We start from the raw sequence: 123,554 nt of genomic DNA, 5'->3' as shown, positions 1-123,554 counted from the left end.
GGAGCGAGGCCCGGCCGAAGAAGCAATACCGACGCCGCCGCGTCTACCAGGAGCGTGGTACATCACAGACAGACAGCACCACTTTGGTCGCTGACAGCCGCTACTGTCTGTGGCGGGAACCGGCTTCTCCGCGGAGTTCGACTTGGAGCTCCTCGCAGACCGCAGGCAGCCCTATCACATCCACCTCGTCCAGATATCGATAATCTGGCATCAGTGACAAGAAGAGGGACGGAGAAGAAGCAAGCGGGACTGGAATTCGAGGAGGAGCACATACAACGGAGATGTGACGAGGGAGACGTCCTTATCCTTGCCCTTGTCCCTTCTTCCCTCACCCCCTTCACCACCACTGTCCATCGCCGCGACGCGACCTTGTCCCTGCCGCCCTACCTACCTCCTCCGAAATCAGATTCAGATAAGATTTCGTTTATGCACGCACGCACGCGCCATGTGCGGTACGGTACCGTGGTGTCGTCTCGTCTCGCTCCCGCGGGGCTGACCGACCAACCAACGGGGCAACTCGTCACTCCATCCGTCCCTCCCTCTCTTTCCTCCAAAACCACCACCACCTACCTACCTACGCCTTCGCCTAGCCTAGCTACCGTTTCCGATCTTTTGTGCATACTGCATGCACAGTCTCCTTAGTAACAACATGGGGCAGCGAGCAGGCAAGCCTCCCTCCCCTCCACTCCCGCCCCAGACGCACACGCAGACAAAGCAACCAAACACAAACTGCCATGGCCAGTACCGACACCGACACCGGCACAACACACCACACCACACACGCCTTGCCCACCTCGACCACGCGCACCAGCACGGCCACGGGCAGAAAAAGAACCCAAACACCAAGCTACCAAGCAACACCAAGCCCCTCTTGTCCCAATCAAGCACATCTCAAAAGGAATAAATGCGCTTGGCTGCGTCCCACAAGCTTTGATTGGCCCGCGCCCGATATTTCCTTGGAGCCCGGTTGGTTGATTGCTCTCCTTTTTTCCTGCGAGAGGGGTCGTGTCCGATCGAATCGGATCGGATCGGATTTGATCGGGTCGCTTTCGCGTTGTGTGAGGGGCCCTAGGGGAGGGAGGATAAGGAGGAGGACGACTGGAGTACAGTTATCTCGGGCGGTTGGTCATGTCAAGTCGGACTCGTCACTATCAACACAATTCAATCTTCCTGTTATCTTCAATCCGCATGTTTCCATTTCCCCGTCCAGCAGCTGCGTTCCTGCCGTCTGGCTACTTGCATGTCCGTGGAGAAGTCGCATCCTGCAACAGCTACCAGCCATCTTGCCCGGCCACTCCCCTCCGCTCCCACCCCTTCAACATGAAGCCACACGTACCATGGGAGTTGACATGACACGAGGACGAGTGCCTCAAGACACAGCCAACCCGGGACGAGCAGTCCGGGCAGGGCAGCAAGTGTCATTTTCATTGGGGAATGAGGGAATAGGAGGCACGCGCGCGGCGCACGGCACGAGGCGGCGGAGAGTGCTGCAAAACCGTCGTCCAGAGAGTCTTGATGGACACTGCGCAGGGTAGGCAGAAGGCTGATACTTGGCAGCGCGTGCTGCTAGTTGCTGCTGCGGCACCATCGTACTAAAACAATGGGTAGATGGATCATGGATGTTTGCATGTGTGGGTGAGTTGCGTTGCGTTGACCGCGCGACTTTTTAAACGATGTGCCAATGTACTTGGGGACCAGCTCAACCAACCAGCTGACCGCCCAGCCCAATCTGTGATACTGTAGTCACTAGTGACGCATCGTACCCTGTACAGTACATTCTTGTTACCCCTTTCTAGACATGTGCCCCCCCTTTTCTGACATGGTGTATTTACAACTCTAACAAGGGGTGCTTGCCATGTTGATATAGGGTGCCTTGATTATGCTTGGTAGGTGCTTCAGAGATGTGAGCGACTGCAAGGTGAGCAACAGTGAGGTGATTGGTGCGAGACGCTAAAGGCGCGCCGCGAGTAGTGAGACTAGTAAGGTCAGGAAGGTCCGGCGACAACGTCAATACTATAGACCTACCAAATTGGACAACATTGAACTTTGAAAAAGTGCAGCCGGGTGCGCAGGCTGCTTATTCAGGCACCCCATGTTAGTAGAGCAAGCACCCCATGTTGGAAATGTAACTACCCATGCACGGCTCACACAAGCGCTTGTGCTCATCTGCTACTGTCTTGGATGAGTCCAAGTAAAAGAGCAAGTACACATAGCCTCTGGCCATACATAGCCCCCATCCACTGCAGTACTGGCTGGCGACCTGGGCGAAAAAAGAGGAAAAAGAAAAGATCAAAAAGGGCAAAAAAAATCTGGCGGGACTCGAACTCGTGGTTATAGCGATCTCAGATGGCGGCGTTGGGAAAACGCCAGGACACCACCAACAGTCTGCCACTAAGGTTACCCTACTGCGTTAGTCCGCCAGATCCTTGGTAAGGGATCGCAATTTTGAAAATATAAACTTGAGGAGTCAAGATGTCCGATTTACCTACCCCCTTGATGGACGGACGGCCAGGCACGTCAAGAAAGTGGCCGCCAGACGCCATATAGTTGTCATTTGACTAGTCTGTCGTCACGGTCCTTTGCTGTAACATTTCCCCCGGGGCATGGACCACACTTCGCTAGATGCCACGGGCACACTACATCAAGACGCAAATGCCGCACACACTTTGGAACCACCAAGTAACCTCTGTGCCTTCTTTGCATCGACCACGGCAACTGCATTCAGCACGTCTGGTGAAACCCAATCAATGGCTACGCATCGCGATCTACAAAGCCGCCAGGTTCGCACCATCCCTACCAGGCCCCTTATCATCTTGGCCCCTCAGAAACGTCGACGGTCACTGGGAGATGGAGATAAATCCCTCCGACGCCCAAATGGACCAAAATGACCGTCGACTTATAAATGTGTAGACTGTCGCCTCTCGGGAACGTTGCGAGCCTGTGTGGATTGGCGGAAAGGGTGGAGCTCGTGGATGGTGATTGGATGTGGGAATGTCGAGGTCTTGTGTTGGACTTTGTGTAGATGGGGGAGCAGCGAGATTTTCAGGGGTTGGAAAATAGTCGGTTCAATGAAATGAGGGGGATTAAAGACGCTCTTGTCCATGCCAAATGAGTGAAGGGATGTATTCTCTGGCGTTCATAGGCGGCCAAGTTAGGAATAAGAGCCCAATGTATTGTTCAGTTCCCTTCGTCATCCGCCTTGTCCGATCCCGTCTTTCCCCCTTGCTCTTCGTCAGGGTGGCTTTTCCGCGGGCGTCTTTCAAACACCGCTCTCGCCCTTTCGGCAATCAACTTGATGAAGTCGGGCGAGTCCTCCAAGTCTTTGAATGGACGGGCAGGGGAGGAGTGAGTCATGGTTTTTAAAGGGATAGAATGAGTCGCCAATTCTTTTGCAACCGACTGCAGAGACGTCTCGCACTTGACGTCGTCATCCGGCCGCCTGGAACAGCGCACATGCAGCAGGTACAGGTGTCAAACGGCGTCGTCGCCTTCGTGGCTTTTTCTCTCCTTGTTCGAGCCACTGGCTTCTCCGTCCTCGTTGGATAGCTTGAAAGGCACAGCGCCGAATTGGTGCTCCACTGCCTTGACGAGTTGATCAAAGGGGTCTCGGAAAATGTCGATCAAAAGGCTTTGGGAAAAGCGATCCAAGTCCTTGAACGGACGGGCGAAGCGGGGATAGAGAAGCCATTTCTCCAAGACCGCCTCGTTCGTCTTTTCGCGAGTGGCAGGTCCTTTCGGCTCCACTTCTCTCTTTGCCTCCTTCTTCTTCGCCTTGGATCCCAGATCCGAGCTTCCCTCTTGGTCTGGCCCCGTGGATTTCTGACCCGCGTGCTGGAGGAGACGGAAAACGTCGATGATATTAAGTGCAATCAGGTTGATCGTGGAGACGGGGATGAAAAGAGGTAGTAGTATGATGAAAGCAAGGGAATGGAAGAGAAATTGACACAAGACCCACAGGAGCCCCGTGAAGATGAAATTCTTGCAACCCAGTGCAAGCCAAATCGGGAGGCCCACGATTGCCACGGTCAAGAACATCGCAGCTCTGAATATGACTTTCATCGTCTCTTTCCATCCAAAGATCTCCTTTTTGTCTGGCCCTTTCGCGCCGTCGTCTTTAGTTTCGGGCGGTGACTCGGCATCATTCTTTTCTGACTGCTCGTCTAAGACATGGATTTCAGTGCTTGCTGTAGAGTCTCGTGGTGGTTCCAGCATCGGTTCCCTTCTCTGGGAAAATGGAAGTTCGGAATCATTTACTTCGATGCTTTTTAGAGAGCCATTCACGGAACCTGTCTTGGCCGTTTCAGTCCTCCTTGTCTTCGTAAAGAATAACGACTCAATCTTTTCCCAGGCCCCTATGAATGTCCCCATGAATTTCATCTGAGCGACCCGCAAGAGTACTGTGACCCTGTGAGCCTTGATAGAGGGCAACAGACAACATGCCAGGGTCAATTGCCGAGCGGGAATTTCTTGCATCAAGAAGGAGACCCAATGCCAACAGTGCCACAGGCCGTGTCGTAGTTTGCTGACTTGCCATTCCATGGATGCCTCCTTTTCTTCCTTGGTTTGCGTGGCCCCGCCCAATGGCTTCGGTGGGTGATTTTCGTGATAGTGTTGGTACAATAGGCTTGTCTCCTTGCTCCTTCTGATAATATGGGCTGGTAAACGAAGGATGACGTCGAAGAACTCGGTGACATCCTTCAGGAGACCGGAATTGGCTTTGGCATATTTGAGTGCCAACACAGTCAAAATTAGAGCGACTATCGCTGTCTGAATCGTTTGGAGAAGGAGGCTGTGACCAGGAGCGCCGCTCATGCTGAAAAGACCTGTCGCAAACCCCAAAGGGAGGAAGACGACTGTGACGTTGGTGAAGACTCGGGTGTCTTCGGCACTTCGAAGACTCAGGTCATCGCGGTACCGATCCCCGGAGCTTTCAATCCTCGTAATCAAGTTCTTGATCCGCGAGTGGAGGGCGTTGAGTCGTCGGAATTTCTGTCGATTTGAACGCACCATTGCGTCGATAGCGTTGCGGTACTTCCTTTCGTCATTCTTTGTCCATCGCGGTCGTGATTTCCCTCGATCGGCTTCTCTAGATCTCCAACCAGTAAGAATCTCCAGATTTTTAGCCAGGTCTTCTTCCACTATGGTGAGACCGTATACAATAGCGTTCCACTGGTCGGCAAATGAAAAGTAGTCCCTATTGAAGGCTTGGCCAGATGATCGTATGCCGCTAAGTTTTTCAAACTCCGCCACTATTTCTTCGGTGCTTGTTGAGATTTCATTCAGCATCTTGTCGAGAATCATCAGCTCTAGAACTTTGCGCTGAGGCCAAGCTTTTGTCCAATCCTTTTGTGACTTCTTTGGAAATGGATCCAACACGCGGTCGCGACTGCCACGCTTTTTGGGAATGTTCTCGATGACGTGACAAGTCCAAAACCGGTCGAGAAAATCTCCGTCGAAGCGGAAGCCGATTGCTCCTTGTATGAGTCCTTTTCCCATGACTTGAAAGCCGGGGGGACCTTCTGATGATTTACTTCGGTCGGCGCTGGTCAACCCAGTAAATTGATAAAATGAGAGGTGCAACTCCGTCTCCCAGTTGTTCCTAAAGGTCATGACCTCGTCAAAAAAGTATTTCTCGTAAGCAAAATGCCGCCGGAAAAATTCAGAAATTTCCTCATTCTGTGGAGAACCTAGCATGCATAGCAAGGCGATGTCTTTTTGGGGAGAAAGTAGCCAAATGAGCCTCTTTTTTGCCGTCTGCTCAGTCCGCTTCCGCGACAATGCAGATAGAATTAAAAGATTTTCCTGCTTCATCCAATCTTCGATGTGCTCGTACTCGAAGAACCGTCGTGGTCCCTTAGTCTGGTGCGTCTTGGGTATGTCAATGATCAAAGAAGTCGATTGGTATATCCAATCATCTACGAGATCGGATGGGACCTCAGGTCCCCGCGGAAAGATGTTGTCTAATTCGGCAATGCCTTCTTGGAAAATGCCCTCATACAGAGATTGACGCTCTGGACTGTCTTTCTTATCTTTCAGCCACTGCACTACTTCTCTGACGTTTTCGGGTAGATCAGGTTTGTATTCCAAGAAATCCGGGTATCTGTAAAGCCATGGGTCGGTCACGTCGAGGATGCTGTCTTGATCCAGACCGTAGTGGACGGGGGCTGACTTGGCAGAAAAGAAGTTCGGGGCCACTTGGAGATCCCCCACTTTGCGGGAGTTGGATATGAAGTTAAGCAATCCACTTGGATTTGCGTCGCTCACGACTCCAGCGCCTTCGAACCTCTCAAAATAATTGGTGGGTTCGGGGACATTCAATCGCGGCGGGCCTTCCCCAAGTGGAGACCTAGCTGCCGTGTCAGGAGCAGGGTCTTTTGTCCCTGCAGATTTCCAAATCTTGTGCGACCTCTGAGTCTTTGACCGCAAAATCCAGAATATATATGGAAGCTCGAAGGTTGCATGCCAATATGACTCGCGGTCATCTGAATCTGAGAAGATTTCAGCCTCTCCGGTCGTTACATCGACTTCACCAGGAAAAATTCCGTTGGTTTCACAACTCCATAACAAGGTATTCATAGACCTGAAGAACATGTCATCAGGACTCTTTTCGTTGATTTGCCATTTGTTGTTGGAGCACATCAGCATTGCCAGACCATGCCGTAAAGATTTGTTCCATATGGCCTCGTTGTTGTGTTCGTAGAGTCTTTGCAGGTTGATAGTGTTTTGCCATGAAGGAAGAGGTCTTGACCGGTCAGGCTCAAAGAATTGAGAGAGGCTCCCATACATGAGAGCGGTGTCACGACATCGGAATAGAAATCTGTTTTCCACGACTGTGCGAGATGCTGCAAGCATCCTTTGTTTGATAGTGGTCTCCTCGACGGTAAACCGTTGCAGTATGCTTTTCTGGGCCTCTTTGGATGTCAATTGGCGTGTCTGAGGGTCCGGAGATGCGCTTGAATTGAAATCTTCAAGCATTGGTTGAGTTGGCAGGCGCGCCTCTTCAATGCATCTGATCGCTGTCCAAATCCACACATGATCTTCCAGACGAAAAGTGCCAATCCCATTCTGCTCTGGTCGGTGGAATGCAAATTGGCCGCGTTTGTTTTCCAAGGCCAAGTGGTTGATCCATCGCTGAACAGCATGCGTGAAGTGATTATAGCCGGGGGCAGGAGTTTCCTGGCTGTCATCTTCGTTGTCTCTCCTAGAGTCTGATACCGACCCACTCTGATCATCTTGAGCATTGGAATCCTCTTCGTTTTTGGTTGGTTGTTGAATGAGAAATTCCAAAAACTCTATGTAGTTCCTCTTTGCTTTTGATTGCTCGGCACCAGCTCCTCGTGGGCTAGAGCGTTCTGATGTCTTGAGACATTTTCCTGCAAACTCAAGTGCTTTGATGATCTGGAAGGGCGTGTTCGAAGGAGTATCGGGTCGCTCCTTGTACCGCACGGTCATGTCGATAGCATCACCTGAAACCCAATGGTTTTGCAACATCGTGGGCTCCTTTGTCTTCCAGGCTTTCTGAAAGACCCACAAAAGATGACCTTGGCAAGTTTCAATAATTTTAGCACGGAGGTTCCGGCGGCGGATATTCTTCTTGTCGGATTCTTGGTTCAGTGGGGACACTTCAGCAATCGACTCTTTGGAAGTAGCTTCGTCGTGCCTGATTTGTTCCTCATGGTCTTCTTTTTCAAGAAAATCCATGACCTCCAGGAGAAATTTGAAAGCAAAACTAGGACACATTAGTGACCGAAGAGCATTGGGGGTAGAGCTCGTACAAACTAGCAGATGCCGTGATATGGTGGCCCGCAACATCACCACAGGTCAATGCAATCGCATCTCCAGGGAGTCTCTTACGCGATCTCATGAACATGCCGAAATCTCGGTCCCATTTCCATCCAATCTCGCTGGGGATTGCGCAGACTGAGAGAATGTGGGTGATATTCCGTCTGAATATGAAGTCTAGACAAGAGTCGGCGGCGAGTACAGTAGGGTGAGTGCAAGAATCGGGGTGCAGCTTGCTTTCGAACACTTCAGAGGCAGGGATGACAGCGGACCGCCAGCCGTTCATCTCAGACATCATCAGTTGTAGTCGGTAAGCGATCGTGACACTGGTCTTTTCTCCTTTGCGAAACTTTGGAAAGATTTTCCATCCGCGTTCGTCAACCTTTTGCGCTTTCCCGTTGATGAAAAGCGACACAACAAGTCCAGCGGCCTGAGGTGAGATGTCTCCTTCGATCCTTGCGCGGTATTTTTCTTCGTCCTGCTTGAAGTGGTGGACAACAGCAAAGCTGTAACTATCGGGGCCGGCAGATTCCTCGTAATCTGAGGGTTCGTATAAGCCGGATGGCAAGTTTTCGTTGAAATGATTCGACACTTCTAGCCACTCCAAGTCCCTGATCCTCAGGTCGCCGAGATGGATACTGAGACTGGGTCGGCGCGGGAGCCCACCAGTGGCCGGAAGCGTTTCATCATCTTCTGTGTCTGATGTTTGAGGCCGCATTTCAACACCTTCCCCTTCTGTTTCTCTCGAATCAGATGGCTTCTCACACAATCCCGTGATGCTGTAGTTTTGGATGATCATGCCATTCTTAATGGCGTATTCCAAATCAACGGAAAGTTGATCGGTCTTGAGACTGAATCGAGGCCACTGGTCATCGACGAAATCATGATGGGGTATCTCATGTGTCTGTTCAGTGTAAAGCCCAAATCCATACCTGGCAGCGGTGAAATTCGAGAAGAGATTATCCGCGCGGTATCGGATAAACCAAGGTTCGTCCTGGTATGGAGCATCCACGCAGAAAAATCCGGAGCGGCCACAACCGAAATATTTCGAGATCTGCAGAATCTTCCCGTAGCCATTGACAGTCGCCGTCGTGCCATCATTGCCAAAGGATGCGTAAGAGTTGTTGCGAAGGCTCCTCGTTCTTTCGTATTCCTCGTAGTCCTCGCCTTCATCTTCTTCTGTTGATCCAATGCCGGGCCCAACTTTTGATCCCTTTCGGCTGTCGCTCGTTTCCGGTTTGGGCGGTCGCAAAATCCTTTCGTCGTCGACTGAGCGCCATTCACTCAGCCATTCTTCTCGAAATTTGGCTGGTTTAAAGAGCCATAGATATTAGCAACGGTAATTCTTGAAGGCTTGACCTTCTGGATGAATCACACCTGCGATATAATCGCCCAATTGTCCTCTGTCTACTGGGGAGCGAAAATCCACTGTGAAGTTGAGCAAGCGTCGTACACAAGCAGCATGGTGAACCCCTTACGCTGCATGTATTCTCTCAAATATCTTCTCAGCTGTTCCTTGGTAGGAACAGAATGAACGTTTACTTTTGAAGTTAGCCAGAATCATCCATAGGCGGCTTTATCGGCTCATTACAATTGGCGTAATCTTCGACTTCCTGGTTCTCCCATTGCGATGAGAAAAGCCTGCTTCGTGGAGATAGCATGGATGTCGCTTGACTTCCCCCATCTCCTTCAGACATTGTCGCTCAAGTCTAGTGAGTCGATAAAGGCATTGTGGAGCGCAGGAGGGCGCATGAAAATAAGGTCGACGCATAATCTGGAGTGGAATGATGTAAGAGCTTGGAACCCAAGATAGGTTTCTGTCTTCAGCCTCGTGGTCCCCACCCGTGGCATTCCCAATGAAGGAACCAATGCCCTGTTGGCTTGAATTCAGCAGACGTAAGTGGGGTCGAATTTCGAACCGAGCGAGTAATTCCTTATCTTGCGGTTGGTACCGAAGCCACCATTCTATGGGAATAGCAAAGATTTCTGCAAGATCGGCCATTGACCCTGTTACGTCAAGGAAGTCGCAGGTGAGCGGGCGTGAAAAGGTTGCAGGACGCAAAGCCGTAAGCGTACGAGTCTTGACGAGTGACCGATCTATATCGTCAAATGATTGGCCAGCCTCAGCAACTCTGCAGTGTTCACACGGCAAGTGGCTGTGTCGTAAGCGCTTATTCCAGTAGATCTGCAGCCCAAACGTGCAGCCTGTACATTTCTAACCCCATGACAATAGACGGGATAGAGTTCCAAGCGCGGGTGTTGGCGCCGTCACGCGGAGTTCCTTCCAAGAGGAGATTCGGGTGTCATCCTTCTGGTGGGGGCCGCAACAATGCATTCATGTTGTTGCTGACAGGGGCTCTGGGGGGCTCTTTTCTCGCATGCAGGAACTGTCCGCAAATTTTTTGAAAGACTCAGCAAGTCTTGGAATTGAGCGATTCGCGGTGGTAGCGTGGATGATTGATCATCCAGCAAGCACTTGCGTCTATGAGGATCAGTGAAAGCGCACCTTTGCTACATTCCACAATGTCCTAGCTTTCAGTCATTGGACAATCACAATGTCAAAGAAAACTCTTACCAGATCTCAACCGATTGACGATCGACGGCAGCTGCTGTACCTGCTCTTGAGCTGACTGAACAGCAAACGCAAAGCAAGGCGATGTGTAGAAAAGGAAGTAGAGCAAAGCGCTTGAAAGAAGACAACTGCCCTCGATTTGTGGAAAATCTGGCTGAGTCAGAGATATCGCGTCTTATGTCTGCAACTTGCACTTACCTCTTTCACCTCCTGCCGTGCTTCCACACCCACTAACACTCGACGCCTTCTTCCTCATCAGTCTCAGAGGGCAAAACCACGACGACCACAACTCGTCGCCCGCCGCGTCCTGTCATCGCGCGTCTAGACCAGCTTCAACAAGACAGTCCATCAACCAACCTGCAAGACCATCAGTCGCAGCACAACCTCTGCACCCAAAACTCATCTCACACTCACCCCATTACTTACGCACTACCCGTCCCGCTCAGCCGGACTCGCTTGCTCCCTTCCCTAAACTTCTAGCATCCACCGCTGACCATGGAGCCAGACCAGCTCAGACACCCATCCTTCAAAGTCCACCAAGCGCAGCTCCACCAGGCTCGCCGTCGGACTCCAGCGCCGCACGAGTCCATCTTCATCCAAGCATCACTCGCCGCACGCGATGCTGCAAGCATGCAAGCAAGGAGACTCCGCACGCATCGTCGCCTCGACTCCAAAGCGAAAGAGCCGCACTCCCAATCATGCCGAAAGCTTTGCGAAGAGGGATTCCACCCATTGCTCGCTCTCAAACGAGCTGGCTGGCGGACGAGTGCGCAAACTTGCCGACGATCTCCACCACCCCCGACCCCGGCCGGCATCCAGACAAAAGCGTCTACATCTGCCCGGTGCAGCGAGTCAAGTAGACAGGCAAGTCAAATGCCGCGACGCGACGCGACGCGACGCGCTGCATTCTTACCCAAGGAGGCAGTGAAGCAGTGAGCAGTGAAGCAGTGAGCAGTGAAGCAATGAGGCCATGAAGCAGTGACATCATCGCGCCGACGATCCCACAGCGCCAACTCATCACCCGCCCCGTCAACCCCTCAGATCACCACCACCGCACGCTGCTGCAGCTGCAAAGCACAGGCAGCCTCAGTACCGGATTTCTGGAAACGTGTGTGCGGTGGCCGGTGTGGTGGTGAAAGGGGGAGGGGGGACCACCTCGATCTGCCTACCCGCGCGGTAGATGTGCGGATGTGCAACGGATGAGCACTCATGCACTGATGATGCGATCGATGGCCATCCCACGCGGGTCGTGGTAGAGGTCGTGATGATGAGCAGGGGAGCTGGGACCTAGAAGTGGTTGGTGGTGGTGGCCTTCGAGTTAGCTGTTGGTGTGCAAAGGCAAGGATCACCACCACCACGTCTGAACCCTCCATCTCATCACACAATAGTTGCGCCAAAGTTTTTTTTTTTTTTTCTCTTCGAGACGACGATGTAGCTTGCCATGTGCGTATGTCATTGATGTTGTTGGCGTTGCGCTTGTGCTCTGCCCCAACCAACTCTATATAAAGCGGTCAGCAAAACCCATCTTCCTTCTGACCACAAAAGAAAAAAAACATCGCAGGCTTGCTTTGGAGGACCAATATCGTGACCTTCCCAAAATGTTGCTGCGTTGCGCAGAATAAAAAAAACCGACACAATTTTTTTGCGCTTTCCCTTGCAGATGCGGTAGTACGCACGCTGCTGGTCCCTGCAGAACCCAGACTACCATGGTAGTAGCGGAGCCAAAACGAAACCCTGCAAAAAGTCCCTGAAATGCCCTGAAAAGCGCTTTCTGTCATGTGTCCTGTCCGTCCCGCGGTATGGTTGGTGGGTCTTGTACCATAGTTCGTTCCCGTCGCTAATCCTCAAACGCCGTCGAAAGCCAGACCGTTCCCCCGCAAAAAATACAAAGGAGCTCAAATTGTTCCCGGTTGTTGTGGATAGAGTTGGAAGACAAAGAATCCCAAGGCCGAAAAGAGACAAGGCATGTTCGGGCCGAACCTACACGGTACGGCGGCCCCCGGGCAGAATTTAAGGTTCTAAAGCGTCGAAAGTCAAAAGTCTAAACGTGGGCGCCGGGCGCCAGCGGCGGTGTTCCTGCTGCGCTGTTTGGCAGCGGTAGCCGGCGGTAGGGTAGGGCCGGGCGTGGTTACAGCGGACGGGGTTGGTCGTTAAAAAAAAAAAAAGTTCGAAAGGAAGCTTGCGGATCCGGGAGAAGCCAAAAAGAAAGAGGAAGGTGTAGGCGCGGTTAGACGCGCGCGGCGACGAGCGACATGTAGATGCCCCAGCAGAGACCGACGGCGCTGAGGAAGACGATGCGGCGCTCGACGGGGATGAGGGTGAAGTTGATGATGGAAGCAAAGGGCCAGACCTTGTAGCCGGCGACGATGATGGGGATGGTTTCCTGCGCGGCAGGTGTCAGTGTCCTGAAATAGATGGATTGCCGCGATGGCGCAAGGTGGCTCTAGCAGGCTACTCACGGTTCGGATGTTGTTGCCAATCTGAGCGCCGGACTGGCCCTTCATGATGCCCATGAGAACCAAGAAGGCGACAGTGTTCATGATGGCGCCCATGGTGATGCAGTCAATGAACCACTTGGTCATGGTGTTTTTCCAGTTGAGCTTGGGCTTCTCCTTCTCTTCGGCGTAGACGTAGCCGCCTTCGTCGTGGGAGCCCTTTGGCTCGCCGGCCTCGACGTCGCGGTCGGCGAGCTCGGTGGCTCTGTAGGCATTCTTGCCCGAGGGAGCGTATGCGGGGAATGTGCGCTCGAGGAAGCCTTGCCAGTGGTAGTTTGGCGGGGCGGTGATGAAGGTCAGGACGACAAAGCGCAGGAATTCGACAATGTTGAAGGCAAAGGGCCGCTGTTGGGAAGCGGATTAGCTTGGTGGTTGTCGAGCTGTGGGAGGCGGAGAGCGGCATACGTTGCCCTTGTATGCGTCAATAATTTGGGCGAGGATGTTGGAGATGGAGGACAGCATCGCTGCCTGGAAGGTAGCGTTGACGATTGGGGACGGCATGGCGGTAGCAATATGGTGGACGTCGAGAGAATTGGTAGTTGGTGGATTGAAAAACGAGTGACGAGGTGAGGGGAGAGGGTAGAAGTCAAGTTGGCCTCAGGGAGCCTGTCAGTCTTGTGGTTTCGTGCCTGACATGATGCGCACCCTAATCTGGGGCGCGTCCCGTTTCAGCTGCACGCGCGTCGGCAAATGTGACGCCAGACGGCCCGCGCGCCAATCAAATTCCCGGAATTTGTCTAATCGATAAGAGATTTCTCGGCAGCTCCAACCACGACATCATTGTTCACGGAAACATCCATTCCTACTTCTCCACAACACCCACCTCTTTACCGCCATTCAACAACAACATGAACTTTGACGAAGACGACACTCCTCCGCTTCTGGTCGATGCCACCCAACCTGGCGCTCCCGCAACCCCTGGCGATGCAAACCTGGCCTCCGACGTCCAAGACCTGTCCCTTGTCAAAGTCCCCATTACCATTGTCACTGGTACGCCTTTCGCCATGTCCATCTTTGCATCTTTCGGGCAAACACCTACCTCCCGCATGGCCTGCACTGCACCACTAGTCGTGCGGCTTTGCAATCAATCGGCCGTCGAGTCTGACCGACTAGCCGTTCCCCGCTTCCAATTTCCGCGCACTGCTACCCCGTCCGTCCATGCCAACAAGACAATGAAACCGAACTGATCCGAATGCCCAGGCTATCTTGGCGCCGGCAAGACGACCCTGTTGAATTACATTCTCAACGAGCGCCACGGCAAGAAGATTGCCGTCATCCTCAATGGCTTGTATACCCCCTTCGAACGCCGCCAAGCCAAATCCCACTGACGACCCAATCCAGAATTCGGAGACTGTAATGCTTCCTGCGGCCCCGGATGACTTTTCAATACTGACCACCACGCCTAGCTGCCGACATTGAAAAGACGCTTACCGTCTCCCAAGAGGGAACCCAAGCCCAAGAATGGCTTGATCTGGCCAACGGCTGCTTGTGCTGCACAGTCAAAGATGCGGGCGTGACCGCCATCGAGTCGCTCATGGAGCGCCGCGGCGCCTTTGACTACATTCTGCTCGAGACGACGGGCCTCGCCGACCCGGGCAACATCGCGCCGCTGTTCTGGGTCGACGAGGGCCTGGGCAGCACCATTTACCTCGACGGCATCGTCACGTTGGTTGACGCCAAAAACATCCTCAAGAGCCTGGACGAGCGACCACCGACCTCTACCGAGCATGACCACGAGCACCAAGGCCCGGAGCTCACGACTGCGCATTTGCAAATCTCGCATGCGGATGTTGTGGTTATCAACAAGAGCGACCTCGTTACGCCGCAAGAGCTGGAAGACGTCAAGGCGCGGATCCAAGCCATCAATGCCCTGGCGAGAGTGCACGTCACGAACCACAGCCAGGTGCCGCAGCTGGAAGGCGTGCTGCTCGACCTGCACGCGTACGACGCCGTCGGTGCCGAGGAGCTCGACTTTGCCGCAAAGGGGCATAGCCATCTCGATCCGGTGCGTTCCCCTTTTTCACTACCAAAAAGAATTTCGACCTCTGACCACGTTCGACAGACTATCTCCACAATCACCATCCCCATCCCCCCGCTCTCGCCCGCCGGCCTCGACGCTCTCGATGCCTGGCTGCGGGCCGTGCTTTGGGACGAGACGCTGCCGGCTCCCTCTCCCAACGACAGCTCTTACCACTCCCCCAAGTTCGAAATCCACCGCACCAAGGGCCGCGTGCCCATGGCCGACGGCTCGGCGCTCAAGCTGATCCAGGGTGTTCGCGAGGTGTTTGAAATTTTGGATGCAAAAGACAGCCCCGGGGCTGCCGATGGTGGTGGACAGAAGACGACGGGAGGTGGCAAGATTGTGCTTATTGGGCGAGGTGTTGATGCCGACGTGTTTGGAGCGAGTTTAAGACGGGCGTTGGGCGTGCAATAGGCGTGTGGTTTCTGGTTGGGGGCGTTGTCAGAGGGAGGGCGGTCGCATGAATGAAGCATCACGGTGTCTTTTCATCAGGGGGAGTTTGAGGCGAGGCGGAGAAAATATGCAGTGGCAGCATTTTCCATCTCAGAATTAAGACTCAAGTAAAAAAAAAAAATGCGTCCCAGATCCAACCATCTCGTCTATTATGCAGTTTCCGTCTCTTCTCACCCACACCGATTTCTGCCTAAACGCACCTCGTACCTTGAACCCCTGTCGACCACGAATCCACCTCCACCTCTCCCCCTCACTCCTTCCAACCAAACAAGCAGTTCCCACGCACCAGACACGCGGAACTCAGCAAGCCATTCCCGTCCATCAGGTCGCCCCACCTCGCTCCCGTCCGTCATTTTGGCCTCTGCCCCACCACCGCCCGGCACAATCTCGCCAACGACCGGAAGCAACGCACACGCCCCCTGCCGCCCCTCTCTCCTCCTCTCACATCCCCCCTTGCGGTCCCCGCTCGCTCGGCGTCCCCACCACCACAGCACCAGCCAGCCAGCCAGCAGCAGAACCTAAGCGAAAAAGGGCCAAAGGACAAAACCGAAAAAAAACCTTGCCCCCCTCTCCTCTCTCTTTCTCTCGCAACAGGCAAAAAGGCAAAACAAAAAGCTACATACGGGATCCGAGACTTGAACTCGGGACCTTCAGTGCACGACAAGACTCGTCGGGTGCTCCACATCACATTGTGAAATGAAGAAGAGGAGATTTTGTTAGACTGACGTGATGACCAACTACACCAACCCCGCTTGATATGAAAATTTGTTTGGGGGGTTGTGGGATTATGTACAGGCGGGGTTGTGTGTCGCAAGGGGGTGGGGCAAAATGGGAAAAGGGGGTTGTGATGGGACGACGGGAGTGGCTCGCGGGATGGGAGACCTCGACTTCCAAAGAGGTGTGCAGGAGAAGGGGAGAGGGGGGGTCCACGACATGCTGAGAGACGGAGCGGATCGACGAGGACTGTTCACACTCACACATGGATACATACGCTTTGGTCACCTACTTTGAGCGTCGCCCACAACCGTCGACGAGGCAGGTGGCAGCATCAAAAAATCATGACCAAGGACGTGGAAACTGGAAACCCAACAACCTAGATCGGTTGGAAAAGGTAGGTGGTGGGTACATATGTAGATAGGTTGGTAGAGTGGAGAGTGTTACTCGCGGCCCCATCTCTACTGCCTTGCCTCTCTTGCTGCTCTGCTCTGCTCTTCATCTATCCTACTCGTGCTACTCCATCCACGTCTTTTTTTCTTCTTCTTTCCATCTGGCCCCCTCCTCTTTCAGTTGTTCGACATGACCCTCTAAACACGAGTTGTGTGTCATGAAGGCAAAAACACGAAGTCTTGTCGTGCCCGAAAACAGAATGCGCAAAGCGGCAAAAGAAGCGCCCTAACAACAACAACGACGACGATGACGGCAGCCCGACCCAAGCAAGTGCGCCCTCTATGTGTGGAATGCTCAAAACTAAAGACGAAAAAAAGTGACACGGCAGCTGGGGGTGTATACATCAACAGCCGGCAGCGCGAGAGGGACGACTGGCGCAGGAATTAAAAAAGGCCTGCCACACAAAGGTCACAAAGGTCCAGGAAAGCTCAGATGGCCAAACATAAATCAGAACAAACGACGGAAAGATGCGGCTTCTTTAGTCGTCATCGTGGTGGTCTGATGAAGACTTGTCCTTCTTGGGCTCGGCGAGCTCCTTTTTCCAGAGCTTGCCCGCGCGCTTACGGTCGATTCCCTTGAAGACGGTGTCGAAGACTTCCGAGTACCATCCGACCGGCTTGCCCTCGATGCCCTCTTTGATGTTCTGCAAAAGAAAGTCAGCATTTCAATTTCTCATCGAGTGTGCCACCAACAAGAGTGGCGTGCAGAAAACGTACCTCAGGAAGCTCCAACCAATCGCTCAAGTTGTCCTCGGGGAAGATGATCATCTGCGCGCCGGCCCTTCTCGCTGCTACAGTCTTCTCCCTCAGTCCGCCAATACGGAGGACCTTGCCCGTGACCGTCAGCTCACCAGTCATGGCGATGGTGGGGTCCAAGGGGTGGTCGAGCGCAAGAGACAAGAGCGACGTCGCCATGGTGATGCCCGCGCTGGGCCCGTCCTTCGGCACTGCACCTTCAGGGCAATGCATGTGGATCCTGGCCTTTTCAAAGAAACGGTTGTCCGGGAATTGACGTGTCATGACAGACTTTGCGAAGGCGTACGCAATTACCGTAGATTCCCTCATGACGTCCTTCAGGTTGCCAGTGCGCTCGAAGCCGGGCCGCGACGAGTGTGACAGAGCGGTCTCGAGGATGGACTCGACGTACAATGCCGCTCCGCCCATCGAAGTCCACGCAAGTCCCATGGCAACACCAGGTGGCGTCTTGTCGTACAGACGGTCCGAGGTGAAGACTGGCGGGCCAACGTAGTCCTTGAGGTTATCCTTGCCGATGCTCACATGGACAGAATCCGGCACCTTCATTGCCACACGAGGAGTTTCGGTGGTCTCCTTTTCAATGTTCTCTGGCGTATCTTTTACGTCCGACTGGTCCTTGCTGGCTTCTTCCTGTGCGGCCTTGCCCTCTTCGGTCAGAGCCTTGTCTTCCGAGAGCACGTCCTCGCCCAAGTCTTGGATGATCTTGAGAGCAGACTTCCGGTAGACTTTTTCAATCTGCTTCTTGAGGTTTCGCACACCAGATTCCCGGCAGTACTTGTTGATCAACTCGGAGATGGCTTCAGCCTCGAGCTTGACGTCCACGTCCTTCAAGCCGCTCAACTCCTTTGCCGCCGGCGAGAGATAGCGCTGGGCAATTGCCATCTTCTCATCCGAGACGTAACCTGACAGCTCAATGACCTCCATACGGTCAAGGAGGGGCCGAGGGATAGTGTCTGTCATGTTGGCTGTGCAGACAAAAAGAACCTTGGACAGATCGACTGGAACATCCATGTAGTGGTCCAAGAACGAATTGTTCTGTTCAGGGTCGAGCAACTCAAGCAGTGCCGAAGAGGGATCGCCCTGATGACCGCGGCCGATCTTGTCGACCTCGTCGATGAGAACCAGAGGATTTTCCGTTTGACACTTCTTGAGCGCCTGGATTATGCGACCAGGGAGAGCACCAACGTACGTCCTCCTGTGCCCCTTGATTTCCGCAACGTCTGTGAGACCACCGACACTAAACCTGTAGTATTGTCGGTTCAGCGCGCGCGCAATGGACTTGCCAATACTCGTCTTGCCAACACCCGGCGGGCCAACCATGCAAAGAATCTTTCCTTCGACGGTGCCCCTGAGTTTGCCGACAGCGATGAACTCCAGGATGCGGTCCTTGACGTCTTTCAGACCGTGGTGGTCCTCGTCGAGCACCTGCATGGCGTTCTTGATCCCAAAATTCTCAGCAGAGCGCTGGCCCCACGGAATCTGCGTGAGCCAGTCGAGGTAGTTTCTTGTCACGTTGAACTCGGACGCCGCCGGCTCGAGATGCGCAAGCTTGTTGACTTCCTCGTCAAAGACCTTCTTTACCGCCTCGGGCATCGCAAGCTTCGAAGCCTTGTCCTTGAATTTCTCGACGAGCTTGTCTTTGCCATCAGTCTCGAGGCCCAGCTCTCGCCTGATTCCCCTCATCTGCTCCATGAGCCAGTATTCCCTCTGCTTCTTTGTAATCTTCTTCTCGACATCCTTGAGAATCTTGTCTTGCAGTTTGGCATTCATCTGTTCCTTCTTCAGGACGAGCAATGCCTTGTGCAACCGATCTTCGATATTCAGCGAAGATAGGGCAGCTTGGAGTTCCGTGGATTCGCCCTGAGCAACGGCCGCGGCAAAGTCAGCCAACTTGGCTGGATCATCGCCAACGTTTCCAGCACCCTGGCTCATCGAAAATGTGGAGATCTGATCGCGGAATAGGTGGTTGATAGCTGCGACTTCCTTGAAGGTGTTGACCATTTCGCCAACAAGGGCGCGAATTGTTGGGTTCTTCTTGTCGAATGGCTCCTCCGTGAGGTTCTCTACGTTGACCAAGCTGACCGGGTATTTCTTCAAGAAAGACGTCGGCTCGTAATGCGCCGATTGCTTCGTCTGATCCGCAGCATTCTCTTCGAAGCTCGCAACCACATCTCCCTTCTTCTCCTGAGTTTCCTTATTTGTAGATTCTGACTCGGGGGCGGCGGCGGGAGCTGCCTCGACTTTGCTGACAGGCTCTCCCTGCTCAGGCTTGGGTGGCACGAGGGAAGTCATTTTGATGCGGCGGTGAGGATAGAGGACAGCTGTCATGCTGTTTTCCTCGCCCTGAACAGGGAAAGCGCTCGTAATCTGACAGAACGTGCCGACTTCATGAATGTCTTCCGGACCCTCGATAATGTCCTTGTCCGCTTCATCGTCCTTGAGTAAGAAAGCACCAATGTAAGGCTGCCCGCGCTGCATCATTTCGGTAATTGCATTGGCGACGTGCTCATTGCGAATAGTAATGGCCTTGTAGAAACCAGGAAACAGCGGGCGTTTGCCGATTGGAATGGCCATGAGCTGCGGGTAGACCTCTGGTACAGAGGGCTTCTGCAGTGACCGCTCCGACTTGCGCTTCTTACCACCACCCTCACCATTTGAGGGCGGCGTGCTTCCTGAAGACCCTCCAGCAGCTCCGCGTCCATCTGACCCGCCCTTGGATGATATTGGTGTTGGAGACTTGACTTTCGCCTCCTCTCCGGTTTCGGCCTCGGCGGGCCGTTCCTCCTCCGCATTTTCCTTTTCATCTTTCTGCTCAGTCTCTTCCTCTGGAGTCTTACCAGGGGGCTTCTCCTTTCGCCTTGTTGGAGTGATGGAAAAGTGGCGACGCGAAATTGCGGAGGGGGTCGAGCGGGAGGATCTCGAGGGAAGCAGAGTTGCTTGGGGGAAGGCGGTCTGGTAGGATCGAGTCACCGCGGAGAGGTTTGAAGCTGTGACTCTGTTCAAACCATTGCCCGAGCGAGAGGCTTGCCGCAATGCCGCCCGCCAGGGCAGGTTTTGGCCGTAAAGCATATCGTGCTGAGCTGTCGGGAAAGGCGGCGTAGAGCTGCGCGAGAATGAAGGCTGGAAGGCGTGGCGCGGAGGGTGAAGTGAAATAGATGGGCAATGAGAAAGATGCGCGCCTCCTTCGCCTCTGGAGAAAAGAAAATCGAGGTAGAGGTGGCGTGGCGGAGATAGATGCAGTGAATCTTCACACGCGATGGTTTGCCCATCGAGCTTTCGGCACTCGATGACGGCGATGGGCCATCGACCGAGGTTTTACCGGCTTGCATTACATCAGATTGATCGACGGAGCATCCATGTCAGTACCTTGTACATCGCATGAAGCTCTTCGATCACTCCTTGACTTCGTCTTTGCCCTTCCGACATTGCTGGTGTATTATGAGGGTTCAATTATGCCTCCTCAGGTCCCTCGCAAGCGCTCGCCCTCGCCTGCTCCACCGATCGCCACTCGCTCGAATAAACGCGCCAAATCCGACGTCTTTGACGCAATAGACGCGGCTTCGCAAATAACCGCCAACGCGGAAGATCACGCCTTTCTCAACGGACTCGGCAGCGATGACGAGAGCAGCGAGCTCAGTGATGCGCAAAGCGTCGACGATTTCGAAGACGTCCCACTCACATCAGAGAAGACTCGCGCTGCGGGCGAAAATGAGGCGCAAGTGAACGTCTCGGAAGATGACGAAGATGAAATGGACTGGGAGGATGCGCTTCCCGCAACTGCAGAAATTCCCGCGACCAATACTCAGACCAAGCCCGCGCCGTGGCGCACATTGGCCGGTGCCACCGACGATGCTTTGGAAATAACACTCGGGACACCCCAAGAACAGGAAGATGAGGCCGCGAGGACAAAAGCACTGGGAATCAAGGGACCGTCCAAGAAAGATCGGCAGTTGCGTATGTGGACTCACTGTGTTCACGTCCAATGCCTACTTTTTCACAACGCACTCCGGAACGCATGGTGCTGCGACGAGAAAGTGCACGAGGTCCTTCTCAAAGATGTACCCGACGGAGTGCGGAGCGAAGTACAAAGATGGCGTCAAGACAGTGGACTGCCGATTGATGGTCGATTCGATGTCAAAAAGAGTGGAAAGGGGAAGGGTTCCAAGAATGGTTCGTCGAAAGACAAGGGTAAGGGCAAGCAGAAGAGCACTAGGCAAGCGGAGAGGAACGTACGTGACTGGGGCGAAACAGCGGAAAGACAGGAACAGGGCGTCCCGAACATGAGCGGAGGCGATCCTCTGAACCGGCTTTTGAAATACTTGGCCGCCTATTGGAAAAAGCGGTTCCGTATCACAGCCCCTGGCCTTCGGAAAAAGGGATATTACCCTTCTGCAAAGTCTCTTGCTACTGAGGTAAGAGCATGGAAAGAACAACAGGAGCAAGCGAAGGACGAGGAGTCATCGAGAGCGGCGGACGAGGGGTCCTCGAAGGCGACGGACAAGGAGGCCTCGAAAACTACGGGTGGCCAGGACGACCAAGACTTCGGTGAGATTATTCGCAACAAGGACGAGTTCCTAGATGCCGCCCGTCGCTGCGAGGGAAGCAGAGATGTAGGAGCGCAGCTTTTTACGGCATTGCTTAGAGGATTGGGACTCGAGGCTCGCCTGGTCTGCAATCTGCAGCCTCTAGGATTCGGGTTCACCAAGGCCGAGGATATTGTTCTCAACAAGAAAAAGACACCGACCCAGAATGATGCGTCGGTCAAGGTGGATAAAACGGATCTCGAGGGTGGCTTTGACAAGGGCTCGGAGGCGCCATCGAAGAAACTCAATGAGCCGAAGGCACGGAAACCTGTCCTTCCCTCAGGTCGCAGGACTTCAACTCGGACTGTTGGCACAAAGCCTTTGCCCATTGATCTCTCCGATAGTGGTAGCTCGTCGAGTTCCATCCAATCAATTTCCTCAGACCCATCTGTGGTCGATGTGACCCCGTCAAAGCCTATTCCTCGACAAAGTGGAAAGAAGTTCGACACCGACCTGCCGTTTCCAATCTACTGGACTGAAGTTTTGTCTCCCATTACGCATACCTACACCGCTGTCTCTCCACTTGTCATCTCAACTGTTGCCTCGACTTCGGATTTGCTTGCCTCCTTTGAGCCCCGCGGTGCTGCTGCGGACAAAGCCAAACAAATCATTGCCTACGTTGTCGCACACTCCCAGGACGGAACAGCCAAAGACGTGACGGTCAGATACCTCAAGAAGCACGTCTGGCCTGGCAAGACAAAGGGATTCCGGCTACCGGTGGAGAAAATACCCATTCACAACCGCCGAGGCAAGGTCAAGCGGTACGAAGACTACGACTGGTTCAAAGATGTCATGCGGTGCTACACGAAAGACGGGCTTCAGAGGACCAAGGCGGATGAAGTCGAGGACGAAGGCGACCTGGTGCCTGTAAAGCCTGCAAAAGCCAAGAAGGACACTGGAGAAGTTCCGGAAACGCTGCAAGGATACAAGAATTCTGCCGAGTATGTCCTTGAAAGACATCTCCGACGCGAGGAAGCTATTCGACCTGGCGCGAAGCCGGTCAAGACGTTCACCACGGGCAAGGGTGACAAAGCAAAATCAGAACCCGTCTACCTGAGAAAGGACGTAAAAACTTGCAAGACTGTAGAGAGCTGGCACAAAGAAGGCAGACAGATCAAGCTCGGCGAGCAGCCAATGAAGCATGTTCCCACCCGCGCCGTCACTCTCGTTAGAAAACTCGAGATCGAAGCCGCCGAACGAGAGTCGGGCGAGAAGCCTACGCAGGGTCTGTATGCAGAGGAGCAGACCGAGTGGATCATCCCACCCCCTATCGAAGACGGTGTAATACCCAAGAACGCTTTTGGAAACATGGACGTGTACGTGCCCACGATGGTTCCCCAGGGCGCCGTACATATTCCCTTTCGTAGTACAGCGCCCATTTGCCGCAAGCTCGGCATTGACTACGCTGAAGCCTGCACCGGCTTCGAATTCGGCAATCGACGTGCCGTCCCCATCTTGACCGGCGTGGTTGTTGCGGAAGAAAACGAGCAGTTGGTGAAGGATGCCTGGCGAGCTGCACAAGAGGCGCAAAAGGCAAAAGCGGACAAAAAACGGCAAGATAGGGCGTTGAAGATGTGGAAGAAGTTCATTCTCGGACTACGGATCATCGAGCGCGTCAGGGAGGAGTACGGCGACGCGGCAATGGACGCGGAAAATCCATTTGCAAAGAAGGAACGGAGAGGAGAGCTTGGCAACACGTTTCACAGAAAGAATGATGAGGAGAGCGACGGTTTTGAGGATGCTGGCCCTGGTGGTTTCTTCGCACCCGGTGAAGAAGAGGCTGGTGAAGGCGGAGAGGGCGGTTTCGTGCGAGAAGAGCAGGATGAGGATGAGGGTGGTGGCTTCATAGTTGAAGGAAACGAAAAGGCCAAGTCCGCCCAACAGCTGCTCACGATCACTCTACAGGACGCGCCAGTCTCACTTAGCGCCATCCACCAGAACCAAAATGGAGATTCCGGTGTCGACCCAGAAACCAATGAACCAAGCTTTGAGAGCGAGAATGAGCCCAACCCAACTCCACGAACCACTCCAGGACGTGGACGGGGCCGGAGCCGAGGTAGAGGACGTGCAACTCGTCCTGCAGCGAGGAGAGGAAAAGCCACAGCTCGCCAGCAGCCCGCACGAACCGACGATCCAGAATCCGAATCAGAAGCTCTCTCTTCACCACATGCCTCCTATACAGACGAAGCAGCCAAAACAGATGCTACACACGAGGAATCATCAGCGGCGCCTGCTCAAGCCGACTCAGACGCAGTCGCGGACGACAATGAGCCCACTTTACCTTCACGCTCAGCACCGACGCGCAGAGCAGCGCGCAAAAGCGCGTCTGCCGTGCGAAGTCAATTCTTCAATGACGAGAGCGAGAGCGAGAGCGATGACCAGGATGATGACGAGCCCACGACCAGCGCGCGCGGTAGACGTGGTCGCGGGCGCGGAAGAGCCCGCGCGGCACGCGGGAGAGGAAAAGGGGCAAGACGTGGGGCCTGAACAAACCATCAAACATGTGAATGCGAATGGTATATCTAGATCTCCAAAGCTTCGCATCTCGCACTCCGCACTGCAGGATCATCGCGGGTGACGTGTGGGTGGTGTCCCGGAAATGAAGTGATCTTGGTCGTTTGATTCTAGCCAGGCGTGCGGTTTAGCGCTTGTCCCAACCCCTGAAATGGTGCAGCGCCGTTGGACAGGAAGAATTTCCAGAAAGAAAGGCTTAGACGTGATGCCAAGGGAGGTGAGAAGAGTGCTTGTCTTGGGTCACCACCACTTCTCCTTTTCTGGGGAAATGACGACTGCGGGTGCGTCCTTGGCATCAACGACATTCTGATTCAGCAACTTCAGGTCGAGATCCATGTCTCCGTTAATACAAAATGACCGGCATGGCTGCTCGACACCCGGTGCTGCACCATTTCCGGCCCATGGGTGACCGCGCGAATTCCCCGTTTCCTCCACTTCCCCGGATCTCCAGATTCGCTCATCTCCATGCTCTTCTGCGCGCTAAGTATCTCAGCTCGACGCAGCCACGAACACATGCAACAATCCTCCTGACTCGAACGCGCTGTCTAGCTAGCGCAGATACAGATACCGCAGCATACTGGGAGAAGAAAGATCTATCAGCTCCTGTAAGAATCGCTTGGCACAAAGCTGGTGTCAAGTCAAGGTGTCCATCTACAGGGAGCACTCGGGGACCCCGAATCTGGGACTCGACATTTCTTTTGCTATCCACTGAGACAGCAAGCAATTCCACCCAGCCAGTCGCAACCACCCACTTGGAAACATCTCCAAAAGCCCCGAACAGAAGCGGAAAAGGTCAGCCTCGGGCCCGCCGCGTGCCGCGTCTCGGACTCGGGTCCCGAGACCAATTGCTGGCGCAGCATTACGACCCACGGACAGGATTACCTATCTTTAAGGTTGCGACCGCGTTGCCATCCCTGTACCCGCTGCTCTTGTTGGAGCGCCTTGCAAGCTTCTTGTTGTGCGGTGACGTGGGTTGGTCACCGCGAAGCTTAAGGGCTTGCTGCACGGCTAAGTGGTTGGTGCTTCGGTATCGGGTTCTGGCGTTGGAAAAACGTCTGATATTGACATGGACGGCGTATAGAGAGGGCCTGTGGCCTGCGGTCGCGCTGTTTTGCAGAATGAATGCATTGCCTCTTTTGCTTCACTTGACGTTGAGAAAGTGGATGCACCTTTTGAGTGTGCAGTCAAGATGCCATTCAACAACAAGCTTCGAGATGTATTGAGCGAGCTGGGACTCCGTCACGTCCTCGGTGCTCTGCTCGTCTACCTGGTCCTCGCAACAATCTGGCTGAGCTACCTGCGACAACCGCGCTGTCCAAAGCACCTCCCGCACGTTGGACATGACCCTCATGGATGGCTTTCTCCTTTCTGCGGCTTCAGAAAGCGGACGCAATGGATCGCAGAAGGCTACGAAAAGGTGAGCAAGACCCGTCATGAAGAGACCACGGGTGATTGAAAAACGTGCTGCAGTACAGCAAACGCAACCGGACCTTCATCATTCCGTGCACGCCCGGCTCCCCCAACGAGCTGGTGCTCCCGCGCTCGCAGCTAACCTGGCTCGTCAGCCAGCCCGACAGCGTCATCAGCACGGCCGCAGCGCACTACAAGCACCTCGACGGCGACTACGCCTTCCATGACCGCAGCGTCCTGGGCGACGCGTACCACGAGCACGTGGTGCACAAGTCACTGCTGCGCAACGTCAACGCCATGCTCCCCGACCTGTGGGACGAGATTGGCATCATCCTGGACGAGAAGCTGGGCGACGAGCCCGCCGCGTGGCGCGACGTCAACATCTTCGACATACTGTTCCAGTTCTTCCCACGAATCACGAGCATGGTGTTTGTGGGGCGGCCGCTCTGCCGCGACCACGAGTACCTGAAGGGCACGTCGGGCTTCGCCATCGGCGTCGCCATGTGCATGTGGGTCAAGAGCTTCACGCCCGCGGCGCTGCGGCCCATCGTCGCGCCGCTCGCGGCATTGCCGAACTGGATCAACTGGCGCCGCACGGCAAAGTTTACGCTGCCCGTTGTCAAGCAGCGCCTCGCCGACATGGAGAGGAAGAGGCGCGAGCCCGACTGGGAGTGGCAGCCGCCAAACGACTTTTGGACGTGGTTCATCCGCACCGCGGTCGACGAGGGGAAGCCGCAGTATCTGGATCCCGTCAGGATGACGCGGAGACTGATGCCTTTGAGCTTTGCGTCTATCCACACGTCGTCTTTGACCGGTCTTGGTGTCGTTCTTGATCTCGCAGGCTCAGACCCGAAGAAGGGATACTTGGAGGGCATTCGAGAGGAGGCGGCGCGGGTTCTGCGTGAGCATGGCAACCTGTGCTCCAAAGAAGCGTTGGCGAAATTGTATCGCGCCGACAGTGCGGTGAGAGAGAGTATTCGGCTCAGCAACTTTGCGGAGCTGCTGGTGCACAAGCTGGTCGTTGCTCCTGAAGGAATAACCAACGAGGCGGAAGGTTGGCACGCCCCAAAAGGAACGTTCCTTTGCATGCCTATCGGCTGCGTCCACCATGATGAGGACATTTATGATTCACCGTGGGAGTATGATGCCTTCCGGTTTTCCCGGGAAAGAGAAGAGTACGAAGCGCGGTCGGACGATGAGAAGAAGGTCGAAGATTCGCTCAAGTTCAAGCAGGGGTCGATTGTGACGACGGGAGATTCGTACATGACTTTTGGCCATGGAAAACATGCCTGGTAAGTTTTGACGATTCTATGCTTTCGAATGTTCTAATGCCAGTCATCAGTCCGGGTCGGTTTCTTGTGGCACACGTGCTGAAGATGATGCTCGCGTATATGGTCCTCAATTACGACATCGAGCCCCTAAGACCGAGGCCAGCGAACAAGTGGATGGGTATGGTGATGGTCCCGCCTTTGAAGACTCTGGTTCGCTTCAGGAGGAGGGAAAAGCAAGGCGTCTAACCGCTGCGGTTGTAACAACGACGTGTCGAGGTGGATGGAATGTTTTTGTTGTGGTCCGAAAGTTTTTAACATATACAGGTTTTACGAAGTGAATGAGTCGAGAGACGTCAACCAAAGCTGCCCAGCACTATCAAGACAGAATCGTAAGGGCCAGGAAATTTCGAAAATGGGGTCGTTTGCGTGATGTCGTGATGCTTCCAACATTCCATGCTGGGCCCGGAGATCTATCGACTTCAATTGAGGGATATGAGAGGTGACTTTGAAGGAATACACGAGAGATCCTGGTATGACTGAAAACTTTTCGTCGCAAACTCCGCTAGCGCCAAACTTGCGTGACCGTCCCAAAACTACCAGCACAGGAAGGTGGTCGGATCCATGAAAGCCCCGAGTTCAGCGTGTGGAAAGCGTGTCATTAAGTAGAATTGGATGCTAAAGTTCGATTGGTCCGAAGCCCCAAATGTCGTCGAGACTCCAGCCTTGGATGTCGGGAAAGCCGATGACAGGAGGTCCCGCAGCCTGTGAACGTGTCAGCAAGTGAAGAACTTCTCGGTCGCATGACTCTTGACAACCCCAATGTGTGGCATTGGAGCGAGAATCGAAGTGTGAGCTGAAAACATTGGTGATGGGCGACTTACATGAGTCGGATCTTGGAATTGCAAGGGTACGCCAGGCATTCCCGGTGGATGTGGATGTTGGTAGTTTGGTCCCGGCTGAATTGGCATCACACTCTGCAAGCACTTGTCAGCAACATGTATTCGACCGAGGCAGCTGAATCTCACCTGTGTGCGTTCCGGATGCTCCTGGTGTTGCGGGGGCAGAGGCTCCTGGTTTTGGACCATCATGTTGTGGAGTCGAAGGACCCTTTCCACGTTGTGTTTGACGACCTTGTCTTTTTCCTCTGGCGCAAACTTGGTAATCAAAAGATCGTACGCAGCGGAAATATGGCCCAAGTGACCGAAGCCAGCGCCAGTTCTGACTGTCTTCTCTTCAATAATTTGAAGAGCCTTTTCCACAAGCTCAGAAATTGCGTACCGATGGTCCTGGAAGAAGCGGTAGTCTTGTGCAAGGCCCGACATGAACGCGCTGTGGATTATGGAAATGGCAGACCGGGCAATATCGTTCCAGAATGGCAGCAAGATAGTCTTGATGCCACTGGTCATGATTTGGTGATGTTGTTCGATTACTGAAGCTGCTGCGTCAAAGCAAGCTGTTCTTGAATATGTGTAGCGTGATTCGGTGCCTGCTTTGCGGGCAAAGGGCTCGTGCAACAGGACAAGGTATTGACGCAGCTGAATATCGAGTAGCATTCGAGGCAGTGATGCGCCTTCTCGACCAGTCCATGGAGGAATTTTTCCCAACTCTTCTACGATTTGCTTGGCAAAAGTCATGGTGTCTTCGTACGACAGGGGTCTTGCAGAATTGTTCAGAGCATTGTTGATGCGTGTTCTCAACCCAAAGCTCCTTGATGCGATGTGGAGATAGGAGGTGCTCGTGTATTCCTGGCTTGGCCAAGCTGTCGGAGGGGCCTTGCGCGCAGTAGCGTCCATGTCCTCGTCATTCAAGTTCATGGGTGGCACGGCGTCGACAAAGAGGCCTTGAGTTGAAGATGGCATTCCCCTGTAGATGGAGCACTGCAGCTCAAGCTCAACGATTGTCGCCCACAAGCGACGTCTCATCTCCTGGTCGTACACTGTCGTTTCTTTCACCAACCACGCAGGATCTCTATGCAAGCCTGTTGACAATGCAAATGTGACCAAGTTCCTGGAGATGGGCCATATCTCTTTCCACTTGATCGAGTTGACACATCTTGCACAGAGCAGAAGGACTCGAATTTGAAAATGACTGATGTCGGTGTGTTTTTGGCTCTGGTGTTTTAGCCATTCCTCGACGTTGGTCACCCACTCGGACGCAGTTTCGAGTTGCATGGACCTGTCGCCCCGATAAGTGGTTGGAGGTGAGAAATGTGCGGTAATGACGGTTGCAAGGACTGCCAGGATCGTGGCTATGAAGCCTTCGCGCCGCTTGGTTGGTTCCGTCCAGAAGCGCGAGTACTCTTCCCAGAATGTCGGGGCATGGAGAATTCTAAATGTAGTTTCCAAAGTCTGGAAGTAGACGCGAAGAAGCTCGTCGACTACATTCTTCGGTGGAAGAAGAGGAGCAAGGTCAGGAACATTTGCCATGCTCTGCTTGTTCTTTTTCCAACGTTCTCGCAAGGCCTTCATGTCAGGACGAGTCTGCATCAAATTTGGATGATCTTTGAATGTAGCTTGCATAAAAGGCCTCAGACCAGGAAACTGAAAAAGTTAGAATACAAGATATATACATGGCGTGACAGACTTGTCTAAGTCCGAGCAGTCTAGGAATATTGCACCTGGAAAGCCGAGCCAAGCGAATGAGTAAACTTACGTGCGTGATGATGACACTGGTAATGTTACTTCTGCCAAAGTAGGCCGTCTTGAATGCCTTTCCGCGAAGAAGCATGGTCTCGCTCTCTTCGGTAGTGGTGGTTCCTGCGGGTTTACGACGGCCATGGGTCCCGCTAGGCCAGAGCAATTCGTCGCCGGCATGCTGAACAGGATCCCCAAAAGCAGCAGTTGGCTGGTTCGCCTTGCCTTCAAGCTGTGCGAGTCGACTTTCCAACTCTGAAATCTTTTGTCTTTGGAAGGCAAGAAGTTCCGCGGAATTCTGAGCCCTGTGACCATCGGACAGGGTGCGGTTGACAGGATTTGAGTTGCTCGGACTTAAGGTGTGATCATCTTCGCTGCCAGCGCTCAATGCCTGGGCATCTCGAGGACCAGTCGGCTGAGCTCTCGAGTCGTAGGAGCAAGTCTCGGCATGGCCACCCTTTCGACATCTTCCACAGGCCGGATACTCACGGTCACAACGGAGCTTTCGGCGACGGCAATCATAGCAGGAGAGGGCTATTCGCCGACGCTTTCGGACAGTGGCTGCGGCATCGTCGCGTTCCTCGGGCGTGTGCGACCTCCGGCTTGAGATGGGCGTCTCGTCAAGAGTGTCGTCTGGCATTATGTCTTTCAATCTGATAAGAGTCGGGCGACAAAGTTCGGGTTGAAAAGTCGGCCTCGAGGTACAAATGCTGTCGCCTTGTGCCGGCAGAGAAAAGACGTCGGGGCCTGCTTATCGCCGAAATCTCCGATAAATGATGGCATCCAAATCATTCAACCACAGAAAACAATTGACAATGGCATGCTGCTCAGGAGGAGGATTAAAGACGAGAAAAGACTTGGCAAAGGATGGACGAAGCTGCAGCGAACGACTTGCACACTCAAAGTCGAGGAGGGAACGGCCGTAGTGCTGCACGTGGTCTGGCTGCTGAGTAAGCCACGAGAAACCACATCACAGTCACCGACGAGCGGGCCTCTTCCTCCGTCTGTTTTCCTGGCGCCCCGACCCGAATCTTTATTCGCTCATCGTCGACTCTGCGCCCGCTGCTCATCACTCTCAGCCACCTCCTCTCTGCGCGCCTCGCATACGGGACGCGTCACTTGTGCTCCGTACCTCATTCCTGTCAACCACACAATGACGACGCCACGTCCAATACTCTCTCGAAAGAGAGATTTGGTCTACTTGACCTACTTTCTCGTTCACGTGGTTGTCATGTTTGGTAAGGTCGTCGTCCGCGTCTGGCAATCTACATGCGGCTAAATTCCCTCTTCCAGTTGGTGATTTGGCGCCGCTCTATCCGGATTCCATCAGACCCCAGTTCATGGACAACATGCGCCAATGGTATATTGAGCAGTACCAGGACCGCTTTTTCACCTCTCCCCCGTAAGCGCCCGCCTACTCCTTGCGGCAGCTGCATGCACGTCATACCAGCAGCATCAGGCTCAGCGCACTGACCAAAAATGTCTCTAGAGCTTGGTTTGGCGTTTACATGTACATGGAGGTAAGCGAGACGTTGCGTGCGAATTCCCGCATCTCTAAGTTTCGACAGGCTCTGTATCACGTCCCTGTTTCGTTCTGGTCCATTGGAGCTTTGATCAGAGGTTTGTTGTGTACCATGTGCCAGCGCTGTTCGTTCCTCGACTCATTTCCGCAGACGACCCCAAAGTTCCTCTCCATCTATTGGTCTACGCCTGTCAAACTGGATTCACGACTCTAACATGCATTGCCGACTACCTGGGCTGGACCGACTATTCCAATGAGCAGAAACTTGCTCTTTCTTACCTTTACATGCCATATCTGGCAGTTTCGGTAATCATGGGACTCGACATGTTTACACGACTCTCCAAACGGCTCAGTGAAAATGCCAATGCTGCGGAAGCCAAGAAGCTCCAGTAGGCAGACGATATACTGCCCGAATTTCGATGCGGCTGTACAATCGCCCAAAACAAGGTTGAGAGTCGGGTGGAAGTGCAGATAATACGACATTCTGCAGCCGCATCCGTGCTTATGCTTTCACAGCATGTAGCCGTTTTTCCGAAAGGACGACCCAAGGCGAGATTTCCTATTCCGACTAGAGCTGGGGCTTGGTTAGCAACTGTCGACGAACCACACTGCGCCATTTGAACAGCCGCAACGACTAATTGGTCGGCCTTGAAGCCACAGTGTGGCGCTCGTCGAATGCTTTGCTGTGCCAACACCATTTCCTTTTCTCCCTGGCCTTGAAAACGCCAATGTGAGGGCGGATAAAGGCCGTTGCAAGCGAAGAAAAAGTTCTGATTTGGTGAGTTGTCGTGTTGGATTTGTGTGCTTTGGCCTGTTTTCATTGGTCGAGAAGAACACACACACGTTCTGCTACTTGACAAAAGTATTTCCTACTTACCTGGTCAATAGTGCTTCATGGTCTTTTCATAATGCTGCGCTCCACCCCCTCATTAGTGCGTCGCTCAAAGAAACTTGATGCACCGCCCAAGCACTTTCCTTCTCTCCGACGATGAATTTCTTGCCTGAACCGTTAGGCCTTAACGCTCTCAAGCTTCGTCCAGTTTTAGAACAACTTGAAAAGGCCACTTTCCAAGAACACCGCCTTCCAAGTGGCAGTGATTTATGCAGCAAGTGGCGCCCTAAAAACTATTGGTCCATCAGGCGCGCGAATTGTCGACAACAAGCCACTAATAATAGAGCGGTCCAAAAATGCGACCAATAACCAAGACCCTTTCGTCTAGGGCGCTGGTCGTGCAATGCAGGGACGACCGGGTTGTGACGACGTGCTAACGCAGGTACCAGAGCAGGCCCTCTTTCTTGGCGTTCTCAAGACGCGGACTCGATCTCATCGGAATGCTTGCCGCGGAGCCGAATGATTCAGAGAGCCTCATAAGGACAATTTGTGTCTGACTACTTTGGCATGCTACCCTGGTAGATGCCCGCCGGAAGATCTGCGCTAGTCTCAGAAAGGCAACTTTCCATCGATTCCTCGTCATTCTCAAACATCCGCGTCCCCTTTCTCATCAGATGCCAATAACGAACACCGCACGTCAACAACTACCGCAAGGTCAGGCCACAGCTTCCGCCACCCCCAGAGTGCACGCACTGTGGGTCTGCTCTTCGTGGGGAAGAGCCAAACGCGTGGAGAGCCTGTCGTCGATCCTCTCATGATGATGTGGCTGCATACGGACGATCACCACTGCCGCAGGCGTTGTCACTGGTAATGGCGCGACTTGACTTTTGGACAAGATGCTTAACAGAGTTGCTTGTTCGCGTTTTTCGCCGACTCCATATTGACGAATACGCTATCGACCGCCACAGTGAACACACTATGCGAGACGCTGGATGCTTCTTCCCTGCCTTTGCAACTTATTGAAATGAAGACTTGTGCCTCTGTATCCTCACAGGCCGGGAGGATTCCAAAAGCAGCAACACTTTAGGGCTGGGTGAGATTTGCGCAACCAGGGAACAAGAAAAGGCTGTGCTAGCATCTTGCAGCGCCTTCCCCGATGGGTGGTCGCCAGTCATTTGTGTGCGTTCTACCGGAAGTATGGCGATCGGGACATTGAAGGGGATGACAAGGTTCGGGCTGCGAGGTCAGGAGCAGGGAACAGCTACTTTCACAGAGAAATGGACACTCGCAAACTCTAAAGAAAGTACTACGCCAACTCCTTCCTCTCCACCTACACACTGCACTCCGTACTGTCACGATCCTTTTGTTGTTTGTCGGTCTCTGATGCAACTCAGTTGCGCCTCTCCTTAAACAGTGGTATTTTGTTTACACCCATCGCTCTCTAATAGCCACAGTCTTTTGTTTTCACCATGAAGGTGACGCAGGCGGTAGTAGTGCTCAGCTGTCTCAGCCCAGCATTTGGAGGTAAGTTGTCTTTCACCTTTGGAATGACGAGTGCTCACTGTGATCAGGTTTGATACGCCGCGCCAACCACGCTCCTTTTTACGGTCGCGAAGAAATCGAACATGGTCTGGAGAGGCGGCAATATGGATATGCGGCGCCGCCGCAGCAGCAAGGAGGTTCTGGGGAGGCTGAAGCTGGCGGAAAGTATCCAGGCAAAGGAGGAGGTCCTCAACCACCACCTCAGATAGGAACTGTGCCAATACCAGGCACTGGCACCGCTGTCGTGACTCCCACATCTCCTCCCACGACCCCGATTGGAACAGCTCCTCCTACACCAACAAACAACCCCGAGACGATTGCGCCCGGCGTAAGCCCTCCCAAGTTTGCGACTGGTCTGGTTGGTACACCTTTCACACCACCGATTGGAACCGCCGAGCGCCCGCCCGTGACTCCCAAGACGCAATTTCCTCCCACGCCTGTTGGAACTGGCACCCCTCTCACGCCTGTCGGGACTAGCACCCCTCTCACGCCCGTGGGTACTGGAACTCCGCTCGCTGGCAACACACCAGTTCGCCCAACCGGTCAAGTCGGAGGTGTTCCGACGCCCCTCTCTCCATTTGTGCCCACCGGTATCACCACACCGCCCTTCTCCCCGCCGACGGGCAGGTTTACGACTCGCATTCTGTTCAAGACGACCCTTCGCGTTGTCGGCAAGGGAACCGCTACGTCCTTGGTCACGGAAGTTGTCCCCGCTGGCAAGACGGTAGTCCCAGCAATCCCCGGGACCGCACCAGAGACGACGCCCACGGGTACGATTGCTGGACAGATGCCTCCCGTCATGGGTCCAGGGACGCAGTCGATTCCTCTGTCTGTTAACTTCACACTTGCCCCAACTCGCACTGGCGCACCAGTTCCCCCTGGCGGTCGTGCTCGTCCTCCCCCTGGCGGCGTGACTGCTCCCTTCCCATTCCCACCGCTGGCCACGGGCACAGGCACTGCTGTCCCGTATCCTCCAGGCGGCTATGGTGGACGTGGACGTGGCGGAAATGGTAAGGGCAAAGGCACGAACGGCAACACTCGAGGCGGAGGCCGGAATCGTCCCGGCACTGCGCCAATTGGCACTGGCCCCGTTTTCAAAACTCCAGGCGGAAACCGAACTGTCGTTCCCACGCCCATTAAGGGCACTCCAGCCGGTCCTTTCACTCGGCCCAAGATTACTGGTACGCCTTTGACTCCCAATGTGGGGCCAACCGCACCTTTCATACTTCCGCCGCCGAACACCCCAGCTGTCAATACGCCCGTAGTGCCATCGACCCCTGGCGGAGCCCCAATTGGAACTCCTGGCCCGCAGACATCTCCTGCGAAGACTCCCGTTATCTTCCCGCCTGGCACTGCGCCTGTAACTTCGCCGCAGACCACGCCATTCGGACAACCGCCGGAGCAATTCCCGCCTCCCGCTACCACGCCTTTGATTTACCAGCCAAAAGGACCTGTTCCTGAGACTCCAAAGGGCGAGGTTCCCAACAGAGAAAGTCCACCCAACCAGGGACCTCCACCCGAGAGCCCCAATCGTGGCCCTCCGCCCGAGTCTCCAAAGGGTGAAGTTCCGAATCGAGAGAGCCCACCAAGTCAGGGGCCGCCTCCAGAGAGCCCCAACCGTGGTCCTCCACCTGAGTCTCCAAACCGCGGTCCTCCGCCCGAGTCTCCCAACAGAGGCAAAGAGCAAGGTCCGCCCGGCGGAGGAGTCGTTCCTCCACCTCCACCTCCCGTGACGACCTCGTTCCCTCCTGTCAGGACTCCGCCCCCTGGAGGATTCCCTCCACCTCAAAACCAGCCTCCTGGTGGTGGCCCTCCTCCGTCTCCTCCCGAGCAAGGCGGCCCGCCCAACCAGCAGTTTCCCCCAAGTCAAAACTTCCCTCCAAGCCAGAACTTCCCCCCGAGCCAGCAATTCCCTCCGAATCAGCAACCTCCCAGCGGACAGTCTCCTGGCGAACAACCCCCTGTCAATCAGCCCGTTCCAGGACCGCCGCCCCCGGCTCAAACTCCTCCATACGGTCAAGGTCAGCAACCCGGCCGGGAAGCTGGAGGAGTTCCGCCACCTGGACCACCGCCGCCCACGGAGCAAGGTCCGCCTTCGAAGGAGAACCAGCCAGTTCCTCCGCCCCCTGGCCAACAACAACCCCCGCCTCCCAACGTTGGTCAGGTTCCGCCGCAAAACCAGCCTCCCGTCAACCAACCTGTTCCTGGACAGCAACCTCCGCCCGCCGCTCAAACGCCGCCCTACGGCCAGGGACAACAACCTGGACGCGAAGCTGGAGGACAACCGCCCGTTGGAGGAGTTCAGCCTCCACCTCCCCAAGGTCAACAACCTGGACGCGAAGCTGGAGGACAGCCGCCTGTTGGTGGAGTTCAGCCTCCTCCTCCCGGTGTACAAACTCCTCCAGTTCAACCCGGTGTCCAACCCCCTCCGTTTGCGGGAACCGCTCCTACGGCTGTTACGACACCTCAGGTCACCACGCCAGAGGCGCCAGGCGGCGGATTCACTCCAATCGGAGGAATCTACAGACCGATTCCCGAGAGCACGCCAGGCACGACTCCCACCCCGATTGGTGTCCCGCCTCAGCCCGGCAACACGCCCGTCAACACTCCACCCGTTCAGGGCGGCGGCGTTCCTTTCCCTCCTCAGCAGGGCACTGGATTTGTGAGCACACCCGCGACGACACCAACCCCCATTGGCGTCCCGCCCCAGCCTGGAAACACGCCAGTCAACACGCCACCTGTTCAAGGAGGCGGTGTTCCTGTCCCGCCTCAGCAGGGAACTGGCACTGTCCAGGTTTTGACGTTGACGGTCACTCCGTCTCCCAACACGCCCCCTCCCCCTGGTTTGGGTCCTCAAGTCCCCCCTGGCACCCCGATCAACCAGCCTGGACAGCAGCCTGGACAGCAACCCCCCGCGCCTGGTCAGACTCCGCCGTACGGTCAAACTCCAGGTCAGCAACCCGGCCAGCAGCCCGGTCAGCAACCTGGTCAGCAGCCTGGTTTCCAGCCTGGCGTCCAGCCCCCGCCGCCTCAGGGACAGACTCCCGGAATCTATCAACCAGGCCAGCAGCCCGGTGTTCAGCCTCCGGTTCAGGGCGGCCAGAGCCCTCCTGTCGGTCAATTCCCTGGTACCGGCGTGGTGACGCCCGTTACGACCCCAGTCACCCCCGTGACTCCTGTGACGCCCGTCACCCCTGTGACCCCAGTCACCCCCGTTACCCCTGTGACTCCAGTCACTCCAGTCACTCCAGTCACTCCAGTAACCCCTGTCACTCCTGTGACTCCAGTTACGACGCCATTGCGACCAGTGACGCCCGTGACGCCCGTCACTCCTGTCACTCCCGTGACTCCTCAAACACCAGAAACTCCAATCACGCCAGTGACTCCGGCGACGGGAACCCCAGTGACGCCAGAGACGCCCACGACAATCTACCAGACGTCTGTCATCTTCGCGACCCGTCGCGTGACGGTTGTTACTCCAGGCCCGACCGGACCCGTAACCGCGGTGGTCAACACAACCGTCCCAGCCTTCGCCACCGTCACGCCCATCGTCGGCGGCGGTCCAGCAAAGGGCGTGACTCCACCAGGTGGCGGCCAGCCCTTCGGCACGGCACCCACAACGCCTGGAACGACGCCCGGCAACACGCCGCGTCCCTTCGGCACGCCTACGACGCCCTACGGTCAAGGCACTCCCATCACGCCGCTGGCAACCGGCACCATCAATCTGAAGACAGCGCCCCCCGTCTTCGCCACGGGCACGGCTCCGCCGCCCCTCACGACGCTTCAGACGCGCCTGAGCCCCAACGCGCAGGGCGGACAGGGCCAGGAGGCCGGCGGAGGCAAGCCGCCCGACAATAACATGAAGATGGGCGGAGGCGTCGGCGGTGCTCGGCCTGGCTACGCGCCGCCACCGCGACGCAATAAGTACTTCTAAGCGTCGTCCCGCCACGAGAGGCGCGAAACGAAGCATTTGGTTCTGGATGTACAAAGAAGGAAGACAAATATGGAAATATGGTAAGCAGAGCGACACGTGCGTGTGAAAAAGGTTGGAGGGATGCGTGGAACTCATTTGTGGCTGTCGGATTGTGGCATATGCATTTTCGCCTCCCTGGCCCCATGATTGGTTGGTTGGTTGGGTTGGGTTTGTCTATTGTCTTTTCCATATCTTTTCTGGCTTTCGGCTTTCATCACCACCCCTGTACAAGTGAAGTGTCTTGCTTTTGTGGTTGTGTGAGGTGTAAATATGTGGCTGGGCCATTGTTCTTCTGTAAAATCATCTTCGATATAGACGACGGGATCTTTTTTCCTCTCTTATGTATTTTTTGGCTTCCTGCGATGTGTGTAAATGATGTGAGGATGGGTGGTGAGGAGAGCTGCTGGGTTTATGGTAATGCGTTGTGATGATAAACTACTAATTTGTGCGTGTATTGCTATGTGCACACTGTATATGAGTTGCTCGCCAGTAGGAATTGCTTTCCCTGAAGTCGCAGAGAACTCGGTAGTCGCGATGCTACATCGAATGTCTACGGCCACTGCACTCAATGCGCGCACACAAGACGCTTAAGCAGCTTTAAACAATTTACAATTGCACAGCTACCACCTTCCACCTCTCTACAACAAGCCGCCCAACCTCATCGGAGCCCCATCATTGACCGCATTGGTCACTAGGCATAAGAACTTGCAAAAAGCCCCCTCTCCCCCCAAAAGAAATGCGCAAATCCTCATCTCAGCACATGAAAAGCACGGGATTTGCATTCGTAGCCCATTCCGCAATTCACCACTGCCATACAACCAGCGCAAAGCAGGAGATGAAATGTTTCTGGGCATAATTTGTACATGTGGGCGGAGGCGGAGGCGGAGGCGGTGCAGCGAGATGAATTGAGACGGAGTAGATGGCTGTGCGGCGGCACAATTCTCGTGAATAGTACATGGTGCGAGTATATAGACGTTGGTAATGGCAGTGTGCGCAGCAGCAGCAGCACAGTGGTGAGTTGAGGTGTCGCGTGCGTGTCACGACGAAAAGAAGAAAAAAAAGGGGGAGAGGGAGTCGATGTACGCTCAAGCACACACAGAGAGAGAGGTACATGAGTGTACGACAACGTCTTCCATCATGCATTCGCCGTCGCTGTCAGAAATCTCAGCACTTCTGCATCGTGGAAAGACACTTGAGAATGTCTTCTACCATACTGTAAGCGATTAGAATAAGTGGTGTGCATCTCCTGCTTCTTCTCACCAAGAAAACCCGAAACACCGACACCAGCTAGCGCCCACAGCCCACCTCCATTCGTTGCCCGACTTACACTGTTTGCTGCGCTGGCACGTCCGACAGCTACATCCCTGTCCCCTCCCTCACTCACGGTTGCGTCATCACATTGGACGGAAAACGCAGATGGAGAGACCCTGCAGGGCCTGCAATGCGGAGGGAGCCCTGATGAGGAAAAGGAATCGAAATTCGAAAACCACCCCATCCGTCTTCGATGATGGAGTGGGAGCGCGGGCCGAGGAGGTAGAGGTGGAAGGGGCTTTCGGGCCGCGGAGGACGAGACGTGACGAGACGACGGGCTGTTTTAGTCTTGCCGTTGTTGGTGGTGGTTTTGTTTGGATGCAGGTGACGTGGGAACTTCGAACTTGTGCGATGAATGGGTCATTCGACTCTTTTTAGAAAATGCAGATCTAAAAGGTTGTTCTCTATAGACTCGTACTGCAGAAAAGCTAGAATATTGCAACCGATTTCAGTGACCCGTCATTATCATCAACCATATTGCAAACGTTGCTCTACCTCTACCTCTACCTTTCTTCCCGAGCATATTGAGCAGTGTTATCTCAGATCGTACTTGACGGCGCAAAGTATTCCGACAAATCTTTGGCCTTTTGAGAGACAGATCAATGCAACCCACAGAATGTGTCTCGGATCTTCTTCCGTCCCGCTACCTCCACAGCTCTTGGTCATTGCTTATCGTGCAATTTCAAGACTTGGTAAAGCCTTGAGCACACTTTCCACAGAGCTTTGACATGGGACTCGGCAGTAGGAATCTGCTCGTCGCGTTCATTGGGAAACATGTTTGCAAAGACATATCCCAAGTCGTCAGAAGTTTCGCCAGGGCCAAGCATTTCCTTAACCAAGGAATAGATTGAGATGGGCTGGAAACAAGCCGGATTGAGTATTTTCAGCTCGAATGCTTTCGTTGAGATACGGTGGTCTCCCATGAACAGTTTAGCCATTGCCGTGACGGCGAGCTCGTCGTTGTATGACAAGACTTGATGAGTATTTGGGTCGTATCCCGCTTTCCGCAATTTGCGTTCAATGTCACCCAGAAGCATTCCATGTGTTGTTTGGCCGTCGTAATGTCTCTCAAACTCTTCGTTGAAAGCTATGAATCTGTTGGAAGTAGGAACAGGCTCTTGACCCCACAGCTTCTTGTACAATGCCCACGCATTTGCTGACTTGTAATCCACTTTGGTAGACAAAACGAGTGCTCCGGTCCGCAGGTTGACAATGCCAATTTCCCAAATGAGGGGGGCGAAATCCTCACGTTCTGGCCGGTAGTAGCTGCAACCCAACAACCAGACCTGTCGAAGGCGAGACTGCATGCTCTGGCACAGCCACTCTGCTGCCGATTTTGTTCCTTTTGACTTCAGGGCGTTTTGGCTGAACCAGAGAATCCAGTCGGGGTCGCGGGGACCAGCCATCATCACGAGGCTCAGCTTCATTATCAAGAAAGATCCGCTGCTGTTGTCAAATGTTTGAAAGTCCGGCCATCTCTCTTCGAGTGCAGTCCTAATGGCGTCGTTGTCATTGGAAATGTCGCCAAGATGGTGAAGGGCACGACGAAAAGGTACATCGCCTTTGGCGTCCTCTTTTTCCTTCATGGTTTTGTACACCTCGGCGACCACGAACCGCAAAGCGTCGTCACTAATTAAGCCGAATTCTGGCCATCTTTCAGAGAGTGCCCTCCGAATGACGAGTCGATCGGCTGGAACATCCTGAACGCAGTCGGTAGCACTGAGTATCGCCGCGGGGATGTTACTGTCCAACCCTTCTTCTTTCAGTTCGACCATCTTGGCAATCAAATGCACCTTCATGTTGTAGCTGAACTCGTCGAATTCGGGCCATTTCAACTCGAGAGCAGACTCGATCGCTTCTGCGTCGGCGGGGAGATCGTCAAGGTACCGCAGCGCCTGGCGGTACAACCTGCACCAAAAGTCAGCTCGAAAGGTCGGCCCACGAAACCTGGAACGACTTACGCATGCATTCTGACCGGGCACTCTCTCGAGCTAGCCGAGCAGTCTATGACTTTCCAGCCACGCACGACAATCTCTGAGCGCCAATGGGAAAGACGGCGACGTGCGAAGGAAAGCTGAGAGGTGAGAGGCGAGTAGCGAGCGGCGGAGACTTCAGGGTCGAGTTCGTAGAGCAGACGGCAATGTCGACGCAGCTATGGGAGCGGCAGGCGAGCGGTGTGAGCGGCAGTGGTCTCGAGCAGACTTGAGGCGGTATCTTTGTCGCTGGCGTGAAGAGGACGCTGGACGTCGACGGCGTGAAGGGGAGGGATGTGAGGACGGGGCCGCGTTCTCTCTGGATGCGGGAAAAGTGCGCAGCTGAAAGCGCCGAGTCGATGGACGGACGAGTCGAGAGCAGCGAAGAGGGCAGCGTTGGTTGAGCAGAGGAAGATGCGGGCGTAGTCGAGACGCGAGGTCGACGTCGAGTCGTCGTCGTGGGCTTGCTGGCGCAGCGCCTCGCAGGAGCAGGTCAGAGCTGACGAGAATGATGGACGAGGAGGACGTGGGCGTCGACCGTGTGAGGAGACGAAGAGCGAGGTGCAAAGTCGAGGTTGCGGTTGAGGGCAAACCGGCAGTGGGTGATGGGGAACCAGGCAGGTGCTGGTCGGATGATCAAGGCAAGCGCGTCAAGACAAGCAAACACGGCAGGCAGAACGTAGAAGAAGCTCGAACACCTTTTCTTCGAAGCCCGGCGTCAAGCCAGCGAATCAATGAAAAAGCTTAGGTCGCATCAAGCCCGCAACAGTGCTACGCGGGCGACACTCCTTGGATTAGAAAAGGTGGATTCAATCAAGGTGATCCGGAGGAGGGCAATCTCGTCTGCAGGCAGGTCAATGTATCAAATCAGTCAGAATGAACGAGAAAACTTACTGCCGGCGTGTGTGAAAGGGCCACCATGAGCGGCTGGTGGTGGGAGGGCGGAGGGCGATTCTTCAGGCAGGTTAGCGTGTCAAATTGGTCAAAATCAACGAAAAGACTTACCGGCGGCCAGTTTTGAATGTAGTGTCGAAGTGAGCGGCAGAACGGAGACGAGCGGCGAGCCGCGCGAGTCGAGTCGCCGCCCTTCCGTCCTGCCGCTCACGAGTTGGTCGGGCGGAGGGCGGAGGGCGGGGGTCGATTCTTCGGGCAGGTCAGCGTGAAATCGGTCAGAATCAACGAAGTGACTTACCGGCGGCGAGTTGCGAATGAAGAGTCGAAGTGGGCGGCGGGGTGGAGACAAACGCTTAGTCGCCTGTCCGCCCTGCGACTCGCGAATGAATCGGGTGCAGGGCCTGCAAGCAAGTCAGTGAATGTAAAGGGTCAGAGTCGAGTGGAAAACTTACGCGGCGTTCGGTCGATTGTCTCCAAAAACCTGTGGTGGAGTGGGTTTCTCAGTGGGCTCACCTCAAGAGAGCTTCGAAAGAGTTAACCGCCGGGGGGAGGTGGCAGTTCCCCCCAGACGCACAACCGACCGGGATTATTATTGAGTGTATCCCCGACTCTTTGGGTTAGTAAAGAACTCCCCTCCGAAGAGGGGAGCGGGGGGGAGGGGAGAAAAGAGAGACGAGAGAGGAGTTGGACGGCGGAGGTGAGGCGGAGGGTAACGTGCAAAGTGCAGCTCGAGGGATTAAACGGGAGCCACCCGAGTTTCGACCAAGAGCCGCGGGTTGAGGGGAAGCTCGCCACCCCTACCGATGGACGAACGGACTCAGCGTTCCCACTCTCGGAGTGACCTCTTCCCCTCGATGATTCGCGCGCCAGGGGCCCCCGAAGAAGCATAGTCATCGCTCAGCAGCAGGTTGTTGCCGAAGCAAGTTTTCGCCGAAGCGCCAGTCGCTGGAAACTGGGGTGCTGGGGGAGGGTGCTGAGAAGGAGTGGAGGGTGGTGAAGAAGGATGGTGACGAGGGAAGAAGAGGAAGCGCGCAGAGGGTTCTTATACTCCCAGAACGGCGCTAAAACAAGCGAGGCCGGCGGACGGCGTCGCAAATGCCGATGGTGCCGCTGGGGAGGCGCGTGGTAGGTCGTGGTGTGAAAGTGAAGGCGTAGGTGGGAAGTGTTAAAGTGTGCCGTGGTGCGGTGCCCGTTGCCCTGGCGCCTGCCAGTACCGAACCGACCTTCCAACACTTGGCTGTCCGCACCGATTGGTACAACACCTGTCACGGGCCTACTCCCGGACCCTGTGTACGTAAATCCCTCATCGTCGTCCCGAATTCGAGAGTCTACCAGTATTGTGGATGATTGACTCATACAGATGGCCATACTCCCGTGATTAGACAAGAAACCGACTCCGCGACACTTCCTTTCCATGGCTCAGCAGCAAGCAGTCACGCTGCCAGATTCCGACGACAGAAGGCTGAGCAAATACCTCAATCGCTGGAGCGATGCTGAACTTGTACGCAATCCGTGATATGGTCATCGGCTCAGCGTGACGGTCCCCTGAGCCGATGCTGCCCCTGGCTTCCCCCACCGCTCGGCCATTTCTTGACGGACTTTGGCTAACATCCCTCTCTTGCGCAGCAGTAAAAGCCCACCGTATCGACGATATATTTCTGAACGTGCCTTGATGCCGACCATCCCCAAAGACATGATCCATGGGACGAATGCTCCGTGCACCTCTTGCCCCGCCACCCGGCCTGAAACATCTGCGCATTTTATAGCCGCCGGGAGGAAGGACCATCGGAGGAGCCGAGCCGCAGGCACCATTGAAAGATCTTTTGGCAGAGGGCACGCCTCGCCCGTGGTTGACACGCTCTTCAAGAATCCCTGATGCCGAAGGACGACAAGGCGCAGCTCTCTCGACAAGCAAAGCGCCAATCGCCATAGTGGCTGAGAGCAGAAACCATTTATACAAAGGGTAATAGGTGAGAGGAACCATGGAAGTTGCTTAAGAGGTTTGAGATCATCAGACGCGGATCGTACCTGTCGAAACCAGCTCGCGGCGGATGTCACCAGCTCCGGGGGTCGACGAGCACGACCATGTTCCAATGGCCAGCGCCGCTAGCGCGTCCAAGCTTTTGTCCGTCAACAGCGGTCTAGAAGACATCATGACTACAACTCTTCCAATGCGGGGGTTTGTCAGGGAGAGACACAGCAGCACCGCCGCGGCGCCAACAGCGAGCGTACCAAAACCACGTCGCAGACTAGAAGCAAGCAAGCCCGGGTCGACTGCCACGCGAGACTTCCTAGCTGAGTTTCGGATGTCGCTCTTCTTGAGGGCAGGCCTCAAGCGTACCGTCAAGAACAGTGCGGCCGGCCGCGTGCGTCAATTCCTCGGGTTCCTAATTGGCCTGTCGCGTCGCAGCCAACAAGAAAGCGTAGTCCCGTAATCCAAGGAAGAATTTGCGACGGATCGGACTGGTGGGTCGATGAATCCGCATCGTGAAGAGGTCGGCAAACACACGCAGGCACACACACCAAGACGCGACCAGTAGCACACGCACGCGACGCGAATTACCGTGAGACGACAAGAGTCCGAAGAAAAGATCATAAACGAAAAGCAATTTCATAAGAAATGTTCAAACGAACGTGACGAAAGAAATAATAGAAACAGACCCGCCGAGCAGCAGCACCACGGGACAGAAAAAGGCAATTCGTCCAAGCTTTGCTCCGTGCTCAGCAGTCCGGCGTATACCTGCCCCTTCCGCTCGCGCCAAGTCCTTGCGTAAGTTTGACCACCAAGGTCCATGGGCATCGTAGCTGCGAAGGAGGAAAGAGGAAAGGTGTCTTAGGAAACCACCGCAAGCCCGTCACCCAAGGACGCGAAAACTGGAAAACCCACCCATTGACCGAATGATGATGCATCGCTCCAGAGCTGCTCAGCAACGTGCGCAAGCAAAGCGAGCGTTGCAGAGCCTCTCGATCTGCTCGGGCGATGGCGCAATACGACGGCAAAAATGGCGACGGCATCGATGCAAAGGCTTACTTACCTGTGTATGTAGGCATGCAAGATTCGGTCCGTGTGCTTAGTCTATCTCCAGGCTTTGGCATGGCGCAAAGTAAGCACCCAACGCCTGTCTGGGTGGTGTCGCAAGGCGAGAGGTCTTGGGGTTGGCCTGCCTTCGTCCAGCCAGCCGCCTTTGCTTTCGGCAGATGATTCCGACGTCCATTGTTGTTATGATGATGGTGCAGCGCAGGGTGACGGACTGCGTTTGAGCGATCAGCCAGGACTAATGACAATGCGAATAGGTGTGTATGATCAGGACAGACGGATACGACGGCCGTGGCGTACAGTAGCATCGCAAATCGCAAAGCCATCATCTCTCCGGTAGCAGAATCGACGGTCGGAGGTCGAAAGTTCCGAGGGCGATTTATTTTGCAAAGAAAGTGGTGGCATTTGTGTCAAAATGACATGGCGTTCCTGGATAATTTGGTGGGCGCCCCCCGCAACAAGACGGTAGTTGATAGAGTTTGCACCGCTCCAACTTTGGGGGGCTGCCAGTGCCACAGGGCTGACCATCCCGCTTGGCCGGATGCACCGTGCTTGCATTCGATGGCTCCAGACTCCAGACTCCCTGGTTGGCACAATGGCTGGAAATAGTTGCGGGGCTGTTGGCGTTGGGAAATGGATTCGGTTACTGCGGGCCGGTGAGCACAGGGGATGGTGAGGAAAGCAAACAAAACTTCATCGCTGGAGCGCTGTGCAGACCAAAGACGTCAATTTCGCGAACCTCTCCATCAGATCAGTACCGTCGAAGAGTGTGCAAGAGGGGGTATATGTAGCAACAAGAATGAGAAGAAGGCGCAAGTTCTAAGAAGACCGAAATGGTCGACCGCTCCGTACTCCCAGCCAAAGAAACACCTCCCATGGAATCTTTTCGAATACTCCAGTTGTTATGCGACCTGATGAGACTGGCTCTTCCCGCTTGCATATCTCTGGTGTCCACGACCTTCGACTTGACGTCGATTGTATGGGTGCTGGGCGAGGAGCATCTCCCGCTGTTCGTCCAGTATTTCTTGAGGAGTGATGGACGCTACTGAATAATTTCTCTCATCGCTTAGAGCCGAGTTCGCCGATGCAACGCTCGCAAAGATCTTGGTGCGAGGGAATCGAAGGATTCGTGATGTCGGTGAGGAGTCGATGCTCCGGGGCGCCTCCGCTCGAGCATCGCATCTCAAGAAGCAGCTGGCAGATGATGCCGCATACCGACACTTTCAGCTCTCGACGCTTTAGCAGCAGGAAACTGTCGGTGATAGCAACCTTCAGATCTCAATCCGCTCTGCCTCGACCGCGCGCATGTCAGGATTCTTTCCCCTCTTCCAAGCTTCTTCGACCAACGCATCCTCTTGAGCCTGGAGCAGATGGATCTGGTGCTCTATGCTCTCAATCTGCTGAGCGTCGCCCTTGAACTGGATGGCCTGCATGCTCGCCATGTTTTTCTGCAAGTACTCGCGCTCGCGCCGCACCGCCCAAAAGCTTTGGTAGTTCTCAGCGGAGCCAAAGCACAAGCCGTAGCCGTCGCAGTAGCAGCTGTGCTCCGCTGGACAGTATTGGCTTTCCCGCATGAAGATGTACTGCCAGAGGTATTCAAATACCCGGCCGGAGTTGAAGTCTTCGAGGTCCGTCTCCATGAGCCATTTCCGCAGATGGATGTACTGCTCCCGCGAGGTCTCGAGAATGCGTTCGCCGCTTACCGCAAACTGCGCGCAGCAGGGCGCAGAGAGCGCTGTCGGTGCCTTGTGTCCTGGGAAGAGTTCGCGCCAGACTCGGGTCGTGAAGGTCATTTCGCCGGACTTCTTGATGTCTTGGGCGTCGACGTAAGGCCGGTCGAGGTGGATCCAGTCAGGGCATCCAGGGTCGTGATGGCAGCGTGAATTCATGTAGCCGAATCTTGCTACGCGCTCAAGGTTCATGCGCTTGATGGCTGCAACCGAGTCCCCTCCACCCAGCAGGGGATTGTTGTGCCAGGCATAACGGTCGGAGTGGAAGAAGAAAACAATGTCCGGGAGTGAATCGTAGTTGTCAATGATGTACGTGAGATAGACCATGGCTTCGTGTCCTTTGTTCATGGGGACCGTCAGGTCACCCTCTTCCGGATGGTCGACAACGTAGATGGCGGTGGGCATGTCCTGTAGCTCGTTCTTGATCCATGATACGTCCGCCGCCTTGAGATGGCCAACGACTAGGGTTGTGCTGTACTTGTAGTCCGCGGGCTTGGGAGGGAACTCGGAGAAGGGTATCGGTCGGGTAAAGTTCTTGTGCGCTGCACCTTCGATGATGCGCAAACTCGTTTCTTCTTTGATTTGAAGGATCGCATTGCGTTTGCTTGAGGTATAGGAGTAGATGAGAAGACACTGGAGAGTGACGACAATGGTATAAAGAATCACATTGCAAGGCTGACGACCAAAGGACAGCAGCATCTTGAAACGAGGCTGAGAACCGCCAGACCATAGATGTGGTGGGGGGAGACGAATTTTATCATGGTCAGCAGCACGCTCTGGTCACATCGACCATCACACTCCCCGCCGTCTGGCAGCACCGGAAAGTCAAAAAATACCTAGCCAAATTACCCTTTGTGGCAGCAGGTTGTCCAGACTCTGCAAGTCCGAGGCTCGGAAAAGAAAGTTAATAGCAAGGGGGACGCTGATCGACCCTGTTTGCGTACGCTGGAGTGAGAAATTGATGTCCTCCGCGCGGCCATCAATGGCTGCACGACTCCATAAACGATCTCTGTTGCCGCAAGAATTTAACCTGGGGAGATCCGGTATGGGGAGCTGTCGCGTCCTCCGAAATGTCTTGAACGCCGACGAGATAGGCCCAATGTCCACGACAAGTCAATGCGTCCATCATTGCTTACGCGTTCCTTGAAGCTCTGTCCTGACCACCACTCGAACGAATCGCATGAGACTGATGCGAATGTGGCTGGAAAGCCACAGCGTGAGCCAGCGATAGAGGAGTTTGCTCGCAGGCTAAAGCTCAAAGCCTCCCCGCGACAAGCTGTCCAGAGATACATCCACCGAATCGCTCTCTGGCTGCAATGCGCCGCATCGGACCGCGTGGCTGATTGGACTGCGCAACAGCCTCGTGGTACGTAAGTCACATCGCATGAGAATCTGTCGCTTGTTTCCGGGGGACGTGGAGTTTCGCCTTTGTGACTGCGAGCGTGAATTGAGAAAAGTTGTCACTGTTGCTGCAGGCACAAACGGAGGCAGATGGGAAGAAGTTATGTACGAATACGATGCGGTAGCGAGAAAATCCGATCTAATCAGGATCAGCTGACGTAATCAGCAGCCGGGATGATGAACGACAGCAAAAGTCGTTGCAAACACAGCTGCGACTACACCCTGCGTTTTTGCATGGAAGACGTTTAAATGGTCCCTGAAATCCTACAGAAATATCTTAAGTACTCCCTTTCTACTGAATCAAACATTACAATGCTCCGTCCACTGAGAAAGATGTTCTCCACACGCTGGATTGACTCTTCGATGTGCCACGACTTTTGCTGCCACGCCTCCGTCTGTCCGTGCCTGCCTGATCTCTGCCTGACCCGGACAAACCCTCTTTGACTCCAAGCCGCCGCCAAAAAGCTTCAGTCTAAGGTTGTTGGCAAGTTGTGCGATGTGAAACGTGCGCTCGAGCCTCATGCTACTGTAATATGACGTTCATGGCATGTTGCAGGGGAGATAATAGCATCCGTTCAGTAATCTGTTTTGGTTCGAAGATGCATGTTGCCATCTCTAGCATTCAGAGAACAGGTTCTTCACCTAGTCGTTGGAAAAACATCTGGCTCGAGCCTTACGTTTAGATTGAATGATTCTGGAATATTGAAGAGTGTAGTCTACAAAAGCAGGAGTAAGCGGTGTGGTATAAGAACTGAAATGATGCGAGATGGTATGATGATGACAGGTGTGGGCTTCCGTCCTTCGATGCGCAGCTCAAATGCCAGCCAACAAAGCAATCTGAAGTTCTTCACAACAGAAGAAGTCAGGGTCCCTCCTTTTCCATACAATGCTACCCCTTGTCCACTGGCAAGCAACTGATCGCTCACAACTCCTTCTCCTTGGCCGCGCCGGCCTTTGCCTCCTCTTGCAAGATGTGGCTTCGTCCCGTAGCTGGGCTGCGCGCGACAGCCTCCGGGCCGCCGATGGCCGCAAAGCCTCGGTGGAAAGCCCATTCGACGGCTTCTTCGACGGGCTCATCGAACATGTAGGGAAGCAGGGGAACAACAGCCAGGCCGAGCCCTATCGGTCCCCATGTCCGGACCTTGACGTTCTTCACGTTCTTCATTGCGCGCCCCGAATACTTGACGACGCTGTGGATCGTGAAGGCCGGCAACCCCATCGAGGCCAAGCCTTGGAATATTGCCCGCTGCACCATCACCGTCCGGTAGTCTTCTATCGCTGGCACCTTGCCTCCTGCTTCTGCTTGCGCGGCGCCTGTCGACGGGCCCGTCAGGCCTGGGCCGAGCTTGGTCGTCGCGGAGACGGGTGGCGCGTGCTTGTCAGAACTCGATGTCGTCGCTACCGTCGTCGCTGTTGCTGCCGAGGGAGAGGAAGACTCGGGGTGGAGTATGCGCTGATTTCGCAGGTATGCTTTGTAGCCCTCGTTCGCAACATCGCCTGCGAGGTAGGCCCACGAAACGCCATATGCAGCTTTCACGAGGTAGGGGTGCGCGACGGGGCGGAAACTCTCGCCAATGTCGGACGTGTAGGCGACATAGCGATGTGCTGAGGAGAGAATGGTGCGCACGCGCGAGGCGTAGGCTGCGTAGCGGACAGATGAGTCGGTCGACTCACCAGATCTGGGGGAGAGCGATGTCAGTGCGAGTCGCGGTAGAGAGACGAGATGGATGACAGCAGTTAAGAAGTACAGGCGGACAACTCACTTTCCCTCATACAGCGTCTCCCATAGCTTTTCCTCGTTGTCTAGCTTCTCTTGCAGGTATGAAGGCAGTTGCTTTTTGGCTGGCGGTTGGCTGAAGTCGGGACGTGGTTCTTGTCGCTCGTGCGGCACGTCATCGCCTTTGTAGTTCTTGTCGTCGTTTCCCTTGGCCATGATGAATTGGTGTATGACTACTGGGAAGACGAGAAGCAATGGAAAGTCATCGATCGAGCAAGGAACCAAGCTCACCTCACCTCAGCTAGCCGCAGGGCTCCGGGTTGCCGCTTGCAGGCAACTCCCGCGCGCCAATAATGACGCAGTGCCTCAATCCACTGGAAGGTGCAGCTTCGAGTGGCGGTGCAGTACTATGTCAAAGTGGCTAGTGTGGCTCAACACTTAGTCATCCGTCATCGGCGCAGAGCTCGAGGACCAGCACTCGCAGACGCCGTCCGCTGCCAACAGTACCCAATTGATCCGCCCACCACACCCGAGCATCTCCATCTTCCTCCCGCCCTCGCAAACATGGTCCAATACTACCAGATTGCCGGCCGCAAGGTTGGCTCGCACGTCGTACGTCGCCCTTGAACCGCGCGCAATTCCTGTCTCGCTGCTCCATAACTCCACCACCTCCACCGGCCCAACAACCCCGCCGCCCGCAGCCTTCAGACCGTCGAATTCGGACCACAAGCTAACTCGAGGCTGTGCCGTAGCTCGCCCTGACTGTCCTTGGCTCGTTGTTTGGCGGCATCGCCCTGGCCACTGGCGGCAGCAAGGCCAAGAAGGTCGACAACACCCCTCCGATCAACGCTTCGAGCAAGGACGAGGAGAACTTCATCAAGTACGACCCCGCCCACCCCGGCACACACCACCTCATCGGTTTCTCGACACTCGGACTCGTATTAACTCTGCTGGCAGGGAATTCCTCAAGGAGGCCGAGGGCGAAAAGAAGCACTAAGCGACGGCTGTCTGTGGTCCGGACAAAAGTACACACCCGCGGAGGCTCGGAGCTTAGGTCGGGCTGGAATTGACGAGGTTTCAACAGCTTTGGCCGATTCATGGTTGCAGTCGGAGTGGCTGCGGTGCGTGCGGGCACTGGCAAACTACCTATTGCTGGCGCGGCTGTACATAGTTACGGCTCTTGTACCATCATCTGAATAGATGCCTCCTCCAGCGAGCATTGCTTTTGATCCTTTTTGTCTACCGAGTCTTCGCCTTTTTGGGTGTCCCCAGCGCCTAAGCCTTTTCCTATCCCAATTTCAATTCATGGTCCCAACATCAAATACGCTGAGTCCAAGTCTGTTCCCAAACCTGCAGTTCTCTGGCCACTTGCAAGTATTATCATGGACTCACAGCCTGAGAAATTGCCGCGCGAACTATGGCAAAGCATCTGTAGGTGCTAAGCAGGTAGCTGTGGCATAGTCGCCATCGTGGGATATGCTCAGCTTCACCACCTGCCCCTCGAGGTCTTCAAACTTGGCCGGCGCAGGATCAAAGTTTTCAAGGGACACTTTTGTGTCCGAATCGCTGATTCTAAACCCGAACTGTTTGTGCAAATACAATTTTTGCTGTGGACTCATTATCCGCGGCTCAGCATGGACCACAGCTTGTGGTTGATGGTCGGTTGCGCGCAAGATTGTGATTTGGTGACGGCTGACTTGGCCTCCATAAGCCTTGGTAATTGCCTCCTTCGCCGCAAACCTGCGATGCTGTCAGCGCTTCGCAATTGACGCGCGAGGCTGCATTCTTACCGTCCTGCTAAGTGAGAATTTACTATGTGCCATTTGTTGCTTCGCTCTTTGTAGTCTACTTCTGCAAAGGAGCGTGGCAGCGTGTTATCAACAGCCAGCACGAAAGGGAAGCGATGGATGAAGTGCATCATCTCGTCGTAGGTCATGAGGTTGTTCAAAAAGTGCCGCAGCATCGAGCGTTGCGCTGGGCTGCCGTGGGAGTTCATTTTGATTCCTTTTGCGCGCGAGCGCCAACCGGTGTTTGACAGGACTTCTCGTATCCGACTGATTGCGCAGATGTCGGTGCCAATACCCAAAGGCCAGGGAAAGGGTCGAGGAGGCATGGTGTAGTGTGGCTGGGGTGGTCGTGTGGAGCTTGGGGAAGTTTTTGGGGAGCTGATCCGTATCCAACTGTGCACAGACCAAGCCGGACGGTTTTAGGGACAACCGCGATGACGTCGCGTCAAGCAGCTGACGGTCCGCCTGGGGAGCCCCGGATTCCGCCAGAGTATATCTGACCTCAAGCACCTTTCCCCCTGCAACTTGCAAACTCTAATCCGCGTCTATTGCCGCCATCATGACTTACAACAACTCGGTCGTCACGGCAACTCCTTGTGCTACCCCCGACCCTTTCGTCACATACCACAACGGCAAGTTCTACTTGGTATGTCTTGGCCCTGCAGCTAGCTGCCTTGCGCGTCTAATCTGACCGACCTCCTTAGACCTTCACTGCTGGCGACCGTGTCGAGATTTGGTGCTCCGACAACATCCTCAACTTTCATAATGCCGAGAAACATGTCATTTGGTCGGTCCATCCCTGCCAAAATTGGTGACGAACGAGGTAGCCAAATCCAACGCTTCTGGTGGATGAGGAATCATAAAGAGGCGGGGACAATTGAAGCTTCTCATGGTCGGAAGATGGAGAGCATCATTCTCTGGAAAAATGGTCACAAGGAGCAGTCAATCGCCATGCGACGACTTGGTGTCCTCTTTCGTCACCTATTTGGCTGCTGCCCCCTTTTCATACATCTCGCTGACAGCTCCCAGGCGCCCTGCACCGGGCAAAGAGTGGAGCGCCGGCATCTGGGCGCCCGAGATTCATGCTATAGAAGGACGCTGGTACGTCTACGTCGCCTGCGAAGACCCTAAGCAGGGCAACAAATCGCACCGGATGTACGTGCTCGGCGGACCCCCTGCCAACGAGGATCCCTGCCGCGGACATTGGGAGAATCTGGGACGAGTGCGCGGTGTGCCACAGGACCAATGGGCCATTGACGGTACTGTCATTGTGCTCAATGGACAGAACTACTTTGTGTACAGCGGCTGGCCGCTGGGTGAGCACAACTCGGACAAGACGCAGGAGCTGTTCATCGTGCGGCTGCGCACTCCCACCGAAGCGGATGACAGCCGGCCACCTACGCGTCTCTCGCACCCAGATTTCCCATGGGAGCGCAGCGGACCGTCCGGCATCAACGAGGGTCCCCAGTACCTTGCGTCGCTGGATGGCTCGTGGAAGGGCGTTGCCTACAGCTGCGCGGGATCTTGGACCAAGGACTACAAGATCAACACGATCCAATACCTCGGCGGCGACCCTCTCGAGCTGTCGTCATGGCGCAAGAGCAACAAGCCGCTCATTGAGTCGCCGGACGGCTGCGGCGGCCCCTTTGGACCGGGCCACGGCACCTTCATCCCCGTCGCAAACGAGATTGTTGCCTTCTACCACGGCACTGACAACCCGACGGATGGCTGGGGCAACCGCAAGGGCCGCTGCCAGCGCTTGCAGTTCACCCACCATGGTCCGGACATGGGTGGCTGTGTGGGCAAGCGCTGCGATCGCGTCGAGGATTTTATGGCTGGAGGCACGCAGCAGCATCAGCAGCATCAGCAGCACCAGCAGCAGCATGGAGGCTTGGAGGGCAAGTTGGAGAACTTCCTAAACAAGGCCAAGGACAAGATTGAGGACAAGCTGCGGGAGTTGTAAGGAGCTTAGGATAGGCGTTGCATGCATCATGAGTGACGATTAGCATGGCATGCTGGTAGTTACTCTTTAGTATATACCAAGAGGACTGGCACACATTAGCAGGAGTCTGTCCTGCGTTTCTCGTCCTTTCAGTCACTTTCAGATTTGCGCCATCTTCAATTCATCAGTCCGGAGAATCGGAAGTCCGGCAGCCTGAGTTGGGTTGGAGGTGAATGTGAGGTGATCCAGATCATTCACCTGGCTGCCATATTGGAGCCGACTATATGGCCCCTCTCTGCGTCTCTCATCAACCTCGCGCTCTCTTTCCCTCAAGGTCCAACCTTCCAATCCTCGTCAAGCCCTCAGCGTCATCTCGCTCAATTTTCACAACGTCATCCATTCTCAACTCGATCCTGGTGGTGTAAGCAGCTCCCCCTGAGCCTTCAGTGCGTTCTTCGCTTAGATCTAGGTTTAGAGACTGACCTGTCGCCCACTGTTAGTCGTCCACCATGGCGGACCCTCCAAATGAGAGTCAGCAACCAGGCAACCGTCCCGGAGATCTATCCAGAGATCTGTCCGACGACATGATACTCGATGAGTGGAATGATCGATGCGGAGCCTTGCCACATGGATGTACACTCGAGGACGTCCGCTGTGCCCTTAACCGCAAATTCAAAGTCGATGAAGATTATCCGTTGGACTGGGTTTTCGACTTGGGCGAAGAGATGAGGTTCCACAACAAACCCTTCCTGGACACATTCATGTGGGCAAAGCGGATGAAATTCTGCCAGTTTTGGAAGAGAGAGGACAGTGAGGAAGAATACGGCGACACAGCAAAGCAGACGCAAGAAGCGGAAGCAGAGGAAGAAAAAGATGAAGAACTGTCACTCCAGGAATTCGCCATGTTGTGGTCGCTGAACCCCGACATGGTACTCTGCTTGACACATTTCGGAGTGATCAACAAGAGATTCTCGAGAGCCTTCAAGAGACAGGTCCCTCCCTGCGCGTACCACCCGGAGTTCTTGCAAAGAAAAGTACCAAAAGACGTCGTCAGCAAAGTCCAGTACCTGCTGTGCATGATCCCAACTCCGCTCTACAAGCAGCTTCGCGACATGGGAATCTTGACTCCAGCCTACCAGCGCCTCGACGGGCCAGAGGGCCTCTTGACTGTGCGAGAAGCGCTAGGTGGATTCGAGCCGTATCCAATCGACTGGGCAAGAGTTCATGGAGATTGTCTGCATTACGCCTACGGCGTGGACGACTAGCGCGTTGTAACAACGCGACGGGGATTCCAGCATGGATCGCGCCTCTTCCTTCTACTTACACTTCAGAGCTGGACTGTAGCAACTAAGGCTGCAGTTGGAGATGCTGACATCCAAGATCTCTGCACAAGACTGGCTGGGAAGAGAAGTCAGAAAGGTCAAAGGAAAAGAAGCCGCAACAAGAGTGTCGTTGAGGAGGGAGATTGGCTTCGACTAGCATCATACATTGGGGTTCAGATTAGCTAGGGGGTTCAAAGGTGATTCGGGAACGGCTTGACAATGGCTTAGATCATGAAAATTCAGAAATTGCTTGGTACTTCTTCCATTCGAGCTGCATGAGCTTGCTTTGCATTGGAGCGTATGAGAGTCGACGTGAATTCCAGCCTGACAGGCTATCTAGGTCGCGAATCTGCTGCCTCTACCTCCCACGCAAAAATTCTTTTTGCATCTCCTACGAACACCGATCTTCTACTCTTCCCACCCAACACCCTCAAGCTGAGCGTCTTGCCCTGCTCAACTTCTTGGAGCACTCCTCCACGCCGCACCCGACTCCTCTCGGACTCTATTCAAGACCGTCAAGCGAGGAATCGTCGCTCGCTCGCTCGCTCGCCCTCGTCAAGTCCTCCTTCGCCTTTTGCACCATCGTTCTTCTTCAACTCTTTGAACAGTCTCGAGTTGACACACTTCGCCCTCTCTCCGGTGATCCAACCTTGCCTTTTCCTCCTCCTCCTCCTCACATTTTGCATTCTCTCGCCGATCATCACAACACAATCACTCTTCGATAGCGGCTGTCACTCGCACTCCCGACCTGTCTATCTACCTCAACCCATGCGTTGATCGAACGTCAAGCTCGGCTTTCGCTTCGTTCCTGCGACATCTTGCTCAAGGTAAGCATCTGTCGCACACCTCTCTTCGCTCCAGCTAACTTTTCGCAGTCATCGCCCATCCTTCATCATGGCAGACTCTACCACTGCGACTGCAACTCCAGCTCCCCAGAGTGAAGGTCGCCGTCCACACAAGAGACCCAAGACAGAGGCTGCTTCTCCTGATCCCGACCTGCCTCAATATGTCAAGGACGAACATCTGATTTGTGCGTGGGAGAAGAGTAGCGGTGCTTTCCTCCCGAGATTCGCACCCGAGGATCTTGGTGAGGCGCTCACCCGCACTTATGGCCACAGTTTCCCTTTGGACCTTGTCAGAGACATGGGCCACGAGATGTTCTTCTTCAATCTTACTCGGATCACCAGAACACCATCTTGGTTGAAGTGGATGTACGAGAAATGGGTGGATTTCAGTGACAGTGAAGACCTGGACGAGTTGACAGATGTAGGAGAGGGCACAACCGACGGAGAAGATGAAGGAGAGGGCACAACCGACGGAAAGGATGAAGGAGAGGAAGAAGACAAAGACAATCCGGCTATATCCCAAGGTGACCGCATTCTCCTGCAGTCTTTGAACCTTGACATGGTGCTCTGCTTGGCCGAAGCAGATTTGCTCCGGCGACGATTCTCGGCCAAGAAGATGGCCAAGTTGGCTGTCTTCTCATCTTGCTCGAAGTTCATTCGTTCCTCGTCGCCAAAGGATCCGGACGTAATCGAAACCCTCCTCATGTTGATTCCAAGTCCGGTCTACAAGAAACTTTGCGATAAGGACATACTTGATTATTCCCGCATAAACTACATGGCCGCGCACAGGGCTTTCATGTCGCGCGAAAAAGGAGATGAGCCTGAACCAGGCGCAGTTGACTGGTCCACTATCCGAAAGAACTTGAGAGCAGCATGAGCTCACGCGAGCTGTGAATCTCAATATGATCAGGGGATTTTCCAGCCTGAGTCAAGAGCTTCGAGGCAAAAATCGAGAGAGCTGAGCAAAATCCGATACAGACATCTGAAAGCTGTCACAAGGTTGAGCTTGAAGAGGAGAGGAGAAGGTCAAAGGAATGAACGCGGCGAAAACACCGTTGTGGAAGGAGAAAAGTTGCTTCGACTGGCCAAGTACATTGAGATTCAGATGGCTTGGTGTTTCAAAAATTATTCGGAAACAGGAGCAGGGCTTGACGATCACTGCTTTCGAGTGAGAGGAAAAGACTGGAGGTCCGTTCGATATGACAGCCAGTCTCATGATAGATAGTTCACGAGCAGTGTTGCTGCGGCTGCCCAACCGACTGTTCTATCAAACACTCCAAGGCCACAAACCAGGGAACATGTGAATGAAAAGGGACTTGTCAATTGGTAGAGTAGATCCGGCAAATGGATGCGCTCTTCCAGGCCGATGATACCACCACTATAGGATTGGCTTGAAATCCCTCCTGTCGACGTCGAAAGAGCATGCAGGTCCTTCTCAATATTGGCACCAAGCCTGGGCACGAAGTAATAGAGGAAACAAGCAGAATGGACGTAGTTGAAGTAGACTGGAGCAGTACCGTGAGGCCCATTCGACTCGCCTGCAGACAGCATGATTTGGAGAATTGAAATCCCCGAGCAGAAGATGCATAGGGAGCAATCCGAATTGCAGATTGTTTTGACAGCGAATCAGAAAAGTTGTTTTGGACACGGACGTTAGCAGTGGCTAGGTACGCGGAAAAGCCCCTTAGATCGCCGGCTAGCCGGGGTGACGTTGGCTAGCTTGGCGCCGCCCATCCACCCAGGTACCTATTGATTTTCACATCGCTGCCTCACCACCTCTACCTCTACCTCTTCTTCTCCTGTGTCTCCATTTCCTTTCCCCAGAATCCTCCCTCTCCGCCCGCCTTGAGCGATTTGCTTCGCTCCTCCGCAACCATGGCGAGGCTAGGACGCCGCACGTTCCTGGGCATCGCGGTGGTCTTCCATCTGGTCTACATTTACAGCATCTTCGACATTTACTTTGTCAGTCCCATAGTCAGTGGCATGCGCGAGTATCGCCTCGAGGGCAAAGAACCGCCTGCGAAACGATTGGTCCTATTCGTCGGTCTGTATCCCACCGCCGCCTGTCAATTGAGCTTCTAGCTAGAAAGACGCGATGCTAATGCTCCTACACCAGGTGACGGACTTCGCGCCGACAAAGCTTTCCAATCCTTCAAGGACCCTTCGCCCGCCGATCCTGACAGCCCTGAAGCTCAAGAGCTCCGTCCGCTCACGCCGTTCTTGCGCTCCCGCGTGTTGTCGCACGGTACTTTTGGAGTTTCGCACACGCGCGTCCCTACCGAGTCGCGCCCGGGACATGTCGCGCTGATTGCTGGACTGTACGAAGATGTGTCGGCTGTGACCACGGGTTGGAAGCTGAACCCGGTCAACTTTGACTCGGTCTTCAACAAGAGCAGGCACACGTGGAGCTGGGGCAGTCCGGATATTTTGCCCATGTTCAAAGAGGGCGCAGTACCAGGTCGAGTCGACGCCGAAACTTACGGAGCTGAAGCCGAAGACTTCACGCAAGACGCGACGCAGCTGGATACTTGGGTATTCGACCACGTCAAGGATCTGTTCCGCGAGGCAAAGACAAATGCGACGCTGGCCGCGGAGCTGCACAAGGACCAGAATGTCTTTTTCCTACACCTCCTAGGCTTGGACACGACTGGACACTCCTACAGGCCATACTCGAACGAATACTTGCACAATATCAAGATTGTGGACCAAGGCGTGCAGGAAATCACCCAGCTAATTGAAGACTTTTACGGAGATGGCAAGACCGCCTTTGTTTTTACCGCGGACCACGGTATGAGCGACTGGGGCAGCCATGGAGACGGACATCCGGACAACACGCGCACTCCGCTGATAGTGTGGGGATCTGGCGTCGCAGGGCCGGCGACCGCTGCTACAGGACAAGTTGCGCCGGGCCACGAGGATGGGTTCTCTGCAGACTGGGGCTTGTCCCACGTCCAAAGACACGATGTCGCACAGGCAGATGTCGCAGCTCTCATGGCATACCTTGCTGGAATTCCTTTCCCGGTCAACTCGGTGGGCGAGCTTCCGCTTGGCTATATTGCTGCCGATGCTGCGACCAAGGCCGAAGCACTGCTCGTCAACGCCAAGGAGATACTTGAAATGTACCGGGTCAAGGAGGAGCAGAAAATGGACAAGGAACTGCGTTACAAACCCTTTGCGCCATTTGCTGAGCGCACTGTCGAGGAAAGGATAGCCGACATCCAGGCCACCATTGATAGCGGCAAGGCTGAAGACGCCATCAAGGAATGCGAAGCCCTCATCAAGCTGGGTCTCGCCGGACTCAGATACTTGCAGACCTACGACTGGCTGTTCTTGCGGGCTCTCGTCACGCTGGGCTACTTGGGATGGATTGCGTTTGCCATTACCTCTGTTGTAGATGCACACGTCTTGCACGGCACAACCCAAACCTCTCGGAGCCTAACTTCGACGACCATTTTCTCGAGTGTTGCGGTTGCCCTCTTCTCCGTATTGGTGATCCAGCGCGCGCCGTGGACATACTATGCCTACGCAGCGTTCCCTGTCATGTTCTGGGAGGAGGTGTACGCGCGGCGCGAGGCATTGAAAAGGGGTAAAGAGGTCTTGTTTGCGGAGATCAAGACGCCTGGAGACAGACTGGGCTTGTTCGGAAACACTCTGGCCATGGTCGGAATGCTGGAGGCCATTGTAAGATTTAGAAAACTCCGCTTCTATACATTCACCGCTAATGCATTGGGGCAGGTGCAAAGCTACGCCCATCGCGAAGTCTACTCCATCTGCTACATTCTTGCGACTCTGTGGCCTGTCTGCTACGGTCTCGATTTTGTCAAACAGCACTTCCTCACAGTCTTGACGTGGTGGGTGTCTTGCGGTCTGATGAGTACTTTTACGTTTCTGGACGCAGTCAAGGTTGAGAACATCAACCTCATCCTTCTCGGAGGATTCCTAATGTTTGCCGTTGGCGCACTCTACATTCTCTTTGAAAAGAGCATCATTGCGTCGTCGAGTGCAACCAAAAAGGGATTGGCTGCTCCTCAAGTGGATGGCATCTCGCGAAGCATCTTGGGTGTGCAAGTTGGCCTGATTGCGCTGGCTATGGCGGTCACAAAGTCGAGCGTCGGTTCGCTACAGGCGAGAGAAGGCCTGCCTCTGGGGACGCAGATAGTCGGATGGACCGTGTTGAGTAAGTAACGGGATTGACTCTAAATGTTGGGCAGCAAGCTAACCAATCCCAGTCGCCTCTGTCACGGTGCCATTTTTGCATGGTCTTCAGCCGAACAATCACTACATCCACCGCCTAGTCATCATCTTCCTGGCTTTTGCTCCCATGTTCATCATCCTAACCATCTCCTACGAAGGCCTGTTCTACCTCTCCTTTTGCGCTACACTGGCTACCTGGGTGCGTTTGGAGCACCGCGTCCACAAGCATATCACTTTGCGGCGCACGAAAAACGCGACACCCACCACAAGCGCAGCACCGAATTTCTCAACGCCCAAGCGGCAACCGGAACATCCTGGCACAAGCCACACCAAGTCCCTCCAGTCAATTCCACGCGCCCTCACCCTGCACGACCTCCGCACCTCTCTCTTCACCCTCTACCTCCTACAATCCGCCTTCTTCAGCACAGGCAACATTGCCAGCATCAGCTCCTTCAGTCTTGACGCTGTATACCGACTGATCCCCGTCTTTGACCCCTTCAGTCAGGGCGCGCTGCTTCTCTGTAAGCTCATGACGCCGTTTGCGCTGCTCTCTTTCAACCTCGCCATCCTTAATAAGATGCTTGGACTCGACCAGGGCGCCGTCTTTGGTGGAGTCACGGCTGCAGCCGAATGGCTGACGGTGCGCTTCTTCTGGACCGTCCGCGACGAGGGCAGTTGGCTCGAGATTGGAAGCAGCATCAGCCAGTTTTGCATCGCGAGCGGCCTCAGCGTGTTTGTGGCCGGTCTCGAGGGCATCGGCGGCGTAATGGTGGGAGGCGTGGAGTTTGACAACAGCAGCGATGACCCGCAGCAGAAACGCGAGGAGAAGCATCGCGGCCAGAACGGCGGGCCGGTGGAAAGTAATGGTGTTGTTGGTGCTTCCTCGAAGACGTTGCTTTCGACACAAGACGAGCTGCGGTAGACTTTTTCTCTTCTTCTCCTTTTACGCCTACCTACTACTACTCTTCTTCTTTTGCCATCTTGTACAGTTCTCATCAAGCGAGCGGCCTTGTTCAATCAACACGAAGATCACGAGTCGTCGGCATATGTGCATATACCTAAATAATCTGCAGCAGAAGAAATTCTTGCGGCTTCCAGAAATCCTGTGCGGAAGATGGATCTGCCTGGGCTGCAAAATCGACTACCATCGACAGAGGCTCATTTATCATCTTTCCGACGTGTTTACCCAAAGAAAAAAAGAAGGCAAGGCGAAAAGATCAATCGAGCAGAATCCAATCCATTTCGACGCAAAGAAGCGAATCTTCAGATCTTGAGCTGACACGCACGACAGAATTGACCGGTTGTGCCATCAACCAGCATGGGGGAAGTGGCGTAGGTCGTCGTCCGTCGTACCTGCAGCATGCCGGCCGGCTGGCCCCCGCACTGCAGCTCCGCTCCTCCTCGTCACGCATGACACAGAGAAACTGCGGCAGCAAGACAGCACCCATGTTCTTCTGCCTCGTCTCACGCCAGGAGGAGAATAATATTACACTCAATGCTTCGCGGACTTTACCGCGAGCACGCCGTCGAGGCGAGCTCTTATCGTCGGCCGGCCGCCGGTGTCGGGCCTACCTCGTCCTCCCCCAAATCAATCTGCTCGATTGTGGCTAGGCTAGACGGGGACCCCACGGCGCACTTCTCGCTCGTCCGCATAAGAAGGGCGGCGGCGGCAGCCCTTGGCAGGCGGTCGATAAGGCTCGATCGCTGCGGGTGCTCTGTCGATTGTTCTTGGGTTTCTGCGCTAGGGGTAGTTTTGCCTGCTGCCAAGCACCCAGACTAGCCATCATGGTACCCCTCATCGCCCCCCTCGCGCTCTCTCTCCTCCCCCTTATTGGCGTCTCCGTCTCCGCCTCCGCATCTGCGCTCGTCTCCGCCCCCACCACCGACCCCACCATTTTTAACACCACCTCTTCTTCCGCCATCGCCTTCGACAAAACCCACAACACGACGTACCTGGGCGTGACGGTCGACGGCGTCGAAAAATTCCTCGGCATCCCGTACGGCCTGCCGACCAACGGGACGCGGCGCTTCGCCAACCCTGAGCCCGTACCCGTCCGAGCGGGCGGCGTCGTCGATGCGACGGATTACGGCCATGCGTGCCCGCAGCCCGACGTGAGCGCGTATTCCTTTGGCAAGAATGTCAGCCAGGGCGAGGATTGCCTGTGGTTGAAGGTTGCGAGACCGGCGGGCGTCAAGGAGGGGGACAGGTTGCCCGTTATGGTGTATATTTATGGAGGTGAGTGCTTTGTTCGACGCTTGCTTTTCTGGTGGGATTTTGCTGGTTGGTGTGGGTGGTGGAGAGTGTTTGACGACAGGGAGAGATGGTGTTGTTTTAGAAATCACTGACTGCTACATAGGGTCCTTGTTCAGCGGCAACATCAACGACCCAACCGCCGACCCAGGCGGACTGATCCAGCAGTCGGTCGACAACGGGCTGCCGGTCGTCTACGTCGCCATGAACTACCGTCTCAACAGTAAGTAGTAGACCATGGCTCAACAAGAAGCGCGCAAGCACACACTTTTGGACTGACTTGTCCCGCGATCTGAAAAGTCTTTGGCTTCGCCCTCTCCGACGCGCTTAAGGAGGACAACTCGCTCAACGTCGGCATGAAGGACCAGCGTCTCGCGCTCGAGTGGGTGCAGGAGAACATTGGCCACTTTGGGGGCGACCCGTCGCGCGTGACGATCTTTGGACAGAGCTCGGGTGGTGAGTAGTAGCATCTCCATCTCCTCAGCCTTGAGAAAACGAACATGTTGCTCACTCAAGGCAATAGGGCTCAGCGTGGGCATCCAAGTGCTAGCATACGGCGGCTCACGCCCTGCCCCCTTTACCGGCGCCATCATGGAGTCGACAGCGCTTGAACCCACGTCCTCGTCGAACCTGAGCAGCACGGCGTTTGCCTCCATCGCGGCCGCGCTCAACTGCACGACGACGAGCAGCAACGGCACCGTCTCGGCCGACTCGGCCGCCACAATCGCCTGCCTGCGCGGCGTGTCGTGGGAAACGCTCCTCGCGGCCGCCGTCGCGCAAGCCGCAACCAGCACGGGCGACGGCGACATCTGGCTGCCCACGGTCGACAACGACTTCCTGCCGGCCAAGCAGAGCGAGCTGGTGCGGCGGGGCGCCTTTGCTTCCAACATCCGCATCATGGCCGGCTGGACGCAGGACGACGCGACGCTGTTCCTGCCCACGACCAACATATCCACCACGCAGGCCGTGCGCGACTTCCTCCACTCGTACTGGCCCGGCCTCACCGACGCGACCGTCGAGCGCCTGGTCGAGCTGTATCCCGCCGACGAGTTTAGCCCCAACGTCACGGCGGGCCTGCCGGCGGACTTCTACCGCGCCGCCCGCGTCTTTCGCGACATTCTGCTCGTGTGCCCGGCGCTGCTGCTGGGCGAGGCGGCGCGCGACAAGCACCTCCTCTCCACAAACAGCACCTCCTCCCCTCCAGTCTACTACTACATCCAAAACCAAACCCTCACCGAAGCCTGGGAGGCCAGCATCGGCTACCCGGGCCGCGGCGTCATCCACACGTCCGAGCTGCCCTACGTCTTTGCAAACTTCACGCCGTTCGTCGCCAAGTCGCCGGCGACCATCCGCCCGTCGTCGGCTGACTACGCACTCCTGCGGCAAACGTCGCGCAGCTGGAGCAGCTTTGCGTGGTTTGGCGCGCCCAGTGTCGAGGGGAGGGACACGCTGCCGGGGTGGACGGGTGCGTATGCGGAGGCGAGTGGGACGCATGTCTATGTGATTGGTGGGCCGGCGCCGGGGTTGAGTGCGCTGGAGGGCGAGGGAGCGAGGGACGTGGTTGGCGACCAGAGACTGGGGGAGAGGTGTCGGTTCTTGAATAGCGAGGAGGTGGTGGAGGAGTTGCAGTATTGATGGAGGGGATTGATTGACGGCTGACGGCTGACGGCTGGATGACCTGGGGGGCTGGCTCTATGGGATTTGGGATGACGATGGGTTTGGATGGAGTGCATATGCATTTTCTCTGCCTGCCCTTGCTAGGTACTGACGGCCGGCTGGTCTCTGTAGAAAAGTTTTTGTAAAAAATACACTCATGATCCCCCCCTCCCGTTGCTCCACGCTCCGCTCGCTCGCTCGCTCGCACGCACGCACGCACCCTTCAGGGGCGGAGAGTAAGAAGGAAAAGAAATCGAATTCTCCATTTGATATTCAGGGGGGTTTCAGAAAAGAAGAAAGGAAAAGAAAAGGAAATTTCACGCTTCCCACGCCCGTGGGCAGGTGGGTACTACCTTACCTTGGTTACTCCGTCGTCCGTTCATGATTTCGACCCGACCCGACCCGATCCGACTTGATGACCTGGAAAAAAAAAAAAAAAAAGGAGAAAAAAACGCCCACAGCGCCCCATATATGAGAGAGGGGGAGGAGAGGCCGCAAAAGAAAAGAAAAGGGAGAAGAGTGCAAGGAATTGAAGGGGGGCGGGAAGATGCATCTCCGTCGTCCGATGATTTGAGTAGTTGGTTACGCCCGGCCGCAAGCCAGCCAGTTATCCATCCAGCCGACCGTTTCCGCTTTTGGGAAGAGGAGAGCCCAGGGTGGAGGGAGGAGGCAAGAGGCAGGCTCTAATGGTGATTGTTGTATTGGTTGTTGACTTCAATCCGTGACGCCGTTGTGGCCATTGCCCGATTGGCCACTTCAAGTCGATTCTCCCGTGGTCAAATGGTTGGTCCATCGAGGTGCAGTTTCAAGAGGTGGAAGAAGGAAGAAAGGAAAAAAAGGAAATCTATGCTTCGCCAGATGGGGATGAATTTGGAGCCACCACAGAAGAGGATTTTAGGGCCTCACTGGCCCTTGTAGGGCTCGATCTCGGCATACTCGAGCCACCTGTTGTCGCTGGCCTTCTTCCAGGTGCGAATGGCGCCGTCGTCGCCCGTGGACACGAGGAGGTCGCCTAGGACGCCAGGTTAACAAGCCAGCAGCTGGCTGTGTTGGAGCGAGGAACATACCCATTTGCGACCACGAGACGCGCCAGACGGCGCCGTGGTTGGACGCCAGCTCGGCCACCATCTTGACGGCGTGCTTGACGCGACCCGGATCCTGGTCGTGATCGACCGCATCGCCGATGCGCGACGCGCCTGCCAGGCCGGCTCCTATGCCAGAGGGGGCGTTTCGGGCCCGGTTGCGCGGCGAAGGCTGAGTCTCCTGGACGGCCGGGGCGGCGAGGGTGCTGGGCGCGTGCGAGGGTTCGGGAGTGGAGAGTTCGTAGATGCGAATCATGCCGTCCTTGCTGGCCGTGGCAATGATGTCGGTGCCTCTCATGCTTCCATTGGCCCAGGCGACGTCGCGGATGATGTTGCGTGCTCCGGTCAGCTCGGCTGCGATGTAGGGACGGCGGTTCTTGTCGGTACGGAAGACTTTGACCACGTCCATGGCGACAACGGCAAAAGAGAGGGCGCGGCGGTCCAGACCAGCCTGGATTGCCGTCCAGCAGGGAAGTTGCTCATGGTGGAAGCAAACGCGGAAGCTCCTCTCCTCAGAGGGCGGCGGGGGAGGTTGGATGATTTGCTTGTGAGCAATAACGTGCCACTCGCCGGAGAAGTTGCCGTGGTCAACTGGCTCGAGGACGGTGAGGACGCCGTCGCGGGTGACGAGGGCAATCCAAGTCTCCTGCATGATATTCTTGAAGTCGAGAGACATGAATGGGACCTTGGTCTCCGAGACTTGACGATAGATAAGTTTGAAGCGGCGGCCCGAGTTGGCAATCTCGGTGACATCCTCCTGCCACAGCTTGAAGTAGCCGTCTTCGCCAATGGTGCCAATGACCTCGCCCATGAAAGGGCCGTTCCATTTCACCTAAGTCTGATTAGCGCATGCAGGGAGTTGCCGGATGACGGTGCAGAGGGACTTGGTGAAAACTTTGGGGCAGCTGGAGGGGTACAGGGAGTCGCCGAACGACGGCGCAGAGGGACTTTGTGAAAATTCTGGAGCAGATGGAGGGGTCCAGGGAGTTTCCAAACAACGGTGCAAAATGACTTGGTGAAAATTCAATGACAAGACAAGCATGCAGCCACTGTGGGGGAGGGGCACTCTTACACAAATGGCAGCGTGCATGGTGCAAATGCGGTGAAAAGGGTACACAGCAGCAAGGAGAAGGACTTACATCGACAACCTCTGCGTCATGGGCCCTCCAGCTGTCGACCAGGGTCCAAGCATCGTCGCGGCGGTCCCAGACCTTGACGCGATGGTCCGACGAGGCCGTGACCATGCGGGTTCCGAAGAAGTTGAAGTCAACAGCCAACACCAGGTCCTGGTGGCCGTGGTCGAAGACTGAAAATGCGGCCGTGGCAGCCATTTTAACCCAGGCGCGGCGGGCTTTTTCTTCGGAGCTGCACAATTCAGCGTAGCCGTCTTCTGAAACATTGGAAGCAGCAAGCAGTAACGACACGCTCAGGCGCAGGCTCTCGGCGTCAAAGGACTGCAAGTAGTCGGGCTCGTGGCCGGCGTGTGTATCGTGGAGGGGAGAGGCGAAGGAGCGCGCGCGGCGATGGGCCGGGCCGTCCCTATCCTTGGGGGAACTGCCCGACGCGTCAGATGCAGCTTGCGACGGCAGACGCGACGGCGTCAGGTCCTTGAGGAAACTGGGAAGAGCAAGCTTTCTGCTGACGTCGTTGAGCTGGGCTTGGAAGTCGTCGTCTGACGGTGCCATATGAGAGACCGGGACAGTTCTTGTCGAGGTTCGGACGGGATGTGGTAGTAGCGTCGGCTGCTTGTCCAGAAAGCGTTTAGCGCGATGGACAGACGACGTGACTTGATTAATATATGCCCACGCCCTCAACCACCAACACCACCAATTCGCAAGACGTCCTGTGCACTTCGCTGCCTGCCCTGCCCTAGTCTGCGCGGTCCTGCGGCTGCGCGCATTCCCGGCGAATGGCCGGATCCCTCTCCCGCCCCGAGCAGTTCACACTCCTCTCCCTATTGGCCGCCTGCCTGGCAGTACTTGCCAACACGTTTGAGGGCGATGGCGAGCCTCTGATTGCATCTCTGGCCTTTAGCGGCATTGCCTTTGCCAGCTGCTATGCCCTCGTCCGCTGGCTGGGCGACGCCTTTATGCGCGCCGGCTTCAAGGGCAAGGACATGTCCAAGCCCAAGCTCGTCGAGATTCCAGAGACCATGGGCGCCGTGTGCGCCACCGTCTACCTCTTCATTCTCATCGTCTTCATTCCGTTTCCCTTTTACAAGGACATTGTGGCCGCCACGTCTGGCGGCGGCAACAGGGACTTTCTCGTCCACGTCCAGGAGGTCGAAACCGGCCGCTTTCTCCACCGCTTCCCGCATAGCAAGGTCTCTCTCTTTTTTTTCTGGTCCTCGTCCTCTTTTTCTGACGCGTCGCCGTAGCTTGCCTCGTACCTGTCTGCCATTCTCTCGCTGCAGTCCGTCGTCCTGCTCGGCATTGGCGACGACCTGTTCGACATTCGCTGGCGGCACAAGATCCTGATCCCGGCCTTCGCCGCCATCCCCATCCTCAGCGTCTACTTTGTGGATTTCGGCGTCACCAAAATCGTCATCCCCACGCCCCTGCGTCCCTACCTGGGCGAGCTCTTCGACCTCGGTACCACCCCTTTGCGCCCCCTGACCCTCCCCCCTTGATCTGACCACCTCCGTCCAGGATGGCTCTACTACGCCTACATGGCGGCAATCTCCATCTTCTGCCCCAACAGCATCAACATCCTGGCCGGCATCAACGGGCTCGAAGTCAGCCAAAGCCTAATCATCGCCATCCTGCTCGCCTTCAACGACCTCCTCTACATCCTGCCGGCGCCACCGGCGGGCTTCCCGTCGCCGCACCCGGCGACCGACTCGCACCTGTTCAGCCTGTACCTGCTGCTGCCGTTCATCGGGGCGTCGCTGGCGCTGCTGGCGCACAACTGGTACCCCGCCCGCGTCTTCGTCGGCGACACGTACTGCTACTTTGCCGGCATGGTCTTCGCCGTGGTCGGCATCCTGGGCCACTTCTCCAAAACGCTGCTCCTCCTCCTCCTCCCGCAAATCGCAAACTTCCTCTACTCGGCCCCCCAGCTCTTCCACCTGGTGCCATGCCCGCGCCACCGGCTGCCGCGCTTCAACCGCGCCACGGGGCTGCTGGAGCCGTCGACCTTTGTCGTCAGCAGCAGCGGCGGCGAGCAGAAGAAGAAGAAGAAGCCCCTCAACCCCCTCATCGGCGCCGCCCTCAAGCTGCTGCACCGCGTGCGCCTCGTGCGCGTCGCGACGGACCCGGCGACCGGCGCCGTCGTCGAGTGCTCCAACCTCACCCTCCTCAACCTGTGGCTCGTCTGGTGGGGCCCCATGCGCGAGGACCGCCTCTGCTTGGGCCTCGGCGCCCTGCAGCTGGCTTGCGGCCTGTTTGGCCTCTTTGTGCGCCACAAGCTGGCCCTGCTCGTGTTTACGCAGGATAATTGGCCGTAGTAGGAGGGCTGGGAGGGTGCTGCGGCTGCGGCTGCGGCTGCTGGGGTTTGGTTGTTGGTTGGTCGACTGCTTCAGAGAGTAGAGGAAGGATAGTAGAGTAGAGTAGTCGTTGTGCATAACTAGCATGTTTTACATTGGACCCCCCCACCCACCCATTTCAGCCATCAAGCGTCGTCTTCTTCGCCCGATGGACCGCAAATCTTCCTGTACTTACAATACAAATACATGACCTGTGACACGTAGACCTTTCCTTCCTTCCTTCCTTCCTTCCTCCTCGAAAATTTTCCCCCCCACCTCACTGGACCCCCTTCCCCACGCACACACGCATCAGTCACGGACCCAAGACACGTCCAACAATCGATGGGGGGGGGGGGGCACCTCAGCCACCAACACCGTCTTGCTTGGCCCCGTGTGTGCTGTGCTGTGCTGCAACCAAGACGCAGCGCAGCGCAGCGCACGCCAGCTGCGACGCAACCGCAGGGTAGCAGCCAGCATAGCTACGTGTGTAACCGGAGGTGAGGTGGAGGTGTCGACGGGAGCGAATAAGAGTGCGGATGGATATGGATGGATGGCCGCCGGCTCGCTTGCCGTTTGGATGGAGGGAAAGTTGGCGAGGTGCGGCGGTTGGTTGCCCTGAAGCTTTTGAGATGCTTCGCAGCGTGTGTGGGTCGCACGGCGGTGAGCTTTTTTTTGGGGGGGTATTTTGGAACTTTGCTTGCCATCTACTACTTCATCGATGCGTGTTGAGATGGAGCAAACATAAGCTGAGGTAGGTACATGCATGTAGGCAGAGTAGGGTAGGGTAGGTAGCTAGGTAGGTGCTAGTCTGGCCCATGCATCATGGGCTGCAAATCGCCTGCGTCGTTGGCCGACATGATGGCACTGAAGCAAGACAACCTCATCTCATATCCTCCGGCTCTCCGTTGATGGCTGGGCTGACGACAAGCAAGTCAACCAACCAGCTCGACAACGCAATCCTCCGATTCCCGCAAAGTCCCATCAAACAAGCTCTCTCGAAGATGCAACCACTGCGCCAGCACTCCGCCGTCACCACTCGCCGGGCTCCCTCCCTAGCGCATGACGCTGCCGGCGCGACTCTTGCTCGGCGTCTTGGGCAGCAGGTCCTTGCCCTTGCCCTTCATGCTCTCAATCTCGTCCTCGATGCGGCGCTTCTTGCGCGCGACCTCGCCGTGGCGCGTGGCGACTTCGGCCTCGTAGTCCTGCGCGGCCCGGCGCTTCTCGCGGCGTGCCTCCGTGAAGCGCCTCATGACGGTGCCGAACTGCTCGATGAACCAGGCGCCGGCCTCGTCCCACTCTTCGATGGGCATGGCGGCGAAGAAAGCCGCCTGCTCGGCGGGCGTGTGGTGCGCCATTTGCTGGCAGCGCTCGGCCAGAGGCGCCGTCGAGTCGTGCAAGGGCACCGACTTGGGGTCCAGGCGTGGGTTGTAGTCGAAGGACTCGTTGGCGAGGTCCTCAAACGACATGTTCTTGAGCTGCTCTTCGTCGTAGTCGAGTGGGAGCTCCGACTCGCTCGAGGACGACAGAGTCTGGGCGTCGACGTGTGAGAGCGTTCGGTCTGACCTTGCGTTGATTGCGTCGGCGATCGAGCGGTCTGGAGAGTGGAATCCAGTCGGCACCGGCAGCTTGCTCTTGCTATTGTACGTAGGCGGTGGCGTAGGTTGACGGGTAGGCTCGACGGGAGTATGTTGTTGCAACTCATGACTTGTCGCTAGCATGCTCTTCGGCCGGGGAGATCCGTTCTGGGTAGCGCGAGGGGGCGGCATCTTCATGTTGGGTTTGACGGCAGCTCGAGTTGGCGCCTGTCTGCGCACTGAATTGAAAGGATCTTGCGGAGCTGGCTGGTTCAAGTTCTGGCGGCTTGGTGAAGCTGGCCTCTGAGGAAGGGTTCTTTCGAACGTTGATTGATTCGGCGGGTGATCGATGTCAAAGGGCTGTTGTTGATGATACTCTTGGCCACGGTGGCTGATGCCCTCGTCGTCGAATTCGGGTTCCGACATCTCGCCATTGGTGGTGGCGGGAAAAGAATCAGTGTCCTTCCTGGCCTGGTACATATCGTTCCTTAAATTGCCAAGTCTTGACATGAACTCGGTTCCTTGTTGTTGGTAATCGGACCCAAAGTGAAACTGGCCCGATCCACGGTGAAAGTGAGGGTGAGCTTCTTCATCATCCACTTGTGGTTGCTCGTCGTCATCGTAGCCAAAATTTTGATCTTGAAAACGATCATGGTGCTCAGACAGTGGGTAGGCGCCGTTGCTCTCATAGTGGTTTTCATGACCGAATGAGCCCGTTGTTGTCGTCAAGTCAGCGTGCTCGTCATCAGTCTCAAACGTGTCGCGCACAGGTTGCCGCGGGGGAGCATTCTCTTTCAAAGTTGGAGCGCCGACTGAGGAGTCTCCGAGACTGCAGTTGTCTTCCATGTTGACCTCACCATGGGACAGTTTGGTGGGCGGCGGCGTCATTTTGGCCGCTTGAGCTCTGAGTAGACGACCTTGGTTGGATTCTGTTGGCGTTCCAGCATTCTGCCTGACTGGACTCATTTCTTTCCTGCGGTGGGCGAAATTTTTCATTGCGGTGGTTTGGTTGCGGGTGAAGATGGTTTCGTTTGGAGGCGCCGGCGTGGTTGAGAGTCAGGCACGGCAAGGTACCGTAGGGCAGGCACCTCGGCCCCGGTCGGGACGCTTGCCCTAGCTTCCGTCCGGGGCCAAACGGCGCTAGCCCGAGCCATGGCACCCGAAATCCTGGCCTGCGATAAACTCTCATCATCAGCTTTCTCTACAACGTTTGTCTTGTACAGTTGTTGCAAAGCTTCGTCATTATCTCCATCTTCACTTCACATGCCTGAGCAGATCATGGATGCCCCGGCGCTGAGTTGTCTTCCATCGGAGCTTTTGCTGCAAATCTTCGATTACTTGGCCACCAAAGAGCTGCTGCGATTGACCACAGTATCGCATCGCGTGCACGACATTATCATTCGCATCATCCGAGCTCGACTTGACTTTGCTGCTCATCTCTATGACCATGGGTACTCCTTGGACCTCTCTAGCAGCGATCCGGTCCACCTGTACATGGAACCGGCCATGGATTGCATCCCGCAAGAAACAGAAGATCTCGAGATCAGTGATTTTGCCACGGAAAGACAACTTCCAGTCGATCATCTTGGCCAGCTCAAATCAAGGTACTCCAGATTTCGGCTTCACCGCAGGGACTTCGAATCATACCGTAAAAGAGCCCGGCCAGGGGATATTCCAGGAAGCAGGACACATCCCTCGACGGCTGAACCGGGGTTCACTGGTGGAGGTCGACCTGGACAAGGATTAGCACATCAACGATGGACCGTGGATGGTATTTTTTTCCAACTTTGCGTCAGCCTCTGTGTCGCCAACAAACGGACCCGTTTCAAATCCATGTTCTATAGAGAAATTGTGCGCGTCTCTGAAGAGTGGTTGAACGCCTCGACAAGCATGCTCAACCCGCAAGTCGAGCAGTCACCAAGGACCCATCTTGGGAAATCAGAATCGGGAATTGGCCAAAATGGTAGCATTCTCTGGTGTAGTGGCAACAAACACCTAGGATTGAGGTTGCGCGTGCGCCCGCACCGGCTGACAGAGGAAGAAAAGAGCTTTGATGTTGACTACGAAGGTGAGTCGACGTCCAGGGGGCCGATGTCGCAGCCAGGGGTAGTATTACTCAAAGCGCTAGTACTTCGGATTTGATGCTGACACAGAGGCTAGAAGTGCTTGTCCGAACCTCGCACCTTTTGCTTACTTTTGAAAGCTCGTTGGTCGGTGGCTAGGGCCCCACGCGACCGACTTCGGTGCTGCTCGGCTCCCTCGGTTGACCCCACCAACAGCCACCGTTGACAATGAGATCACCGTTGCCTGGATCTATCACGACCGTGCCACAACTGGTGCGTCTGAGAGTCGGATATGGCTGCATGCAACTGGATTTGGCCTCGGTCTTAACATGTCGTGCTCGGGAATGACCTGTACGGATAATCTCTTTTGACAAGATAAGGCGACGCGGCAGAGCTACGAAGCGTGCTGGGTTTCGTCAAGCTGTCGGAGGTGCTTTGGCATGTTTAGCGCACTTCCGACGCTTAGCGACCAGAATCTAGAGGAATGATGACGTCTTCAGGGGCGACTTTGCGCTGTCATGAGTGCTGGGAGATGGAGTAAACATTCGTACGCAGCTAGCGGCAGATGTGCCGGATCTCGTTCTCCACAGGTGTGGAGGGGCAGTTGGCAACGCGGGACAGCCAATTGGCCATTTTGATAGAGTTGACGGCAGCCCCTCAGCCAAGAAATGCTAGACGGGATCTTGGTCATGCATTGACGTTGGCCAATCAGAGCTTCCGTAATTGAAACCTCCGATTTCGGCGCTTGCTGCCCTCCAAAGATCAATATTTAGGTTGTATCGTGCGCCGCCTACTGCTTCCCAACTACATCTCCCAATAGCTCTGGTCCCTGATTCTTCTCCTTTTCTTCTCTCAGATACCCCCTGATTTCTGTTCAAAATGCCCGGCGCCGTCAAGGGACCCAGAACTCTTTATGAGAAGGTCTTCGAGGACCACATTGTCGACGAGAAGGAGGACGGCACGGTTCTTATCTACATCGGTACGTGTGAGCACCTTCACAGCACGATACGGAGCTAACGGCCTCTCAGACAGACATCTTGTCCACGAAGTCACTTCACCAGTAAGCTCTCAAAATTCCCCGCATTCCACGGCGCTCCGCGGTGGGGCTAATCACTTCCATAGCAAGCCTTTGAGGGGCTCCGCAACGCCAGCCGGAAAGTCCGGAGACCTGACTGCACCCTCGTCACCACCGACCACGTAAGTCATTGCCGCCTTCGGCCGATTTTGACCCTCTTGCTGACTGGAGCAGAACGTGCCGACGTCGTCGAGGAAAAACTTCAAGGACGTGAGCTCCTTCATCGAAGAAGACGACTCCCGAACACAATGCGCCACCCTCGAGGAGAACGTCAAGGCCTTTGGCCTCACATACTTTGGTATGGGCGACAAGAGGCAAGGCATTGTCCACATCATCGGCCCCGAGCAGGGCTTCACCCTCCCCGGTACCACCGTCGTCTGCGGTGACAGCCACACCTCGACCCACGGAGCTTTTGGCGCCTTGGCCTTTGGTATCGGAACCAGCGAAGTCGAACACGTCCTCGCCACCCAGACCCTGATTTCAAAACGAAGCAAGAACATGAGGGTGCAAGTCGACGGCGAGCTTGCCCCTGGCGTGACCAGCAAGGACATTGTTCTCCACGTCATTGGAATCATTGGCACGGCAGGAGGCACTGGCTGCGTCATCGAGTTCTGTGGCTCTGCAATCCGCTCCCTTTCCATGGAGGGCCGCATGTCGATCTGTAACATGGCCATCGAGGGCGGTGCTCGCTCGGGAATGGTTGCTCCGGACAACATTACGTTCGACTACCTCAAGGGCAAGCCCCTCGCACCCAAGTACGACAGCGCAGAGTGGAAGAAGGCAGTTTCCTACTGGTCGACCCTCAAGACGGATGAGGGTGCAAAATTCGACTACGACGTCTTCATCGACACCAAGGACATTGCCCCGACCGTCTCATGGGGTACTTCGCCGCAGGACGTTGTGCCCATCACGGCCAACGTCCCCGGACCCGACGACTTCCAGGACGAGACCAAGAAGAAGGCGTGCGTTCGCGCTCTTCAGTACATGGGCCTCGAGGCCGGCACTCCCATGCAAGACGTCGTCATCGACAAGGTCTTTATTGGATCCTGCACCAACGCCCGCATCGAGGACCTCCGCGAAGCTGCCAGGATAGTGAGGGGACACAAGATTGCGCCCAACGTGAAGCGCGCCATGATTGTCCCTGGTTCCGGTCTCGTCAAGAGCCAGGCGGAGGCCGAGGGTCTGGACAAGGTCTTTATCGATGCCGGATTCGAGTGGAGGGAAGCTGGTTGCTCCATGTGCCTTGGCATGAACCCCGACATTCTGTCCCCTGGCGAGCGCTGCGCGAGTACCTCGAACCGCAACTTCGAGGGTCGCCAGGGCGCTGGTGGTCGCACCCACTTGATGTCGCCCGCCATGGCGGCCGCGGCAGCGCTCAGCGGCAAGCTCGCCGACGTGCGCAATTACGCCCCTCCCCAGGCCGTGGCCAAGGGATCTCCCAAGATGGAGCTCGAGCCGACCGTCAGCGACATTGAGAGCGACGAGGACCTGGACAAGATTCTCGACGACCCCGAGGACTCGCAGGGCAACACGGCGTCGACGGGGGCTCCCGCCAGCTCGGCCGGCATGCCCAAGTTCACGCAGCTCAAGGGCATCGCGGCGCCCATGGACGTGGCCAACATCGACACGGACGCCATCATCCCCAAGCAGTTCCTCAAGACGATCAAGCGCTCCGGTCTCGGATCGGCCCTCTTCAACGCGTGGCGCTACGACCCGGCGACGGGCGCCGAGAACCCCGACTTTGTCCTCAACAAGGAGCCCTACCGCAAGGCCAAGATTCTCGTGTGCACGGGGCCCAACTTTGGGTGCGGCTCGTCGCGCGAGCACGCGCCGTGGTCGCTGCTCGACTTTGGCATCCTGTGCATCATCGCGCCCAGCTTTGGCGACATCTTCTTCAACAACACGTTCAAGAACGGCATGCTGCCGATCCGCATCGAGGACGAAGCGGTGCTGGCGCGCATCGCCGAGGAAGCCAGCACGGGCAGGGAAATCGAGGTCGACCTGCCGGCGCAGGTCATCCGCGACGCGGCGGGCAACGAGCTGGCGCGCTTCGACGTCGAGGAGTTCCGCAAGCACTGCCTGATCAACGGGCTCGACGACATTGGCCTGACGATGCAGAAGCAGGACAAGATAGCGCGCTTCGAGGACAAGCGCACGCGCGACTGGCCCTGGCTCGACGGCTCGGGCTACCTCAAGCGCGGCGACCGCAAGGGCCCCGTCATGGTCGCCGCCGCGCCCCTGCCCAAGACGAATCGCGGCGACGTCAAGACGGAGCCGCTAGAGTGGTGAGCTGGTCCTGACGACGACCGTGTGCTGCTTCCTTTCTTCCTGTTGTTTGTCAAGACGTCACGAGGCTACTGCAAAAACATTCTTCTCCTGGGGGCTTCTTCCTCTGTTCTTATTGCTCCCTTTGGCTATTTTCATCTCTGGGATACTGGTGGGTGGCGGCGGTTCTGGCGACTCTTGCTTTACTGCTGCTTCTTTGTCTTTTCTGGGTTCTTTACGGCTGTTGCAGGCGGCGGAGCCAAGGGATGCTCCCAAAAGTGCTCCTCCTCGATATGAAATGAGACATGATTGGTACACACTGCACCACTGGGTACGCCTCTGTTTGCATGTTCTGTGCGTGTCTTGACAGGTTTCTAAATCGCTCGCGTGAATTTGCGGACAATCGCTCCTTGCGTGCGTGTCTGCCAGATGAGACAAAAGAGCTTGCTGCTCACACTGGCTGGTCTACATACGGTCTGGTCTGTCTCGCTCTGGAAAATCGGAAAACCACATCATGCCTCGCTCATGCCACCGAGACGACGATAAAGTCTTTTTACTCTAGAAAACCGGTAGCGGAGAAGCTCCAATCCAAGGGAAGAAAAAACACGGCTCAATCCCCATGCCTCTGCGTCTGCCTCTTCCTCTTCTCCCACCACCCGGCATGGCTCTCACCCTAATCCCTCTTCCCCCCCATCCCACCATTCATAATACCACCGCCGCCGCCGCCCACGCCGTACCCATTATAGCCATAGCCACTATACGCCGCCTTGCCCAACGACGCGGCGCCAAAGCCGCCCTCCAGGCGCGCCTCGCGGGCGCCCATACCCATGCCGAGCCCCAGCCCAACACCGCCGCGGCCGATGCGTCGCGGCATCTCGACGCCGCGCCACCAAGCGAAGCTGACGGCGACGGCGGCGCCGGCGCTGAGGGCGCAGTAGAAGAGGACGGCGGAGGGCGAGCAGCAGCCACCGCCGCCGGATGAGGAGGAGGAGGAGGAGCCGAGCGGCGGGCTGGGCCCGTCGTACCAGCGCACGCGGAACTGCAGGGGCAGGGCGTCGCCGATGACGATGCGGGAGGGGGGCGGCGCGCGCTGCGTGGTGCTGTAGGCGGCGGCGGCGAGGATCTGCTTGTCGTTGACGACGTCGATTTGTTTGGACGACGACGGCGCGGTAGCGGCAGCAGTGTGCAGCAGCACGTTGAGCGTGCTCGCGACGTGCAGATGGCTCAGCTGCAGTGTGCCCGTCAGCGCAATGACGAGCGGCGTGTAGGCGGTGCTCTGGGCCCCCATGGCGCCGTTGTCGGTGCCCGAGAGGGCGTCGACCGAGTACTCGTTTTGGTCCTTGTGGTCGCTGCGGCGGCGGGCCGAGGGGTCACTGGACGGCTTGGACGGCGTGCTGATGATGGACGACGGGAGCGGCCACGACGGCACGCGGCACGTCAGTGGCGCGTCGTTGTGGATGTAGAACTCGAGGAGGTGGAAGAGCGGGTCCGATATGAAGTCGATTGTGCAGTTGAGGTCTGCGTGCCGCGGTTAGCTGGTCGGTTTCTTTTGTTCTCGTGATGTGGCTAGAGTATAAAAGGGCATCAGGGGGTCGACGTACCTTGCTCAACACCAAAGTACAACTCCAACGGCTTGCCCGTCTCATTGCAGACGGGGAACGGCACGTACTGTAGCTGGCCCGACGCGTCTGTTATCTGTACTCAAAAGCAGGATTAGCATCTTCCCTTTGCAAATAAAGAGAAGTCAAAGAACGAAAGACGGCGAAAGAGGAGAGGCAGATTCCCCCTGAAATCGACGACGCTCATAGCATGGCCCAGAGAGAACAGACAGCCGGCACAGCAAACCCAGCAAGGACGAACAAGACGACCATGGAGACGACGACGACGTTGCCCACGCCATCAAGCCTGCGGACCGCCCTCCCAACTCGTCCCATGACACAACAACAGGCGCGTCGTCCAAAGCTGCCAGCAGACGCCCCCTCCAGTAAAACAGGGAGCCCCACGCGACCGCGGCTGCCAGACAGTACCATGAAAGCGGACGTTGAGCGCAAAAGCCGGGTAGAACTGTCATCATACGACGCCGGCCAGCATGTTTCCAGCCAGTCTCCCTCATCCTCCTCTTCCTCTTCTTCTTCAAAACAGCCAAGTCAACGCGTCGGCCCTGCGTATCTGGCTGTGCTCTGCTCTGCTCTCCCACCCAGGCTGCCGTGTCGTGTCGTGTCATGTCGTCTGTCCGTCTCTTGCCGCAATCTGCGCGTCTGTCCGTCTGTCCGTCTGTCCGTCTCTTCAACCAAGCGTGGGACGCGATGCCCTCTCCTGCCTCCTCCCTGCCTGTCTGCCCATCCAACCATCCGCTCTCTCATGCTCCATCTGCCATATACACCAACCCCATCCTTCTCTCGTTGCCTCCCGTCGTTGGCGTCCCGTCGTCGTCGTCGGTCCCCCAAACCACCCAAACCAACTCCAACTCAAAGAAAACCAAAAAACAGACGAAAAACTCACATACATGCTCACCAGTATCCCTACAGCCCCAAAGCGTCAGCAATCATTCTGCACAATCCCCCAATCCCCCAATCTCCACCCACCCCAATCTTGTACCTACACAGTGCGATTCAAACACTCCACCGGCACCGCCTGGCCAACGCTGTACACAGGTCTAGCGATGGGCTTGAGAGGGTGCTGCTGGCCGGAGGAGACGGCGGCGGCGGGGCGCGCGAGGAGGGCGAGGAGGGCGAGGAGGGCCAATGTGACGAGGGAGAGCGCGTGGCTCCACGAGTGTCGGCATGTTGTTGTGCGGCGAGTGCGGGGTGCGGCAGCGGAGGAGTACGACGAGGACGTGGAGGACGCGGCGAGGTGGTGCGCGTTGTCGTTGTGGCGGCGCGACGCGGAGGAGGAGGACGAGGACGACGACGCCATGGCAATGGCTGGGGGTGGTGGTGTAGCTAGCGTGTGTCGGAGGTCCGCCGCGCTAGGTCAGGTGCGGATCGGTATTGAAAAGAGGGAGAAGGAGGGCAATGTCAGGGAAGAATCGCAGCGGCGGCCATGGCATTCGGTTTGCAATTCACACGTCCGTGGTGGTTGATGTGCAGCTAGCACCCGGACGGCGGCGAGGCTCAAGGAAAGATCGACGTGTTCAACACCTCAATTTGCAGGCAGCCATTATTGAATTGCGGCGGCCGCCAAGGACGCATTCACCGCCAACATGCGCCAATGCCGTCCATGTAGGTTGCAAATCTCATAAAATGCCAAAAAGTAGTATTTGCTTTTCTCGCTTTACTATTGATCAAGTCGTTCAATCTACTCATTCATACGACGCCGCTGCTCAAAAACTCCAATTTACAACCGACTACCCTTTCGTGTTTCGTGTTCTTCGTCGTCAAGTCATTTCGAGATGCCCGCCTTGCGCTTGAAGGCGTTGATGAGGCCGCTGGTGCTGGCGTCGTGCTTGGTCGACTCGCTCGACTCGTCCAGCTCGGTGAGAATCTTCTTGGCCAGGACCTTGCCCAGCTCGACACCCCACTGGTCGAAGCTGTTGATGTTCCAGATTGCGCCCTCGACAAAGGTCAGGTGCTCGTAGTACACAATCAGCGCACCAAGGGTGCCGGGGGTGATCTTCTGGGCCAGGATGGAGGTGGTGGGGCGGTTGCCCAGGAAGGTCTTGTGGTTGACCAGCTCCTCGGGGGCGCCCTCAGCCTTGACCTCGTCAGGAGTCTTGCCAATCATGAGAGCCTCAGACTGAGCAAAGTAGTTGGAAGCAAGCATCCTGTCATGGTCAGAATTACGCGTTTGATTGGGTTTCGGTCAACTTACTTTTGGTGCAGGTTGTTCTCGACGGGGTTGTGGGACTCGGCGGCAAGGATGAAGTCGGTGGGGATGAGCTTGGTGCCCTGGTGGAGCAGTTGGAAGAAGGAGTGCTGTGCGTTGGTGCAGGGCTCGCCGAAGAGGATGGGGCCGGTCGTGTACTTGACGTACTCGCCGCTGCGGGTAATGGCCTTGCCGTTCGACTCCATCGACAGCTGCTGGAGGTAGGCGGGGAAGCGGTGCAGGTACTGGTCGAAGCTGGGAATCGTTAGCAGCGTCTTTACGGAAAGATCAATTCTCTTACGGAGCAACCAGGTGGGTCTGCGCGCCGAAAAAGTCCGAGTACCAGACGGACAGCAGACCACCAATGACGGGAATGTTCTCGTGGAGGGGAGTCTCCTTGAAGTGCTTGTCCATGGCGTGAGCACCAGCAAGGAATTGGTGGAAGTTGTCGTAGCCAATGTACAGGCAGACGGAGAGGCCAATGGCACTCCAGACACTGTAACGACCGCCGACCCAGTCGCTGAAGGGGAACATGTTCTTTGCGTCAATGCCAAACTTGGTCACCTCGGCCTCGTTGGTGGACAGAGCAACAAAGTGCTTGGCAATGGCAGACTCGTCCTTGGCCTTCTCCAAGAACCACTTCTTTGCGGTGTTTGCGTTGGTGCAGGTCTCTGCGGTGGTGAAGGTCTTGGAGGCAATGAGGAAGAGGGTGGTCTCGGGGTCAGACTCCTTGAGAGCCTCGGCGACGTGAGTGCCGTCAATGTTGGAGACAAAGTGAAGCTTGAAGTCGCGGTGTCCGTAGGGCTTCAGGGCTTCGGTGACCATGACGGGGCCGCTGCATCAATTGTTAGACTTGGGTATGAATAATAAGAGCCAATGGCGTGCTTACAGGTCAGAACCACCAATACCAATGTTGATGATGGTGTTGATCTTCTTGCCGGTGTAACCGGTCCAGCGGCCGCTGCGGACCTCCTCCGAGAACTCCTTCATGTGCTCGAGAACCTCATTGACGGGCTCGACGACGCTCTGGCCGTCAACCGACATGGGCTGCTTGGAGGTGTTGCGGAGAGCAACGTGGTAGACGGCACGCTTCTCGGTGAAGTTGATCTTCTCACCAGCAAACATGTCATCACGGAGCTTCTCGAGGTTAGCCTCCTTGGCCAGCTTGACGAGGAGGTCGAGAGTCTCCTCGGTGATGAAGTTCTTGGAAAAGTCAAAGAGCGTCTCGGAGCCATCGGCCTCGTTGTTGAAGGTGCGGGTGAACTTTTCAAAGCGCTGGGGGTCCTTGGCAAAGTAGTCCTTGAGGACAATGTCCTTGCCCAGGGACTGGTGGTGGTCCTGGAGCTGCTGCCAGGCCCTGAGCTCGTTGGCTTGCGAGAAACCAGGCATGTTGGGTGGAATTTGTCGAGCTGTCGACGGAGCGGGGCCGCAGTCAGTTATGACGTTGCACGAGCTTGGAGCTTTGGGCGAGGTCGGCGGGGCGTCAATTGGCAAGCAGAGCAGACTTACTTTGGTGGTGAGGTGTGATGGGATGAATTGGCTCTCTTCAACGAGAGAGAAGAGTTTTCTGAGGGGTAGGCGCCAAATCAAAGATTGCGTCAGGTGGTTGGGGGGGAGTTGGAGGGTTTTGTATGGGCGACGAGGGGCAGACGCCGGACGGGCAGCGGGGCTGGGCGGATCGCATCAACGACTCGACGCGACTGGCTGATGACGATGATTCAGCAGGCAGCGACTAAACATGACGATTCCGACAGCGGCCGCACCTTGATGGTCCAATTGCCCTCGCTCTGCGGCGGTTATACGCGCCTACCTACATCATCGATTGACATAAGCAAGAGGCTTCTGGAACCCCTCTCTGCAAAATGTCACGATGAGTGATCTCTCCCAATTCTTGTCGGCGTCCCTCGCGCCCCGAGTCTCATCAAATTCAAAGCTTTGTTCGCTCGTCACTCTGCCCGCAGCAAAACACCGCACAAACATGAAGCCGCCATCCGAAGAGAAAAAGCCAGCCATCATCAAAAGGAAATCTATCGTCCTAGTAATTCAAGAACCATTCCCGAATGCAGCGCCAACCGCCCCATGTGAACTTCCCAAGACCAACCACCACCTGCGCATGGTCCCGTCCCGTCCCTTCAACCGCTGCGTGTTTTCCGCAAAAGGGGCCGCGCCAGAGCACCCCCTCCATGTGCAAATGCAGTCTCTCAGTCATCCCGCTCCCGCTGAGCCGCATCATCCAGAACTTTGAGCAAGCCCGTTCATATAGGCTCATTTCCCTTTCGTAACAAAAAAGTCATCATCTAGATCCTTCGTCTCTCTCTCTCTCCTTTATCTCTGCGCGTCTTCAAAAGCATTGTCTACGACGCTGCCTCCCGCGTCTCCAAGTCCCGCCACCGGCCTGTTGTACGACCATCCCGCAAACTGCTGCTGCATCGTCTGCGAGAGCATTGGGCCCTCCACGTACGAGTCGGTTGGCGCTTCCGAGGTGAATTCTCGGTCAAAGTTCGCCGTATCCCTTTGGTCGACCTTTGCACACAAGTCAGCTGAGGATCTGCCAGTTGCATGACTCGATACATACCACACTCGGCTTGAAACTTGGCTCGTACTTGCGATCCAGCAGCTTTCTCCAATCAATGCTGTGGAAGAAGTAGTGAGCCTTGATCTCCGCCGCACCGTTGGCGCCAAGTCGCTTCTCCGCATTGCGGTCCAGTAGCCGCGTAAGCAGATCCCTCGCGGCCGGGGGTACGATCTCTGGTCCGGGGAAGTGCAGGGGTTCTGTGAGAATCTTGCGGTACATGTCGTTGGTGTTCTCGTCATAAAACGGCGGCAGCCCCGTCAACATCTCATACAGAAGCACTCCGAGCGTCCACCAGTCCACCGTCTTTGTGTAGCCGCCCCCGGTAAGCAGCTCAGGAGCAAGGTATTCTGGCGTTCCACAAAACGCTACCATGCGTCAGCTGAATGTCCTGCCGTTTCAGAAGGCTGTACTTACTGTTTGTCCTGTCCTCATCCTTCATGTCCAGCTTGCACAGACCAAAGTCGCAAAGTGCAATGTGACCGGTATAGTCGAGGAGAATGTTTTCTGGCTTCAAATCACGGTAAATGACGTTGAAGCCGTGCAGACACTCGAGAGCGCAGAGAAGCTCGGCCGTGTAAAAGCGGGCGCGATTGATGTCGAATCGCTGCTCCTTTTGCAGGTGATGGAAGAGTTCGCCACCGTTGACAAACGCAAGGACCAGGTAGAGCTTTTCAGGCGATTGAAAGGAGAATTTCAGAGGCACGATGAAGGGATTGTTGATTTGCGCCAGGACAGAGCGTTCCGCCAGAGTGTGAGCGACTTCTGACCTCGAAATGATGTGGGCCTTGCGGATGGTTTTCAAGGCGTAGATTCGGTGGGTGTCCCGCTTCCTGGGGAAACATCAGCACACGGAGCCAAACACACACTGCTGTGGATCCATACATGACCTGCATGACCTTGCCAAAGCTGCCCTTGCCCACCACCTTGAGCAGCTCAAAATCCTCAATCTTCAAGCGATCTTGTCGGTTCTCGACGAAGCGAACCCCCACCTTGAGGTTGCCGGTGCCGTACCCCACTTCAACCCAATCGGCGCCTACTTGGCCTAGTGACCTCTCGTGCTCTGCATGGGCAGCGGCGGCCTTTTCCTTGTCCTTCTTACTCGACTTGGGGTCTTCGACGTATGGTTGCGCCTCCTCGAACCGGGGGTTGACTTTGCATGTGCCGATGAAGATGTCTTCATTGCGGCCAGCGTTTGGAGGAGCGTTTGGGTTGCGAATGTAGAGCGAAATGGTTAGGTCGGTGGTCCGTGAAACGTCAAACTTGTACTGTGTGTTGTCTCCTGCCCAAACAGGGTTCTCGGGGTTGCCCGACACGGCGTTTACAAAGACTTGCTGCTTGTCGAAGTCGATCAGAGCGTAGGGCAGGTACTTTGCGGAGTATCGTCCGTGCACAGTAGGAGCCTGGTTGATAGCACCCGTGGCGGACTGCGGCCGTCCAGACTTCGCATACGAGCCAGCGATTCCACCGGAGCCGGGCCGCATCGAGCCTGCGGCAGGGTAACCACCTCCTTGGGACAACGACCCTTGGTGATGGCTCGCTCCGCCAGAAAAGGCCTGCTCTGCGCCCGGAGGCAACGAGAACCCTTGGCCCTCATGGAGTGTGACTATCAGGATACCGGGCTTCAGCGGGGGTGGAGGGGCTGCAGCGTTGGCTTCGGAGGCGGCTGGGTCATGTCAGCTACGACGGGCAGGCTGAGGCGAGAATGGCAGCATACCAATTCCATTTGGGTCTTTGGAGTCTACGCTGGTGGAGCTCGCGCTGCCGGGTTTGGGGGTGTCGACTATGGTGGACGTGGACGAGGAGCGGCTGAAGGTGTTGGCTAGAGGGGCAAGGTGGGTCTCCTTGAGCTCTGCAAAAGGTCAGCGGGCGCGGGCGAGGACGGGGCAAGGCGGAGGGACTTTTTGTGAGTTTCCAGGACATGACGGCGCCTTGTTGGTGTTGTTGTTGTCAGGACGGGAGGGGGAGGCGGAAGGATGGGCAGCTGTAGCGTAAGGTGGTAGTGTAGCAGAGCAGTGCCGTGTCGCAGAGAGCCAGAGCGGCAACTTGGGCGGATGTGGATGTGCACAGGAAATGAGCGAGGCACAGGGGCGCAGAACCAGAACCGAGCTTCAAATCAAGTGAGGCCCCGCCGCGGCTGTGAGAGGACAAGATGGAGTTATGCCCGTCAAGGTTGGGGAGAGAGGGCGAGAGTGGCTGTGAAAGGAGCAGTGCAGCAGTGCAGGGCAGAGCGGCGGCGAAGCTTACTTGGGTTCCAGAGTGATAGGGAGTTGGTTGCCAAGCACAAGCACCTTCGGGCGACTCGCACTATTGCAACAACCCACCACTCGACGCGCCAACAACCCCGCCAACGCCAGCTGCCTCGAGCACAAGCACTAATCACCTCGACCTCACCTCCTTCATGTCCCTCGCCTTCGTTCTCCGCTAAATCGCTCCCTGCGCGCCTCCATCATGGGCGTCATCAAGAAGAAGACGGCCGTGCGCAGCACCGAGGGCGGCGTCAAGTACGTATGCGACGTGTGTTCGGTTGACATCACCTCGACCGTGAGTCCCTACGCGCCTCACTTGCCCCGTCGCCTCTAACCTCACGCGTCAGGTTCGCATACGCTGCGCCAGTTCCGCCTGTCACGACTATGATCTCTGCGTCCCGTGCTTCGCCGACGGCAAGTCGTCTCGCGAACACGACCCCCGGACGCATTCGTACCACGTCATAGAACAACATTCCATCCCCATCTTCACCGAAGACTGGGGCGCCGACGAAGAGTTGGCCCTGTTAGAAGGTGCCGAGACGTACGGCCTCGGCTCATGGGCCGACATTGCGGACCACATTGGCGGTTACAGGACCAAGGACGAGGTTCGCGACCACTACATCAACACATACATCAACAGCTCCAAATTCCCTCTTCCCGAACACGCCAGTCCCGAGGACTCGCGCCTGAGTGAACGGATCCCGCGCGAGGAATTCCAACAGCGCAAGAAGCGCAGGATAGAAGAGCGTCGGGAGGCTGCCAAAAATGCGCCGCCTGCAACACCCAAGCAAAAGCCGACTGCCAGTGTGCCAGCATGTCACGAAGTACAAGGATTCATGCCTGGTCGGTTGGAGTTTGAGACGGAATACTTCAACGAGGCCGAAGAGGCCGTTCAACACATGCAGTTTGACCCGGGAGATGGCATCAATCCTAGGACAGGCGAGCTGGAGCCAGAGATGGAGCTCAAGATGACCATCATGGACATTTACAATGCGCGGCTGACGCAACGTGTGGAACGCAAAAAGATACTGTTCGAGCACAAGCTGCTCGAGTACCGCAAAAATACAGCCGCAGAGAAGAAACGGACCAAGGAAGAGCGTGACCTGCTCAACAAGGCCAAACCGTTTGCCCGTATGATGAAGCATGAAGACTTTACCGAGTTTTGCAGCGGTCTCGAGTACGAGCACAACCTTCGACAAGCCATTGGCCAGTTGCAGGACTGGCGGATGATGCAGGTCACGACGCTCAAGGCGGGCGAAAAGTACGAACAAGAGAAGCACCATCGGCTCAGCAGAGGGCCTCCGGTCGGCTCTTTTGACAGGCTAGCAGCCAACCGCATCAACAAGCCGCAACCTCCAGCAGAGACAGCAGCCCAAACGGCGCAGCTGACGGCTCCGGACCTCACCCTTCGGCCCGTCAACGGACAGCCGACACCGCCCACGTCCGTGTCGCCGGCCGACAAGCCGCTCACCAACGGAACGACGAATGGCGCTACACCTCAAGCGAACAAGCAAAAGTTCCAAATTGTCCCAATCACAGGTCTTCCGCCAATGAAGTTCAACGACGAGAATGCTGCAGACCTGCATTTGTTGCTTCCTGAGGAGAGGGACCTCTGCTCTGCGCTGCACATCAAGCCAAAGCCATACATGGCGATCAAAGACGCAATTCTGTCCGAGGCGATCAAGACGGGCGGCATGATGAAGAAGAAGACTGCGAAAGAATTGTGCAAGGTTGACGAGAGAAAGGGCGGCAAGCTCTATGATTTCTTTGTTCACAGCGGATGGATTGCAAAGGCGTAGAAAGGGTTGATTTGGTTTTGTTTTTGCACACGACGGGTCTCTGGATACCCTGGCGTTTCAAGGATCATGGCAAAGGCGCCAGGCAGGCTTGCCAGTTGGGGTGGGTGGATTCGTTTGTCACTCATGGCGACGGAGGCTGTTGGACTGGGTTACCTGTGCTGCCCGGACGGTATCGCCAGCTTCATTCATTGACGAGTCAGACGGTTGTAGAGAGGACGTGTATTCCTAGAGGCTGCACGGCCTAATGAGGAAATTGGCAAGTAATGTAGGCTCGGATCGCTTCATCTCGACCAAATACCAGGAAAGGCGTCAGTGCACGGCCAATGAGTGTGCAATGTCGCGTGGGATGCGAGGGAGGGTGATTGGTGGTCTTCAGACGTCATTGCTGTACTTGATCATCGCGTACCTTTTCATGACAACTTCTATTATGGTGGTCTTCGTTCGTCCAGCCAGCGGATCAGCCGTTGCGCGCACTGGACATCGTCGATCGGGGCCCATCACCATGTTATATCAAGGCCTGTGCCCTTCATGTTCCCGCCCGGGGTGTGAGGGCTAGATGAACCCGTGAAGCTTTTGGCTGCGGAGAAGCCTAGCTCCCCCAGACTTTCTCTCTATGCGGGCGACGCGCCCAGCCTCGCCCAAACAGTAACCGTTTCCTATTTCCTTCCAGCCTTGCCCTCGTCCTTTTTCCCCCTTCCCGCCCACCTTGCCGCCTGGTTTCTGCGCACCATGAGCCCTCCTTCTCCCTATACAGGTCCCAAGCCTGTTCCGCCGGTGCTCGACACGACGCCTGCCCCTCCTTTTGGCGCTCACATTTACCAACCGCCCTCGCAGCCATCCGCCGCCGCCGCCGTCAGCTCGCGGAAGCGCTCGCGACCCGGCCCGGCAGCGAACAAAGAGCCCCGCCACACTCCCACCGCGAACGGATGGTCAAACATTTCAAAGGCCGAGGCCCTTTTGCGCTCCGAAGCCGCGAGCCCTGTGCCATTCGTTACAACGAGATATCGCCTGGCTGGCGGGCTCGACACTCCAGGCCTCGCCGCTGCCGCCTCCGACGTCGACTTTGATCTTCGCACCGAACCTTATGCAAACTTTCGCCGCACATGGACTGTTGACGAAGGAGAAGACGCGCCCCTCCGTCCTACCATCGCTACCACTGGTTGCAAGAGGAAATCGCCGCCGAACATGAAGCCTCCGGCTCAATGGCCGCAGTGCGTCTGGTCCTTTGTCGGGGACGTAGCCGGCAAGGTATGGGAATTTGCGCGCTCCAACGCTTTTAAAGGATTCTACGCAGGCGGAGGAAAGGGATACGAGATACCAGCCGCTGGGCCACCGGCGCATGCTGGAGTGGACGAGCAAACCAGAGGCTACACGACCGGCTTCTCGCCGTACGAGTCGTTCGACTACAACGCAACCCCCATTCCCGGCCAATTTCCTGTCGACGACATGTGGGGATCCGTCGTCGAGTCGCCCTCTGAGCGCCCCGTCAAGCGACAACACGTAGAATCTGGGTCGGGTTGGGTTTTGGTTGAAAGGAGACCTCAAGGTCAATCACCCAGCCCAAGGATTGCGACTAGGAGACTGCCCGCCGGCACGACTGCTCCCCGCGTAACCACGGCGCGGCCTGCCTATCGACGCTCTGTTCAAGGCCCTGGGTCCTCGTCTCTGCGCTCACCGACCTCTCTATCGCTCCCGCGGTCGCCGATGCACACACGACATGATTCGGCGACGAGCAGCAGTCCCCGTAGAAGCCCGGCATTCATGCCCGCCGAGGTTCAAGAATATGAGACGCGGCGGCGCAAGGAGGAACGCCAGGCCGACGCCTCGATACGGAAAATAAACGCCCAGCTCAAGGCCATGATCAGAGAGGGACGAGAAGCCCTTGGGAGCAAGGTGGAGATTGTGGACGACGCTGATACCCAAATGGTTGATGAGGGCTACTCGGAGGGCCTCCCAGGCTGGAAATAAGTTTGGGGATTCTCGCAGACAATTTGACACGGGGAAAGTGGGGCTTCTGCTTCTTTGCGTTTTCTAGGGAGGAATGGCGTTTTGGCGTTGGCTGATACCCTACAGACATTGCTTTTTTCTTCTTCTATTTTTTCCGGCACAGGGACAGGACGGTATTCGGTATGCCAGTGGGCCAGGAGTCACGGGCAAGATTGATTTCATCGGCGGCCTCGAACACGACGGGCAAGAAAAGCGTCATTCATACCCACTGCAGTCACTTACACAGACACAGACAGATGGTTATCATCGTCGATTCAGCAAGAGCTAATACAGCGAGAAGTTGAATATCTCTAGCCAACGGAAAGAATTGTTTTTTGAGACAAACAAGGCGCTCCTGATGGTGTAGGTGGTGGTCATGCGAGCAAGTCGGCAGACGGCACGCTTGCTTACCTTGGCTTGCAGGTTTGCAAAAAAGGCCGAGTGAAACATGCACACGCTGGAAACATACGCAGAGGTCCGTTATCATCAATCTCAGGCTCGGACCGACGGGAGGAAGACGCCAATCCTGCAGGCCAAGGAACTCCGGCAAGGCCACTAGTCTCGTATGCGCCCATCACGTTGAGAACACTGGTGGTGGTGTTCGTCTCTTGCCCGCCATCCAGCATTCTTTCCTGGCTGCAGCCAGGTGCAAGGATGAGACGGGGGCGACAGGGGAGGGGCCTTTCTAAAAGCGTCATCCATTGCTCTGGCGGCGGCACATGCCTCGTCGCCCCAAAGTGGAGTGTGGGATGGCTGTGACGGTGTGAGGTGTGTGGGCGTGGGCGGGCAATCCGCTTCCCCGCCCTTGGACCTTTTTTATAGTCGACCATTCCTCTCTTACTCTCCTCTTGTGGCTACTGATTGGCGCAGGCTGCCGATTACCGACTTTTCTTTCTTGTTGGTGTACTACATACCAGTACCGGGTACACTACCAACTGAGCAAACTTGGAAGACACCCACCCACGCGCCAGCTACCTAGCTAAGGTACTTATCTGGATCTTGACGCAAGGGCGACCTCTAGACTGACTCTCCCACTTCCAAGGCCATCGCCTTCCTCTACCAAATCAGGCGCCGAGTCGGCGCAAGGCAGGCGAGCACAAGGCTTGCGTTTATCTTTATCAACCGTAACCTTTTTTCCCTTGTCCTTTCCCTTCTCTTCTTTTTCTTCCCTGTTGCCAGCAGCGAGCGGCTCTCTCCATGGTGCTGCTGCTTCCTTGGCTTCTTGCAAAACCTCCCCTCCAATTCGACCGACTTCCATCAGGATGACGTGCAACATCACGGACACGCCGCAGCTCGATTTCGAGCCGCTGCCGCTGTACCAGCGCGACCCGGAGACCAGCTCCATCATCTCGTCCGCGCCCTCGTACAGGTCGGATGCGCCAACCTACCATTCCCGCTGCTCGACGCTGGTTGATACAAACGCCGCGCCGCCCCAGTACATAATCAGTACGTCACTGCTCGACATTTCGGCGCCTCCACGCTTGCGCGAACCCACCAATGCCACCACCAACGACATCAACCCGTCGTCGACCAGGAACAGGAATGTCGCCACCACCGGAAGGTCCCCTGACCCCACGGTCCCCCGGTCCCAAGGCCTCCCTGCGCCGCGCAACTTTGCGCCAGGCTTCGAGTCGCGCAGCGCGCACTATGTCGAGCCAAACACGACCACGTCGTCGTCGAGCAGCATCCACTGGAGCAGCATCAACTCGCACACGCGCCAGCTTCAAAATGTCGCGCGCCGCCGCGCCAGCCGCGCCGTTGGCATGCAGAACGCGCAGCGCACCGTCGCGCTGTTTGAGCAGACGACGGGCAACAACAACAACAACAACAACAACAACCTCTTCTTCGGCGGCGACGCGGCGGCCACCACCATGGGCAGGACGCCTTCGCCCTCGGCCATGAGTCGCAGGAACACGGCCTCGGCTGAGGCGTTGCGGCCTATCTCGCCGGCCACTGCTACTGCCCCTACAGCCGTGTCGTCATCGCCGCCGCCGCCTGCCCGTCTGCCGCCATCCCTGTCGCCCCCCGTCGACGACGTCCCGTTGACCTCTTCTTCCTCCCCGCCACCCCCTGCACCATCATCCTCGCCGCCCATCCCCCTCGAAGACCCCTCGCTCGTCGGCGAGGCGGCCGCGCGCCGCGCCCGCCAGCAGCGTCTCTACCGCGAGGCTTGCCGGCGGCACGAGCACGCCGAGAGGATGCAGGCCGAGGGGCGCGCGTGGGACTTCATCTTTGCGCAGATGAGCGACTGGGAGGACCGCGAGCGCAGCTGGGGCCACTTCCGCCACGAGGTTGACGCGCGCGGCTTCGGGCTCGGCGGCGGAGGCACGGCGTTTGGCGGCCGCTTGCTGGGCAGTGGCAGCGCGGGTGCGGTGCGCTTCATGACTGGCGGGGGAGGGCTGGGCATGATGGGCGGTGGTGGTGGAGGAGGGGGTGGGGGAAGAGGCCATGGTAGGCGATTTAGTGTTGGCAATTGGTTGGGCGGACGGAGTAGGACTCGGGGGTGTTGAGTGATGGCTCTTTTTCGTCGTGGTTGATGCGGCGGCGGCTTCGTTTTAGACTTGATTCCTTGCGCAGCTACTACCCCGACCATCATCTGTTGTCCATAAGCTCTGAGTTTGTAAATATGCCTGCCACTCATCTGATGGCGGTAGCACTGGCAGAAATTGCATCATCAACGTCTCCACAAGTTGGAACGAAGCAAACAAGTGAACATGATACATTTTGCTGAAAGAAGCCGCCCACGATGCCTTCGGTTCCTTGGACTGGTACATCTTTCTCTGCCATTTTTCAATTCCGTGTCGGCAAACCTCGACCAACGTGACTCTAGACCACGGCCACGACGTCGAGAACGCGGACCTCCTGACACCTCATCCCACCACCACCACGGCCACCTACCAACCCTGCCTCTTCAGATGCTTGACCGTCTGCACCATGGCCTTGAAGCCCTGCATGAAGCGGTTGCGCCAGCGAGCACTGGCGAGGCGCTTCCGCTTGAGGCCGGGGCGCTCGTGGAAGCGCTGGGCGTGGTAGGCCTTGCGGATGCCGTTTGTGTTGACGCGGACGTCCATCCTGCGCAGCGCGCCGACCAGGTCGTTGTTCTCGATGGGCACGGTGCGGCCGTACGCCGGGCCCAGCCGCGGCAGGTGCGCGACCTCGGGCGGCGCCATGAGCGTCTGCTGCGATGCGGTTTGCACCACGCTGTCGCTGCCGGGTGGGAAGTGCCACGCGCCGCTGCGCTTGCCAGATGCGCCCGCACGCGGGTCCAGCCCGCTGCCCACTAGCATCTGGCGGAGGGCTACTTTCGAGCTCTGGGTTTGTGGTTGCTGCTGCTGCCTTTGGCTGGCCGCCCGCATCGCCGCCGCGTCGTCGAGGCTGTTGCCGCTGCTCCATAATGGCTGCTTGGAAGAGTCGAAACCGAACAGGGACTTGGCCACGCGCTGGCCGCCTTCGTTGTTGTTGGCGCCGATTGGCCTTCGTGCCGTGCCTGCGGCAGAGCCGCCGATGCTGGGGGAATTGTTGAGGATGGAGCGTAGTTTGGCGATTGGTTGTTGTTGGTTGCTAGACTCAGAGGGCTGCTGCTGCTGTGCGGATTGCTGGGCCGGCGGGTCGTCTTTCTCGGGGGCATTTTGCTGGGGTCGCGTGGTCGAGGTGGAAAACGTCCGGCGGCTTGATTCTGCAATGCGTCTGGAGGCGTGGCTGCGGTGGTTGAAGGCGAGTCGAGAGAATTGCTGCTGGCTTGGCCGCGAGACGGCGGAGACAAGGTTGCTTGGATGCGAGCGCAGGAGCACCTCGCCCACCCTCCGAACATCCATGATTGCGGACTGGCTGGCTTTCAGCTTGGGCGTGGAATCGAATGGCGGTACGTCGTGTGCACTTACGGTGTCAATTGAAGGATGAGCTCGATGGTGATTTTGGAAAAGCCGCACCGGTCTTCCGCTGCGGTCTCTGGCTCGGGTCTTCTTCGGGGATGACCATTTCATGCTGAAAGTCGCTCCGACGAGCATCACGCCTCAACACCACGCTCCACGCCAGCTTTCACGCGCTCAGAAGCTCCTCCATCCTTGGTTCCGGCTGCCAACACATTCCCTCTATCAGCTTGAAGAGTTTGCAGCTCTTCTGTCTCTCTCCGACTCCCAATTCAAATCAGCGCAGCCATGTACAACTATCGTACGTCGCAAAAGCTCACTGGCTGTACCCTCTTAGCAATTCACTCTTGGCTGACGCTGCACAGCTGCGGGACAATATGGCCGCCCTCCTGGTTATCACGGTTACCCTCCAGCTGGATCACCTCCGGGCATGGCCCCGCCGCCTGGCATGGGTGAGATGCTCCACTCGGTCAACACCATCGACGCGACTAACTGAAGCAGGTGCACCGCCTGGTATGATACCTCCCGGCATGAGCGCGCCCCCGGGCATGCAGCAATCTCAGTCTCCCCTCCCCGCCCGGCCAGGCAACCTGCCTCCAAACTTTGCGCCGCCCGCCGGCATGCCGAACATCAACTTCAACGCTCCCGTCATCCGCCTGGGAACAACGGGGCCCGGCGCAAAAGACGATCGCAAGGGTGGAGCCGAGCCGCAGTCGGCGACCGGCAGGCGTCCCGGGCTCGGGGGCGACTACAGAGGCGTCGACTCGCAGCGCCAGCAGCGCGAGTCGATTGCGCTGCAGCCGCCGACGAGGGAGGAGATTGCCCGCACCATTTTCGTGGGCGCCATCCCCGACAGTGTAAGCAATGACGATCTCGAACGGATTCTGACTTGCGCGGGTAACCTGCGGCGCTGGGACAGGCCCCTCCACAATGAAGGCACGTTTTGCAAATATGGCTTTGCGGAGTACGAGGACGCGGAAAGCTTGGAGACGACGGCTGCCATTTTTGAGGATGGCTTCCAAGTGCCGGCCAAGAGGCCTGAAAATGTCAAGGCGGACGAGGATGACGAGGTGGACATGGTGCACGTTGAGGTAAGTCTGCGTGGGATGCTTCGTGGCCATTCTAACTTTGTTGTAGGTCAAGGTCGACAGCGCTTCGCTCAAGTACGCCGAAGAGTGGAAGTCCAAGCGTGACGAGGACGAGGCCGCGTCTCAATTCCGCGTCGACACGGCCAAGGAGGCACTGACATCGGTCTTGGAGAGCCTCAAACGCCCCCGTGAGGCGCCCGTATCTGACTCGGACGGCGACGTTAAGATGGTTGGTTCCGAGACCAAGATTGACGGCGCCACCGGCGAAGTCGTGACAATTCCCCTTACTGTGGAGGACGAGCTGTCGGACATTCCTCTCGAGATGCGGGAGACGGTGGCAGCAGAAATCGCGGCTTTCCGTGAAAGGAGCGTCCGCAAGGACCTTGAGAGTCTGGAAGAGCAGGAGCGAGCAGAGCGGCAAAGAAGTTCAGGAAATCGCATCAACCGCCTAGCATCTCCGCCCGTCTCAGCTCCAAGTGGCCCTGGGGGCGGAGCAAACGGTATTCCCCTTGGACCAGGCAAACGTGGGATTGAGGGCGCCCCTAGTGGACCCAAAGGTTTTGGAAAGGAGCAAAACGGGATTTCATTTGTACAGGCACGCGATTCTTGCCCATATGTCAACCGGTCGGACGAAGACGACTCCGCGAGTGACGAGGAGCTCGAGCGCCGCCGCCGCAAGAAGAAGGTGGACGAGGAGGAAAAGTCGTACCGCGAAGCCGAACGTCGCTGGCTCAACAGGGAACGGCAAAAGGGCGCAGCCATTGCGCGTCTGAAGCGGTTGGACGAGGAGGAGGACGCAAGAGCGGGAGCCGACAAGGAGGACATGCGCAAGCGCCTGGCCGAGTGGGACGACGACGTGGAATCATCGCGTCGCACCGAAGAGTACTACGCGGACCGCTCCGTCTGGATCCGCAACCGCGCCGTCTTCCGCCAACGCGAGATGGCCGCCGACGACAAGGACCGCCAGGCCGAGGAGAGGGAGCTGGCACGCGAGCGGGAGCAAGCCGAGCACACGCGCGGCGCAACCGACACGATGGGCGCACGCGACGACGCCGATTCGCACAAGGCCGCGACGTCAATCACACAACAGCCGCGGGAGCCCCAACGGTTCAAAATCTCGCTGGGCGCAGCGGCGTCGCAGCGCAAGGAGCAGGCGCCGCGGCGGACGGCGGCCGAAGTCGAAGGGCTGCTGGAGGACGAAGAAGACGCGGCAAACGCCAACGCCGCGCCGCGCAAGCTCATCCCGCTCAGCTACGACAGCAGCGCCGACGCGGCGGCGGGCAGTGGCAACATGTCGGCGGCGGAGCGCGAGGCGGCGGCGCGGCGCCTGGCCAGCGAAATCCCCACGGACAAGGACGGCATCTGGGCGTGGAAGGTGCAGTGGGACTACCTGGACGACTCGGCCATTACCGAGCAGATTCACCCGTTCTTGGGCAAGAAGGTCATGGAGGCGCTGGGCGTGCAGGAGGACATGGTGGTCGAGGTGATTGAGAACCACATTCGCAACAAGGGCGACCCGCAGGAGCTGGTGAATTCCATTTCCGAGGTGAGTAGTAGTGGTTTTGGTCTCTGTGGTTGGGGTCAAAACGACGATGCTGACTGACGTTTGTTGCACAGTTCCTCGAAGACGAAGCCGAACCCCTCGTCAAAAAGGTCTACCGCATGGTCATTTACCTGACTGAGAGCGAGAAGCGCAATGTCGCCACTTGAAGCGCCTTCGACTCAACACCTAATACCTACATACATCAATGACCTACCTACTCCGACCTACCCGTCCGTCTGACGCAAATGGCCTTGGAGAAAATATACCCTCTTCCCTCTCCCCCTGTCTCTCCCACCATCATCCTCCCCTCCACTCCTCACCATGGTTCCCGCATCATCCACCCTACCCCAGCCCACCCTTTTGCATCCTGCCGCCTCCCCTCGCCTTTCTATCCACACCACACAAGCATCTAGCTGGCGAGCGCGGGGGCGGCAGGCCATCCATCTCCTTCAATCACACGGTGGTGGTGGCAAGAAAGTCACCACCCCTTTTTATCTGTTTTCTGTTTTCTGGTTTTCCTAGTTCCCCCTTCCGCACGGCAGTGTCCCCTCGGGGACAGTGCGGTACAGTGCGGTACGGTGCGGCAATAGAAAGCGTTGGATGAGAGAGCGCGAGACGCTGGCGATGCAAAGCGAAAAGCGATGGGATGGACGGAACGGAAAATAAAAAGCTTCTTCAAACTTCAAAAGTAATTGAGCAGTATGTGAGTGGTTGGTTGGTTGCGTAGGTTCGCGTTGGTTGGTTGGGCAGCTCGCTAGCTGCGAATCAATGGATGGAAGTAATTAAGAAATGCCCGTGAAGCAGAAGCTGAAGCAGAAGCAGAAGCCAGGTAGCTTCACGTTTCTGAGGACGTAAGTAAGGATGTGTGGATTAAGATGTGGATTGAGCATCTAGCTGGGAGGGAGGGAGGGAACGAGTCCGCCGTTGCTACTGCTATGCTACTGCTATGCTGCTGCTGTTGCTGCTGCTGTGCTGCGGAGTGGTCATGCCAATTGCCAAGCAATATCAATTATCAAGTAATATCGCGTACTGTACATAATGCGGGAGCGAGAGGGAGGTATCGGATTCTCCATCCCATTACATCATCACGTACGTATGGACGTTGTCTGGCCGGGCAGGGCAAGAACCTGTCCTAGGCAAGGAAAGAAGGGAAAGGAGAAAACTGAATGTTTTCTTTTTGTGCTTTGCTGTCTTGACACGACACGTTGACATTACTTGACATGGCTGGATGGCTGGCTGGCTGGCTGACTGACTGACTGGATGGCTGGCTGGCCAATCGACTGACCGAGACAGCGAGGGAGCGTATTTGATGGGATGGGACGGGATGGGATAAATAGTAGTAGGTTAAGAGAACGTGTGTAGGCAAGAAGGGAAGGATATATAGATGGATGGAGGACAATAGGACTTTTAATATTAAAACAAGAATATAAAAGAGGAAAGAGAATAACCCAACAGCTCTGATCTAACTTGAAAATGTGATCACAACTGTCAGATCTACTAATAATTTTTTGCGTTCTAAGGGAGAAGAGAAGAGAGGCTTGAGAACCTTTGATCTAAGAATAGGGGACAGAAGAAAAATAAATGCCACTTATAGCTAAAGCCACCACACACTATATAGGTAAAGTAAAGTAATAGCAAATTAAGCTATACAACTATAGCAACAACTAATAAATAATGAATAATAACTAACAAGTAGTAGTAGTAGTAGTCCTACTCCTATAACAAGGTAGGGTAAGAAGAGACACTACACCTGTTACAATACTTTAAAACTAAAGCCTGTCTGTCTGTTTATCAAGTGTTAATAACATAGATGAAGTGAACACAACTTAGGAAGGAGGGCAGGTAATATGCACGCACGCACGCACACACGACACTTTCTGTGCGCTCTTTTACACTCAACTTCTAGCATCTTTGTGATAGATATCAGCAGGTCTTTCATCGTACGTAGCTTGTTTTGTAGCGCATCATCACAATAGACTAGGACCACTAGAATAGACAGCAGCCAGCTATCAAGTATATGCATGCCGCGATTACCGCGTGCTGCTGGTGGTCCGTGGTGGTGGTCCGTGGTGGTGGTCCGTGGTGTTGTGTCTAGTCTTGTAGGTCTGGCTAGTTAAATTATATTGACCATCTGTCTTATCTGTCTTATTTGTCGTATGCATGATATATGTACTCGCTCACTCCTAGGAGATGACTATACTATACAGGGAAATAAAAGTAAAAGAAAGGAAAGGATATGTGAGAAAATTGTGAGAAAATACAAGGAAATAAGGGGGCGCAGGGAGGGAGGGCAGAAGAGGTAGGCAGGCAGGCAGGCAGGCAGGCGCGTACTGACTATACTTATTGAATACCTTGGATAGGCGACACTTGTCAGTCGTCATTCAGTGGACGCAGCTCAAGTGACTGGCTGGGCAGGCGAGGCAGGGGAAGAAGGGAAGGGAGGAAGGGAAGGGAAGGGGAGGGGGCTGTATGTATGTATACATGTATGTAGTGGTGGTTTGGGTGGTTAGTCAGTAGGTGTCTTAACCGCGACCACAACCGCAACACCGCGCTGGATGGTTGGATGGATGGAGAAGATGGAGCAGTGGAGTCGAGTTGGTGGGATGCATGTTGTTTGTCGATTTCCCAGCTTTCCAACCTTGGCCTAGCACACGGATAGACAGATAGATGCACACTCCCTGGACATATAAGCACAGACGACGACGAAGAAGAAGAAGAAGGACAAGCGAAAAGAAAAAGATTCGACAAAACTATACGTCTAGAGGAGATGATGGGCAATCAATCGACCCTTTTCTCATCCCCTCTGCCTCATTCTCGAGCTCGTTCCAACACACATGCAGTCATTTCTGCTTTCTCTCCCGCTCTCCCGAGCAGGCACAGAGGGAGTGACAAACAACACATCCAACAACCTCCTTACTTTACTCATCCTTCTCCGCGTCGTCGTCGTCCTCATCCTCTGCGCCATTTGCATTTGCATCTGCGTCGGCCGCATCCTCGACTGCGTCCTCATCAACAACCTGCTCCTCAGCCTGCGCCACCACCTCCTCGGCCTCGCGAATCGCCTCCTGCGGCGCCTCCTCCTCGCTCTCGCTCTCCACGTCGACGAGCTTGACGCTGCCGCCCTCGCGTTCCAGCCGCAGCCACTCGTCCCACTCGGGAAACATGTCAGCGTCGCCGGGCTCGTCGACAGTGTCGACCTTGGCGTTGGCCGCCTCCCGCGCCGCCGCCGCGGCCAGCGACTGGTCGTCGGCCACGTTGGCGACGGCGTCGATGTTGATGGACGCGGGCACGGCGCCCGGCGGCTGGCCCAGCAGGCGCGCAACCTTGGATTTGCCGTCGCGGTCGAGCACGGCTTTCCAGCGCTTGACGAGGCCCGGGCAGCGCGAGGGTTTGTAGGTTTGGGCGAAGAGGACGGCCTCGGGGACGCGGGCCGTCTTGACGAGCAGGTCGATGCAGCCGTCGACGTCGCCGACTTGCCACAGGCACGAAAAGGCCACGTTGTGCGCCGACTGCTGCTGGGCGAGGGCGGCGAGCTGCCGCAGCCCCGCCGCGTTGTTGGTCGAGCTGTACAGCAGCAGCAGCGAGCCCAGGTCTTTGGCGTGCGTGAAGCATTCCTCTGCCAGGCGCATCTGCCATGCCGCCAGTGCCGCGTCGCCGACCGTCTTCCACTTGTGCTCGACGTCGGCTTTGCGCGCGAGCTCGAGCGCAATGTCGAGTTTGCCGAGCGACAGCGACAGGTCGAAGCGGTGCTCGTCATCCGTGGCCACGTCAAGGGCTTCTTCCTTGTAGCCTTGGCCTTCGAGGAAGCGGGCAATTTTGCTCTTTTGCTCCGTTGGAATGTCGCCAAGCATCTCGTTGGCAGCCTCGAGCTCCCCGCGCAGGACCAACGTCTGGTACTCGATGACGGAAAGGGAAAGGGCATACGACATGACGCCGACGTCCCTGTTGCAAATGTAGACGCGGCCATCGCGCGGAAGGTATCCCAGCACGTAGACTGGAGTGTCAAAGTGAGAAACAGTGTAGACTTGGTCGCCGACGAGGTAGTTGAGTCTGTTGGTGCTGTTGGTGTAGACAAAGCAGTCGCCTACCCATTGACCGGTCCGGACACTGGAGAAATTAGACGGCTTCGTTTGTCTGAACTGGGTGCTTACCTCTCGTTGACGTCGGTAATGACCTCGAATGCTGCCTCGACGCCATCCTCGTCAACCTCGCCGGCCTGGAGGGCAGCAATGTAGTCCTCGCGCGAGAATCGGAGCACGTAATACGTGTCTTCGCAAGCCAAGGTGACGAGCTCGCCATTTTCTGACCAGTAGACCTGCATCTGTGAGCGGGAGCCTTGCAACATCATTGTTCAACTCACGTTCTTGGGCTCAACCTCGATTCTCCTGACCAACTGGCCAGACTCCCAGTCAAAAAAGCCAATGCCGCCTTGGCCCTTGACACCAAGCAGAGTACCACCGCTGAGACCGTCGGCCTGGTAGCCAACGTTGAGACCGCCTTGACCCTTGACCTTGAAGTTGCGGAAGATCTTGACGCTGGTTGCCGATTCCCGAATAGCATAGTCCTTGTCGTTCTCCTTTGATGCCCAGGCGAAATCAAGCGCAGAGCCAAAAGCCTGGTTACGCAGCGCAAGGGCGGTGTAGATGATGTATTCGCCGTCACCACAGACGGCCACGAAACGACCGTTTGGCGAATGCGTCAATGTCTGGGGGTAAATCTCCGTCGAGCCGAGATCCTTGGCGGGGAGAGTGAGGTATTCTCCGTCGTTGACACTGTCGACGCCCTTGATGACGGCAGACAGAATTTCCGAGTGCTTGGCCCAGATGATCTTGCCATTGGCATCCATGCTCACCGCGGGCTCCTCCCGACCCATCTTGACAACCACCGCTCCGTCATCGAAACCGACTGCGACACCCTGCCTGCCCCGCTGGTAGCTCACACACCAAGCACGCTCCAGACCGTAGTTAAGCGACTGCTCGAGGCGGTACGTGTTGGCGTGCCAGATCTTGACGGTGCCATCTTCGGAACCTGAGATGATGACGGGGAGCTCTGGGTGGTAGACGGCGAAAGATACGTTGCTGGTGTGTCCTTCAAGAGTCGCAATCAGCGCCTTTGTGGTGTAATCCCACACCTTGACGGTCCGGTCGTCTGAGGTGGTGAGGAGGTACGGCTTGTCGGACTGCGGGTAGTAATCGACGTGGTTGACACCCTTGGTCTCGTGTGCCTCGAGGGTGAATCGGGGCTGTGACGAGCCCAAGCTCCAAATCTTGACGGTCCTGCCTTGCATCAGCATCCAGCCCAACCAACCACAAACACCACATACCTGTCAAGACATGCCGACGCAAACGTGTTGGTGTCCTTGGGGTTGATGGCCAGGCCCATGACGTAGTGCGCGTGGCCCTCAAAGACCTGCACGCACTTCCAGCCCTTCTCCCAATCCCACAGCTTGATGGTCATGTCGTCCGACGCCGTCAGGACGAATGGCTGGTTCGGGTGGACGCATATCGCACGAATGTAGTCGGGGTGGGCCTCGAAGCTCGTAATCTTCTCCGAGGTGTTGTAGTTGTATACGCGGAGCTGGAAGTCATCGGAACCGCACACAATCCAGTTCTTGCGGGCAATGAAGCGACCGGCGCGGACGGGGACGTCGCAAAGTTCAAACGTCTTGACGATTGCCTGTACCTGTCGTGTTAATGCAGCCTTTTGTATGCTTCCCGTGGTGACTTGCCTGCGTCTCATACGACCAAATGTGGCAGTGACCTATCGTTTCCATCAGCGACTTGCTCCATCCCAACCAGCGCTCGACGTACCGCTGTACAATGTGGTGAGAACCCATGGCTCCGTCGGGTGGAAATCTATGCCCTTGACACGCTCGCTCCTCGCAAAGAGCTGCCTCTGTAGCGCAAAGGTCGAGTTAGCAACTGTGCCTGCATTTGGAGTGGGAAAATAGCTCCCGCCCAGGGAACCCATATTTGCTTGCTAGGCTCGCGATACCAATCGGGACAGGTGGAAGTGCATCGCGGACGTAATCCAGCCGTACCTTCACTTCAAGCTTCATTGTGGGCGTATGTGTGTCTCAGCGCTGGATGTTGCACCACGGCAAGGGGATGGAAAGCTGGTCGATTCGGAGACGTGGCTTGTGGTGCGCGCACAACCAGTCAAGCCAATGGGTGGATTTCGCGGCCGAGTGCTTGATACCACTGCACAAATAATCTCCAAAAGTGAGGGCGCAGGGCGGCGGCGTGGGGTGTAATTGTAGCGACGCGCTGGTATTGGAGACGTTGACAGCTTCGGGGGTAGGTTGGCGGAGGTGTTGACTCGGGCCGCGCCAAGATTTCGGAGCTTGTCCCGCCGATGGAGGAACTTCAACACAGGCACAGCAAGTCAATAATTTATTCAGATTCAATGACTTCTTCTTCATTCACTACATGCTAAGGTATCCTCCAATCCTAATTGAGTATGTACTTGACATCAGCCGAGTCCTCCTCCGCCTCTCGTGCTGTTTTTCTTTGCGAGCCGCCATCAAAAAGATGCAAAGCCCTATACTCTGCGACATTGCTCCGTAAATTGTTGGAATCAATAAAACAGTCTAGCTTCTTGGTGCGAAGTCGTAGACAGGTATCTAAGAAGGGGAAAAAGGGAAAAAAAAAAATTGGCATAGTAATGGTATGGATACCGCGCGCTGGCTGAATGTGTGATGTGACCACAAAAATGCATAATGACAGATCAGAAATAAGGAAATGGAAAGGTGGAGGGGGGCAAGGAGCGACGTGTGAGGAGGCAGGGTTCAGAGGACGAGCAAAACTCGTCGGGGCTCGAGGGCAACGCGGCGTAGATCGAGGATGACGTCGAAAACACGAGCCCAATGCCCCTTCTTCCTCCACCTTTTTGCAAATATGATACAATGAACGTGACCTCGTACGCCTACAAGGCCATGGAATAATCGCGACCAACGACGCAAGCCTAGTTCCAGCCGAGCGAGTTCTCAGCCATGACAGGTGCCGAGATTTGCGCAGTACGAACGCTTCGACCGTTGCTGCTGCTCTGGTTGCTGCCGCGACTATTCCGACCTCCCGGCGTGTTGCGACCGCCTCTGGCTCCAGACATCCAAGGACCGCTGCCCGAAGAGCCGTATCCGGGGCCACCAAGACCGTTCGAAGACGGGACAGAGCTTGAGCGCTCGTGCCTCGCCTTCTTCTTCTTGTAGCGGCGTGCAACGAAAATCATGCCCGCTCCGTAGACGGAAACAGCACCCATGGTGCCCATGGCGACACCCATGGCGGTCAGGTTCACGCCGCTAGCGCTGGCCGAACTGCCACTCATCGGGTCACCACTACCATTGCTGTCGTTGCCGTCGCCATTGTTCTTTGACGAAGAACCACTGCCGGAGCCTCCAGATCCCGAAAGGCCACTCAGGTCGCCTGCGAGAATCGGGAAGGTCGGGTCAATGAAGCTGCACAAGAAGTTGATGGTGTCTCCCAGCGATGCGTCCTTGTTGTTGTAAATGGCCGAGTTGGTGTTGAGGAGATCGAGGTGGAGCGTGTCCACAAGCTCGGTCGGGACATACAAGAGAACCAAGGTAGAGACGTAGCCCAGCTTCTCGGTGGTGTTGTAGGAAGTGAGCGTGACCGTCTTGACCTTATCCCGCGAGATTCCCAGGCCATCGGCAACGGCAATGGGCATGTAGGTCGTCAGCTGCCATCCAGTAGTGTCGGCGTGTTGCACGACAAAAGGCCAATTGAATCCACGCTTGAATCCAATCTGAATTTCTGTGCTGTTGGCCGGCTGCTCTGGCATGCCTCCAGGAGGAGCAATGAATTTGGGATACACCGTGGTCGAGGTCGACGAGGGTGCAGCAGAAGAAGTACCGGTGGTCGAGGGGTCGAAAACAATGCTGGTAGCGACCGTGTAGGTCGTAGCGCTGTCCGTGCCGGTTGGGACGATGGAGTAGACGGGAGTGGCCGAGGTTGTCGGGCTCGTCGTGGTAGGGAGAGTCGATGACGGAATCTCCGAGCTAGACTGAACCGGGGGGACCACGACGACTGCCGTAGAGCTGCTGCTTGACGATGTGGACGGGCTTGGCGTTGATGAAGTCTCGGACAAGGGAATGGTTGGTATTGTAATTGGCGTGGTCGGAGGAGAAATCAACGGGGTGGTCGTAGGCGTCGTGGTCTCGGTGGGAGTCACAAGCGGCGCGGTTTCCGAGGGCGTAGCGCTGGTCGGGATAGGGCTGACCGGAACTGGGGTGGCGACCGACGTGGGCTTGGGTTGCGACGGAGTGGGCTGAGACGATGCCGGAATTTCAGTCAAGCTGTTGATGAGCGACGAAAGATCCAAGGTAGTCGGCGAGCTCAAAGGAATGATGGGAGTCGTGGGCAGCGGCAGCGACACCAGCGGGGTCCCGAGGAGCGAAGAAAGCAGATTGGGAGAACCAGAGGTCTTGGAAGCGATGCTCGAAGGGGTCACCTGGGTCTCGGTGGGTGACAGAATAGGAGTGAGAACGACGCCAGCGCTGGTGACGATGCTGTTGACGCCAGAAAGCAGAGATCCCAACTCGCTCGTGAGAGGCAACGGGAGAATTCCAAGCCCCTCGGATGAAGTGGGAGAAGGAGTGGGCGTGGTAATGTTGGTCTCAGTACCAGTGGCCTTGGCCGTGGCAGCAACCGGCTTGCTCGATGGAGTGAGTATCGATTCAACGGCGGAGCCTGCGGAACCAATGAGCGACGACAAGGGCGTCGCAATTGGCGTCACGATAGATCCGATCTCAGAAGTCAGCGGAGAAACGACTGATCCGAGTTCGGACGTCAGGCCACCGATGGGCGTCGCCAAAGGCGTGAGCACAGAGTTGAGGCCGGTGCCAAGTTGGCCCAGCTCAGAGGTCAAGCCGCCAAGAAGTCCTCCTCCATTCGACGAGGAGCTCGACGTCGGAGTGGGAGGAACCTGCGGAGCGGGAGTGCCTGGCGTGCCTGGCGTGCCGGCTTTGCTGCTGCTGCTGTCAATAATTGTCGACAGACCAACAATGATGCCAGTGCCGGTGGATGGCGTCACAGGAGTCTGCACCGACGGGGCGCCGCTTGTGGGCTGGACCACAGGAACATTGCCGCCACCGGTACCTGTCGACTTGCCAGGGGTGGCGACTGGGGTGGAGACGATCGCCGGGTTCTGAGACGAGGGAGTCGTGGGCAGAATTGTGGGACTAGACACCCCACCAGTTCCAACGGCGCTCGACTTGCTGGTCTCTCCAGGCTTGGTTTCGACGGCGGGAGTAGACGAAGTGGTCGGCTGCAGGATGGGGCTTAAAATTCCGCCAGTTCCAAGCAAACTCGTCACAGGCGACACGATGCCGCTGCTTCCCAATAGGCTGTTGACAGGCGACAAAATCGGCTGGAGAATGCCACCCGTGCCAGTCGTGGACGAAGCCTTGGGTGCAGGAGTTGTGCTCGATTCGGGCGTCGCGGGGGTCGGCTGAACGACTGGCACCGAGTAGCTGCCGGTACCAGTTCCGGCAAAGGAGGACGAGGATTTGGGAGTCTCTGGGGTAGGAGTTGCGGGCTTTTCAGACGACGTCGTAGGCTGGATGACCGGTATCGAAACACCGCCAGTGCCCGTTGCGGCCGAAGTCTTGGGCGTCTCGGGAGTTGCGGGGGTCGAGCTCGAAGATTCTTGCGGTGTAGCCGGCGTAGGCTTGACGACGGGCACAGTAGCAGTGCCAGTACCAATAAAGGAGGTTGCTGGCGTGTTTGCGGGCGTACTTGATTTCGACTCTTCTTGCTTGGGCGTCGTCGGTTGGACGACGGGCACACTGTAGCTGCCTGTTCCAGAAACGGACGACACTGGCGTAGAAGTTTCGACTGGAGTCGGCGTGGAGGTTGCAGGAGTCGGAGTCGTTGGAGTTGGCGTGTAAATGACTGGAGTTGTCGCTGGAGGCGAGACCTTGCTGGTTGATGCCTGGTCAATGATTGTCGAGGTTCCAGAAGTCCCGGGAATGACGAATTCGGTGGTCGAGTTGACGCTCGTCGTCGGTACTACTGGCGGAGGCTGAGGGGGCGTTGAAGGAGTCGATGGTGTCGTGCTCCCCAGAATGTTTGTCAGGCCCTCTGTACTCGACAGACTCTCAAACATGGACTGAAGGTCGGTTCGCGACGTCTTGACATTGGCGTTTGTCGTCGGCGGGGGACTGGTCTCGGGAGCCGCCGAGATGGGCGTCGTGGTGTTGGTGAAACGCTTTACATGTCTCGGAAAATAGTACTTTGGCTTCTTGGGAGCGTCCCTCTTGGCTTGAGCGGGTGCGGCCTCGGCCATGACGACCCCCTGAAACGACAACAGGGCAATGGCGGCCCATGTCAGAGAATCTACCTTCATGACGTATTACTCCAGTATGATACAGATATGCTCAGCAACGACTAGACGATGAACGAAGATGACTTTTTGACTGCGGACGGTTAGTACGGGCTGGGGCTCGGAAGCAGGTCCTCACTGACTATCTCCGAATGTAAAACGAGTGTAGTGAAGCTATGAAGAAAAGGAGTGTACCTTGAAAAATCAGCATGTTTTGGTCTCAAGTTCCAGGGTCAACGTACCTGACTGAATCCAGTCACAAATTCAATACCGCAAAGATGGCAGTGAGTTTACGGGCAACTTTACAATGCTCAAAAGACCATCCTGCGAGCGCGAGCGACTGGATCGAAGGAAAGATGCGGCCAGGGGTTGGGCAAAGTTGGACGCACGTCGCAGGCCTTGTCGAAGCTGGCGCGACGTGTTGCTTTGTCTTTGGACGACAATGGAGAAGGGTGGTGGCGCCCAGTAAATCGTCAGCCCGACGATGACTTTGCGCTCTCGACCACGGATGGACAAAGCGACCCCAAGGTTGGCAATTGATTAATTTCCCCGAGTCGTGCGGAGCGGCGAAAGCGCAGATGATGAAAGCCCGATGGCGCGACTATTGAAGATGCGCAGAGGAGTCGATTGGCCGGGCGGGGGAAAACAACAAATCCAGGAACGAGGGGACGCAGTCGTCCAGGCGGCGCGCTTTTCGGGGGGTAATTATGTCCAGTCGAAAGGAATTGCGATGGAAAAAACAGCAGTCAGAAACGAGTGAAGGGGATTCGCTGGGAACCAGGCAAGCGACCAAGGAGTGTGGAGTCCGTCTTTTTGGGATTTGGACCAAGGGGAAGAAGGGGGTGTAAACGACGGCGGCGTGGTTGACGAAAGGACGACAACCAGAAAAGACCGGTCGGGGCTTGTCGATGTATACGGGGGAGAGAGCGTGTGGTGTGTCGATGGAGATGAGGAGTGAGGTTCGTGGCGGCAGCCGGGAGGGAGGTGGATGCGGCCGGCTTGGGGCCTAGGTGAAGCGAGAGCACAGGAGCAGCACGCCCCGGGCGCAAAGCAGGGACGCAGCGCTCGAGCAGCAATGGGCGTGCATAAAGGCTTGCACAAAGCGTCGCCCAGCACCGGTGGTTTGTCTGAAAATAACAGCCAGGCCGTGGAGAGCGGCGCGTCAGGCCGACGATGTGTGGGTGTGGTGGAGGAGTTGCTACAAGGGCGAGGGCGAGCAGGCGACGGCGACGGCGACGAGGAGGAGGAGGAGGTTAAAGGTAGGTGAGGAGGAATTGGCCTTGTCGAAAATGGAGCGAGCGTCGTGGTCGAGGAAAAGTCCAGGTCGGCTGGAGGAGAGGAGAGGGACCTGTGGTGGTGCGTCTCACAGTGGTGGAGAGAGCCAGAGCCAGAGCAGACGTGAGAGAGGGAAACGGGCGTTTGCCAGTGGCAGTGCGATGGATCATGGGGCCCTTGCTCCCGGGCAGGGATGCAGGCCTGTGCGAAATTAAACGCGTCGCATCAAGGGTCATGACGCCGAGGCCAATCGGGCCAATTGGTGTGAGTCCCTCTCAGCTCTCACCACCACGACAGGAACAAACAATCCTCACCACCAGGCGGAGTGAGGACATGGCTGCTGGTATATCATTCAGTAGCTTCACTTTTATCTGTTGTTCTTCTCCTCTTGAACGAACAAATATCCCCCCCCCCCCCCCCCCCCCAGCTCCTCCAGCAGTACCCCACCCCGTCGCACACGTTCAATTTCCGCCCGTCTCACCCTCTCGGTCCAGTCCTCCTTGGGCGCGAGTCGTGCACAACCGCAATTGTGAAAGACGCAGACGCGCCTGTCAATGGCTGTCAACTGCCGCCCGTGGTACATGAGAATATTGCTCCGGCACATTTTTCCTTTGTTTTTCCATTGTGTGCACTCCCACTCCCTCCGATGCCGCGACTCGCTCAGCTCGCCGCCCTCATCGCAAACTTTTGTGTACTCACGTCTGCGTTTCAGCTTTTGCCGCACTCTGTTCGCTTCAGCTTGTTTCCGCCGCCAGTCGAAAACGTGATGCAACGTCGTCCCTCCCTCTCCCGTAGCCTTAGCCCTTAGCCCATGGCGCCGCGCCGTCGTTTTAATGCGGGCAGCCCGCAGGTGTAGCTACTCTAGTCAGGAACTCGTCCAAAATCCCCGTCAGCAGCCTCTCAGACCCGTTGGTTCAACTCTGCCCGATGGATGGCTGATCTAGAGCCTTGACCACGAGCTTCCCAAGATTCCCCATCCGGGCCAAACGCTGCACATTCCGGATCTTCGCCCGCCAAGCCTCGACTACCTTCTGTCCTCTTATATTTAGCACCAACAACATTTTTGTCCCTCTTCTCGTCGGGCTCTTGAACCAACTACAAACTAGCAGCGGCGACGGCCGTCAGTTCTCGTGTTTGCCAAGACGCCGCTGAGTGGGCGTCGACTGTTCAGCGGGAAATGCATGTCATCTATCGACGCACAGTGTCAATATGGACCATATATTTTCCGAGGTCAATCTGCCGCCCAAGACGTTCATCTCGATTCGCCTCAGGGACTATCTACTGAAGATCGCAACATCAGCTTCGCAACATTCCGACGGCCGGCTCCAGCAAGCGCCGACCGCTCGCAACTTTGCATTCTTTGGTCGATGCGAGTCACATGACCTGGCCGCTGAGTCATCCACGACGCCATGTTGGCCCTCTACAATCCAATATATCGCCAGATGCCGTCCTCTCGGCTCACGCCGCGCGTTGTTGTCCTCGTTGGGCAGTGTTGGGGTCATTGCCCTGAGGAATCTAATCTGATTGGCACTGGCACTTTTTCCTGTCTCTTTTTTGACGTGATGGCGGTTACCGTGGGTCCAAAAATACTCGCCCTCACAACCTTATCTGGACCACCGCTCTGCTAACCCAAAAAGGTAAATTGATAGTTCGCTGCACGCGTCTGGCTGGCTGGCTGGCTGGCTGCACGGCTGGGCCTGTCTGTCCGTCACCGCTCCCCGCTGCTCCGCTCCCCACTGCAAAGACAAAAGTACTCAACCATTCTTCCTTCTACCAAGAGACTCAACGACCGCCTCTACGTTGCCGGCATACCCGCCCGTCGCCTTCGCCTGTTCTTCCCTCCAGCCTGGATGACGCGGCACGACGTGTGGATTAGTCGATACTTGCTCGCTCGCTAGGTAGGTTCGTCCCGCCGCCCAACGTGAGAAGGGGGCAAAATCCGGTCGGTCGTGTCGTGGCAGCAGCATCAGCAGCAGCAGTGCGCTCGTATACAACCACCGCCGTCGACAAGACTAACGAATCGTGAGACGACGTGGCTTCCAGCAGCGCCATCCAATCCAATCCAGTCCAACCCGCTCGGGTCGCTGGTTGTCGCAATCATCCGTGTCCGCCACCCCGCTAACTACATGTGCACTCCTACCATCTCCATCCAGGCAGTCGGTGGTCAGACGAGAGGCAGACCAGCGTGCGCGGTCTCGATGTACGTCAGAGCAATACTCCCGTCGCGAGCGCTGTCAGCAGCAGCGGCGACAGTCGACAGCGACAACGACAGGCGACGTCAGAAGCCAAAAAGACAGGGATTACTGGCAGCCCGTACGGCGGGATCGACAGCCGTCTCCGCAGTACTAGTCCGCCGACATGCAGCCCTTCGCCATCGCCAGCAGCCAGCCAGCCAGCCTAGCTAAGCCTACCTCCCTACGGCAGCTAACTAACCAAACACCCAGCGCAGCTTACAGCGGCGCGAGAGAAAACATTTGCCCTGGTGGGCCTGCAGTAGTACTTGTTCTAGCGGCAATGGAATCGTAGGGCAGGCAGCGCGCGCGTCAGCCCTGCCTGCAAACGATTGAAGCCAACGGGACCGACCCGTCGACCTCTCATCTCACCTCTCCTCCACCCACCATTGTCCTTTGACCTACGTATGTCCGTCCTCGTACTGTACATGCACACTCATCATCATCAGCCCCGGATCCCCAACCTGCGCCCGCCCGCCCGCCTGCCCGTCCGCAAGCAAGCAAGCCCACCTCGCGTCGCCATGTGTGTGTGGTGCCGAATGCGACCATGTATCCGTAGCGCATCTCGCATCGAGCTACCGACGGACCCTGCCTACATGTATGTATTGTACCTCCTCACATACCCACCGCATCGGCCTAGGTACAGTACCAAATGCACATCAGCCCCTCGTGCTGCCAGTGCCGGCGAACACGAAAAGAGAAGGGGGAAAAAAAAAAAGAAAAAGAGAAATTGTCCGTGCGCCATCTGTCCACACGGATGGGTACATGTAGGAACAAGGTACCTCCATACATGACGCCTCTCCCCTCTTCCAACAACAGAAAGCCAGCCCTTCTGGACGCGCATATACATACAAAACCACCAACCTATGTACCTAGCACATTTAAACACTTACTCTCCAGAGCTCCAGTACGACGCCGCCTGCCCTGCCCTGCCCTGCCCTGCCTTGCCCTGCCCTGCCTTGCCCTGCCCTGCCTTGCTCTATGCGCTACGGACACGGCTCCATACACACGTACCTCGCACCTCGTACCTACTGCCGGGTACATACGGCTCGGTACAGCGGCGGTACGCGGCACTGCGCGCACCGTATCACCACAAACAACCGCTTCCGCTGCTGCGTGCAGCTGGCTGGCTGGCTGGCTGGCTGGCCTGCATCGCATCGGATGGATCGGGCGCCACAGTGCACCGCACCGCATTGTCCTCTGGTTTCTACGCCGCAGTCGCGGATTTTTGAGATTTGTTGGCCTGCCCATTCACCTGTCTGTCTGCCTTGTGAAGGTTAGGATTTTGGGTTGTGGGATTTTGTGGGGGAATGGATTGGATTGGGCTGGTGGCTGCGCGGCGCGAAGATGCTTGGTTGGTATGCGGTTGTTACTGCTGCTGCTACTGCGACTGCTTCTGCGCATCCGATCTGTCTAATCTGTCTGATCTGTAGCAGTGAGTGAGCGAGATGGAAGGACTCTCTCGTTCTTTCCCTCTCTCTCTCTCTCGTGTCGCCATGCCCCTCGTGTAGGTAGGTAACTATCTTAGCATCTAGATGGCTGGCTAAGGTAGGGTAGTGCGCAGCGTGTGTAGCAACTAGATGCTGGCTACTGGCTACGTGTGGGTTGCAACACGAGGACGGGTCGGTCTGCGCGTCGGCGGTCGTCGGCGTCGGCGTCGTCGTCGTTGTTGTTGTTGCAGTCCGCGGATGTTATACTGTCTTGTTGTACTGTTGGTTGGCACTCCTGACTGCCTAGGACGAGTTGAGAGTCAAAAAAAGTCCAATCTAGGCTCGCCTCCGTTTGCTGCCTGCCCTCGCTCGTCGGTAGGGTAGTTGTGTATGTAAGAAGGTCAGAAGTATAGGACATAGAGTAGAGGTCATAGATCATATCTATTCCGCCATCATTGAGCAACTACCTACCTACATGGCTGCATCTCTCCCTTTCAATATAAATCCTTAACTGGGATGTTGCTTAAATTTAAACATCCTATTTCGTAGTGTTTATATAGTAAGTAGAAAGAAAGAGAGAAAGGTTTAATAAACACAATAAACCACCTCTCCCTCTTTATTTCTCCCATGCCTATCTCTAGAGAAAAGGAAGGATAGTACCCATAACACTGAGACACGGCAAAAGCTTTAAAAAATCCTCAATCATCTTTTACTATTGTTACCATATCACTCTTATCTCGTCTTAACACATAATTATAAAATTCTACTCCACAAAATTTCCGCCCTTGAACTTGTTATTATTACTATTTCTTGTCTGTTTTGTATTTGTTTTTGTCCTACCCAACTAACTAATATTCTATGAGAGAAGAAACACATCTCTATCTCTATATCTATATCTATATCTATATCTATATCTATATCTATATCTATATCTACGCTAAACGCCACACCCCCGCAAAAACGGCAAGAGACCCCAAACCCTCGCGGGCAGACAAGCCGGCAAGTATCAGTTCACCTATAACTAGGTAGTCAATCAGTTTAAACGACGCGAAAATTCCACGTCATGCGGGAGGACGAGAGGATGGATGGATGGATGAGAGGATGGATGGGAGGATAGAGGGCGGGTTTATTTTTGATTTTTTGTAGATAGTGGATGCTAGATGTACTGTATACGAGATGAGGAGAGGGAGAGGGGAGGGAGGGAAGGAGGGGTATGTGGATGCGGGGATGGAAAGGGGATGGAAAGGGGACTGAAAGGGGCATGGAGAGATGAGATGAGACGGAGAGATGGGCGAGCAATGTGCAAACGACACGCCTACAGCATATAATAAATAGGTAGATAGACATAAAACCTCGTCCATGTCTGTATTGTACATCACTCACTCGGCCACAGCAACCGACAGACAGGCAGGCTCTACCTCAACCTGAAAACCAGACATCAAATCATCAATTCATAACTCGACGTGCCTATACACTACGCTCGCACTGCCGCTGTCTCCGCTTCCCGTCCCCTTCCCCTCTCCCTTCCTCCGCCCACATCCATCCCCACCCCCACCCACCCACACAAACACACCTCACAACATCAACTCCGCCGTCCGCTGCGTCTTCCTGCGGCCATGATACACACAAATGCCGCGACCGCCGCCTCGATGCTTCGGCGAGAGCGGGCAAAGCGGGCTGCCAGGCAGATGCTCAGGAACGTCCCAGACAAACTCGGCCGCGCCCGCGCCGGCCGCCGTGCCGACGCCGCCGGCGTTGCCCGTAGACAGAGCTTCGCCCGGGCTGATGCCGCTGCCATTGCCATTGCCGCCGGCGAAAGACGACGACGCGACCGTCGCGGGGCCCGCGCCGGCTTGCAGTCGCGCTCCCGCGGCCGCGGCGGCGGTGTGGCCGTTGTTGGAGTGGGCGAGGACGACGTGGTTGCTGGGCGCGGAAATGGAAATGTCGTGGTCGACGTCATCGCCAACGCTGCGCCGCGGCGTCGAGCGGCCAGGAGGAGGAGGAAGCGGCGGCGTATGATGGTTGGGGGCATGTTGTTGTTGCGGCGGCGGCAGAAGCGCAATGCCGCCCACCGCGGCGCCGCCCACGTCGTCGGCCATGATCTGGTCCATGCGGACGCGGAACCAGTCGCGTTGCTTGGGGGGCCCCCCGCCGCTTCCGGCGCTGCGCGACGTCGAGCTGGTCCCCGTCGTCCCCGTCGTGTGTGTTGAGCCGGTCGTGCTGCGCGCCGATTCGCGGCGCATGCGGCGCGCTGTGTTTGCGGCCGTGGCCGTGGTCGTCGTCGAGGATGATGAGAGCGGTGAGTTGACGGGCGTGGCGGGCGGAATGGGAGGCGCGATGCTCGCGGGTTTGGACGACGATGAGCTCGCCGTGCTGTTGCGGTGCGAGGAAAGGGGGCGGTGGAACGAGGCGGGTGCAGGCGCAGCGCGGGGGAGCGCAGTCGTCGTCGACGAGATGGACGACGTCGACTGGCGCGGTTTGACCGTCGAGTCGGACAAGGCCGTGGCCGTCGTCGCAGACGTCGCTGTAGTGTTGCCGGTTGCTGTCGTGTTGGCCGTGGCCAGCGACGTCGTTGTGACGGTGCTGGCCGTTTTGGAGCGCGAGGGCGAGTACGAGTACGCTTCGCCCGGCACCTCGTCTGGCGTCGTCATGTCTGGTTGCGACATGAGAATGGCGTCCGAGTCCCAGAGGCCAGACGAGCTGCTGGCAGGTTGGCGGCGCACGCGCGGCGGGCGGACTGGATGTGCGCCGAGCGCTGGGAATTGCGATGCCGGGTGTGCAGTCCCAGCATCGGGGGAGGAGCTGCCTAGAACAAATCCTCCGCGTTTGGATGGTGGCGAGTTGGGTGTGGTTTCTTCAGGAGGGGAGAAGCCGGCAGGAAATGTGCTATTGCGAGCGGTCCCATGGCGGGCAAAGTACTCAAACTCGGGCATCTTTTCCGGTTCCTCTTTTTCTGGAGTATCCTCAGGGCTTTCCGGAGGAGAGAGTCCTCCGAGCGCACTGCCAATGTAGTCGGGGCTATAGTATCCGGATCTTCGTGCTTCGGTGCCAGAAAGTTCCTCTGAGATTCCGAAATAGGAGGTCCCTTCGCGCCTGTCTAACCGCGTAAAGGGCGTAAACAGATCGGGCGTCGGAGGTACGAAGCCATGGCCGCGGCCAGCCGTAGGAGCTGGTGCGCTGGGGTGTGAAGAATTGAGTGGTGAAAGCAGTCGGTCGCGTCGAAGGCGCGTGGGCGACTCGGGTCCTGTAAGAGGCAACACTTTTGCGTGAGGTAGCGCATCAGCTAACCTTGCAGAAAGAAGAGCCCGAGGGCGGACATCATCCGTACCTTGGGGGTAACCTTGGGTAGGATTCAATGCTTGCATTTCATGAGGCTGAATCACCTCCCCAATACTCTGCGCATCACTTGCCGTCAGAGGCCCAGGCCACAACCAACGCTTCAACGAGCGCCTTGACTTTTGTTGGTAAAGCCTTGTTGGGGTGACTTTTTCCATTTTGATTGCCGTCGCGGTGACTTCTTCAACTTTGTTCGGACTCAGCGGCGGGCTCATCAGAGATGGGCTCAACGGTGGATCTGATTGTCCGCTGCTGCGCTTGTCTTTGGATCTCTGGCTCCGATGAGACTTCCATCGCGGAAAACTCGGTCGAGGGCGTCTTCCTGATACAGTCTTGGTTTCTTGTCCCTCGGTGTTGTCCCACGAGTGCGTTGAACCTCTCCGGGGCGAATAGCTTTCATCCAGGGCAGATATTTCCGGTCCGCTGGTTGTACTCGATCGCCTGGAAACAGGCGGTTCGGTAGATGGCGTGCGATGGGGGTCGGACGAGTTCTTCAGCGCCCTTTTCGATGCTAGAGCTTCGGTCGATGGCATCCGCATCACCAAAGGCGTGTCTGGAAGCGGCCAGGCCGCCGGTGGAGTAGTGGTATCTAGTTCTGCTTGTGTTGCTGTTGCCGACGTTGAACGAGAGTCTTCATCCGAGCCACTGCCGCGCCGAAACCTTCCATTGGAAAACTTGTTGACCCATTCGCTCTTGGAGACGTTCATCAGTCTCATGTCGGGGCCTGCGCGCCGCGCAACCCTGCTAGCCATGCTGCTCAGGGACGAGGCGCCCGATGTCATGTGCGATTCAGGGATTGAGGTATTGCTTTGCGCACGTTCGTGAGAGGAGAAGATTGTAGTGTCAACCGACGCGCCGCGACTGTGGTTTGGAGTTTTGGCACTCCCGTCGACTGTACCGTCCATGGCTGGTTCAGGCGTGGAGTCTTGAACATAGTGAGCAAAAAGGCCGGCGTAGTCGATGACGTGATCCTGAGAACCGTCGTACTCATCACGAGACGCGTAGCTCCATCTCGGTGTTGCAGGTGTACTGACGGGAAAGTCGAGCGGTGCATCAGAAAACTCGTTCGAGTCTTCGAGAGTGGTGTGTCCGGCAGAGGGGTTCCAGGCCGAATGCAGCATGATTCTGCAATCTTTACTAAGCGTCTGCAGCAAAACAAGCGGACCGCGGGAATCCCATGGCATCAGTCGTGCGTGAGGAGAATTCGAGGAGCTTGGCCCAAAGGTGTGCAGACGGGCAGAGCCAAGGAAAGCAAAAGGGAAGTATAATGATGTCGGTGAGTAAGGCTACTTTGGAGACAGGATATAGGTTGTAGGTCGAGCAGCAAGAGAACGAAGCTGGCTTCGAGAAGCTCAGTCCGAAGGTTAGGGTGCTGACAAGGACGAGAAGCGCTCGATATAACTGGCTGCCAGAGGCGAGTCTGCAGAAGAAGGAAAGAACATGGCGCACATGGAAGGTCGCGGGTCGCGGGTACCGGGTTACACCTGCCTCCCGTCCGGAATGAAGAGTATGCTTGAGAGCAAGATCGTCTGCCTGATACGACAAATTGGTCAGTGTAGCCATTCTGCACATTTTGTTAGTTGCACCAGGAACGTGTTTGATGAAGGAGAAATTTCGTGGCACGACCGTTGAACACGGGTCGGAACGCTCCCTCGCACTGTTCGGTACTGGCCTTGCGTGGTTCAGGTTGATGTCGCTTTGAATTGGTAGCAAGGGTCAAAAAACCCTATTGAGACTGCGCTCTACTCCAATTGGCGCAAAAGATGCCTTGTGCTGGTTGGGCACCATCAAGGCACAACGGCAAACAACTCTAATCCCCAGGTGGCCTAACACCTTTCCAATACTGCTTCGGAACCTTGAAAACTCCATCTGATTTTCATTTGGAGGTTCGTGAACAACATGGCAGAGCCGCATCGTATCGCGCTACCGGGCTGGCGCACAGCACACCCAATCTCGCTCTTCAAAGCTTGATGCTGTTCTCGTGGTTTCCAGCGCCTGACCCTGCTGAATCTCACCTTTGCTTGCAAGAGCAATCATTCGGGATAGGGACGATGGACATGTGTCAGTTGTGCCTCAACCTTAATTGGTCGTCGGCAACTCTCCGAGAGTCGACGGCACAGGCTCTCGTGAGGGAGGTGGTTGGCGCTGTGTTGGATCTTCCAACGTCGATCGCTTCACCACCACTTGATGCCAAAGAGCTTGCCCGTCTTCCTCTTGAGCGATTGGGACAAAGGTTCTGCATTTTCCAGGTAAATTCGTCGATGACCTGCAGATGTCACTACATGCAGGCGATCAGCTTGGCTAGAGCCTCCGACTTACCTGGCACGTCCAAAGTCAGGGTCTGATACTCGAATTCGCTCTCGCCAGGTTTTTGGACCATGTGGAGCTGGACTGCGCCTTGGTTAAAAGGCCCCTTTACCTGGTCTGCCTTAGCTGCCTGCGCACAAGAGTGAGCAAAGGGTCATACGTTGAAGCGCATGGTCAAGTGAAGATTGCCCGCCTTGTCCTTTTCTCGCTGAGATGGCACCGTCCAATGACGGGCTCTTGGGTTGGCATTGGTGGAGAATTCAACAATCTGCTTTGGATCACCAAGTACTTCGACACATCTTGGGTCTTTTTTGATCTTGTCCAGGGCTCGGTGGAGTTGGTTCGTTGTGCCTTCTGGCGAGATGATTTCGGTAAACATGACATAGACCAGGGCGCCTGTAGCTACGATGCCAGCAATGACCAGGGCGAAGTTGAACGACTGCTGCGTCGACCGGGCAGCCTTTTCGCGAGTAGAGAGCTCTTCCCAAGGCACGTAGCCATTGTCGTTGGCAATTGTAACGGCGCGCCGCCTCGTGCTGGAGCTCTGGGGTCCCGTGCCCGTGCTGTGATGAGTGGCGTACTGCCTGTACCCTGGCGACGAGAGACGCGGCACCTGCAGCCTCAAGAGGCCAGGAAGACGTCCTTCGATGGCGACGCGGTGGACGACAGCAGCCATGATGATGTCGAAGCGTGTCTACTGTGTCGGTGTTTGGTGCTGGGAAGCTCCGTTTTTGCGTTGCGCCACCTGCCGAGCGCCACTACGTTCTCCCGCCACGCCCACTCAACACCACTTCTCCACGTCATTCCTTCGCTCGCTGCACATCTCTCGCACCGTCCACCCGCACCTGTCGACGGGTGCGCATAATCGCAGGCACCATGTCCAACCAAGGATGGAAGAAATTCTCATACGTGGGCGACCTGGTGATGATCGCGGCCGCTGTACGTCACACGAGCAACCAACTTCAGGCCTTTTGCTAACGCCAACTGCAGCCCGTCTTGATGTACTTTGTAGTCCGCAACATACTCGCGCGCCTCGACCCGGAAGCTGCCTCCAAAGAAGAGGCCCGCCAAAAGTCCGCCGCCGCGAACCGCAAGTTGAGAGGAATACTGGCGAGACAAGAAGAAGATGAGGTGGACAGCATACAGCAGCGGCTAAACAAAGAAGAGCTGGTTCTCACGCCGTACGAGCAAACTATTGCAATGGAAGTTGTTGCTCCGGAGGAAATTCCTGTATCTTTTCACGGTTGGTACATCTCGCCTTACCCTGGGCTTGTGCTAAGTTTGTGCAGACATTGGTGGGCTCGAAGACATTATCGAAGAGCTCAAGGAATCCGTCATTTACCCCCTCACCATGCCCCACCTCTACGCGCAACAGTCGTCGCTACTCTCGGCTCCCTCTGGCGTGCTACTCTACGGTCCTCCCGGCTGCGGCAAGACGATGCTCGCCAAAGCGCTCGCGCACGAAAGTGGCGCCTGTTTCATAAACCTCCACATATCGACATTGACGGAAAAGTGGTACGGAGATTCGAACAAGCTCGTCAGCGCTGTGTTCTCTCTGGCCCGCAAGCTGGCGCCAACCATTGTATTTATCGACGAGATTGACGCAGTGCTGGGCCAGCGGCGGTCCGGCGAGCATGAGGCAAGTGGTATGATCAAGGCCGAGTTCATGACCCACTGGGACGGACTGGCATCGGTCAACTCGTCGGGCCAGCCGCAGCGCATATGCATTCTGGGTGCCACGAACCGCATCCAGGACATTGACGAGGCGATTCTGCGGCGCATGCCCAAAAAGTTTCCGGTTCCGCTGCCGTCGGCCCATCAGCGGAGAGGCATCTTCAAGCTCATTCTCCGCGATACCAAGGTCGACCGCGCACACTTTGATCTTGACTACTTGGTGCGCGTGTCGGCGGGCATGAGTGGGTCGGACATTAAAGATGCGTGCAGGGACGCAGCCATGTGCCCGGTGCGCGAGTACATCAAGGAGAAGAAGAACAGTGGGAGCGGACTATCGGCCGCGGTCAAGCCAGAAGAAGTCCGTGGGTTGCGAACAGAAGACTTTTTGGGTCGGCGAGGCACAGTGCACACCATGCGCGACCCGGAGAAGCCTGTGATGCCAGACGCCGAGTCTATTGACGAGGGTAGCGAGAGCGACGCCGAGATTGGCAAGGTGGAGACTGAGGCGAGCAGCCTGGCGGAAGAGTCGTACGCATCGTGAGGTAATGATTGTATAGATGCTTGGGCAGGCGTTTGGCGCGGGAATGGTGGTAGGGCATGGGTTATGGGCGGATTGCGATCCTGATGACACGGTGGAGTACATTCATGATAGATGTGCATGATTTGGATAGGACGAATTACTTGGACTCAATGGAGGCTACCATGACGATGGCTGACTAAGACTTGTCGTCGGAAGAGGCGTATTGGAGAGGGAGTAGCCGCTAGCCAGTGCAACGTCAGCGTCGATCATGCGAATTGTGTAGGAGCACAGCGTGAAAAGGACTGAATCACAGTGGTACACATGTTTATTGCTCCGATTGCTGCGGAAACAGGTCAGCGTCATGGGTGAGAGAAGGGTGGCTGCAGGCACACCAGGCACTCGACATGGACTGCGGGTGGCACGACGTCTTGCCGTGCCTGGCGGAGGAGGGAGTAGGTAGAGAAGAAGTACATCTGATGTCTGTAGTTAGAAAGAGGCTGAAGTGGGATTTGCCAGCCACAACCCTGCAAATGGTGCGACTGTTTTCGTCGTCGGCGTGTTTCAGCGACTGGATGGCTGGTGGATGTAGTTGGAGAGGGCAAGCGAGGGAGAGTGTACGCTGGAGTTGAAGTATCTAGATGATGTTTAACATGTTTGAATGTTTATCAAAACAATTGGCAGCTCGACCTCGTTCTGCTCGTCCTTCTCCTGCACGTCGTCTGCACGCCCAAGGGGTTCATGGCCCACTGCCGCTCCCGCTCGTCTCCCAGCCACCAGCCGGGATTCATACCATAAGCGCTGCTCCATCACGACGACTGACCTCTTCAATTATCTCTGTCGGTCCCAGTCCCACCTGCCAACCTCCTCCGAGAAACAGAGCCAAGCCTTTTCCTTTTGCATCCGAGACCAACGTAACCCTGCACCATCCGCGTCCTCTGCCGCTTAAATCCTTCTGCCTACCGCTTCCCACCCCCATCCCCTCCTCTCTCGCTTCCTCCTCAGCATGTTCTTCAAACGCCGCTCCCGCGCAAACTCCTATCTTGAGGAAGCCGACTCCCCTTCGCAGCACTCCAAGAGCTTTGAAAAGTACGACCGTCCGCCCTCTTCGCGCCGCGACTCGGCCCCCGCCATCACCAACCCATCCGCTCACGATCAGGTCCCTTTCGACAAGGACCCTGGCATGTATCCGCGCCCCTCCGCGCCCCAAGACGCTCACCACTCTGCTCCGCGGCCCATGACCAGCTCTGCTCACAATTCCATGCCTCCCATGGACACCAGCATGTATGCTGGCATGGGCGCCGGCATGCCCCAAAAGACGGAGCCCATGCCTGACCTGCTCACCCGCGCCTTCAATGAAGCTGTGCGCCCCTACACCGAAAAGATTGAGCACCTCGAGGGCCAAATCGCCGAGCTCAATGCCTGGATCGAGAGTCTGGAGCAACAGAGGGCAGAGGTCCACTCGTGGATCGACAAGCGGGGCTTGCGACCCGGTACGCTTCCTGTCAAACGCGCCGCATCCGCCAACATGTACCCCCACCACCACGCTCAAGCTAACTGCCTTTAGATGTACCTCCAAACATTGCCAAACACATGGACAGCGCCGATCCGACGGCCGCCAACACCCTCAACGCCCAGCTCGACCGCAAAATCACCATTGTCAATTTCGACTTGCACCGGTTGCAAGATGACCTCAACGACAGCATCTCCTCTGCCCACTTTGCCTCTGCCATGGCCAAGTTTCTCCCAGACATTCAGCGCCTCGCCGGCCTGCCTACGGGCCCTCGCTACGCATTTGACCTGATCCTCAAGCTCGGCGGCAACCTCAATTCACATGGAGGCCTGGATTCGGGTGACGCCGATGACATTGCTGCGCGGAGAGAGTTTTACGGCCGCCTTGACGCTGCCATGGTTGACGTTGTGCGCCGCCGCTTCGACGAGCGCGAAGAGTGGCCCGTCCAGCGCGAGATCAAGCGCATCGAAAAGACGGCCGCCTACCTGCGCAACTTTGGCGTCGAGCCCTACTTCCCAGCTACTCTTGACATTATGGAGAGGAAGCTCCAGGGCATCAACGGAGGCACCAGCCCACCTCGGTACACGTAAGCGACTGCTCTCCATTCCAATGTCTCGGCCTGGGGTGGAACGATTCCTCTTTCTCTCCTTGTTCGGAACGGGTCCACACAAAAGCAACTTTCCTTCGAGACGACCGAAAATAATTTTCTTTTCCTTGCCTACCTAATTTGGATCATGGACGACCTATATCAAAAATGGGGGCGGCCGCTGAACATTATTCTGATTCGAGAAACTTGTTCTACAGCGAGGCCACCATCATGATGGAGTGACTCATTTCAAGTCTAGACCACGAGGTCGAGGAGCAGGAAGACCAGCGCCGCCGGCATCAGCAGCACCAGAACCAGCAGCTCGAGGCGAATTCGACCGCTCGTCCTGCTGCCTACCGTACATACCGCGATTCGCCTGATCTGCTGGCCAAGTGGCAGCTCGAAGGCTGGCTATCCCCATCTCCCAAATTCCGAATCAACACGCCGACCTAGCATTCTGCTGCAGGCCGTCGCCAACAACCATACAGACGGTGTTCGCCACTCCAAAAACATTGCCGCCCGGCACGTCTGCGTGCAGTGTTTCAGGTATTTTCGTTTCTCCGTTTCAAGCTCCGCGCTTAATCATCTGGCGGACGGGAGCAACGGGACGAGGCGCAGCATGCCCGCCACACTGCCTACCGTGGAGTGGCTGGCCGCCGAGTCGGAACACCCTCTCCATTCTCTTTTTTCCAATTTTGACTCTCAGTCCTCTTTCTCTCTTCCGGGCTCTAAAGCTTTCTTTCCTTACTTTCGTATTCATCTATTGTGCGTGCTGACGAATGACTGACTCATTGATCGCTTACTTGGTTGCGTCGCAAATAACGCCGTTACGACCTGTCTGCTGTTGTTATTGCTGTTGTCGAGTTGGGTGGGAGCGCGTGAGATTCCCCTGCCAGTTTGTTCGCTTGTCTCTCTTACTTTCCCTTCGTAGTGTAATGTCTTTCTCTCTCTCTCTCCTTCATGGCTCCTCTCCCGTTTGCTGCAAGTAACGTTGTTTGCCTCTTCTTCTTTAGTGTGCGAGACTAACGAATTCCGTTGGTTGGATTTGATCGCCGCGCCTGTGCGCTTGCTTGCTTGGAGGAACTCCCGCTTCTTTTTCGATGCTTGTTGCTGGCTGGGAGTGGAGCGAGAGGGCTCGTGGTTCAGATTGCGCCGGCAGGCGGAAGCATAGGATCGAGAACGGGACTGTGGATACAGCGTGCGTCGGGTGCGCGCCGGGATCAGGAAGTACCTTACGTGTTTTGTAGATGGGGTTCGAAGGTTCGAAGGTGCGTGCGTGCAGCCACAGATGGGGCATGGATGTGGATGTGGAGAGGACGGAGCCAGGTAGTGGTGTCGATTAGGAACGATTGGTTGCGCAGAATGTTGGACGATGGGTTCGAAGGAGAAGTGAGGAGGGTTGTTGGTCGGTAGGTAGGGTAGGCATGTAGTTAATTCACGACGTCGACGACGACTGCTTCTGCTTCTGCTTTAATTCCTTGGCCATTTCCTTTGCTTTGCCTCGTCTGCCTTCCTGCCTCCTGCCTCCTTTTCCTGTTGTACCCGCCAGCCGTTGCTGCTGCTGCTGCCGCCGCCGCTGGCTGGCAGGCTGACGTGCTCCATCTACGCACCTAACAGACACCTTCCAACCCACCCACCTACCTATCTGCCTCTTGGCATCCCCTCTCTCCCTCCCTCCACCCACTCCCCCCCGCATCCATCGTCCTTCCGCCAACAGTGCCTTTCCCCTCTTCTTACCCTTACCCTTTCCCCCCTTTCTTCCGCCACGGCGGACTGCTGTCTGTCTGTCTGCCTGCCTGTCTGTCTGGTTTCTAGCTTACATCTGCCTGGTTGGACTTGGACGGTCCTTCCCAACTTCTCTTGTCTGCTTTTGTCATAGCGTAATGTAACGGCTTGTGAGGGTTCTCTCTTCTACTTCGTCGCGTTTTCGCGTTTTTAAGGCTTGCTGCGGCCGCTGATGCTGCCCGTCGATGCGGACGCTTTGGTAGCTCGCCGTGGTAAGAGAGGTGAGGTCGCCCAAGTGTGATGGTGTTGACATGGCAGGTGGCGCATGTTGACGCAGTTGGACAGGACACCACGGCGGGTCCGCACCTTGCCCTATTCGGCACTTTGTGCGGCTTCAAATGCGCGCGTTTTGGCGCGTTTTGGCGCGGTACGGTCGAGGAGAGGGCTTGGGTTGGTCGGTCCCAGAGCTTGTTGGAGTGATGGTGTGGTAGCGATGGGTGTCTGTGCGCCCTGCGCGTGGAAGAGTATAAGAACGATCGGATTCTGAAAGTTTGTTGTGATGTCGCATATGATGTTTGGATGGGTGATTTGGAGAAAGGGATTAGCTGTGTGGTTGCTGGTGGATGCCTCTGACTTTGGTGGTTGGTGTTGCGGGATGGTGGGCGTGGCGAAGGGAGTGGCCTCGCCCCGCGTCACGAAAAAGAAGACCAAGAAGAAATAGAGACGACAAAGAACAAAAGCAAGAACACCAGAGGAACGAAAGAGGATGAAAGAGCAAAACTCCACTCATGTCCCTCTGAGCTTGGCTGGTGTGATATGCTGGCGGACATGGGAAGGGATAGAAATCCAAAACACCGCGCGGGTAATCACACAAGTCTCGCCTTTTGCCTGTGCGATCGCCTGTGCGTTCGAAAAGACTATAGATACTTCCTTTGGAAAAAGAGGGAGCAAACATCAAAACAACAGGCAGCAGAAGAGGACATCAGGAGAGAGCAAAAGGGCAAAACTTCACTGGCCAAGCCAGCTATCAAACCTTTCACGAACCGGGGCGCGCCCCGGCTGCCAGCCAGTAGACATGGCCCGTGTAGGTTTCTCGAGGGGAGAGATAATGGAAGCCGGCGCTGACCAGACTCGAACCGGCGGCTCCCTCGCACTACTGGCCGGCTTCCATTCAAAATCTCCCCGTCGAGTGCCCCCACCACTCTGCCGGCGTCCCGGCCAGGTGTGAGGGCGATGGGGGAGAACCGGCGAATTCGCTTTATAAAGGTTGGGTTGGTACGCCAGTCAATCATCCTGTTGTGACTCCGACTTGGCCCGGATTTGTCCCATGTTTGATGCGAGTCCGCGACAGAACCAACAGAATATTGATCTATTTTTGAGGTCAAACATGAGCGTATTGTCGACAAAAACTCCATCGCTGCAGTCGTCCTGTGGTGGTTCTTCACACGTCGCCTTGGCGCCATGCCACCGCAGTCACCTTCACTTCAACGGTAAGCCACAATCACCTCGTCTGTTTCCACGTAAGACATTCAAATAGCAATTTAAAGCAAACACCCTCCGAAATCATAGAGAGCACATTCTTATCCCAATTTCTGGATTCTCGAATACGCAAGAGCATGACTCGACTCCATCAACCTATCACTTGAGCCATGTCCCCTCCCACGACCTCACGTGGCTGCATTATTACGTCGATACAGGAATTTGTGAGCTAACAAAATGGTTGTGCTTCCTGGCAAGTGTTTGGAGCTTGCTCTGCACTGGAAGGGACGATGCCCTGTCCAACGTAGCGCTTAGCAGTTGACAGTCCAACCGACTGCCTTCTTTGCGCCGTTTAAATTGCGCAATGCAAAGCAATGCAACATGTTTCCACAAATAAAGCAACGAGCTTTCAACAAACTGGGCTTAGGGAAACAACGATCTCAAAGGATAAATTGCGTCGCCTTCGCTGCACTCGCGGCGATACTCTTTCCAATAAAGCCAGGGGGCAGTTGAGCGTGACTTTGACTGCTTTCCCTCATTTTTGCTGTCCTTTATCCAGACTGAAGAGTTTTTGATCATTATTAGAGGTGTGAGACAAGTGATCGTTCGAATCGGGCACATTCTTTCGACTCTCAAATTTCAGGGGTAGGCTCTCCTGAGCCAGCTGTGGGCCGTAGATGAAGACTCATCGCAGGAATAGTCCACACGCCATTCCACAGGTGCAGATGTGCTTACAGGACGAATATTCCATGCCGCATGCGAGAGAAGGGGTTTGATCAGAAGAGTCCATGCCGACGCTGCGGTACCGTTCATGACAAAGCGCCTGCCTATTTTGGAAACTTTCTGTCCAACAGTCTGTGTTTCTGATGGCCTGTGGAATGATGCATTTCAACATGTCAAAAGTGCGACATGTACAACAATCCATCGTGCGGAGATGCACACCTAGTTGGTCGCGCCTTCCTTATTTGCTGCGCCTTCTAGACTAATGACGTTACCAGTCGCGACTGCCAAGGTACTGGTGGAACTTACCACTTTCACGAAGACGAGCTCTGGGGAGGCAGAATCTTTGAATTGTGCGTCTTTGGCCGTCCGCGGGACGCGATACATTTTCTTTCGCGTTGCTATTG

The 123,554-nt window shown here is 56.1% G+C and overlaps 41 protein-coding genes and 1 non-coding gene across 42 annotated transcripts; 23 read left to right on the top strand and 19 right to left on the bottom strand.

Moving 5' to 3' along the window:
* Positions 1-3,471: 3,471 nt before the first annotated feature.
* BKA78DRAFT_297938 (uncharacterized protein) lies at positions 3,472-9,479 on the bottom strand (the record flags this gene model as incomplete). Its single annotated transcript, XM_066886841.1, has 5 exons — positions 3,472-7,729; positions 7,776-9,090; positions 9,160-9,210; positions 9,261-9,323; positions 9,374-9,479. 5 exons carry the CDS (start codon positions 9,477-9,479, stop codon positions 3,472-3,474), a joined length of 5,793 nt encoding a protein of 1,930 aa, XP_066742194.1.
* A 2,675-nt stretch (positions 9,480-12,154) lies between these two features.
* On the bottom strand, positions 12,155-13,534 carry BKA78DRAFT_180289 (uncharacterized protein). The gene is made up of 3 exons (XM_066883406.1): positions 13,255-13,534; positions 12,814-13,194; positions 12,155-12,737 (listed from the first exon to the last, which is right to left on the bottom strand). The coding sequence occupies exons 1-3, from the start codon at positions 13,348-13,350 to the stop codon at positions 12,582-12,584; spliced, it is 633 nt and encodes a 210-aa protein (XP_066742193.1). The 5' UTR covers positions 13,351-13,534; the 3' UTR covers positions 12,155-12,581.
* Positions 13,535-13,638: 104 nt separating this feature from the next.
* BKA78DRAFT_180275 (CobW/HypB/UreG, nucleotide-binding domain-containing protein) lies at positions 13,639-15,456 on the top strand. The gene is made up of 5 exons (XM_066883405.1): positions 13,639-13,839; positions 14,050-14,133; positions 14,191-14,202; positions 14,256-14,854; positions 14,912-15,456. The coding sequence occupies exons 1-5, from the start codon at positions 13,698-13,700 to the stop codon at positions 15,281-15,283; spliced, it is 1,209 nt and encodes a 402-aa protein (XP_066742192.1). The 5' UTR covers positions 13,639-13,697; the 3' UTR covers positions 15,284-15,456.
* Positions 15,457-15,942: 486 nt separating this feature from the next.
* Positions 15,943-16,074, bottom strand: BKA78DRAFT_t141. The gene has a single exon. It is a non-coding gene; the product is annotated as a tRNA-Val (tRNA).
* An 893-nt stretch (positions 16,075-16,967) lies between these two features.
* On the bottom strand, positions 16,968-20,313 carry BKA78DRAFT_255026 (ATP-dependent protease La; the record flags this gene model as incomplete). The annotated part of the gene is made up of 2 exons (XM_066884959.1): positions 16,968-17,132; positions 17,206-20,313. 2 exons carry the CDS (start codon positions 20,311-20,313, stop codon positions 16,968-16,970), a joined length of 3,273 nt encoding a protein of 1,090 aa, XP_066742191.1.
* Positions 20,314-20,993: 680 nt separating this feature from the next.
* Positions 20,994-23,456, top strand: BKA78DRAFT_254272 (Rad4 beta-hairpin domain 3-domain-containing protein; the record flags this gene model as incomplete). Its single annotated transcript, XM_066884890.1, has 5 exons — positions 20,994-21,348; positions 21,535-21,656; positions 21,774-21,962; positions 22,242-22,508; positions 22,551-23,456. Coding segments are annotated over 5 exons (1,839 nt in total), but the record flags the coding sequence as incomplete, so codon positions are not given.
* Positions 23,457-24,534: 1,078 nt separating this feature from the next.
* BKA78DRAFT_320934 (uncharacterized protein) lies at positions 24,535-25,766 on the top strand. The gene has a single exon (XM_066888986.1). The coding sequence runs from the start codon at positions 24,695-24,697 to the stop codon at positions 25,562-25,564; it is 870 nt and encodes a 289-aa protein (XP_066742189.1). The 5' UTR covers positions 24,535-24,694; the 3' UTR covers positions 25,565-25,766.
* BKA78DRAFT_180261 (cytochrome P450) lies at positions 25,089-27,442 on the top strand. The gene is made up of 3 exons (XM_066883404.1): positions 25,089-25,758; positions 25,812-27,043; positions 27,094-27,442. The coding sequence occupies exons 1-3, from the start codon at positions 25,531-25,533 to the stop codon at positions 27,266-27,268; spliced, it is 1,635 nt and encodes a 544-aa protein (XP_066742188.1). The 5' UTR covers positions 25,089-25,530; the 3' UTR covers positions 27,269-27,442.
* Positions 27,443-27,518: 76 nt separating this feature from the next.
* BKA78DRAFT_180245 (uncharacterized protein) lies at positions 27,519-30,385 on the bottom strand. Its single transcript, XM_066883403.1, has 3 exons — positions 29,675-30,385; positions 27,904-29,562; positions 27,519-27,784 (listed from the first exon to the last, which is right to left on the bottom strand). The coding sequence occupies exons 1-3, from the start codon at positions 30,293-30,295 to the stop codon at positions 27,698-27,700; spliced, it is 2,367 nt and encodes a 788-aa protein (XP_066742187.1). The 5' UTR covers positions 30,296-30,385; the 3' UTR covers positions 27,519-27,697.
* Positions 30,386-30,674: 289 nt separating this feature from the next.
* On the top strand, positions 30,675-31,666 carry BKA78DRAFT_180208 (transmembrane protein 6/97). Its single transcript, XM_066883402.1, has 5 exons — positions 30,675-30,893; positions 30,949-31,057; positions 31,145-31,175; positions 31,224-31,275; positions 31,329-31,666. The coding sequence occupies exons 1-5, from the start codon at positions 30,809-30,811 to the stop codon at positions 31,568-31,570; spliced, it is 519 nt and encodes a 172-aa protein (XP_066742186.1). The 5' UTR covers positions 30,675-30,808; the 3' UTR covers positions 31,571-31,666.
* A 1,812-nt stretch (positions 31,667-33,478) lies between these two features.
* BKA78DRAFT_297930 (uncharacterized protein) lies at positions 33,479-37,485 on the top strand (the record flags this gene model as incomplete). The annotated part of the gene is made up of 2 exons (XM_066886840.1): positions 33,479-33,533; positions 33,581-37,485. 2 exons carry the CDS (start codon positions 33,479-33,481, stop codon positions 37,483-37,485), a joined length of 3,960 nt encoding a protein of 1,319 aa, XP_066742185.1.
* Positions 37,486-39,497: 2,012 nt separating this feature from the next.
* Positions 39,498-43,854, bottom strand: BKA78DRAFT_355115 (uncharacterized protein; the record flags this gene model as incomplete). The annotated part of the gene is made up of 7 exons (XM_066891845.1): positions 39,498-40,743; positions 41,178-41,287; positions 41,584-41,651; positions 41,703-41,762; positions 41,814-41,951; positions 42,001-42,054; positions 43,731-43,854. The coding sequence occupies 7 exons, from the start codon at positions 43,852-43,854 to the stop codon at positions 39,498-39,500; spliced, it is 1,800 nt and encodes a 599-aa protein (XP_066742184.1).
* Positions 43,855-46,025: 2,171 nt separating this feature from the next.
* On the bottom strand, positions 46,026-46,982 carry BKA78DRAFT_231332 (uncharacterized protein; the record flags this gene model as incomplete). The annotated part of the gene is made up of 1 exon (XM_066883774.1): positions 46,026-46,982. A coding segment is annotated over one exon (957 nt), but the record flags the coding sequence as incomplete, so codon positions are not given.
* Positions 46,983-48,592: 1,610 nt separating this feature from the next.
* On the bottom strand, positions 48,593-49,885 carry BKA78DRAFT_180121 (mitochondrial 18 KDa protein-domain-containing protein). Its single transcript, XM_066883401.1, has 2 exons — positions 49,634-49,885; positions 48,593-49,549 (listed from the first exon to the last, which is right to left on the bottom strand). Exons 1-2 carry the CDS (start codon positions 49,801-49,803, stop codon positions 48,793-48,795), a joined length of 927 nt encoding a protein of 308 aa, XP_066742182.1. The 5' UTR covers positions 49,804-49,885; the 3' UTR covers positions 48,593-48,792.
* A 266-nt stretch (positions 49,886-50,151) lies between these two features.
* BKA78DRAFT_355112 (uncharacterized protein) lies at positions 50,152-50,584 on the top strand (the record flags this gene model as incomplete). The annotated part of the gene is made up of 3 exons (XM_066891844.1): positions 50,152-50,199; positions 50,340-50,467; positions 50,545-50,584. 3 exons carry the CDS (start codon positions 50,152-50,154, stop codon positions 50,582-50,584), a joined length of 216 nt encoding a protein of 71 aa, XP_066742181.1.
* Positions 50,585-51,002: 418 nt separating this feature from the next.
* On the bottom strand, positions 51,003-51,700 carry BKA78DRAFT_297925 (uncharacterized protein; the record flags this gene model as incomplete). The annotated part of the gene is made up of 2 exons (XM_066886839.1): positions 51,003-51,327; positions 51,378-51,700. The coding sequence occupies 2 exons, from the start codon at positions 51,698-51,700 to the stop codon at positions 51,003-51,005; spliced, it is 648 nt and encodes a 215-aa protein (XP_066742180.1).
* A 233-nt stretch (positions 51,701-51,933) lies between these two features.
* BKA78DRAFT_332779 (glycosyl hydrolase) lies at positions 51,934-53,337 on the top strand (the record flags this gene model as incomplete). Its single annotated transcript, XM_066890016.1, has 3 exons — positions 51,934-52,020; positions 52,079-52,161; positions 52,404-53,337. The coding sequence occupies 3 exons, from the start codon at positions 51,934-51,936 to the stop codon at positions 53,335-53,337; spliced, it is 1,104 nt and encodes a 367-aa protein (XP_066742179.1).
* Positions 53,338-53,542: 205 nt separating this feature from the next.
* Positions 53,543-54,689, top strand: BKA78DRAFT_180103 (uncharacterized protein). The gene is made up of 2 exons (XM_066883400.1): positions 53,543-53,737; positions 53,817-54,689. Exon 2 carries the CDS (start codon positions 53,826-53,828, stop codon positions 54,579-54,581), a length of 756 nt encoding a protein of 251 aa, XP_066742178.1. The 5' UTR covers positions 53,543-53,737; positions 53,817-53,825; the 3' UTR covers positions 54,582-54,689.
* An 843-nt stretch (positions 54,690-55,532) lies between these two features.
* BKA78DRAFT_355108 (uncharacterized protein) lies at positions 55,533-56,360 on the top strand (the record flags this gene model as incomplete). The annotated part of the gene is made up of 1 exon (XM_066891843.1): positions 55,533-56,360. The coding sequence occupies one exon, from the start codon at positions 55,533-55,535 to the stop codon at positions 56,358-56,360; it is 828 nt and encodes a 275-aa protein (XP_066742177.1).
* Positions 56,361-57,358: 998 nt separating this feature from the next.
* On the top strand, positions 57,359-60,599 carry BKA78DRAFT_297921 (putative phosphatidylinositolglycan class N; the record flags this gene model as incomplete). Its single annotated transcript, XM_066886838.1, has 3 exons — positions 57,359-57,527; positions 57,600-59,660; positions 59,713-60,599. 3 exons carry the CDS (start codon positions 57,359-57,361, stop codon positions 60,597-60,599), a joined length of 3,117 nt encoding a protein of 1,038 aa, XP_066742176.1.
* A 609-nt stretch (positions 60,600-61,208) lies between these two features.
* On the top strand, positions 61,209-64,024 carry BKA78DRAFT_320897 (acetylcholinesterase). The gene is made up of 4 exons (XM_066888985.1): positions 61,209-61,913; positions 62,035-62,151; positions 62,229-62,384; positions 62,452-64,024. Exons 1-4 carry the CDS (start codon positions 61,463-61,465, stop codon positions 63,561-63,563), a joined length of 1,836 nt encoding a protein of 611 aa, XP_066742175.1. The 5' UTR covers positions 61,209-61,462; the 3' UTR covers positions 63,564-64,024.
* BKA78DRAFT_320895 (WD40-repeat-containing domain protein) lies at positions 64,009-66,390 on the bottom strand. Its single transcript, XM_066888984.1, has 3 exons — positions 65,806-66,390; positions 64,652-65,498; positions 64,009-64,596 (listed from the first exon to the last, which is right to left on the bottom strand). Exons 1-3 carry the CDS (start codon positions 66,349-66,351, stop codon positions 64,487-64,489), a joined length of 1,503 nt encoding a protein of 500 aa, XP_066742174.1. The 5' UTR covers positions 66,352-66,390; the 3' UTR covers positions 64,009-64,486.
* Positions 66,391-66,495: 105 nt separating this feature from the next.
* Positions 66,496-68,316, top strand: BKA78DRAFT_320893 (N-acetylglucosaminephosphotransferase-like protein). Its single transcript, XM_066888983.1, has 3 exons — positions 66,496-66,989; positions 67,044-67,257; positions 67,315-68,316. Exons 1-3 carry the CDS (start codon positions 66,576-66,578, stop codon positions 68,109-68,111), a joined length of 1,425 nt encoding a protein of 474 aa, XP_066742173.1. The 5' UTR covers positions 66,496-66,575; the 3' UTR covers positions 68,112-68,316.
* An 865-nt stretch (positions 68,317-69,181) lies between these two features.
* On the bottom strand, positions 69,182-70,699 carry BKA78DRAFT_297918 (extracellular mutant protein 11-domain-containing protein; the record flags this gene model as incomplete). Its single annotated transcript, XM_066886837.1, has 1 exon — positions 69,182-70,699. One exon carries the CDS (start codon positions 70,697-70,699, stop codon positions 69,182-69,184), a length of 1,518 nt encoding a protein of 505 aa, XP_066742172.1.
* A 208-nt stretch (positions 70,700-70,907) lies between these two features.
* Positions 70,908-71,858, top strand: BKA78DRAFT_320889 (uncharacterized protein). Its single transcript, XM_066888982.1, has 2 exons — positions 70,908-71,435; positions 71,490-71,858. Exons 1-2 carry the CDS (start codon positions 70,967-70,969, stop codon positions 71,843-71,845), a joined length of 825 nt encoding a protein of 274 aa, XP_066742171.1. The 5' UTR covers positions 70,908-70,966; the 3' UTR covers positions 71,846-71,858.
* Positions 71,859-72,483: 625 nt separating this feature from the next.
* On the top strand, positions 72,484-75,428 carry BKA78DRAFT_320884 (aconitase family-domain-containing protein). Its single transcript, XM_066888981.1, has 4 exons — positions 72,484-72,745; positions 72,795-72,826; positions 72,889-72,963; positions 73,016-75,428. Exons 1-4 carry the CDS (start codon positions 72,646-72,648, stop codon positions 75,128-75,130), a joined length of 2,322 nt encoding a protein of 773 aa, XP_066742170.1. The 5' UTR covers positions 72,484-72,645; the 3' UTR covers positions 75,131-75,428.
* Positions 75,429-75,438: 10 nt separating this feature from the next.
* Positions 75,439-76,804, bottom strand: BKA78DRAFT_373937 (uncharacterized protein; the record flags this gene model as incomplete). Its single annotated transcript, XM_066892780.1, has 3 exons — positions 75,439-76,455; positions 76,495-76,624; positions 76,708-76,804. Coding segments are annotated over 3 exons (903 nt in total), but the record flags the coding sequence as incomplete, so codon positions are not given.
* Positions 76,805-78,231: 1,427 nt separating this feature from the next.
* BKA78DRAFT_320877 (Phosphoglucose isomerase) lies at positions 78,232-80,551 on the bottom strand. The gene is made up of 5 exons (XM_066888980.1): positions 80,420-80,551; positions 79,800-80,319; positions 79,212-79,745; positions 78,917-79,165; positions 78,232-78,869 (listed from the first exon to the last, which is right to left on the bottom strand). Exons 2-5 carry the CDS (start codon positions 80,297-80,299, stop codon positions 78,488-78,490), a joined length of 1,665 nt encoding a protein of 554 aa, XP_066742168.1. The 5' UTR covers positions 80,300-80,319; positions 80,420-80,551; the 3' UTR covers positions 78,232-78,487.
* A 684-nt stretch (positions 80,552-81,235) lies between these two features.
* Positions 81,236-83,405, bottom strand: BKA78DRAFT_297913 (serine/threonine-protein kinase YPK2/YKR2; the record flags this gene model as incomplete). The annotated part of the gene is made up of 6 exons (XM_066886836.1): positions 81,236-81,433; positions 81,486-81,850; positions 81,900-82,315; positions 82,350-83,148; positions 83,200-83,334; positions 83,384-83,405. 6 exons carry the CDS (start codon positions 83,403-83,405, stop codon positions 81,236-81,238), a joined length of 1,935 nt encoding a protein of 644 aa, XP_066742167.1.
* Positions 83,406-83,933: 528 nt separating this feature from the next.
* On the top strand, positions 83,934-85,530 carry BKA78DRAFT_254912 (transcriptional adapter 2; the record flags this gene model as incomplete). The annotated part of the gene is made up of 2 exons (XM_066884946.1): positions 83,934-84,026; positions 84,079-85,530. 2 exons carry the CDS (start codon positions 83,934-83,936, stop codon positions 85,528-85,530), a joined length of 1,545 nt encoding a protein of 514 aa, XP_066742166.1.
* Positions 85,531-86,259: 729 nt separating this feature from the next.
* Positions 86,260-87,498, top strand: BKA78DRAFT_297911 (uncharacterized protein; the record flags this gene model as incomplete). Its single annotated transcript, XM_066886835.1, has 1 exon — positions 86,260-87,498. One exon carries the CDS (start codon positions 86,260-86,262, stop codon positions 87,496-87,498), a length of 1,239 nt encoding a protein of 412 aa, XP_066742165.1.
* A 1,280-nt stretch (positions 87,499-88,778) lies between these two features.
* BKA78DRAFT_297910 (uncharacterized protein) lies at positions 88,779-90,026 on the top strand (the record flags this gene model as incomplete). The annotated part of the gene is made up of 1 exon (XM_066886834.1): positions 88,779-90,026. One exon carries the CDS (start codon positions 88,779-88,781, stop codon positions 90,024-90,026), a length of 1,248 nt encoding a protein of 415 aa, XP_066742164.1.
* Positions 90,027-90,218: 192 nt separating this feature from the next.
* On the bottom strand, positions 90,219-91,424 carry BKA78DRAFT_179960 (mitochondrial 37S ribosomal protein bS21m). The gene has a single exon (XM_066883399.1). It carries the CDS (start codon positions 91,329-91,331, stop codon positions 90,411-90,413), a length of 921 nt encoding a protein of 306 aa, XP_066742163.1. The 5' UTR covers positions 91,332-91,424; the 3' UTR covers positions 90,219-90,410.
* A 338-nt stretch (positions 91,425-91,762) lies between these two features.
* Positions 91,763-94,183, top strand: BKA78DRAFT_297908 (uncharacterized protein; the record flags this gene model as incomplete). Its single annotated transcript, XM_066886833.1, has 3 exons — positions 91,763-92,476; positions 92,523-94,019; positions 94,091-94,183. 3 exons carry the CDS (start codon positions 91,763-91,765, stop codon positions 94,181-94,183), a joined length of 2,304 nt encoding a protein of 767 aa, XP_066742162.1.
* A 2,357-nt stretch (positions 94,184-96,540) lies between these two features.
* On the bottom strand, positions 96,541-100,286 carry BKA78DRAFT_345717 (coatomer WD associated region-domain-containing protein). The gene is made up of 7 exons (XM_066890502.1): positions 100,057-100,286; positions 99,827-99,911; positions 99,745-99,776; positions 99,340-99,692; positions 98,377-99,292; positions 98,168-98,331; positions 96,541-98,123 (listed from the first exon to the last, which is right to left on the bottom strand). The coding sequence occupies exons 1-7, from the start codon at positions 100,072-100,074 to the stop codon at positions 96,935-96,937; spliced, it is 2,757 nt and encodes a 918-aa protein (XP_066742161.1). The 5' UTR covers positions 100,075-100,286; the 3' UTR covers positions 96,541-96,934.
* Positions 100,287-100,827: 541 nt separating this feature from the next.
* On the bottom strand, positions 100,828-104,520 carry BKA78DRAFT_179853 (uncharacterized protein). The gene is made up of 2 exons (XM_066883398.1): positions 104,498-104,520; positions 100,828-104,448 (listed from the first exon to the last, which is right to left on the bottom strand). Exon 2 carries the CDS (start codon positions 104,376-104,378, stop codon positions 100,980-100,982), a length of 3,399 nt encoding a protein of 1,132 aa, XP_066742160.1. The 5' UTR covers positions 104,379-104,448; positions 104,498-104,520; the 3' UTR covers positions 100,828-100,979.
* Positions 104,521-108,167: 3,647 nt separating this feature from the next.
* On the top strand, positions 108,168-109,362 carry BKA78DRAFT_179843 (uncharacterized protein). The gene has a single exon (XM_066883397.1). The coding sequence runs from the start codon at positions 108,513-108,515 to the stop codon at positions 109,275-109,277; it is 765 nt and encodes a 254-aa protein (XP_066742159.1). The 5' UTR covers positions 108,168-108,512; the 3' UTR covers positions 109,278-109,362.
* Positions 109,363-110,863: 1,501 nt separating this feature from the next.
* BKA78DRAFT_373917 (uncharacterized protein) lies at positions 110,864-114,203 on the bottom strand (the record flags this gene model as incomplete). Its single annotated transcript, XM_066892779.1, has 1 exon — positions 110,864-114,203. The coding sequence occupies exon 1, from the start codon at positions 113,808-113,810 to the stop codon at positions 110,865-110,867; it is 2,946 nt and encodes a 981-aa protein (XP_066742158.1). The 5' UTR covers positions 113,811-114,203.
* A 597-nt stretch (positions 114,204-114,800) lies between these two features.
* Positions 114,801-115,609, bottom strand: BKA78DRAFT_355090 (TIM21-domain-containing protein; the record flags this gene model as incomplete). Its single annotated transcript, XM_066891842.1, has 3 exons — positions 114,801-114,892; positions 114,946-115,045; positions 115,094-115,609. The coding sequence occupies 3 exons, from the start codon at positions 115,607-115,609 to the stop codon at positions 114,801-114,803; spliced, it is 708 nt and encodes a 235-aa protein (XP_066742157.1).
* Positions 115,610-115,634: 25 nt separating this feature from the next.
* Positions 115,635-115,946, top strand: BKA78DRAFT_337937 (uncharacterized protein; the record flags this gene model as incomplete). Its single annotated transcript, XM_066890257.1, has 1 exon — positions 115,635-115,946. A coding segment is annotated over one exon (164 nt), but the record flags the coding sequence as incomplete, so codon positions are not given.
* Positions 115,658-117,340, top strand: BKA78DRAFT_179755 (ATPase family AAA domain-containing protein 1-B). Its single transcript, XM_066883396.1, has 3 exons — positions 115,658-115,872; positions 115,924-116,176; positions 116,223-117,340. Exons 1-3 carry the CDS (start codon positions 115,810-115,812, stop codon positions 117,146-117,148), a joined length of 1,242 nt encoding a protein of 413 aa, XP_066742155.1. The 5' UTR covers positions 115,658-115,809; the 3' UTR covers positions 117,149-117,340.
* Positions 117,341-118,130: 790 nt separating this feature from the next.
* On the top strand, positions 118,131-119,227 carry BKA78DRAFT_332767 (uncharacterized protein; the record flags this gene model as incomplete). Its single annotated transcript, XM_066890015.1, has 2 exons — positions 118,131-118,617; positions 118,692-119,227. 2 exons carry the CDS (start codon positions 118,131-118,133, stop codon positions 119,225-119,227), a joined length of 1,023 nt encoding a protein of 340 aa, XP_066742154.1.
* Between the last annotated feature and the right edge of the window lie 4,327 nt (positions 119,228-123,554).

Source organism: Phyllosticta capitalensis (assembly GCF_038381095.1).
Source record: "Phyllosticta capitalensis strain CBS 128856 chromosome Unknown BKA78scaffold_8, whole genome shotgun sequence".
Lineage (NCBI taxonomy): Eukaryota > Fungi > Ascomycota > Dothideomycetes > Botryosphaeriales > Phyllostictaceae > Phyllosticta > Phyllosticta capitalensis.
Note: the sequence above shows the minus strand (reverse complement) of the source record. Positions and strands in the feature narration are given on the sequence as shown.

Excerpts from the sequence above, each read along its gene's own strand:
- BKA78DRAFT_180289 (XM_066883406.1), bottom strand. The coding sequence starts at position 13,350 with ATGCCGTCCCCAATCGTCAACGCTACCTTCCAGGCAGCGATGCTGTCC. Across the intron at positions 13,195-13,254 it reads TTGACGCATACAAGGGCAAC|CGGCCCTTTGCCTTCAACAT; the intron begins GTATGCCGCTCT and ends GCTTCCCAACAG. Across the intron at positions 12,738-12,813 it reads TTGGCAACAACATCCGAACC|GAAACCATCCCCATCATCGT; the intron begins GTGAGTAGCCTG and ends CCTGCCGCGCAG.
- BKA78DRAFT_180275 (XM_066883405.1), top strand. The coding sequence starts at position 13,698 with ATGAACTTTGACGAAGACGACACTCCTCCGCTTCTGGTCGATGCCACC. Across the intron at positions 13,840-14,049 it reads CCCCATTACCATTGTCACTG|GCTATCTTGGCGCCGGCAAG; the intron begins GTACGCCTTTCG and ends CCGAATGCCCAG. Across the intron at positions 14,855-14,911 it reads GGCATAGCCATCTCGATCCG|ACTATCTCCACAATCACCAT; the intron begins GTGCGTTCCCCT and ends CACGTTCGACAG.
- BKA78DRAFT_320934 (XM_066888986.1), top strand. The coding sequence starts at position 24,695 with ATGACCGGCATGGCTGCTCGACACCCGGTGCTGCACCATTTCCGGCCC.
- BKA78DRAFT_180261 (XM_066883404.1), top strand. The coding sequence starts at position 25,531 with ATGCCATTCAACAACAAGCTTCGAGATGTATTGAGCGAGCTGGGACTC. Across the intron at positions 25,759-25,811 it reads TCGCAGAAGGCTACGAAAAG|TACAGCAAACGCAACCGGAC; the intron begins GTGAGCAAGACC and ends AACGTGCTGCAG. Across the intron at positions 27,044-27,093 it reads GGCCATGGAAAACATGCCTG|TCCGGGTCGGTTTCTTGTGG; the intron begins GTAAGTTTTGAC and ends GCCAGTCATCAG.
- BKA78DRAFT_180245 (XM_066883403.1), bottom strand. The coding sequence starts at position 30,295 with ATGCCAGACGACACTCTTGACGAGACGCCCATCTCAAGCCGGAGGTCG. Across the intron at positions 29,563-29,674 it reads CCAGTGTCATCATCACGCAC|TTTCCTGGTCTGAGGCCTTT; the intron begins GTAAGTTTACTC and ends TAACTTTTTCAG. Across the intron at positions 27,785-27,903 it reads AATTCCAAGATCCGACTCAT|GCTGCGGGACCTCCTGTCAT; the intron begins GTAAGTCGCCCA and ends ACACGTTCACAG.
- BKA78DRAFT_180208 (XM_066883402.1), top strand. The coding sequence starts at position 30,809 with ATGACGACGCCACGTCCAATACTCTCTCGAAAGAGAGATTTGGTCTAC. Across the intron at positions 30,894-30,948 it reads TCACGTGGTTGTCATGTTTG|TTGGTGATTTGGCGCCGCTC; the intron begins GTAAGGTCGTCG and ends TCCCTCTTCCAG. Across the intron at positions 31,276-31,328 it reads CATTGGAGCTTTGATCAGAG|ACGACCCCAAAGTTCCTCTC; the intron begins GTTTGTTGTGTA and ends TCATTTCCGCAG.
- BKA78DRAFT_180121 (XM_066883401.1), bottom strand. The coding sequence starts at position 49,803 with ATGGCCAAGGGAAACGACGACAAGAACTACAAAGGCGATGACGTGCCG. Across the intron at positions 49,550-49,633 it reads GAGACGCTGTATGAGGGAAA|ATCTGGTGAGTCGACCGACT; the intron begins GTGAGTTGTCCG and ends GCTCTCCCCCAG.
- BKA78DRAFT_180103 (XM_066883400.1), top strand. The coding sequence starts at position 53,826 with ATGGCGGACCCTCCAAATGAGAGTCAGCAACCAGGCAACCGTCCCGGA.
- BKA78DRAFT_320897 (XM_066888985.1), top strand. The coding sequence starts at position 61,463 with ATGGTACCCCTCATCGCCCCCCTCGCGCTCTCTCTCCTCCCCCTTATT. Across the intron at positions 62,152-62,228 it reads CATGAACTACCGTCTCAACA|TCTTTGGCTTCGCCCTCTCC; the intron begins GTAAGTAGTAGA and ends CGATCTGAAAAG. Across the intron at positions 62,385-62,451 it reads CTTTGGACAGAGCTCGGGTG|GGCTCAGCGTGGGCATCCAA; the intron begins GTGAGTAGTAGC and ends TCAAGGCAATAG.
- BKA78DRAFT_320895 (XM_066888984.1), bottom strand. The coding sequence starts at position 66,351 with ATGGCACCGTCAGACGACGACTTCCAAGCCCAGCTCAACGACGTCAGC. Across the intron at positions 65,499-65,805 it reads ATGACGCAGAGGTTGTCGAT|GTGAAATGGAACGGCCCTTT; the intron begins GTAAGTCCTTCT and ends AATCAGACTTAG. Across the intron at positions 64,597-64,651 it reads CGTCTCGTGGTCGCAAATGG|GCGACCTCCTCGTGTCCACG; the intron begins GTATGTTCCTCG and ends CTGGCGTCCTAG.
- BKA78DRAFT_320893 (XM_066888983.1), top strand. The coding sequence starts at position 66,576 with ATGGCCGGATCCCTCTCCCGCCCCGAGCAGTTCACACTCCTCTCCCTA. Across the intron at positions 66,990-67,043 it reads ACCGCTTCCCGCATAGCAAG|CTTGCCTCGTACCTGTCTGC; the intron begins GTCTCTCTCTTT and ends GCGTCGCCGTAG. Across the intron at positions 67,258-67,314 it reads GGGCGAGCTCTTCGACCTCG|GATGGCTCTACTACGCCTAC; the intron begins GTACCACCCCTT and ends ACCTCCGTCCAG.
- BKA78DRAFT_320889 (XM_066888982.1), top strand. The coding sequence starts at position 70,967 with ATGCCTGAGCAGATCATGGATGCCCCGGCGCTGAGTTGTCTTCCATCG. Across the intron at positions 71,436-71,489 it reads GTTCACTGGTGGAGGTCGAC|TTTGCGTCAGCCTCTGTGTC; the intron begins CTGGACAAGGAT and ends TTTTTTTCCAAC.
- BKA78DRAFT_320884 (XM_066888981.1), top strand. The coding sequence starts at position 72,646 with ATGCCCGGCGCCGTCAAGGGACCCAGAACTCTTTATGAGAAGGTCTTC. Across the intron at positions 72,746-72,794 it reads CACGGTTCTTATCTACATCG|ACAGACATCTTGTCCACGAA; the intron begins GTACGTGTGAGC and ends ACGGCCTCTCAG. Across the intron at positions 72,827-72,888 it reads TCCACGAAGTCACTTCACCA|CAAGCCTTTGAGGGGCTCCG; the intron begins GTAAGCTCTCAA and ends TCACTTCCATAG.
- BKA78DRAFT_320877 (XM_066888980.1), bottom strand. The coding sequence starts at position 80,299 with ATGCCTGGTTTCTCGCAAGCCAACGAGCTCAGGGCCTGGCAGCAGCTC. Across the intron at positions 79,166-79,211 it reads CAGACCCACCTGGTTGCTCC|CTTCGACCAGTACCTGCACC; the intron begins GTAAGAGAATTG and ends AACGATTCCCAG. Across the intron at positions 78,870-78,916 it reads GAGAACAACCTGCACCAAAA|GATGCTTGCTTCCAACTACT; the intron begins GTAAGTTGACCG and ends TGACCATGACAG.
- BKA78DRAFT_179960 (XM_066883399.1), bottom strand. The coding sequence starts at position 91,331 with ATGGATGTTCGGAGGGTGGGCGAGGTGCTCCTGCGCTCGCATCCAAGC.
- BKA78DRAFT_345717 (XM_066890502.1), bottom strand. Across the intron at positions 99,693-99,744 it reads TTTGGTCGTATGAGACGCAG|GCAATCGTCAAGACGTTTGA; the intron begins GCAAGTCACCAC and ends CGACAGGTACAG. Across the intron at positions 99,293-99,339 it reads GCGTCGGCATGTCTTGACAG|GACCGTCAAGATTTGGAGCT; the intron begins GTATGTGGTGTT and ends GATGCAAGGCAG.
- BKA78DRAFT_179853 (XM_066883398.1), bottom strand. The coding sequence starts at position 104,378 with ATGAAGGTAGATTCTCTGACATGGGCCGCCATTGCCCTGTTGTCGTTT.
- BKA78DRAFT_179843 (XM_066883397.1), top strand. The coding sequence starts at position 108,513 with ATGCACATCAGCCCCTCGTGCTGCCAGTGCCGGCGAACACGAAAAGAG.
- BKA78DRAFT_179755 (XM_066883396.1), top strand. The coding sequence starts at position 115,810 with ATGTCCAACCAAGGATGGAAGAAATTCTCATACGTGGGCGACCTGGTG. Across the intron at positions 115,873-115,923 it reads TGGTGATGATCGCGGCCGCT|CCCGTCTTGATGTACTTTGT; the intron begins GTACGTCACACG and ends CGCCAACTGCAG. Across the intron at positions 116,177-116,222 it reads AATTCCTGTATCTTTTCACG|ACATTGGTGGGCTCGAAGAC; the intron begins GTTGGTACATCT and ends AAGTTTGTGCAG.